Genomic DNA, 121896 nt, shown 5'->3' on the forward strand with positions numbered 1-121896 from the left:
AGAATCGTCTTAAATTTCCGCGTGGTATAAAGAATACAGAGCAGTTCTCCATGTGACAAAATTTGGCTGCCTTCATTGAGGCTGTATTTTACTTGTCCTAAATCACAACACCTAAATTAGGTGCAGAGCAGGCGTATTCTATAATAATGCGCATAGATTTTCAAAACGCCCACGACCCACCCATTCCATAACCACGTCACCATTTCAACAGTGTGACTTGGAATTTACTCACATCACATTACACAATACATTTAGCGAGTTGTGTGCATTACTGTTAATGCCAATTAGTGCTGATAATTGCTTAACATCCAATTAACAGCGCTGATTAACTAGTTAACCAATTAAGTTACATGCATTGTTGTAGAATATGCTTTGATTTCCCCATGGAAATTAAGGCACGATATATAGAATTTGGGTGATAGAATATTATGTTTGATTTTCAGTTACAACCCCTGACAATGCTGAGTAGTGAAACATGGCCATATGTCAGATCATTGCTACATTTTGGAGTAAATGAGCTTGGATTCTTAAAGATGTGGATGTTATATGCTATGTGGGTTCAATCGATCATCTGCTGGATTCTTTTGATGCAAGGTATGGAAGAATTCATCAAGATTTCACAGAGTACATCAATCTCCTGCTTGCACTGGTGATTTGGGCTTATTTAAGTTTCAGTGAACAGTTTGAATATTGAGAATAACTTGAAGATTGAGACATCGGAATCACGAAGTGTCATTGAATGATTGGGAGCTTAACAACTGACTGTTTGTGATTGACATCTCCACAGCTTTGAGGACTTTTAGTGGTTAGGAGGATTTTCATAACATGTACCGTATTTTTCGGACTATAAGACGCACTTTTTCCCCCCAAATTTGGGTGCGTCTTATAGTCCGAATGTAGCATACCTGCTCACTGTGGGGGGGCAGCCAGGGCTGGTCTTAGGCTGAGGTGAGCGCTGTGACCGTATAGGGCCTCACACTCAAAGGGGCCCTGCGCGGCATGCCTCAACTTCGCCCAGTGCTTTTTTTGTGAGGTCCGGGCTCACCTGCCCGCTCCCTTCCGTTTGTGCACCCGTGCTCCCTGTTTTGAAATCTTTAATTTACCCGGTCGCAGCGAACCAGCAATAAAAGCAGCAGGCAGGCAGGCTCGCCTTCTCGTTGCTTCCCTTCCCTCTCAGCACATCCCGCCTTCCTCTGATGTAACTTTCTTTCCGCGAGAGCGGGACGCGCTGAGAGGGAAGGGAAGTGATGAAGAGGCGAGCCTGCCTGCCTGCTGCTTTTACTTACTGCTGGTTTGCTGTGACTTCGGGTATGTAAATTAAAGATTTCAAGGCAGGGAGCACGGTTGCACAAACAGAAAGTCGGGGAGCTGAGGGCGGGCAAGCAGGCGGGGGTTTGAATGAATCGCTGGACATGGGGAGGGGAGGAGAATTGCTGGACATGGAGGGGAGGGGAGGACAGGGGAGAGAGGAGAATCCTTGGACATGGATGGCAGGAGAGGACAAATTCCACTGCAGAGCCACACAGGTTGTGCAAAACTGCTGTCCCCATACAAGAGTGTTGCACAACCTGTGGTCCTCCAGCAGATGTCTGCCACACTTTTTGCTTCAAAATTTTTTTTCCTATTTTCCTCCTCTAAAACCTAGGTGCGTCTTATGGTCCGATGCGTAAGTTAATTCCACATTGTGTTTTTCAGGTAATGCTGAGGTGTATGTAGTTTCACTTTTAAAGAAATTATTTCAAAAAAATTTCTGATGGATAATTTGATGTAATACAGTAATGGTAAATTGTTTTTCATAGTTATGTTTATTGATATAGTGAATTTATATTGTAACTATAGTGAAATACAGTTTACCCAAGAGTGTATGTGTGTATTAAAAATAAATGAGATACACATCCTGGAGATGACTAATGAAATAAATGGAAGCAACTCTTTTTGTCAAGCTAAAAAGGGAGATTAATGTCTCATGTAATCTGTAATTTAGAGATGAATCTAGAGAGTCAATATACCTTTATCAAATGCTAACTAATAGTATGAAGTGCAGTTTGAACACTAAATATTAAAAAGTAACTCCATTGTATAGAATTCCTGGAATTTTTACATAGCAGTGCCTAAGAAATAGGGAAGGGTAGGCAAGGATATGGGATCTTGGGTATGATGGGTCATATCTGGTGGAGTTGTGCTAAGGTTCAGGCGTATTTGAAAGCAGTCCAACATTGCTTACAATGCTGGTTAGCAAAACCTATTCTGTGATCTCCAGAAATATTCCTGTTTCCGAAAAAGCCTCTGGATCGTGATATCAATCTTTATTTGTGCGGCATGCCATGTGTGCAGCTCGAGTGATTCTGACAGCTCTTTGGAAGCAACCCAAGGTGCCTTCTTTGATGAAACAGGTGACTAGGTCATGGTATATTTGTGAAATGGAACGATTGTTGGCAGTTTGCAACCATACCTTGGCTAAATGGGAAAACATTTAGTCCCCTTTTCTGACCCATTGTTCTTCTTGGAATTCCCCTTTGTTACTTGTTTGCTCTCTAGTTGGCAGATGATCAAAAAGCCCGCACTGTTCCGAACAGCACTGTAAAATGAATGCAGGAACAGCACAGGGAAATAAACCCAGATGATCAGAGCTAACAGCATGCAAATTTAGGTGCACCATTAGCTCCGATCATTGGGGTACTTGCCCAAGGCACAATCCTCCCATAGAAGTTGTTTGACAGGTCTGGGTTGTCCCAAAAAAGGGGGGGGCTGTAAGCATGCAAATGCACACTGGACAGGGTTCCCCATTCCTTCCCAATGCTTTACAAACCCTAACGCCAACTGTGAGCTGGTATAGGGTTTGCCACTGGAGAAGCGTCAATGTTTGGCGTGCTGCTCGCTGAGCATTGGGGAGGAATACCTAATGCCCTGCTTAGCATGCATTTGCGTGCTACTGGTGCTGAGAGCTGGCAAGCTCATTATTACATGCACTTGCCAGCTCTGATCATAGGGTGAAAACAAACGTGGGTACTAGTCTGGCGCTAATGGCCACTAGCGCCCATGTTTGCCTTTGACCATCAGCCTGTGGGTTCTTTGGAGGGTGGAGAGTATAACTGTTCGCATGTCTTTGTCTTGTTGACAGTCCCTGTAGGGTGTGGGGTGAGTCTGGCTAAGGTGTGAGGGGGGGGGTTATTGTACAAAACTTGTAACACTTTTAGAACTTTTTCTTCTATTTCTCATGCTTTATCTAGGCTGTGATTTTATTACTTATTTGGGACTTCCTTGTATGATGCAATTACTTATGTTGTATGGTTCTGTCCTTTTGTTTCATTGTTTGCTGTTGCTTGGATTTCAGTAAAGACTTCTCAAAATTAAAAGAAAAGAAAAGAAAAGAAAAGAAAAGAAAAGAAAGAAGGAAGGAAGGGAGATAGATAACATTCACCCTTCACATCTGAATCCGAATATAATTCCAAATTCAGATCCTTGGTGAATGGGATTAGTTATGGCAACTGTCCATGGGTAGGACTGCACATCCCAAAATAATCACAGTATTATATTTCTGTTTTGAGGAAGGCCCAGCCTAAGATGGTATAGAGCTGGAATTAGCAGGCTCACTCCCAGAAATGATGAACTCTGCAGTAACTTCCAAATGTTTAAGCCTATGTTTTATCCATTCTCCTTTCCACTTGAAGTGGGCTCAATTCACTTAAGGCTGGGCTTTCAGAAGTTTTAACATGTAGGCCTAAAAGTACATTAGTTCATTTTATCTCTGATTTCTGTGCAGATTTTGTGGGGCAATTTTATAAAGACACATAGGGGGAGATTCTATATATGGCCCCTAAAAAATCAGCATGGAAATCAATACCGACTAAGCTTATTCTGTAAGCAGCGCCTAGATTTAGGTGCAGTATATAGAATATGCTTAGTTTATATCTCAGTGACTAAATCTATGCTCCTCCATTTACACCAGCAAAAACGTGGCGTAAATCCCAACGCATAGACTTAGGTGCACTGGACCATATTCTATAACTATGCGCATAAATTTTGGACCACCCATGAAATGCCCTTTCCCCACCCATATTCCCACCCCTTTTTGCCTGCGTGTGTTAGAACTTAGGCGCACTGCATTACAGAATGCGCTTATCGAGTTGCGTGTGTAAATTCTAATTATTGCCAATCGGTGCTCATTATTGCTTGTTAAGAGCTGTTATCAACGCTGATTAGCTTGTTAAGCCAATTAAGTTACGTGCATTGTTATAGAATACGCTTCGATTTTGGCACATGTCTCTAGGTGGGGGGGGGGGGGCCATTACTAAAGTGCATTATAATTTATAGTTAATGCAGGATTTTACTACATATCTAATGCAGCAATAAATGGAGGCATTTGTAGTATTTTTTATTCAAACCGTGCATTAAAGTTCTCATTAGTATGCGGTAAATGCTCACATTAACGTGGAAGTGTTAACCAGTTAATACACCGTATGTATAATTCACTAAGGGGTGAATTGTATATATGGCACAAAACAAATCGGTGCTAAAAAAAAGACGCACTTAGTGGTATTCGATAAACCCTGCCTAAATTTAAGCGCAGTTTATAGAATATGTGTAACACCATTCTCATGACCATTTACACCAACCAAATCCTGGTGTGAATGCCCGCACCTAATTTAGTGCGGGCATTTACATCAGGTATATTCTATAACAGTGCACGTAATTTTTAGGAATGCCCATGCTCCGCCAATGGCCATGCCCCCTTTTAAGATCCGCGTATTAGAATTTATGAGCACCACTTTACAGACTAAACATAGAAAGTTGCATGCATAAATTCTAATTAGTGCCAATTAGTTGATAGTTACTTGTTAGTGGCCAATTATCGTTGCTGATTAGCTTATTAAGCAGTTAAGTTCTGTGCATAAATCAGCTATGCATGCTGATTTGAGCGTGCAACATTAGTCACTGTTTATAGAATCCGGCGGTAACTGGATAATGTTTCTGCACCCATTCTCTGCCCATGCCATGCCCCAGAGAGAGAAAATTGGAGAAATTAGCACAAGTTTAATACGTAATAACAGGCAAACTGCTGCAAAGCACCTTACTGCCATTGTACATCAGCTTTTTTCATGCATTAACCCCCGGATTCTATATAGCGCGACTAGATTTCTGTGTGGAAATCTAGGCAGATTCTATAACAAGGTGCGTAGCTTATTTGCTTAAAATGCTAACCAGCAATGTTAACAGCACTTAACAAGCAATAATAAGTACTATTTGGCAATAATTTGAATTTATATGCACAAATCTCTAAGTGTATTCTGTAACGCACTGCGCCTAAATTTTAATGTGCACAGGCAAAAAGGGGCATGTTATAGGTGGGGCAATACCTGTGTTGTTATAGAATATGGCCCAGTGTGCGTAAATCTACGTCCAGGGATTTATGCCACATTTTCGCAGGTGTAAATAACTGCGCATAGTTTTAGTCGCAGTGAGGTCCACCTAGGTGTATTCTATATACCTCACGTAAATTTAATCACTTATAGAATATGCCTAGGTGGTAATGTTTACCACACGGATTTTTTAGGTGGTGGTAAGGGCTTCCCGCTGCATGACCACGCAGTAAGAGTTTTCTTACTGCATGACCATTTTGTTTTGGGGGCTCTTTACCCACTGCAGTAAAAAGGGCCCTGGCATGCGGGAAAAATGGCCCCCACCACTACCGTAGGGCCCTTTTCCTCGCAGCTTGGTAAACAGACCCCTGGATACCTTAATAACAATGTCTACTAATTTGTCCACAGTCTGGAAAAAGTGGTGAACTGAGTCACAACAGATTTCAATATAGATTCAGATCTTGATACAAAAGTCCAAATATCCACCAGGCACCTCATGCACTCTTCAAGTCTACTACTACTACTTAACATTTCTAAAGCGCTACTAGGGTTACGCAGCGCTATACAATTTAACATGGAAGGACAGTCCCTGCTCAAGGAGCTTACAATCTAAAAGACAGGTGTACAATCTAAAGACAAGTGTACAATCTATAAGACAGGTGTACAATCTAGAGATAAGTGTACAATCTAAAAGACAAGTGTAGAGACAATCTGATAGGGCATACTATATTTCTCGAAAGGTTAGGTGCCGAAAGCAGCATTGAAGAGGTGAGTTTTAAGCAGAGATTTGAAGATGGGTAGGGAGGGGGCTTGGTGTAGGGGTTGAGGAAGAGTGTTCCAGGCATGGGGTGAGGCAAGGCAGAATGAGCGGAGCCTGGAGTTGGCAGTGGTGGAGAAGGGTACTGAAAGGAGGGATTTGTCCTGAGAGCGGAGGTTACGGGTGGGAACATAAGGGGAGATGAGGGTAGAGAGGTAGTGAGGAGCCGCAGACCAGGTGCATTTGTAAGTAAGGAGGAGAAGCTTGAATTGTATGCGGTATCTGATCAGAAGCCAGTGAAGTGACTTGATGAGAGGGGTGATATGAGTATATCGGTTCTGGTGGAATATAAGACGTGTGGCAGCGTTCTGAACAGATTGAAGGGGGGATAGATGGCTAAGTGGGAGGCCGGTGAGGAGTAAGTTGCAGTAGTCAAGGCGAGAGGTAATGAGAGCGTGGACGAGAGTTCGTGTGGTGTGTTCAGAGAGGAAAGGGCGAATTTTGCTGATGTTGAAGAGGAAGAAGCGACAGGTCTTGGCAGTCTGTTGGATGTGCGCAGAGAAGGAGAGGGAGGAGTCGAAGATGACTCCGAGGTTGCGGGCAGATGGGACGGGGAGGATGAGGGTGTTATCAACTGAGATAGAGAATGGAGGAAGAGGAGAAGTGGGTTTAGGTGGAAAGATGAGGAGCTCGGTTTTGGACATGTTCAGCTTCAGGTGGTGGTTGGACATCCAGTCAGCAATGTCGGATAAGCAGGCCGATACCTTGGCCTGGGTCTCCGTGGTGATGTCAGGTGTGAAGAGATATCGCTGGGTGTCATCAGCATAAAGATGATACTGAAAACCATGAGATGAGATCAGTGAGCCTAGGGAAGAGGTGTAGATTGAGAAGAGAAGGGGTCCAAGGACAGATCCCTGGGGAACTCCAACAGATAGTGGGATGGGAGTGGAGGAAGATCCATGAGAGTGTACCCTGAAGGTGCGGTGGGAGAGATAAGAGGAGAACCAGGAGAGGACAGAGCCTTGGAACCCAAAAGAGGACAGTGTGGCAAGAAGTAAATCATGATTGACAGTGTCAAACACAGCGGATAGATTGAGGAGGATGAGGATGGAATAGTGGCCTTTGGATTTGGCGAGGAACAGGTCGTTGCAGACTTTAGAGAGTGCTGTTTCTGTCGAGTGTAGAGGGCGAAAACTGGATTGAAGTGGATCGAGGATGGCATGAGAGGAGAGAAAATCAAGGCAGCGACTGTGAACGGCGCGCTCAAGTATTTTGGAGAGGAAGGGTAGGAGAGAGATGGGGCGGTAGTTGGAGGGGCAGGTAGGGTCAAGTGATGGTTTTTTTTAGGAGAGGTGTGACTACGGCATGCTTGAAGGTGTCAGTGACAGTTGCAGTGGAGAGAGAAATGTTAAGGATGCGACAGATGGAGGGGGTGACAGTATGGGAGATGGTGTTAAGTAGGTTGGTGGGTATGGGATCGGAGGAACAGGTGGTGCATTTCGAGGAGGAAAGAAGGCAGGATGTTTCATCCTCAGTGATCTCAGGAAAGGAGGAGAAAGAGGCCATGGTTGGTTGGATGTTGGATGGGGCTACAGGCTGAAGAGGAGGTGGTGGCTTGGTAGTGAAATCAAGGTTGATCTTTTGCACCTTGTCACGGAAGTAGTCAGCCAGTGATTGAGGAGAGAGTGAAGGGGGAGTGGGAGCGGGGGGCACTTTGAGGAGGGAGTTAAGGGTGGTGAAGAGACGACGAGGGTTGGAGCTGAGAGAATTGGTCAATTGGGTGTAATAGTCCTGTTTTGCAAGGAATAGGGAGGAATGGAAGGAGGATAGCATGAATTTGTAGTGAAGGAAGTCTGAATGGGTACGAGATTTCCTCCAGAGGCGTTCAGCGGATCGGGTGCAGGAGCAAAGGTAATGGATGCAAGGGGTCAGCCAAGGCTGGGGATTAGTACGCTTTGTGGGACGGGAGGTGGCTGGAGCGAGGGTGTCCAAAGCAGAGGAAAGAGCGGCATTGTAAGCGGAGACCGCTTTGTCTACAGTCTTGGAGGACATGATGGAGGGGAGGAGATTAGAGATACTAGAGGATAAAGTGGGGGGGGGGGGTCAATAGCCTGGAGATTCCTGGAGGTGGTGGTTAAAGTTGGACGGGGCAGGGGGGGGTGAAGAAGTGTGAATGTGATCAGGTGATGATTGGAGAGAGGGAGAGCACAAGCATGGAAATTGGAGGGTGAGCCGGAGGAGGAGAGGACGAGGTCAAGACAATGGCCGTCACAGTGAGTGGGGGTGGTGGAGCACAGCTGGAGGTTGAAGGAGGATGTTAGGGTGAGGAACTTAGAAGCGTTAGGGTCAGATGGGTCATCAGCGTGTATGTTAAAGTCTCCGAGAATGAGGGACGGAGATGAGGGTTCAAGAAAGACGGAAAGCCAAGCATCAAAGTCGGTGAGGAAGGAAGAGAAGGATTTATCGGGGGGGCGGTAGATGACTGCGACTCTGAGTGGCAGCGGGTAGAATAGCCGGATGGAGTGGGCTTCAAAGGATGAGAAGCAGTGAGACTGCGGTAGGGGGAGGGGTTGGAAACTACAGGAGGGCAAAAGTAGTAGCCCAATGCCTCCACCACGGCCAACTGGGCGGGGAGTGTGGGAGAAGAGATAACCTCCATGGCAGAGGGCTGCGACTGAGGCCGAGTCTTCCGGGGAGATCCAGGTTTCGGTTAGGGCGAGCAGTTGAAGGGAGCGAGAGATGAAGAGATCGTGGGTGAAGGGCAGTTTGTTACAGACTGAGTGGGCATTCCACAAGGCGCATGAGAAGGGGAGGGAAGGGGGGGAGGAGGGGAATAGAGACGAGATTGGAGACATCCCGGAATCGTTTGCATGGATAGGATGAGGACAGGTGAGGGGGACCTGGATTAGGGTTAATGTCTCCCGCGGATAGCAGGAGGAGGAGCAAGAGAATGCGGAGGAGGGTGGGGGAGGTCGGGCGATGAAGGCGACGAAGACGAGGTGTACTTAGGAGGAATGGGGATGGGTTAATGGCAGGAAGGAAGTGTTGAAGGTTAAGAGCTAGGAAGGAGGCGGGGGACAAGAGGGATGGTGAGGTCGTGGGGGATGAGGGTGAATAGAGTATTGCCATGGCGGGCAGGGCGGGAGGGCAGCGAGTTCTAGTGGTAGACAGTGGGAGTGGGGGGGAAAGAAGATTAGGAAGGGACAGGGCAAGGAAGAGAACTTGGACAGTCCTGAGAAGACTGTAGCAGATGTCAAGTGGCTGTAGAATACTAACATGGATTGAGATAGATCTGTTTTGCAGGTTGTCAGTGAATATGTTGAACACTGGTTCCAACATAGATCCACTATTTACCTTTCGCTATTGGGAAAATTAGCCATTTAATCCTACCTTTGCTTCCTACCAATTGCTGATCCACAGGAAGACATTATTTTCTATCCCATGACTTTTTAATTTCTTAAGGAGTCTGTTATACAGGGCTTTATAAAATACTAGTAAAAAAGCCCCGTTTCTGATGCAAATGAAACGGGGGCTAGCAATGTTTTCTTCTGTGTGCATGTGGGAGTGTGTGTGTCCCTGCCCTCTGCCCTCTCTCCCCTCCCCCCTCTGAGTCCTTCACTGTTACAGAGCCAGCGATTTGATTTCGTGCTCTGCTGTTTTCCTTCACTGACTGTTTGTGTTACAGAGAGGGCGGGGCAGACACTCATGGGGAAACCGGATATCTCTCCCCCTTCACACTTCCGGCTGGAGGCTTCATAGAACGTTGGTGTTGCCTTTTATATAGAGAGATCTTCTGAAAATCCAAGTACACTATATTGACCTTTAGCCACATGGTTAGTCACATCTTCAAATAATATTGAAAAATAGTTTTCTAAATTGATGCTGACTCTTCTCCATTAAGCCATGTTTATTCATATTGCCAGCCATTTTGTTCTTAATAGCAACTTCTACCATTTTGCCCAGCACTGATGTCAGGCTCACTGGTCTATATCACCATGGAGCCCTCTTTCAACATCTGTGTTACATTGTCTACAAAGGAAGATTTAAATGACAAGTTGCAGATTAACAGTAGCAGATCTCTAGTTTCATATTTAATTTAATTTAGAACTCAGCTGAATACCATCCATCCTGGTGCTTTGCTACAATTTAGTTTGTCAGGTTGTTCTAGCACCTCTTCAGGATTCACGCTGATTTGTTTCAGTTCTTCTGAAGCATCACCTACAAAGAATGGTTCCAGTGTGGATATCTATCCAACACCTTCGCTGTAAAAACCAAAGATTAGAAATTAGCCCAGTCAATATTAGGGTAATTTAAATCTCATATATTTTAATTAGGATTTTTGAATAATACAAAAATTGGGAGAACAACCAAGGATCCCAAAGACTGAGAAGATCTATAATAAAAGAGAAGTTTATTGTGAGTCTTTTATACCACAATAAACTTCTCTTTAATTATACATCTTCTCAGTCTTTGGGATCCTTGATCGTCCTCCCACTTTTTGTATTATTGTTGTTCTCCGTGGGGAGTCTTGAGTTCTCCGCCTTGCAGCGGATTTTCTCTAATTAGGATTTTTGGACATCACATTCCAAATGATTGTAAAGAAACATACGAAAAGAAAGAAGAGAAAACCAATTTCAATAAATTTCATAATCTTGCCCATATAAATAACAAACAACTCTCTAAATAAGAAAAAATTACATGTATCCAGAATTATATTGCCCCATACCACTCCATCCCATATCTATTACACATAAGAAAAAAAGTTAATAAAATCACAAAGTAAACATTTTTATCCCCAAAGGAACTTTTTCTAAATACAATGGATGCAGAAAAAGATGTAGCTTCCCTTGAAGGTTAATCAAATACTTGCAAAGAAACCATGAAAAAGTCCTCAAAAGCTTGTCTCTCAGTAAACTGGTTAGTCTATAATGTGCATTTGGGTCTTCTCCTGGAGAAAGAACATCTAGCATAGCTGCATAATACGAGTCACAACTGGACATTTTAATTTTCTGCTATCTGGATAAGTGTTGGGATATTCAGAGGCACTGTCCAAATAGGGCGGAGCATAGGTGGTCTTGGAACTCATCCAGATAGCGCCAGTATTTAGTCTGCTATCCGGATGTCTTAGGACAGATAGAATGCTTGGATAAGTCAATTAGATGAGTTGTCTGAATAGCAGACCGAATATTGCCACTATCCAGATAAGCTCCAGTGCAAATCACCATATCTAGATATTTAGTGCTGACTACTGTCTAGATAGCTGCAACCGCATTGCTGACTGCAGTGGCTGAATATTGACCAGCTTTTTCTGTTCTTTAAGAAAAGAGACCAAAAACATGGTCCTTTCAGTAGCACTTTTTTGACATTTATGAACACATGTACATACGTACGCATATACATGCCGTAGTGACAAGCAAATGTTAGTGCCCACTTTATAGAAATACCCTTAAACATATTGCAGAATACACATAGGGCCTCCTTTACAAAGCCACAGTATCAATTCCCGGTGCGGGAAATGAGAGGAAGCCCATTCAATTCCTATAGGCTTCCTCTCATTTGCTGTGTGGGAATCGCTAGCGCGGCTTTGTAAAAGTAGCCCTTATAGCACAATGCGTATGGGGCTGGATTATATATATGGTGCCCAAAAAAGTGTTATTCTATAAACCACGCTTAAAGTTAGACATAGTTTCTAGAATAGTGCTTATGCCCAGGGGCCACAAGTAAATTGAGGCACCGCCATTTCCACCAATGAAAACATGGTGCAAATGCCCGTGCAGAGCCCTAAAGGCACAAAAAGAAATCCTCAAAAATGTAAAAATATCGGGGCCCTTTTACAAAGCAGCGGTAGAGCTACCGCTGCTTTGATGCATGCCAATCGGCCTAAAACGGGAGCTGGCGGTAGCCCCACCCCCAGCGCATGGCATTTCTGGAATGACCGGAAATTCATTTTTTTCCTGGTGGGAAGTTACCGCCGGGTTAGCATGGGAGCCCTTACCATCACCTAAGCAGGGCCGCCGAGAGACTGGGCCAGGCCTGGGACAAGGCTGCCCCCAAAGCCCCCCCACCTGAGGTCGCCGGAAACCCCCCTCCACCCGCCACCGGGCCCTCACTCCACCCCTGGGCCCTCTGCACTGACCTTAAGTGCCTCACCTTCGAAAGCACAGCAAGCAGCGGTAGACCACTCCTTCCTTCTGTGTCCCGCCCTTGCGGAAGTTACGTCAGGCGAGGGCAGGACACGGAAGGAAGGAGTGGTCTGCCGCCGCTTGCTGTGCCTTCGAAGGTAAGGCACTTAAATTCAATGCCAGGGAGTGACGGAGGGTGGGCGGGCCGGCCCCCCCCCCCCCCGGAGGCCCGAGCCCAGGGAATTTTGTCCCCCCTGTCCCCCCCCTCTCGGCGCCCCTGCACCTAAGTAGGTGGCGGTAAGGGCTCCCCCCAGAAATGGCTGTGTGACAAGTGTTTACCGCACAGTCATGTCCTTTTTTTTTTACTTTTTACCCACTGTGGTAAAGGGGGCCTCAGTGCACAGCAAATTCATGTGCTGACACTACTGCAGGGCCCCTTTTACTGCAGCTTGGTAAAAGGAGCCCGTTATCAAAAACTGAAAGGGTATGCCCTTGTTCAGGGCTGGCCCAACCCAGTAAGCGGGGTAAGCACCGCAGGGGGGCACCTGCCTTCAAGGGCACTGCATCATGCAATTTTCCCCGCCGGAACCGGAAGCCGGAAGCTCCCAGCCAGGAGCCAGCCCACTGCCCGACCTCTTCTCCCATCTCCCTCAACATAGTCCGCCTGCCCCTCAGCTCTGCCTCTGGTCCTGCCCTCATTTCTTGTTTCCACAAGGGCGGGACCAGAGGTAGAGCTGAGAGCGAAAAGAAGGGAAGGCAGCCCGCTGAAGCGCTGAGTCGCCGAGCCTGCTCGCCTTTCACTGCTGCCGCCGCCAGGAGTCCGGGCCCCCTTTAAGATGACTTTTATATTTCAACTTTTTTATTATGAAAAATCAAAGCAATACAATAGAAACTTCAAGCTTAGTGTGTATACAATTTTTCTTTTCTATTGCTCTGTTTAAATACAACATTTACAATTGACGGTATTAAGATAATATGATCCCCTTTCCCTGCTCCCCCTGCTCCCCCTCTTACCCCTCCCCTTCCCTCCTCCCCCTCATCATTAAGATGACTTTTAAATTCTGGGTGGCATGCAGGAAGGCGAGGGGCAGGCGAAGCACTGTTGTGGGAGTGGGAGAAGAGGTCGGGCTGGAACTCGAGTCAGAGGGAGGGCGGGCCACCTGAGCTGAAAAAAGGGACAGGGTGGGAGAAGAGGAAGGGAGAAGAGAGAAAGAAGATGCTAGACGGGGGTGGAGGGGGCGCCAACTGATAGTCTGCAGGGGGGCACCAGAGACCCTAGGACCGGCCCTGCCCTTGTTAGTAAACTGTCTGTTGTAATCAGGACCTTTTTTTTTGAGGGGGTACTTGGGGGTAATGAGTGCTGGCACCTTTTCCATTGTCTGCTAAAATTGCCCCAAGGTCCCCAAGTTTTAATGAAAGAGCTCAAGCTCTATACTCCAGTTCTGCCTTGTCATAGATTATGGGCCCTGTTTACTAAGCCGATCTGTAGGCGCGCTAACGTTTTTAGTTTGCGGTAAAAATTAGCACGCTAACACTAGAGACACCCATAGAAATTTATTTGTGCATTTATTTATTGCATTTGTATCCCACATTTTCTCACCTATTTGTAGTTTCAATGTGACTTACATTGTTTCGGAGAGATGGTTACAGATTCCGGAGTAAATGAATACAGAGTGCATAGCACAATTGATTAGAGATTGCGTAGTTCAAATTTACAGTTTGTATGAGGTGGACTTGGGCAGTAAAAGGTTTGTATTGTTGTTGTCCATGTCTCTAGCATTAGCGCACACTAAAAATTAGCACGTGCTAAAAACGCTAGCGCGTCTTAGTAAACAGGGCCCCTTTGTGACTGGTTGCAGGGGGCCTGGCTATTGTGGGGCGGGTCCCTCAGTGATCACCCCATCCCTGAAGGGTGACCTGGCATTTGAGTACCAGCACCTTTTTTTGCTAGAAAAAATACACTGGTTATAATACTAAACATTCTACAGCAGTGGAAAATTTCTTTGCGGGTTTGATTCACCCAAGATACTTACCGATATGGGTGAATAAAAATAATCCCATTTCTGTGTTAAAGGGAGATGACCCAGGCCCTCGGAAAAATCATATAAAACACCCTTGATGCAGGTTTTTAGGCTTTCCCCTTCTCCAAAGAGCAAAATACGTTATCAACTGTATTTCAATATGCCTAAACTTCATTATCCTTTTTCCAGATTTGCAGAGTCACTCTTCTGAATTGCAGGTTTTATGTTAACAAAGTTAAATCTGAATATCAATCATTGCCAAATAACTTGCTTCTTTAGGCATGAGGAGAGTTTTCTTCAGATTTTCCATGTTTTAGATGAAAATCCGTCTTACTCATTTCAAACTACTTGCTGTAAAGACAAAAAGTTTCACAATGAATTTCAGTTTTTTATTCTGTCAGCCTAGTGGATGCATTATTTAATGTTAATCAGTGAATTAATGTTTCAGTGTACTTCAAAATATTCAGCTGGATGGGTACCTTATAAAGATATCTGAATATCTTTAAACAGATTTTCAGCCATCCTAACTTATACAGATAACGTATCCATGGAAGCTGTAAAGACTAGTATTTATTTATTTATTGCATTTGTATTCCACATTTTCCCACCTATTTGCAGGCTCAATGTGGCTTACAGAGTCCTGTTATGGCTTTGTCATTCCAGGATGTCAGATACAATTAGTGAAGTAGAATTATTAAATAAGCGAAAGAAGAAAAGATTTAGGTGGATAGTTATAGAAAATAGACATTCATAACTGAGTGGGTATTTACACAGATAAACTTTTCTGGAAAGCAGCTATATATCACCACTCTTTGGATGCAGCTAGGCCCTACCCATGAAGTGCCTGTGGCCTTGCCTTAGTTTAAGTGGATAAATGTTTGCCATACCCTAAAGCCTTTGGTGTCATTGGCATTATGTCAAACATAAACAAATAAATACATAAACTTGTGTGGACAAAATGTTACTATTTACCAGGCGGAAAAATTTAATGCAAAGCATTTTTGCTGCCATAGTAGACCACGTAAGAACTTTTAGATATTGTTTTTTTTCTGATTCCATATCAATTGCCTATATTTAAATATTCATGTTACAGAAAAACTTATAATTGGGGTATCCAGTAACCCATGAAGCAATTGTACTGAGAATTCAGAATGGGTGTCTTTAGTAACTCCAATGTTCCCTTCCTTTATAGTCTTAAATTTGGAAAATATAAACTATATTTTCTCTATTTTAACTTAGAGCCAATTTTCAAATATCTACACTGGAGATTTCAACTTGCATACTTTAAATCACTTTATTTTGCTTTGAAAATTAACAAGTGCAGATTATGTACTTTAAAGGGGATAATAATCAAACTACCCGCATTGGTGTTAATAACACAGATACATTTTTTAGCCATGAGGTTTTCCCCAATAGCCAAAGCTACCTTGTTGTATTTGTACCTGGTTTTTATTGTGCAAGAAAAAATGTACAGGGAAAAATTTCAATTTACTTTCGTTATTCTGCCCAACCTAACCCATCCTGTCCCCCTACCAAAACCACCGAAGGGCCTAGTGCACCTCATTCGGAAGCCCAAGCAGCAGATGATCCACCCGAGGCCCCAGAGGGGCTGGAACACTTGGGACCCTAATAGGACTGCTGAGAGAAGGGCCTGCTCTGATCCCCAGATTGGGCTGCCAGACACCAGGCAGGATGAAAGTGGCCCACCCCTTTAAAGCACCCCCGAGGAGCAGAGGCCTACTGAGATCCCCTCCTCTTCAGCTCCAGAAGGTAGAGAGGCCTCACTTCCCCCATATCCTTCACCAACGTCTCCATATCTTCCCCAAAAAGCATGCGACCCCAAAAGGGAAGTTGACTCAAAAGCTTCTTTGAGGAGGCCACATTAACGAACCAGTAGCAGAGCCACAGTCATTGGTGCTCAACCATCGAAGCTGCCACAGAGCAGGAGGCTAAGCAGATGAGATCATAAAGGACAACTGCCAGAAATGCTGTGCCCAACTCAAGATGGGAGACCTATGGCAACTCCGACAACTGCTGCAACCACCGCAGCATAACCCTAATCATAGAACTGCCACAGATAGTGGCTTGAATGTTTGAAGTACCTGTAGAAAAGGCTAAGTGAAGCCGCTGCTCCACTTTCATGTCATAAGGACCGAACTCCCCTGATCCAGCACCACCGTGGCCTTGACACCTGTGACCAAGACATCCACCTTGTGAAACATCCAATACCTGTCCACATCCTCCAGAGCGAAAGTGTACAGACGATCCAATGACCTGGCCCCACATATGAGTCCATCTGAGGACTCTCACTCCACCATTGTCAACTTGACGAGGACTTTGTGGAGGGTAAAATGTTTGGGGAAGCCCACCAGGTCCTCCTCAAGCAATGGATCCCCCTAAGTGGAATCCGCTGCAAATGTTTGGAACATAGCAACTGTATCTGTGACCTCATCAATGAGACAAAGGAGCTCCTCTTGCCTAAATGGCTGGACCACATGGGACTGCTCCTCCTCCACCTCTTGGGGCAGAGGGCCCTCCAAATCTGAATCTGTGGGGGAGTGGCAGTCCATGAGGGGTTCCAAATCCTCTCCAGAAGCTGAGGGCTCATCCTAATACCCAAAATCAGCTCTGCTCCATGTGGATACCAGAATGGGGCCCCCAGGGGACCTTGCTAATGGTGAGTACGCACCATCTGACTGCAGAGCCTGTTTTACTAATTGGGTCAAGTGCTGGAGCCAAAGATCATGCGGGACCCCCGGGGGCCCCATCACCCCCCACACACAATTCAACCCCAAGGGGGGTAGGAGGGAGAAGCCCTACCCACTCCCCCCACTTTACAGCAGCAGAAGAAAGTGCAGCTGAGGAACGTGGGTCCCGATGCACTGGCTGAAGGAGCAGGCAGATCAGAACTGACATCCGCCCTGTTCCCCCTGGGCCATTTCTGACTTCAGAAATGGCCCATCGCAATGAGGACAAAGAGAACTAGCAGCTCTGCTGATCTGCCAATTCTTGCAGGTCCCACAACGTCGTCCTGACGGCATGCTAGACCGCGTGTAGAAGGATTGGGGCCTGCCTTGGCCTGAGGTCCCTGCGTCTCTGTTGTTTCCCCTGGCTCTTCCAGGGTAATCCTCTATAGACAAGTAGAAGGGATTTCCCTGTTGTGCTCAGAGATTTTTTTTTTTTCAAAACTCTTAAAGTGTAGTAGCAGCAAAAAGGAGGCCAATTCCCTCAATAGGGAGAAAGGGGCAAAACCAGGCCAATTAAAAATAATTTAAACCTGGGGCTACAGGGGGAACCCAGAGGGAGTTTATATCCAAACAAGGTGTATGGGCAAGGAGGGGTGGGGGATGGGGATCATGTGGGACCAAGGCAAGCCAAAGCTTGTTAACTAGATTAACTCCCAGCTCTGCCCAGACTCCATCCCAGGACTGCCCTGACACTACCCAGAGAGTGCTGAAGTGGAATCATCAGATATTCAATGGTGCTATCCAGGTTAGTGCCGCAGAATATCTGGGTATGGCCTGCTCAGTAGGACTTATTCGGATAGGAGCACCTCCTACCCAAATGTATTCCCCTGAATATTGTCCGTTACATAACTGAACACAGAATCAGCAATAATGACAGAAGAGAGCTATACATTTACATTTGAAAATGTTACCTAATTAAATACATATTGATACAGAATTGTTGAACAGTCTTTTCATTACCAGCTTTCTTCTGAGTAAAACAAACTATTTGTTTTATTGATAAGTAAATGATTTTCTTACCGTTGTGAAGTGAACTGTACAATATATTGCAATAATCACAAGACCAATGATGATTGATGCAACAGCCACCCATAGGGCATTTTGACCAAGCCTTCTTGAACCTTCTATATCTCCTTGTTTATAGCTGTTTAAAGCCTATAGGATGGAATGGAAGTAACTGTGAAGGTATAACTATAGCAAAATAAATAGCAGTTTGAATTCAGTTTAGTATTTAATTATAATAATCTTGACTTGTGTTTTTCATTTACTTTTTTAAGTTAACATTTTATTTTTCATTTTTTTTAGCAATTATGAATACTAATATATTCTGCATTATATAATTATTTTTCCACAAATGAGTAGGTAATTTAATGCTTAGATTTTGCATCCATTCTGTGTACTTTTCTTTTGAAAATAGCCTAGGGGGAAAAAAAAGGACTTGAAGAGATTTTAATTTGCAAGTTTTCCATAAAAACCAATGTGCAAGTTTGAAAATGCAAGACTGTGCATATTGTTGCATCCTGTCATCTAATCACACCTTGGAAGTGCTTCTAGAAAAATACAGGTTCAAATATGCATATTCCAAACCGAATGCAATTACTTGGGTAAATGGCTTTTGAATATTGCCATATTTGAAAGTAATTCTATAAAGCTTTTCCCAAATATAAAGCATGGCTTTATATACAGCAAAGTGCTCTTATACACATGCATTGGGCATGCATGCAAAAAAAAACGATATAAAGAAACAACAACAGCCTCATGGATTTTTATCTTTATTAAAGTGGTTTTCACATAAAGCTCCATGAAACACACAAAGGAGGAATTATCAAGAAAGAACTCAAAGCAGTTTGAATTACTGGGTCTATGACCGAGGACTGTGGTCTAATGTGAGGACTCGTGGATATATGATGGGAGTGCATTTTAGAGAATTGAGGTTTAAATGAAAAGCACTGAAACATGTTGTTTAACATCTTCTGTGGGAAAAGTGAAAAATTAAGTTTGAAAAATTGCTAGAGTAATAGTTTAATGTGTTGAACTGTTGACTCCGTGAACCCTGTAAGGATTGGTATCACATCACAGTGGTAAATAAGTGATTAGAATGCAATGGGTATAAATGAATAGAATGAATGGATAGTATGATTGGTGGAGGAAAAGTAAAATTAGATACATGTATGGGGATACTTTCGTAGATGAATAATATGATATAAGTGTATAATAAAATCATAAGCATTTACAAATAAAATAGTGGTTACTATTAGGGGAGAATTAAAATTTAGAACTAGTAACTAACTACTACTACTACTACTACTATTTAGCATTTCTATAGTGCTACAAGGCGTACGCAGCGCTGCACAAACATAGAAGAAAGACAGTCCCTGCTCAAAGAGCTTACAATCTAATAGACAAAAAATAAATAAAGTAAGCAAATCAAATCAATTAATGTGTACAGGAAGGAGGAGAGGAGGGTAGGTGGAGGCAAGTGGTTACAAGTGGTTACGAGTCAAAAGCAATGTTAAAGAGGTGGGCTTTCAGTCTAGATTTAAAGGTGGCCAAGGATGGGGCAAGACGTAGGGGCTCAGGAAGTTTATTCCAGGCGTAGGGTGCAGCGAGACAGAAGGCGCGAAGTCTGGAGTTGGCAGTAATGGAGAAGGGAACAGATAAGAAGAACTAACAAGAAGAGAGAGCTGAGAAATAGAGGCAATTCATATGCATGAGATAGATTTTGCATACCAAAGAAGCAGTGCATGCAAGTAAGTGTCTCTCATACATATTCATTGTGGATATCCTGAAAACTTGACTGGCTAGGTGTGTCCTAAGGACTGGATTGCTAACCACTGGCTTAATGGTTTACAGCAGCAGGCTAAGAATCAGGGGAGCTTGGTTCAAGTCCCCCCTGCTGCTCCTTATGATCTTGGACAAGTCACTTAGGGGCCTTTATACTAAGCTGCAGTAAAAAGGTGGCCTGCGCTAGTTTGCATGCTGGGCCATTTTTTTTACTGCAGTGGGTAATAAGGCCTTTTTTAATGGGTAGATAAATGGTCGGGCGCTAATATTAAAAGTAGTATGCAGCTATTTACTGCCTGAGCCCTTAAAGCCACCTATTTACTTGGTGGTAAGGGCTCACACACTACTGCGGTAATCAGACAATGTGCGGCAATGTGGCCGTGCTGCCGATTACCACCGGGAACGCCCCCCCCCTCCCGTGGTAGAAAATAGACAAGAATTTTCTTCTGCAGGAACAGCTCGCATTAACTTTGAAACTATAGCAGGGTGCCTGCGCTACCCCAGTGGTAGTGTTGATTTAGCACACACTACCCTCACATTAGCCCTACCAGGGGGAGATTCTATATATGGCGCCTAAAAGAAATCAGCGCTGACTAAGCGGATTCTATAGAATACACTTAGTTGATATTTCAGTGCCTAAATCTACGCACATCCATTTACACAAATGAAAATGTGGCGTAAATCCCAGCGCATAGATTTAGGCACACTGGGCTGTATTCTATAATTAGGCATGTAAGTTTTGGAATGCCCATGAAATGCCCATTTCCCCGCCCATAACCACACCTCTTTTTGCTTGTGCACATTAAAAGTTCGGTGCACATCGTTACAGAATATGCTTAGCGACATAAGTACATAAGTATTGCCATACTGGGAAAGACCAAAGGTCCATCAAGCCCAGCGTCCTGTTTCCAACAGTGGCCAATCCAGGTCACAAATACCTGGCAAGATCCCAAAAAAAGTACAAAACATTTTATACTGCTTATCCCAGAAATAGTGGATTTTCCCAAGTCCATTTAATAATGGTCTATGGACTTTTCCTTTAGGAAGCCAGCCAAACCTTTTTTTAAACTCCGCTAAGCTAACCGCCCCTACCACATTCTCTGGCAATGAATTCCAGAGCCCAATTACACATTGAGTGAAGAAAACATTTCTCTGATTCGTTTTAAATTTACTACATTGTAGCTTCATCTCATGCCCCCTAGTCCTAGTATTTTTGGAAAGCGTAAACAGCTGCTTCACATCTGCCCATTCAACTCCACTCATTATTTTAAAGACCTCAATCATATCTCCCCTCAGCCGTCTTTTCTCCAAGCTGAAAAGCCCTAGCCGCTTCAGCCTTTCCTCATAGGGATGTCATACCATTCCCTTTATCATTTTCATCACCCTTCTCTGTACCTTTTCTAATTCCACTATATCTTTTTTGAGATTCGATTCGGCCTCGAATAGTGTCCCAAATACATTATTCGTATTCAGCTGAATAGTGATTTAAATTCTAATACAAATAATCTGGGGCTCTACTGTGCTAAATCCTCCTGAAAGAAATGCTTGGTCTCCAATTTCACGTTGCTTCTTTTATTATTTGTTATGTTAAAGCTCAATACCCATTATTCGTATTCAGTATTTATATTCGGCCAAATAATCTTTTTCATTATTCGTATTCAGCCAAATAGTAAAATAGCTATTCAGTACAGCTGTACTTTATAGTGCTACTAGCCGTTGAGCCCATAAAAAACGGGCTAGTAAAGGATGGGGGGGGTTGAAAGGCCCCCCCCCCCGGATAGGTCGCCACGGCCCCTCCCCCCCGGAGTCCCCTCGGCCACCCCTCCACCCGGGCCAGGAACCTGGCTTCACTATTCAAACCGCCGGAACGCAGCACACAGCTCATCTGAGCTGCCGTCGGCCTTCCTTCTTCTCTGCGTGTGTTCTGCCCTCATGTGATGTAACGTCGGCGAGGGCGGGACACAGGCAGGTAAGGCCAACGGCAGCTCAGATGAGCTGTGTGCTGCGTTCCGGCGGTTTGAATAGTGAAGCCAGGTACCCGGGCCGGGTGGAGGGTGGGTGGCGGCGGCGACTCCGGGTGGGTGGGGGGAGCGGTAGCGGCAACCCTGGGGGGGGGAGCGGTGGCAACGGCGGTTCCCTCACTCGCAGGTGCGCAGGTTCCCTCTCTGTCACGCCCCCATCATCATGTATTGATGCGGGGGCGGGACAGAGAGGGTCTCTACTGCGCATTTGCAAGTGAGTACGCCTCTTGCCATTTATATGTTTGATTGGATGTATGCTGTGCTACATAGTGGTGATAAGTATTCAGGATCAATATCTCCCTGCCCTAAAGAGCTTATAATCTAAGGGGGTCTTTTACAAAAGGTTAGTGTAAGGCCCATATATGCAGGCTAAACAAACATCTGCCATGAGTGGTATTGTATGTTAGTATACTTGGGTCCACGTGCAAATATTTGTAGCTTTTTTGAAGCAGGTATAAAATTTGCGCATGAGTTTTCATGGACTATTGGAGCTGGTTCAAAGGCCCAAAGATACCTTTGCTGCCTTTATAAAATAGGCTTAAATTATGCACTTTTTTGGACTTCTGGCACAAATAAAATGGAGGGGGGTGACCAGAGTTAGCTTCATATCTACAAGCAAGTGGAGTGGAGTGGAACAGGTGGATGTGAAGCATCTGTTCACGCTTTCCAAAAATACTAGGACTAGGGGGCATGCGATGAAACTACAGTGTAGTAAATTTAAAACAAATTGGAGAAAATGTTTCTTCACCCAACGTATAATTAAACTCTGGAATTAGTTGTCGGAGAAAGTGGTGAAGGCGGTTAGCTTAGCAGAGTTTTAAAAGGGGTTGGACGGTTTCCTAAAGGACAAGTCCATAAACCGCTACTAAACGGACTTGGAAAAATCCAAAATTCCAGGAATAACATGTATAGAATGTTTGTACGTTTGGGAAGCTTGCCAGGTGCCCTTGGCCTGGATTGGCCGCTGTCGTGGACAGGATGCTGGGCTCAATGGACCCTTGGTCTTTTCCTAGTATGGCATTACTTATGTACTTAAGTGTCACTGTATGTGTTTTGCACAGGACTTGTTTATATCCTGTTGAACAAAACCTTTTTCATCCTGGACTATCACTCTGGTCGTTCCCACCCTCCCCCCCCCCCCTTTTTTTTTGTGCCTTGCTCTTGACTGCATGGGATTTGTTTGGTTTCCTTTTTGGGCTTCTCACATAGGCATTCTCTTACAAAATAGGCAGAGTTAGGTCAGGGTAAGAAATTACATAATCACCACACATCATTTCTGGCACATACTTTTCCTCCTGATCCCATGAAGGCAAGATCCATGCACTGGCTACATTTTCAAACACATTTTGCAAAAGAAAAAATACACCAGCGGTACAAAGTTCGAGGGGGCAATGTTGAACTTATTGCCTAAATGCAAATTCCATGGATATTTTGCACTAGGGAATCTCATATCAGACTTTTAAATGGAATGGAGGAGCATAATTTCCTTTTGAAAAATCTCCACTGATATAAAGCACTTTGCAACTGCTTCTGTGCAAATGAAATTTCAATACAATCTTTCCTATCTCACATTCTTTTCCTCTGTAACCTACCCCTAGAAATGGTGATATATCAAGCTTTAAATAAACATAAATGTATTATATATATATATATATATATATATATATATATATATATATATATATATATATAGTAAATAACGGCAGATAAAGACCTGTACGGTTCATCCAGTCTGCCCAACAAGATAAACTCATTTTACATGGTAAACTATATATGCATTAATATTTTTTCTTGACCAAAACACACTTTTGAGATCCCCTTCTCATAGCCCACATGCTTTGGAAGACTGTATATACCCTTTTCCTGAATTGAGAAAGGGCGATTGTCAGACATGAATTGTTGAACAACTTGTATACTTTTATCCTTATAGAAGGTAAAACAATATTTTGACCACAAATAGAACTTTAAATATTGTCCCATTATATGTTTACATTTATATTTATTTATTTATTTATTTGTTGTATTTGTATCCCACATGTTTCTACCTATTTGCAGATTCAATGTGGCTTACAATATTTCATCATGTCAAGCGCCATTCAAGAGTAGATAGATAATTAGTTACAAAAAGAACAGGTATAACATAATGGATATAATCATATAATATATGATCTTAAGTCTGTGGTTTTCCTAAAATTTTACTCACCATTATGGAGAAGACAAAAGCCACAATGTTGATTGGGTAAGCAGGACAGAAGCATGAACAGATGGTAAGCAGTAAGTAATTCTTTGGCATTGGAGGTTCTGAACTCTCACCATCAATGTAGGTCTCTGGACTACTCTCTAAAGCCCTCTTGATATCTGAGTTGGAAGTAGTTTGAGACATGGAAAGAGCTAAGGATAGGGCAAATTCCAGACCAGTTCCGTTTCTAAGCTGGGAGCTGTCAAGCTGACACTTGCAGTGCAGCTCTGAAATCCTAGTTGCACATTCAGATGAGATGTAACCTCATCTCTCCTCCCCCCTGCTCTGTGACGACAAGCTAGGAAAGAGTCTGAGAGAAAATTAAGCTCAAATAATTTGCCGTGAAGTTTTAAAACCACGCCTACTTTCATAGAAGAAATTGGAGCTCTACCATACATTAAAAAATACCCTGCAGGAGATCAAAATGTACAATAAACTGTGTGTAAAACCAATAACCATGAAGGGAAATGGGACTTAATATACTGCCTTTCTGTGGTTTTAGCAACTACATTCAAAGTGATTTACATAGGGGTCTTTGTACTAAGCCACGTAAGCGTCTACGCATGCCCAACACACGGCAAAATGGAGTTACCACTTGGCTACCGTGTGGCACTTGTGGTAATTTCATTTTGGTGCGCATCAGATATGCATGCTCAAAAAAATAATTTTTAATTTCAGACGCGCGTATTGGGCGCACACCAAGTGGCATTTGATGTACGTAGGTCACTTCCGCCTGGTTACCGCATGAGACTTTGCCATTAGGTCAATGGCTGGCGGTAAGATCTCAGACCCAAAATGGACACATGGCAATTTTCATTTGACGCATGTCCATTTTCGGCAAAAAATTAAAAAAGGCATTTTTTACAGGTGCGCTGACAAATGATTCTATGCACGCCTAAAACATGCGTCTACATTACCGCAGGCCATTTTTCAGCGTGCCTTTGTAAAAGGGCCCCATAGTATATACAGGGAGGAGAGAAATAAAGTAAAACACAATATGAGGCCTAGCGTACAATATCATAAATAAAATCCAAGCGAACTCCATTTATCACTACTCTTTGTTGCCTTCCAATCACCCTGTGGTGATTTGCTTCTTTTTTAACTCTGTGCTGGATCTTGTAAGTTGCCTGCCTACCTGTTTTCTTGGACCTTAATTATTACTACTACTACTACTTAACATTTCTAAAGTGCTACTAGGGTTACGCAGCGCTGTACAATTTAACATGGAAGGACAGTCCCTGTTCAAGGAGCTTACAATCTAAAAGACAGGTGTACAATCTAGAGACAAGTGTACAATCTAAAAGACAAGTGTAGAGAAATACTATATTTCTCGAAAGGTTAGGTGCCGAAAGCAGCATTGAAGAGGTGAGTTTTAAGCAGAGATTTTAAGATGGGTAGGGAGGGGGCTTGGCATAGGGGTTGCTATGGCGTTTTCAACATGAAAGGACGTTTTGAGCTATAATGATGAAGAACTTGCAAACATGCTACACCCTGAACCTTTTTTCAAAGACAACAATGAACTAGGGACCCCTTTAACCAAACTGCGGCAAATGGGGGCCTGCGCTGGCGTCGATGCATGTTTTTAATGCATGCCGAGGCCCCCTTTTACTGAAGCGGGTAACTGGGCAGCATGTGGCACAGCCCAATTACCACTGGGTACACACCGGTTCTCAAATATTTTTGTAGTGCCTGACATGACGTGCACTAGGGGGTGAGAGCTACCGCCAGGCTGCTGCGGTAGCATGGTAGTATTTCCTCTTTAGCAAGTGGTAAGCCTGCATTGGGTTTACCGCTGCTTTCTAAAAGGGGCCCTAGATGATTTAATACTATTTTGGAAGGAAGCGATACAATTGAATAAGAGACAAATAAGACTGGAATTGCAAGGGTCTTCCCTGTTAGAATATTGCAGGTGCAAACGAATACCATGTGGTTTACGTGTTAATAAACAACCTACATGTTTAGAGAGGATGATGTGTTTATGAGGCAGTGGGAAGCTATTCTTAATAAGTGTTCCCTGGATTTGATGGTGCTATTAATTAAGACATGTAAAAATAAGGAGAACAAAGTGAGAGAAGACAATCAATCAATTGAAGCTTTTAAAAGAAAATGATGCATGTTTTGATCTTCTGTATGAAGATTTGAAGAAGAGCTGTTTGTAAAAGACTTAAAACTTAATAAATATGAAAATAGAGATGAGTTAGATTATAAAAATTTCAGCGTATATCTGCGGAATAATGAAAAAAAGCACTACTGGAAGAAATCCTACGCAGTGAAGAGACCAGGTATTAAAAAGATAGACTGTTCTTTTTTTTTTTAAGAACTATCATCAATCCCAAAAGTCAAAGAGAAAAAAGAGACCAAGGAGTGACTCAGAGGATGTATTTTATCCCTCTGCCTCTCTATATACAACCCCTCCTAGAAATAACATTGCACATCAGGTTTTTCAATTAGGTCAGATTCGGAGGAGAGATTCAAATATAGACAGTGCATGCACTATGAATCAGTTTCAGAGCAGAGGGAGAGGAAGAGGGAAGACCCTATCAGTATTCAATAACAACATACAGACAGTGAGCAATATTTTGGTTGTTTATTTCTTTATTTATTAGAATTTATGCACCGCCTTTTTGAAGGAATTCACTCAAGGCAGTGTGCAGTAAGAATAACTCAAACATAAGCAATAGACAATTACAGCAGTAAAACTATTCAAATAACAATACAAAGTATTTATTTATTTAACACATTTATATCCCACATTATGCCACTTAGTTGCAGGCTCAATGTGGCTTACACAATACCGTAGAGGTTGGCTCCAGTTCAATAATGCAAATACATAGTACAGTAGAAAGCATGTAAGAAACATCAGTATAAAACAACAAGGAAATAAAAGAGGGAAGTTAAAATCTAGTACTGTTCATATTTTGTTGTGTCGCATGAAAGGAGAAGTTAATTTGGATCAGGGGGTAGGCCTTCTTAAAGTATGGCATAGTATACTACTTACAATGTCAACACAATACGTAATAAAACATTTTAATAGACAGTGTAGGGAATAAGCAAAGATAGAACATATAGATAGGTAAGAGAGTAAGAGGAGTTAAAAAGTAAGGGAACTAATTTAAAGAAAGTTGCACATGAGGTAAGAGAGGTGATTAAATATTATCTCAGCTAGGGTAAGAATGGATAAACAGGTCCTGCTGCAGTATGTGTAACCTGTGTCACTCCTTGTGTGTATGAGTGAAACTAAGAAGTTAGTTAGGTCTTCCATTAAAGGCCTGGTTGAAGAGCCAAGCCTTCACCTGCTTCCTGAAGGATAGTCTTGTGTTAAGCAGAGCCTTTCAGGCAATGCATTCCAGAGTGTGGGGGCTACTTCGGAGAAGGCTCGCTTGCGGGTATCACATCGTGTAATGTCTTTTGGAGAGGGTGTGGTTATATTATATTATATTAGCAACAGTAGCATTGATAAGGTATATAATATATCTAAAAGAAAACTTACTCATGTGGAAAAGAACGTACTAAGTAGGGGGTTATCTTTTGTCCCAACACCATCTTATAATGCTTCTAATGTTAGAGTGTTTTTTTTAAGTTCACGAGGAAACTCAAGATTATGGATTACATCTCAACAAATATGTAACACCAACATGTCCATTATCAGAAAATGATAGTGTTGCTCACTCCCCAGTTAAGAGGACAAAATTACTGTGTCCTATTGCAAGAGACACACCTCACTGCTGTGGAACATACTTTTTCTGTTCTGATCTGAGAAAGGCCCAATGATGATTGCATCTTAACAGAGTAACAGATGGCAGATAAAGATCAGCATGGTCCATCAAATCTGCCCAGAAGGTGGCAGAACATGCAGATAATTCCCACTATGCTTCTGTTTAGAATTGTATCTGCCACTATGTACAGATTACACCCTTCTATAAGGAGTAGCCTAGTGGTTAGTGCAGTGGACTTTGATCCTGGGGAACTGAGTTCAATTCCCACTGCAGCTCCTTGTGACTCTGGGCAAGTCACTTAACCCTCCATTGCCCCTGGTACAAAATAAGTACCTGAATATATGTAAACCGCTTTGAATGTAGTTGCAAAAACCTCAGAACGGCGGTATATCAAGTCCCATTTCCCTTTCCCTTCTGTATCTAAGTGTGAAAGTCATTTAGAACATAAGCATTGTCGTACTGGGACAGGTCCATCAAGCCCAGTACCCTGTTTCCATCAGTTGCCAATCCAGGTCACAAGTACCTGGCAAGATCCAGAACAATTAAACAGATTTTAAGTGGCTAATCCAAGAAATAAGCCATGGATTTTCCCATCTTAATAATGCGTATGGACTTTTCTTTCAGGAAATAATCCTCTCTACTTTGGAAATAATCCAAAACTTTTTAAAACCCTGCTAAGCTAACTGCTTTTACCACTTTGTCTTTCAATTAATTCCAGAGTTTAATTACACATTGAATGAATAAATATTTTCTCTGGTTAATTTTAAATGTACTACTTAGTAGCCTACTACTTAGTGTACCCCCTAGTCCTAGTATTTTTGGAAATAGTAAACAAGCAATTCACATCTACCTGTTCCACTCCACTCAGTATTTTATAGACCTCTATCATATCTCCCCTCAGCCATCTCTTCTCCAAGCTGAAGAGTTCTAGCTGCTCTAGCTTTTCCTCATAAGGAAGTAATCTCATCCCCTGTATTTTTATTTATTTATTTTGTTACATTTGTACCCCGTGCTTTCCCACTCATGGCAGGCTCAATGCGGCTTACATGGGGCAATGGAGGGTTAAGTGACTTGCCCAGAGTCACAAGGAGCTGCCTTTAAACTTGATATGAAATGTTCAGATTGAAGATGATATCATGAAGGGAAAATAGGAGGGAGTGTTAACTCCCCAAAGCTGGTAAAGCAGAGGACAACTTTCAAACAAAGCAATGTATCTTTAAAGTCAACAGATACATTTTACCTTCAGATTTTACATCAGTTTTAAAAACTGACTAGGAAAACTACACATGCAAATCTACACCTGCTATTTGGGCAGGTATTTTTTTTTCATGAACATACACATACTTTTGGAAATCTAAAATAATACATGTAAGTGCACTCCCCATGCCAAATTCATCCATATCCCCAGAAATACCTCCTTGCTATGCCATTCACTTATCCACACATTTGCTATGTCCATATATTTGTAATATTTATAACCCACGGACCAAATACCTTTATTTGTACAGTATGCATTCTAGTGGACTAACATGGCAAACACACTGCTAGGTACCCTGAAAGAAAGTGGGCTTAGCCCGGCTTACTACCCCTTTCTAAAACTGCTTATTAGCCCCTCTGTCTATCGTTTTCATCTGGCTGCTGCTTTTCTATTTAACCTTTTTATTTCCCCTTGCCTTTCCACACTGCCATTTAACATACGTATCTTGAAATCAATAGGGGACAACAGATAGCAGCCTTGACTTCTCTAATCCTCCTCTCCTTTGAAAACTATAATGAAATCTAGACATCAAACATAGTAGAAAAGCTGGTAATCACAAGTTATTTTCTGCACGCATTCTGATTGTAAAGCATTTGTACATCTTGGTTAAACAGCATACTGTTAAAATTAAGCCTACCAACTGAACACAAGAGGGCGCCAGTGAGCTGTTTTTCCAATTAATGTTGAAGAAAACTCAATCGGAACCGGAAAATTGTTGAAGCCATTAACCCAGGTAAATTAACATATCTAAAGATTTCTCTCCTCTGCTTTGTTAAAACTGCATGCACACATAGGGTCTTTTCATAATAGGATGCCTATACAAATTCTCAAAATCATTCCCTTTTTATAATGCTCTTGTATTTATTTATTTATTTATTGCATTTGTATCCCACCTTATCCCACCTATTTGCAGGCTCAAAGTGGCTTACATAATTTTGTTAATACAATTAGTCCTGGATGTCAGGTACAGTTATTGTTATAGCGAGATTAGTTAAGGGAAGAAGTAGAGAGTAGAAAGAAGGCATTTATTAGGTATAATAGACGGTAGGTTTTCAGCATGTGCTACACATGTTTAAAGCAGGTGCGTGTATGTATTCAGTCCTTGTATGCATGTATTTATGCAATGCAACACCTTACAACTCCAGGGAATACCTCAGTGCAGATCGTGTTAAAGCACACAGCTCTGTTAATATGCAGAGTTCTCTGTGAATCACAGTATTTACGTGCTAGTTCCAAGTGACTTTGATTCAATTCTCTACAAAAGCAATATAGTTATCAGGGGTTAATGTTTACGAACTTGCCCAAGTGCACGAAGCTAATTTGCAAACAGGAATAACTCACTAAAGGGTCCTCTGACTAAGCCGCTTAAGCGTCTACACGTGCCCAACACCAAAATGGTAATTTCATTTTTGACGTGCATCTGATATGAGCGGCCGAAAAATAATTTTTATTTTCAGACACGCGTATCGGATGCGTGCAGGTCATTACCGCCCAGTTACCACGTGAGACTTTACCGCTAGGTCAATGGCTGATAGTAAGGTCGCAGACCCAAAGTGTATGCGCAGCAATTTTGATTTTGCCGCACGTCCATTTTTGGCAATAATTTTAAAAAGGCCTTTCTTTTAGGCATGCTGAAAAATGGATTGGTGCGCCCAAAGCCTTCGCCTACACTACCGCAAGCCATTTTGCAGCGCACCTTAGTAAAAGGACCCCTATATCTGTGGGTTGGTTGAATACTGGAATTGTGGATGCATAGACTTACGTATTTGTGCCACATGGAGAAGTTAACTGCACTCAATCAGGATAGAGCTTTTCAGTTTGATCAGTTTTGGTCCCCTCTGCAAACGTGCCTGGACTGTGTTGCTCTTATGTAATCGCATATTAGTGAATGAAGAAGGGGAGAGGGGAATAGGTTTGTTTGCCTTTTTTTTTATTGCATTTGTTTACTCAATTTTATTTGATAAAATGTTTCAATAAAAACCAAGTTAAAAAAAAGTGAACAATCTAAAAATTGGTGGAAGGCTATAAGCCCAAGTGCTCACAACCTTGGAAATAAAATACTTGATTTGGAAGCCCAGTGATGGAAATTAACTTGGATATTGTGACTGTTACAGAGACATGTTTCAAGGAGTCTCATGAATGGGGTATCACTGTATCAGGTTATAATCTATTCAGGAGCAATAAAGATGGCAAAAAGGGGGGGAGGAGTGCTCTCAATCTCAAGAACAACATTCAGAGTGTTGGGAAAAGAGGACGTCCTATGGATTATGTTGGAAAGAGGATGTGACATCATAGGAGCCAGTTCTGTGGGTGCTATAGCAAAACTCCCATGAAAATGTCTTGGGATGCAGGCACAATATCTACAGGTACCATTTACTGTAAAACACACTGGGGGGTGCCAGATGAGTAAAAGGACAGGGGAAGAGATTAGATTCCTTTTACGTGTGAATTTTGTATCAATTAGTAAACCTACCTCAGGAAAAAGCATCCATAGAAATTTGCATATTCCTTTTCTGTACAATGCAAAACTAGGCAGGTTGTTGCCTCTTCCAATACAGATATGCAGTTTTGTAGAATTTCTGTAAACTTTACATACTGCCAACATGAAAATGATATGGTTAGGCCAAAGAGCAGAAAAACAGAAGAACGGTAACCCTTAGACACAACAAGGGTGACAAAAGAAAGGGCAGCAGAGAATCCAAGAACCCTTAGACACAACAAGGGTGACAAAAGAAAGGGCAGCAGAGAGTCCAAGGCTTTACTATTTTTTTGTGATAAAGCAGCAAGATATCAAATATCACCAGTATTACATTAAGCTCAGCCTAATACCAGCACACATCCACACAAAGACTGCTGAGGAAGGCCCTTGGGGGACAAAACACCACTGGTGTCCAGTCCTGGATGTCATAAAAAAAGGTGTTAGTTTGTACATGGTCTGCTGCCCTTTCTTTTGTCACCCTTGTTGTGACTGGTGATTCGTTAGGCCAAATAGCAGCCACAACTGCAAAGTAACTGATCTCAACCGCAGATAGCCCACTACTCTCTGCAGGATTGAGCTACTGTATGGTCTTAGGCATCCACCAATGGCACAAGACAGCTGCACTTCCTTTAAAGGAGAAGTAGGTCTTATTAAACTTGCTCATGGATCCACTGCAGCAGGAGATAAGCCACAGAAATTAATTTAGAAATTAAGTGGACCCTTGTAGATAAAAAGGTAATGTTAGCAGTAAGTTTGAGAGGCTGAGATCATACTTCACATATGCTGGTGTAGGAGTGAGATTGTTACCGTCATGTTATGCACAAAAATTAACACATTTAGAAACATTTGCCTCGAGGGAGCTTTAAAGGGCAGGACCGCATATTTTTGTGAATACTTTTCCTCTTTGACCCACGTGGGGCTGTAGGTTGAACTGCCTCTTTGCATAGGCTTTTCAACCACTTCAGTTGCAGCTTTGCCTTCTCTTTGTGGCCTCCTTAACCAATGAAAACAGTCATGCAAATTACACAGCCATGCCCATTCCGAATGACTTATAAGGCAGCTGCCTTTGCAGGACTAGCATTCAAATCCAGGGAGAGAGTGTACCAACTTCGTTTTGTTACTATTGCAAAGGTTCGTTCCTGCAAACGAATCAACTGGTTTTCACTTTTTCTCACAATTAGATTTATTGCTTGTTCTTCGCTACACCACTGTGGATTATAATTGGAACATGACGCTGGAAGAAATCGTTTCTTGTGATAATACTGCTCATAAGTAAGTAATGTCAGTTTCCTTGACTTTCACCATTTTGTTGTGTGTGGAGATTGCTCACAGGGAAGCCATTGTGCAGCTTCTGCACGTTTTAATCATGGTTTTTTTTTCTCTGCTTTCTCTCTAAAGGATGCGATCTGTCAGCAAAGCACTGGAAGAGCTGCTGGTGGCTGCTAAGAGGCAGGATTCACTGACAGTTGGGGTATACGAGTCTGCTAAACTCATGAATGTGTAAGTGTACTTTCTGCCTTCTGTCTGCTCTTGGTTATATTGTGCTGCATTATTGCAGCTCAGATGGATTCTCCGTATAGACAGGACTAATTGCTTTTCTGGTGGTTTTCATTTCTTCCGTAGGGATCCAGACAGCGTTGTCCTCTGCTTGCTAGCTATTGATGATGAAGAGAATATTGCTTTACAAATCCATTTCACACTCATCCAATCTTTCTGCTGTGAAAATGACATTAATATCGTTCGTGTGTGTGGCCTAAATAAATTGTCTGAAATCTTGGGAGAGTTGGAGAATGAGGATATGGAGCCACGAGATCTGCACTGTATTTTGGTCACTGTAAGTAGTTTACTCATCTTGGAATAAATGTCTCAGTGGCCTTATATTCAAATAAAGCCACATGTCAGGAAGTAGGTTAAGGCCTATTTCTTGTGTTTGAATGGCTCATTGCTGAAATCCATAATCAGTTCAATATTGAAACTCTGCAGTCCAGGGGCGTAGTCAGATGACCAATTTTGAGTGGGCCTGAGCCCAAGGTGGGTGGGCACGGAATTCCTCCCCCCCCCCCCGGCCCCCCTCTGATTTGCTCCTCTCTCCACCCCTCCCTTCCCACAAACCCCAAATATTAAATACTTGAGCTGGCGAGGATCCCCAAACCCTGCCAGCTGAAGATTTCCTCCTCCTCTTCGAGCAGCCAGTACTCTTGGAAACAGCAGCCTCAAACTGATACTGCTGCGGGCAGACTGTGCATGCTCAGTGCTTTTGCAATGTGCGAAAACTGAGCATGTGCAGAAGGACCATCTCAGCATCAGCTCAAGGTAAGTGCTGCAGGCTAACATTTGGAAGAGCACTGGCTGCCCAAGGAAAGAAAATGTTCAGCTGGCAAAGTTTGGGGATCCTCGCCAGCCACAGCAAGAGTGTTACGATTTTGAGTGGGCCTGAGTCCAAAGTGGGTGGGCCCCTGTCCACCCAGGCCCACCTGTGGCTAGGCCACTGCTGCAGTGGCGTTCCTGGGGGGGCTGACACCCGGGGCGGATCGCCAATGCGCCCCCCCCCCCCGGGTGCAGCGCCCCCCCAGAACAGCGCGACGCCCCCCCTGGCAAAAGAACACCCCCCCCCAGTGCACGCTGCTGGGTGGGGGGTGCCGCGTGCCTGCCGGCTCTTCGTTTTCATGCTCCCTCTGTCCCGGAACAGGTTACTTCCTATTCCGGGGCAAAGGGAGTATGAAAACGAAGAGCCGACAGGAGCGCGGCATCCCCCCCCCCCCCCAGCACCGTGCACCCGGGGCGGACCGCCCCACCCCCTTGGTACGCCACTGCACTGCTGCAGTCAGCATTTCTTTAAAAGGCCACAGCCATGGTATTCAAACATACATCTAAGCAGTCAGTGCTGACCACTGTCTGGATTTTGGTGCTGAATACTCAGCTATGCCGCCAACTGACGTTCGGTACAAATTGTTTGCTTTCTTAGAGATATCTGGTGCTGAGTATTACTGCTAGCTGGGTATCTCTGGCTCCATTCAGGCCCCTGAACCACCATGTCAATATCTGGATACCACTGGGGCAGTCTACAATGATTGTCAGTCACTTTATCTGGATAATGTCTCTGAAAATCAGTGACTGTCCCAGTCAGTTGCATTTATCTGAGTAGCAGGATAAGGAAGGGGGGCTGCCATTAAGATGGGTTATTTTACTATATCATGCTAGTTTAGCACAGGGTCTCATTGCACAAAATGGGACCCTGTGCTAAACTAACATGACGAGTGGTAAAAAAAAAAACCATCTTAGTGATAGCCGACATTTATAACGTCCCCCTAAATGCTTTTAAATATCAAGACCAATATCATTATGACTATCATTTTTTCTTTAGCAGCTGATAATGTAGTAGTTGATTATTTGAAAGAGACCATTTTAATGTACAAAATAAATATATAGAGACCTCCATCTTACATCTTCCATTTTTAGCTACAATGGAGAACACAAAGCAAGGCGAAAACATAGGAGCCAGCTCTGTGGATGCTTGAGCACCCTCAATACTGAGCAAACTCTTTGACTGTGTCCAGGGAAGGCTGTTTTCCATTGGGTTTAGCACTCCCCAATCATTCTGAAAAGTTGGCTCCTATGGGTCAGAAAGATTCTAGGTTGACAACCTGGTGTGACCTGACAGAAAATTATCAGTAGGGTTCAGGGGTTAAGACAGTAAAATAGTTCTTTGTTGCTTTGCTCTAGGCCAGTCAGTTTGACAACTCTTTCTGGTTAGATGTGTTTCAATACTAGAAAAACCCTATTATTCCATTTTGTATGTGCGCTTGTATAGAGCGAGATGGATTTAGCTGAAATTTGGTAGCAGAGTCTTGTGTTAAAGACTTAATTCAAATCTGTTAATGAAGAGCACTGCTAGAGAGAGCAGACCCATATCTGAATTTTCAAAAGTGGAAGTAGACCATAATGCTATGATTGAAGTATGCACTTTTATTCAGTTTCTTTTCTTTTCCTGTTTGTAGAAACCCTGTAATGACTCTTTGCAAAGTGAAGGTTTGGAGAAAGTGGCTCATTATTGTGAGGAGTGCAGATGTAAGAATCAGTGGGTGCCTCACATTTCACTGCTAGAGCGCTGAAGATAAGCCAAACTATTGGAAAAATTACAAAAATACACAAAAGAAGAAAAGGTGTTATATGAGAAAAATAAGAAGGCTGATGGCAACAGCACCTGTTCAGCGAAGGAGGAGTTGCCTGCAGTGGCCAACGCCAAAGGTGTGAGAAGATGCACAGGTCATCCAGGAGAGTCGCACTACTATCAGACTGAATATGGAAACAGCAATGAATTTTAGAAAAGAAATTTCAGTTCTTATCCATTTTCTCTAGAAGGTTTTCTGGTCTGGGCTGGAAAAGAGATAAAGAAATTGCTGACACTATTGCTGAAGGCTTTTACATTTTTAAAAAAATTTTATTTAATTTTTTTTTACTTCTTGTAAAGACTTCCTGTACCATGACTGAGTTTGCATCAGTTTGAGTTTGGGAAACCTTAAATGGAGTGGTTCAAATGCACTTTATGAAAATCATACAATTGCACAGAATTTTGAACATCTTTTTTTTATACTTTGCAAATATTTTCGCAGTCTATTTTGTTACTTTTTGATATTAAATCTTAAACTTTTGTTTACCTGATGTTTACAATAAATTATTCTGAAACTGACAAGTACTGTCTTTCCGTGTAATCCCTCACCCCTAAACTTTATCCCTTTTTTTTCTGCACTGAAGTCCTCAGATGTATTAGCAGGGCATAATTTCAAATACAGAAGATACATTTGTAGAAATCTGGGAACAGCTGTGTTCTCATTTTGTATTAGTTTCAGGGCTAAATATTCACACACATTTTTTCCTTTAAAGAAATTGTTATAGTGATAGTCTCACTGTAGCACTCTACAGCATGTGAACAATTTATGTATTGCAGTTTCATGCAATATCTACAAATGTCAAAGGTAATGTATTTTGGAGGAAAACAAATAAAACATACAGTGGGGGAAATAAGTATTTGATCCCTTGCTGATTTTGTAAGTTTGCCCACTGACAAAGACATGAGCAGCCCATAATTGAAGGGTAGGTTATTGGTAACAGTGAGAGATAGCACATCACAAATTAAATCCTGAAAATCACATTGTGGAAAGTATATGAATTTATTTGCATTCTGCAGAGGGAAATAAGTATTTAATCCCTCTGGCAAACAAGACCTAATACTTGGTGGCAAAACCCTTGTTGGCAAGCACAGCGGTCAGACGTCTTCTGTAGTTGATGATGAGGTTTGCACACATGTCAGGAGGAATTTTGGTCCACTCCTCTTTGCAGATCATCTCTAAATCATTAAGAGTTCTGGGCTGTCGCTTGGCAACTCGCAGCTTCAGCTCCCTCCATAAGTTTTCAATGGGATTAAGGTCTGGTGACTGGCTAGGCCACTCCATGACCCTAATGTGCTTCTTCCTGAGCCACTCCTTTGTTGCCTTGGCTGTATGTTTTGGGTCATTGTCGTGCTGGAAGACCCAGCCACGACCCATTTTTAAGGCCCTGGCGGAGGGAAGGAGGTTGTCACTCAGAATTGTACGGTACATGGCCCCATCCATTCTCCCATTGATGCGGTGAAGTAGTCCTGTGCCCTTAGCAGAGAAACACCCCCAAAACATAACATTTCCACCTCCATGCTTGACAGTGGGGACGGTGTTCTTTGGGTCATAGGCAGCATTTCTCTTCCTCCAAACACGGCGAGTTGAGTTCATGCCAAAGAGCTCAATTTTTGTCTCATCTGACCACAGCACCTTCTCCCAATCACTCTCGGCATCATCCAGGTGTTCACTGGCAAACTTCAGACGGGCCGTCACATGTGCCTTCCGGAGCAGGGGGACCTTGCGGGCACTGCAGGATTGCAATCCGTTATGTCGTAATGTGTTACCAATGGTTTTCGTGGTGACAGTGGTCCCAGCTGCCTTGAGATCATTGACAAGTTCCCCCCTTGTAGTTGTAGGCTGATTTCTAACCTTCCTCATGATCAAGGATACCCCACGAGGTGAGATTTTGCGTGGAGCCCCAGATCTTTGTCGATTGACAGTCATTTTGTACTTCTTCCATTTTCTTACTATGGCACCAACAGTTGTCTCCTTCTCGCCCAGCGTCTTACTGATGGTTTTGTAGCCCATTCCAGCCTTGTGCAGGTGTATGATCTTGTCCCTGACATCCTTAGACAGCTCCTTGCTCTTGGCCATTTTGTAGAGGTTAGAGTCTGACTGATTCACTGAGTCTGTGGACAGGTGTCTTTCATACAGGTGACCATTGCTGACAGCTGTCTGTCATGCAGGTAACGAGTTGATTTGGAGCATCTACCTGGTCTGTAGGGGCCAGATCTCTTACTGGTTGGTGGGGGATCAAATACTTATTTCCCTCTGCAGAATGCAAATAAATTCATATACTTTCCACAATGTGATTTTCCGGATTTAATTTGTGATGTGCTATCTCTCACTGTTACCAATAACCTACCCTTCAATTATGGGCTGCTCATGTCTTTGTCAGTGGGCAAACTTACAAAATCAGCAAGGGATCAAATACTTATTTCCCCCACTGTATCAAGTACTTTTCTTGAAAACAATGCATATAGGGTTGAAATGCAATCAGTGCAGGCTGCTTTCCCTCCCTGTTCTCTCCTGACCCATCCAAATGCTTCTGTTTAATCCAGTTAAAAGTATACATACTCTAGAAGCCTGTATACACTTTGGAAAGTCAATTTTCAGGTTTTTCCATGGGTAAATGGATGCTCAGTCAGAGAAACACAGCGCTGGAAAATTGCCCACCCCCTTTGTGGTGGGGAAAAGTATACATGCTATTAACAGTGTATATACTTTATCCACAGGCTAAGGGATGGGGTATGGGGCTGAGGTTATCCCAGCAAACACTGCAATTTTATGCTCTAATTCCTTTAATATCCCCATTTCTCCTTATCCTCTCTGCTAAAGGTTCTATCGAAAGTGCAAACAATAAAGATGGCATGGGGCACCCTGTCTCAGCCCCTGCTCCACTCAAATGGCTCAGTGTACCTCCAGTTTCTCATACATCTTTCGTAACCATTTATTGAGTAGAGAGATGTGGGAGCCGTGTTAGTCCATTTTTAAAGGTGATCAATAGAAATAGAATAAAATAAAACAGAGAAAATAAAATAAGATGATACCTTGTTTACTGGACTAACGTCATACATTTTTTTGATTAGCTTTTGAAGGTAGCCCTTCTTTGTCAGATCAGAAATAAGCAAATGTTGATCAACAACTGTATATATAAGTGAAACATCAAAGCATTTCAGTGACAGTCTAACCCACCCCACCCTCATCCTGTTAGACTGTCACTGGAATGATTGGGGGTGCTCAACTCAGCACATATTACCAAAGATTGTAAAATGGAAAACAAAGCATGGTAAATTGTGTACACAAAACTGGCCAGGCTGTCTTTAAATGTAAGCACAAAAGGGTGAACTTGTGGGCAAAAGAAATTGTAGGTGAAGAACTGCAAATCTCACCATTCTCTCTTCCTTCCCCATCTACACTACATTCAGGCTATGCATTCCAACCCACCCTGGTCCCATCTATACAACCCACATCCTCACCCTTCCAGACAGTCCTCAATAGTCCTTCTTCCCTACCTAACCTGCACACACCATACAATTTCTCTTCTCCCAGATCATCCCCACTTCTTTCTCAAACCTCCCCTGCCATAATGTCTTCTTCCTCCTCTCCTCTTCCTATTCTGTTTTCCCCTCACTTCTTTCTCCCAGTGCATAGTTTGGCTTTTGTTTTGAAGTAGGGTGCTTAATGTTCCCATACCTGCTCCACTCCCCCAACCTAAACTTCTCTGCTCCTGAACTTTCTCCTACCCTATCTGCTACTAATTTCTCTCCCCCAATCCTGGTCAGTGTCCCTCCCCTGCAGGCTAAGCTCACCCATGCCTCATCCCTCCTCAGCAGATCAATTTCAGGTATCAAATTGCTTATATCCATCTGTGACAGAATCTATAGGCCACTGCAACTTCCTCTTAAGGATACTACCTCATAGTGTCAAACAACTTTAAAACTCACAGTCCCGCCCAAGAGCGAAGTGACACAGGAAAGATGGAGCCAAGCGGGCATGGACCAGATGTATAAAAGCTCATGGCAGAACCAAGCTAAGGAGGCTCAGTGGGAAGCAGCAACACCCAACTGAATATGCCTCCACCACGTATCTGAACTGCAACCGTGCAGACTTGTATCTTTGACCTGGCTGGACACGGGCCGGCCTGTGTTAAGTGGTAAAGGTTGTACTACTAGTAACTCTGGGGATCCAGACCAGAGTCAAGCAGAGTGTGTTGCCTTGTTGAGAGACAGTAGTGAACACTGTGGCCCTGCAGAAGCAGACCATGACAGGACTTCTCTGCTACCTGTGAATGAAACAAGTACCCCTACATGACATCTTTAATAAATATTATTTTGTTCATCTTAACCCGCAGTGTGGCTCCAGTTCCACTCTTCTTTACGTTACCACACCACCCTTCCAGGCATAGATCACATCCCTAATCCCATTTCCAGAGCCCCAAAACATCTCTATTCCCCGACATCTGCAGCAATTCTCCCTGAACTCACTGATTGCAGGACAGCAGCAGTCCCACATCCAGAGAGAACCTACATGCACAAGCTTTGAAAGCTCAGCAGTCAGATACTCAACAGATGTACACAGTGTTTCCTGACCTCAGATTGAAAACCCCAGAGATCACATGCGGAGCAGATCACTGGACCCAAAGGCATTCATATCAACCCATTGTGTGCTAGACCACCTGCTAAAGCTCTAATAGTCACAGAATAAGTGGGTGACCTAGGCAGATTAGTTAGGGCTAACTGTAGGACAGCGAGTGCCTTCTGCAAAAATGGAAATTAGTACCCCTTTAGGTGGTGGCTGCTTTGGCATAATTCCCCCTCCTTTCGTAGTAGAGGTGACTTCAGCACATCCTTTTCTCTCCTTCTACCAAACATCCCCTTTCTTGTCTCCACTCTCTGTCCAGCACCATTATCACCCCCATTCCCCTCTTTTCCTGGTCCACATGTTGTGGAAGGATGTGACGTGACACACCACTACAGAAGTACCCCTTCATTCATAGTGCCCTGTGCAGCCACAAAGATCAAACATTCCAAAAGCTCATTCTGAGCTGAATCAAGAGTTGAGAGGGAAGCAAGAAGGGAAACCAAACCAAGAAACACATGCAGTTTGGATAGTGAGGGCCTAATGTTCAGGTGATGAGGTCGAACTGGGGGAAAATCACTTAGCAAAGGCAAAGAGAAGAAACAAGCTGCGCAGCTGAGTCAGTTTCAGCTAGTAATAACATAAAATGCTTCTTGCTGGTGGGAGTGAAAGTTAGAACAAAAAGCATATTTACAAAAAGCAAATATTCCATGTTTTGCCTTTCTTGGTTTTGTTACAAATCTTTATAAATCTCTGCACTTAGAAAAGAGGAGGTCGTCAGCATGAAAGGAGTTCAGAACAAGAGGTAATTATAGCTGACAAAAGCCTAAAAATAGAACTGAGAAGGATGAAGCTGGATTATTTTTAGCAGCTGCTTTTTTTAGGTTTGCTCCCAGAGGACAATGATCTGGGCTGCAGCTGTTGCTTTGCAAAAGATTCTGTGTTGTATATGTTTTTCTGATGTTCACTGTCTGCCTGATGCTGGTCTGCGCACGCCTGGAGGATTTGGCTGTAGATGAGATTAGATATAATAAAATGACATTTTTATTTTATTTTGTTTTTATTGTCCCTTCTCTTGCACCTTGCAAGATCTTACAATACCTTCTCCTGGGAACTGTATTTTTTTCTAGTACTACTGTAAAGTTTAAAAAATAGCTCGCAGGAATGGCACACGGTTTGCTATATAACTGTATACATAGAAACTTAAAGATGCACTCTCTAGAAGAAGGGAATAGAGACAGAGGATAAATGACCAGAAGTAAACATTTTTCAAAGAATGAAAAGCTCAAGGACAAGGGTTCATTGTATGACGCTGAAGAAAGGGAAGCACACGAGGAAAGTGGAAAAAAAATACTTTTTGACTGATAAGAGTAGTAGACACTTGGGTCAGATTGGAGCCACAACACTGGCAGAATAAAGAAATGCATGAGGTACACATTCAAGGTGCAGCAAAACAGCGAAGATGACACAAGGATGAGTGGACAACGTTCCAATCAGTAAAAACGGTTTATTACAGATTGTTCTGGACTCAACACAGCTGTGTTTCGGCCGGCTAGGCCTGCATCGGGAGTCTTCTATATCAAATAAGGCCATCCACTTGTCCGGGACATGTCCGGGTAAATCTGGACATATGGTAACCCTACCTGGAAGCCCAGCAAGGATCACAGCTTGAAACCTTAAAGATTACATGCAGAGTGGGAGACAATGTTCCTGCAGCTCAAGGCATGTTTGTTGCTGTGTTCTGGTCTGCCTACATGATATTGCTCCAGTGACAAAGAAACAAGTATCCAGCTCAGGGAGCCGATCTGAGACCTAGGAGGTGATTGAAGAGTTTTACCAAGAGCAAAGAGGGGAGCAAGGATTCAGCAATTAAGCAGGGGCAAAACAGGAAACACAAAGAGTTTGTGAGACAATATGTCCCTTGCTACCCATCCCCCCCCCCCCAAAAAAAAAAACTATGCCAATGGTTTCATATCACTTCTTCCTACTTCTTTAGGCTTACATACCCAGTGCTAAGCCCACTATTTCTACCTCCTCGGAGATATAATGGGAGAATAATATTTTTGTTTTTTTATGAAGAACATACTGTAAGTATTGCCATACTGGGACAGACCGAAGGTCCATCAAGTCCAGCATCCTGTTCCAACAGTGGCCAATCCAGGTTACAAGTATCTGTCAAAATCCCAAAACAGTACATTTTATGCTGCTTATCCTAGAAATAAGCAGTGGATTTTCCCCAAGTCCATCTTAATAATGGCTTATGGACTTTTCTTTTAGGATATGATAGAGGTCTATAAAATAATGAGTGGAGTTGAATGGGTAGATTTGAAGCGTCTGTTTACGTTTTCCAAAAATACTAAGACTAGGGGGCATGCGATGAAGCTACAATGTAGTAAATTTAAAATGAATCAGAGAAACGTTTTCTTCACTCAATGTGTAATTAAACTCTGGAATTCCTTGCCAGAGAATGTGATAAAGGCGGTTAGCTTAGCGGAGTTTTAAAAAGGTTTGGACGGCTTCCTAAAGGAAAAGTCCATAGACCATTATTAAATGGAATTGGGGAAAATCCACTATTTCTGGGATAAGCAGTATAAAATGTTTTGTACTCTTTTGGGATCTTGCCAGGTATTTGTAACCTGGATTGGCCACTGTTGGAAACAGGATGCTGGGCTTGATGAACCTTTGGTCTTTCCAAGTATGGCAATACTTATGTACTTATAAACCCCACTAAGCTAACTACAAAGAAAAGAGGTATCATCACACACTGGGCTATGGGATTCAGAATAAAACTGAAATGAATAGAAGTGCTATTCAAATGAAAACATAAAATGACCAATATAATATTTAGGGCTGTGATGTTACTATGGATTGTTTATGATAGGTTCAAAATTAGATAGCAAGAAACATTCACATGAAGTATAGTAACCTCTACATGTCAACACCACAGAATTACAAACGCCAACAATACAGACATAGAAATGCTGAGCAGTTTTGGTAAAGCTAATAAAAAACTTAACTATATCAAGTAAATTGGATATGAACAGAAGGTAAGACTCTAAATAAAATGAAAAGTGATCTTTTTATTCTATCAATACACTGCAACAATTATTCCACAAAATATTAACCACTATGCAAAGAACTATGATACATTGGAGATAAATCCTCAAATAAAATGCGTTACAGTATATACACTGAACATTCTCAAAACAAAGCTCTACAAAATATGTTTGACAACAAGACATCATGAGTTTAGCAAAATAGAGGTCTTATACATGGAAACTTAATACAATACAAAGGATTTTGTACTATAGTAATTTACTGGTTTTTCTTTAGAATTTTCTAAAGGAGATAGGATCAAACTGAAAAAAAAAATTACAGCTCAATTAAAAAAGCGATGAACAATCCAGCCATTACAATGGCAAATAAAGTCACCAAATTATCTCAGATATGGGTATCATGAGGTATACAAGCACCAGTGGTTGTGCACTTGTAAGCAACATCTGCTCCATCAAAATGGTGGTCAGAAGTTAATACGTAAAATAAGTTTTCATTTTATCCTAAAAAAGCAGAATCAATACATATATAACATGGAAACAGTCAGTGCTAGAATTGTAAAAATTGGCAGATATCAAACAACAGAATGTATTAAAGCAGGTTTCTTTTCAGGTCTGAGGCCACTCACATTCACACAGGGAAAATCACTCTATGTATTCTAGTACATATGGCAGCAACAGAAATTACTTTCTAGGAAACAATCTGCTTTTATACAGCACTTCTCAAACTCCGGGATAAGATCAAGCTGAGGACCTACTTTCTTAGCTTTTCCACTAAGCCTGAGAATCTGTAGGTGAGGAGGAATTAATACCCTGTCATTTGACCCCATTGGGCAAAGCAGAAGGATTAAATCTCCTGTTAAAAACAAAAATTGTGCAGGTAGAAGCCACAAACATAGTGCAGAAGAACAGAGAAATGGACCTGCTTTGATGAAATTTATATGTGAGAAAGATGCACTGGCCCCAATGTGATTTCTAACATTATATATGTATCAAAAATGCTTAGTAACATAGGGGTCCTTTTACTAAGGTGCGCTGAAAAATGGCTTGCGGTAGTGTAGATGTGTTTTGGGCGTGCGCAGAATTATTGTCAGCACACCTACAAAAAAAAATGCCTTTTTTAAATTTTTGCCGAAAATGGACGTGCTGCAAAATGAAAATCGCTGCATGTCCATTTTGGGTCTGAAACCTTACCGCCTGCCATTGACTTAGTGGTAAGGTCTCACGCGGTAATGACCTATGCGTGTTAAATGCCACTTGGCCCGCGTCCGATACACATGTCAAAAAATAAAAATTATTTTGCAGACGCATGCCAAAAATGAAATTACCGCAAAAGCCATGCGGTAACTCCATTTTGGTGCGTGTTGGGCACGTGTACACGCTTACGCGGCTTAGTAAAAGGGCCCCATAGTGAATGACACCCAATAAAGACTAGCATGACTCATGAAGTCAGACCAGTAAGGTGATTTAGGGATGTAACCACCGATCTGTGCAGGTTACCCCCTCCTTCTATGTCTTTTAGTGATGTAACTGCCACTCTGTGAAATTTGTCCCTTGATTCCCTCTCCTCCTACTGCTACTGACCCCACCACTAATCTCTATCTCCAGGGGCTTTTGCCCAAGAAGGAAGGATAAGGACAACCATTTTAGCTGAAGAGTCAATAATTAAGTATGCAGATAGCTGGGTGATTGGAGGGCATGAGGATGGTTTGGTCATTTGCTTACCTGGTGTGGTTGGCAGACCTCACGTCACCTAAGTAAGATTTTAGACAGTTTTGGGGAGGAGCCAGCTGTTTCACAGTACAAGTGGGTACCAATATAGAAAAGTGTGGGATGAAGCTTCTGGAAACCAAATTTAGACTCTTAGATAGAAAGTTGAAATCCTTGAGGGTAGTTTTCTCAAAAATGTTTCCTGTTCCTAATGCAGAATCCATGAGATAGGCAGAGATCCAGGCAGAGTCTCAATGTGTGATACAGGGAAGGGGGATTTAGATTTGTTAGGAACTGGGCAACATTCTGGGGAAGGGGGAGCCTATTCTAAAAGATGGCCTCTACTTTAACTGAGGGGATGTGGAAGGGGAGGAGAAACCAGGCTGCTGGTGTTTTAAAAAGAAGGTAGAGCAACTTTTAAACTAAAACCTGGGAAGAAGCTGATAAGTCACTCAGAAGCACATGGTTCAGACTGAGTGAAGCATCTCTGAAAGGAAGGAGACTATCAAAAGACAGAAGTTAGGGCATCCTGCAACAAAGGCAAAAGTAAGCCAAATGCGTGTAACGGAACAGCAGACAGAAAGTAAAGATTGCAAAGTATTTCTGTCAACTGTTCAGCAGGTTGTAGACTACCAGGGTATAAATTACACCGCAATTATAGGGGGATCACATTAGAGAGGAGTGGTACTATGTTAATGAGGGAATTAAGTCAAACAGAATAAAAATTCTGCAGGAAAAAGACTGCAATGCGGAATCCTTATGGATAGAGATTCCATGTGTGTCAAGAAACAGAATAATAGTGGGCATTTACTACCATCTGCCTGGACAGAACACACAGATGATGAAATGTTAACAGAAATAAGGGAAGTAAATGAATTTGGCAACACTATAATAAAGGGCTATTTCAATTATGACAATCATCAACAACAAAAGGAAGCCAGGAATTGGAATTTAAGTTACTGGCTTTATAAATCTAATGTTTGATCTGTACAGCAAATGATTGCTTTGGCACATAGAAAATGTGGGCAATGCTCAATCTGCCCTATTAATGTGGAAGACACTCATTTGAGGGAAGAATGTAGGGCAGGAGACCCACAATGAATATTTATGAGATATATTTGCAAGCAGTGGAGGCAGTGTATACAAATTTCTCTCATGAATAATCATTGGGGGGGGGGGGGGGGTATCCTGAAAACTTGACTGGCTGGGGTGTCTCCAGGAGCATAAGAGTGGGAACAGAATCAGGCTCTTCAAAAAACAGACCCAAGGCGTCCAACGTAGATATAAAATATTTACTGAGGGATGACAACATGGAACCATATTTCGGCACCGAAAGTGCTTTCTTCAGGAGTCTTGGTAAACGTGTTAAAACAATCCTTATGAATAATATTTTCAGAAGTAAACCTTTACAAATTTGTGGTCTTTAGAAAGACCTTTGTTGGGTATAGCGAAAAGAAATTGCTAATGATGTGGCTTTGGCTTCTAGGCACCGCTGGTGTGCTGAGTGAAAAATCATTCACTTTTTACCCGTTCTACACCACTTAGGATTTTGTAGACCTCAAGCATAGCCCTCCTCAGCCATTCCTTTTCCAAGCTGAAGCGCCCTAACCTCTTTAGCTTTTCCTCATATGGGAGAAGTTCAATCCCCTTTATCATTTTGGTCACTCTGTTTTGAACCTTTTCTCATTTTGCTATATCTTTTTTGAGATGTGGCAACCAGAACTAAAGGCAATACTCAAGGTGAGGTTGCACCATGGAGCGATTCAGAGGCGTTATAATATTTTAGGTCTTATTTTGCATCCCTCTCCTAATAACTCCTAGCATCCTGTTTGCTTTTTTGGACGCTGCCGCACACTGGGCAGAATATTTCAGCGTATTGTCTACAATGACACCTAGATCTTTTTCTTGAGTGCTGACTCCTAAGGTGGATCCTAGCATCAGATAACTATGATTCAGATTATTCTTCCCAATGTGCATCACTTTGCATTTGTCCTTACTAAATTTCAGCTGTCATTTGGATGCCTAGTCTTCTAGTTTCCTGCAATTTTTCAAAATCCGCACGTGTTTTGACAACTTTGAATCTGCATAAGAGACACATGAGGAAATTAGAAAGCCATGGAGGAAGTTGAGGTGGTTAAGAGGAAGGTGACAAAAATGATATGGAGCCCTGAGCGTGTTTCCATGGCGCTTTGTTCTGCATCAAGGGGCCCTTTTACAAAGGTGTGTAAGGACATACGCGCATCCAGAGTGCGCCAAATCATCATTACCACTCAGCTACCACGTGTCCCAGGCGGTTATACTGAATTTGGCATGCGCCAAAAACACGTGGTAGTAAATATTTTCCATTTTGTACCGCGTGGCGCTTACCGAGCTGTAAATAGCAGTGGACACGCGCTACAGACCTACCGCCTGTGTAGTGTGTGAGATCTTACCACTAAGTCAATGGGTGGCAGTAAGGTCTCAGGCTGAAAATGGATGTGCGCTGGCTTTTATTTTGCTGCATGTCCATTTTCTGGCCTTTTCAAAAAGGTCCTTTTTCCAGGACGCGGCAAAAACTGGCCCGGCACATGCCCTAAGACGCGCTCGCACTGTTGCAGGCCATTTTTTGCCATGGCTTAGTAAAAGGGCCCTTAAGTCTGGTTTTCTTAGTTTTCAGAGCAGATTGACAATATACTGAACACAACAATTTGAGTAACAACAGCTCATGTGTTTTCTGCTGTTATGTTGAGTTGACCCCTGAGGCAGGCATTGTTTGATGCCGAAACACGGCCCGTGTCGGGTCATAAATAAAGCACACTTGTATTATTTCTTGAGAGCCCCTTGTGCTTCTTTTTTTGGATTGCTTTGCTGTACATGATCCTAAGCTACACATAAGGAGTTGCAACCTGGGAAAAGAATCTATGTGCCATCATGGAGAATACATTGAATCTTCTGATCAGTGTAAGGCAGTATCCAACAAAGCAAACACAATGTTAGGAATTATTAGGAAAGGAATAGAGAATAAATAAAGATTATTATAATGCCTCTGCATTGCTCCATGATGAGACCACACCTTGAGTATTATGTGCAATTCTGGTTGCTGCATCTCCAAAACCAGATAGCACAACTACAAAAGGTATGAAGAAGGACAACCAAAATGATAAAGGGGATGGAACTCCTCTGATATGAGGAAAGACTAAAGAAGTTAGAATCTTCAGGTTAGAGGAGACATTCGAGGGGAGATATGACAGAGGTGTATAAAATCCTGAGTGGAGTGGAATGGGTAAATGCAAGGGCCCACACCAAAATGTTACACAGAAGTACATTTAAAACAAATAGGAGAAAGTACTTATTCCTGGAGGTCGTCCATAAACCGTTAAAAAGATAGACCTGGGGAAAACCACTGTTTATCCCTGGGAGTAAGTTGCACAGAATCTTCATACTTCTGGGGATTCTGCCAGGTACTTGTGAGCTGGCTTAGCAACTGTTAGAAACAAGATCAGGCTAGATGGATCTTTGGTCTGAGCCATTATGGCAACTCTTATGTTCTACAGGTCTACCTCAAATAAAAAGAGAATGCCTTTTCTTTTCTTCAGTCTTTATTGAGAAGGATGTCATGGAGATACTCATGCCGCAAACTGTATTTAACTACTATGACTCAGAGGAACCAAAATAAATCACAATGAAACTGACAGATGCAATAGGCAAATTGACAAACTAAGGAGCAGAAAATCACCTGGACCAGAGGGCAGAGATTCCAGAGTTCTGAAAAAATTCAAAAATAAAATTACAACCTCTCTTTAAAATCATCTATGGCAGTGGTTTCCAAACCTGGTCCTGGTGGCACCTCAGCCAGTCAGGTTTTCAGGATATCCAGTGAATATTCATGAGAGAGATTTGCATGCACTGCCTCCACTGCATGCAAATGTATCTCATGAATATTCATTGTGGATATCCTGAAAACCTGACTGGCTGAGGTGCCACCAGGACCAGGTTTGGGAACCACTGATCTATGGTATCTAAAGATAGGAGAGTGGCCAATGTAATGAAAGTTTTAAAAAAGGGTTTGGGGGCAATTTACATAGCAAAATAATAACGTAGTGTATGATGGCAGATAAAAACCTACATGGTCCATCCAGTCTGCCCAACAAAGCGGCCAGAGATGTACCTGCTGATCTGTGCAAGTTACATCCCTCTTTGCCCTGTTTAAAGTGCTAATGTTATTTAAACTTCGCTTTGATTCCATTCTATTTCTACATCGGGATCTTGTGTTTATCCTGTTTTTAAATTCTGTTAAGTTTATCAGTGTTTTTAAATTCTATCATTGTTTTGTCCCCACTACCTTCAGTGGGATGATATTTCAGGCATCCACAATCCTCTCTGTGAACAAGTATTTCCTGATGTTACTCCCAAGTCTACCACTCTGCAACTCAATTCATGCCCTCTAGCTCTACCACTTCCCTGACTCTGAAAAAGATTTGTTTGCATATTAATACAATTTGGAAATCTATAGCATGGTGAACCTTGTGTCAGTGCCAGGCAAAACAGAATAAACTATTCAAAAGAATAAAATAACCAAATATATTGATAGGGTGAAATTCAGACTTAGCAGCTAATTTCTTTTCCTTGAGTCCTGCTTGACTAGTCCAGACAAGTGGATTCTGATTACTAAACAGCAATGCAGGCAGAGAACACTGACTTTCAGGGATATCATCACCAATAGAAGGATTACTGCCAACCTGGAACTTGCCCATGTAAGTTACATCTTCGGAAGATGGCAGCATAACTGAGAGGATCTGAGCTCACTGAGTAACTCTTCATATCAGGTAAACACAAAGCTTCCACAAGTGGGAGTACCACCATGATCATGAAATAGCGAAGAATCAAAAGATGACTTCCTGGAAGAAAGCCAGTGGCTTGAAAAGCTACTTTTGTCCAAGTGAATGGGAGGTAGAGATAGAATGCAAGCCTTAGTCTGTGGCCTGCACATGAAATAAAAAAAATCTAAGAAGCTAAACTGGAAGGGGCAACATGGTACAAGAAATTCACCAGAGCAGATCTGGGCAAATGCTGGCAAAGCTCAAAAGGGAATTAAAGAGCATGGGTATTTCACTCAACTATATGGAAAATGGCTGATCTTAAATTTATTTGGATAGCAGACTGAATATTGCCACTATCTAGAAAGTGAAGGCACTGATCATTCTACTCATATATTCAGCACCACTCATTATCTAGATAGTAACGTTGAATATATGTGACTAATATAAATGCCACAGCCAGTGTTAACTGTCAGAGTTAAATATTAACCCAAAAGTGTTCAAGCTCCTAACTTTGAAGAGTTAGGCTACTAAGATAATCTGTTTGAAAATTTAACTATGACTAACTTCTGAAACGTATGCTTCTAATTTCACTTAGGAGTCATAAAAATAGGTGGCAAAAGGGAAGGGTTTAGGGTGGAAGAAAATAGGCACTAGGTACCTAAATTAAGATTCCTAAACCACGGCAAATGAATGAAAATTCTAAATTTAAGAGCATTAACTTTTTGGGATCCAAAATTTAGGTGAACTTTCAGCTGAAAACTTAGGGGGTCTTTTACTAAAGATGTTATCTGCAGCAGGGCTCATAGGAATAAAATGGGCCCTGCTGCAGATAACTCGAGCTAATCTTTAGTAAAAGACCCCCTTAGAATGTAAGCTTGAAAATAGGAAACAAGTTTAAGTTCTTAAGTTTAGGAGGTCATTATTTTAGGAATATCAAGCTCAAAGAGTCTGATTTAGGTTCTTAACTCTCAAATTAGATACCTGAACCTTTTGAAAATTGGATCCTGACTAAGATGAGAAAGAAGTCTATTGACTGCTTATAGTAGTGAGAAAAAAGGCAATGAGAGGTGATGGAAACCTAAGAATTTGCAAAACAGAAATACCATTCCAAAGATTCTATGTTATGAAGTTCATTAAAAAAAGAAACCCCAAAAACCCTGCAAAACACAATAGCAAACAAGTTTCCTGCATTCTTCCTTCTATATGGTTCCCCATTATAGGGTCTGCCGGTAATTTAGTTGTAATATCTAAAAAATATATCCTATACTTTGTATTTAAATGTACAATGTGCACATCTGATGCCAATTTGGTTGCTTTCCATTCTCACTCTGCCTTCCTCAGACAGATAGTTATATAATACTTAAATATCTACATCTCCATGCTTCATATACAGAGATTATCCCCTCTCATACTCCATGGCTGGGGAAGGAACTCTCCGGTTCTAGTGAAAAGGGATTTCTTCCAAGCCCTGCTGGCTTACCAAAGTTTTAGAAAACTGACACTGATGTTACCACAAAGTATGGCTGAAATGCTTTTGCTGGTGAATAGAAACGAGGCTGTATCATAGAAAAGCATTACCTAGAACAGAGCGAGGTTCACATAAGCTATGTGGGCTGGCAGCTTATAGCTCTGTCACTTCATGTTAATGGCTGCTGATATGCAGCAGAATTCAGACACTTTTATGAGCCATCCTCACTTTTTTTCTCCGTTTTTTTCAGGCAGCAGTTTGCAATGTATATGATGTACACTGGGAAATTAAAATGGACAGTGACCAACTTCTTAACTTCACATTTCCTGGATGATATGGATTTAAGGAGAAGTATTCAAACATTATTGAAAAATGTCTACCTAAAGCCATGATATTTTTACATGACTGTACATTATATAGTATAGAGAAAAATATACTAATTGCTATTGATCTAATATTTCCATAGTAACATATAGCAACATAGTAAAGACAGCAGATGAAGACCTGTATAGTCCATCCAGTCTGCCCAACATTTTACCGCGACATACCTTAAAATGTTATGTGAAGTCAATCTGCTATTTTATACATCCCTATATTATCCCCAATTACAGGGTGGGCTGGCCTCAGAGTCATATAGTTACATTACTTGAAAGCTGCTAACTTTCAGATTCTAAAGTTATAAATATAAGCATATAACCACAGAAGGCTCTGTACAATGCTATCTTTTCGCTTAACTGAGACTCCTGTTAAAGCACTAGTCCTACGGTGTTCAGCTGTCTACACCCCTGTTCTATTCAAGTCCAAGGGTTATCAAATACGTTTTCCTCCACGCTCTGCCCTTGGTCCACATCCTTATAAAGCAGTGGGCTGACTATTCCACCTGAAAATTTGTACAACTTTGTTGAGCGTTATTAACTTCTATATAAATGGCAATATGTACTAATTGTGGCCAGAATAGTACCTGATGCTTCATACAGCTTACACCCCTCTATGCCCTGTCTCTGAAATTCTGCATTATATACTGTAAGAGATCATTACATGGAACTGAGAAAATACTTTTGCTGTGATCCTGTTTGGTAAATACTGGCGACAATAGACAGAACTAAGAGATGCATAAAACTTTGCATTCCCAAATTACTAATGTTTCTCTGTGACTAAAAAAGAATAAAAACTTCACTGCACCGTATATTGATAATGTGAAACAGATAAAATGCAATGTCCATGATAGTCATCTCAGAATGGTTTGATGCAAATACCATAGGATGGGCTACTGACAAGATATAGCAACATTTTGGGAATTTCATGAGATCCTGATAAATTAGAATACAATCATCAAATACTGAAAAGCTTCCTATATTTCAACTTTGTAGTGCATATGAATGAAAAACAAAAAGGAACAATGGGATAATTATTAAAAGCATCCCCTACACCACCCTCCAAAATATTACTCTCTCTATTCAAGAAATGCAGGCCAGGGAAGAACTTTGTCACATCAGCAACTCTTCAGAGATAAAGTGACTTAAACCCATCCACTTTATCATTCTTAAATTTACTCTTTAACGCCACCTTTAAGGCATACACACAAATAACACTTAACAGTTAAAAAAAAAAAAAGTTTAGTTTAAGCCATGGCCCAAAAATCAGTATGAAAAATGCTCCCACCCTGATCCCCTCTCCTAAGATTTTACAAATTGCTCCCTCCATTCAACAGTTTAAACCCTTCTGCACCACTCAGAAGTCAATTTTTTTTACTATTTTAGATTCTATGTTAGATCACTCAGCATTTTAATACTCCACATGGAGATTCAAGATTTGTTGGACTGATAAGTGCTGTAGTCTAGAGTACAGCTATAGGATGGTACAGGGTTTTTTGTCCTTAAAAGGATTCTCTGAAGCAGGTACTCCAACCAGCAGAGGGTCATTTTTGGCATGCTGCTCACAGTAATTCATTAGATCAGCTGCTGCTTTAGAAACCTGCAAATAAAAGACATGCAAACATTTTTCTTCAGTTAGAGAAGAAAGTATTTGAAGAACAGAAACAAATCTATTCCAAATAGACATATCAAATCAAACAAAACTTTGAATCACTCCTAACAACTCCAAATTATGAAACTTTCTTTGTGAGTGGTGGACAGTTGAGTGAAGCAGTCATAGAGCACCCAGCTCTGAACACTTACTGCTCTCAGGGTACTTCCAGCAAGGACTTGGAGTCCTTTCAACAGGAGTAGTTCAGACTACCCAGGAGCATAGCCCAACTCCAGAGTTTTTGTATCTAAATCCCGAGGCAGGGAAATCTCTCAAGGCTGCATCACACTCTCCCGACAGGGCCTGGCAAAACAATGTTCCACCAAGGTCTGTATCCACTCAGGACCCTGGTTTCTCATCAATCCTAGGCATCTGGATCAGGTGGGTGGGCAGTTGTCAGCTACATCTCACTCTGGGGGAACCATCATTTGCATGCTGCCCCTGCCAAAGGAGGGAACTGCACCAATATGGCCACTGTTCTCACCACAACCAGGACCTCTCTCAACCATGAGGCACAACTCTGGGTGGAGAGATCATGACCACTGTGATCAGTCAGGCTGAGGAACTGCTGCACCAGACTAGATCTATACCATTTGCTGAGGCAGAGAAACACCATAGAATTCTAGGCTGCACCAGCCCTTATACTGGGAATGGCACTGCAATAGGTCAGTATCTCTACCTCCACCTACTAGTAGAGGGACTCTGAACTGGTCTCGCTGGATGAAAATGAAAACATTTACAAAAAAGTATGCAGAATTTTATAATATTGAGAGTGGAATTTTCAGAATTTTTGTGTTCAATGTTATGTTTTGCACAGAATGTCCACAAAATATCCATCTGTCCTAGTGCCGTTGGACTCACCTTGATCCTATCAATTCCAGCTTCAATACGGAGCTGTTCCACCAGCTTCCTGGCCTGTGCTATATTATTAGTGGTTGACATTGTCTGCCATCGGTTCTAGACCCAAACGCTTGCTAGAATGCTGGAATGAGAAAGATTAGCGTCATTGACATGATGAAATGATGACTTTTTATTCTTAACACCTATTCAGGACACTTTTGGCACATGAACTTTAAAATCTTTGCAGTCTAAGGACCCTGTTTACTAAGCTGCGCTACAGGCGTGCTAGTGTTTTTAGTGCACGCTAAAAACACTAGCGTACCTTAGTAAACAGGGCCCTAAATTCTGTAATCACATTGAACATGTTTCAGAATGTTGGGAAACAAAAGCCCTCTACTTTTCTCTATGCAAAGCCTATTCTGTTGGCCATATTTATTCTCATCAATGATAGCATGAATACAGAGTAAGAACAGCTATTACTTTAAAGAAACATCAGGACTGCATTCATTTAAGGTCCTTACAATGAAAACTTAAAAATATAATAGTTGCAGTTGATGTGGCAAAATGAATCCCAATTACACAGGATTCATGTCTAGCCTGTTCTGAATCCCCATATTCCCTGAAACTCAATACAGTTAACTAAAATAAAAATGTTAACCAGAAAAGCCAGATTAAGAAACTACAGGGAAGGATGTCACAGAAACACTCATAACTCATGAGTCATGGTCCAGTTTGTCAAGGAGAAGCTTTGTACAGTCTCTGCACAGGGCAACTTAGCTGCTAGCTGATGTCACTGATAGGCCTAACTGCCAAAATACATTTGGGTTTTCTTCATTTCCCAATGTTTGGAACAGAAACAGAGGACACATTTTTTTTGTTTTGTTTTCACATTTCTCAGACCTTTAAATTTTACATAATAAATGTAAGAAGGCTGTACTATAAGAATGAAGAGACTTGCCAGGATAGGAAGAATAATGAAGTTGCTGATTAGGGTAGGCATACTGCGGTCATAAGATTTAATGACTCGAGGCCGGCTGTGAAATGGGGGGAGGAGGGGAGGGCATGATCACCAGATAAATGAATGATGAAAAATTACTGTTTCATAGAGAGTGTACTCAGGAGGTAGACACGGTTGGTTCTACACGGGAAGTGCCCGATGTAAACGATTTGTTAATATAAAAACTGTTAGTAGTAGTATGACAGGAATACCTGGATAATACTAAGATGCTGTTGATTCCTTAGTACAGACAAGTGAATAGTGAATAGTTCACGATCAGTTCTTCGACTCTTTCATGAATGTTCTAATACAATAAACAAGGAAGCACCAATTGGTCAAATGCTTCCTACAGGTTAGAGATGTTAGTTCGTGAAATGCAATTGAACTGTTATTATAGGTTAAATGTTTATCTGTTATGTAATGAAAAGAAAGGGCTAGGGTAAGAGAAGCATATTTAAGGTGAATGAAGAAGTGAAGAAGGAAGGATAGGAAAAGAAAACTTAAAAATATAATGGTTGCATATATCCAGAAATGTTTAATAATGCCTTTTGTTATATTACTATCATGTATTCTATTACCATGCAACCCAAAATCCTTCTGTAATATCAATTATCTATTCTCTTCTTACTTCCACTATCCATGATTTATTGTAAGCCACATTGAGCCTGCAAAGAGGTGGGAAAATGTGGGATACAAATGCAATAAAGAAAATAAATAAATAAAAACTTAGAAACAGCTTGCTGCATTTTATCTTTCATGGGAATAGATTTAAATCTGCCTTTTATGGATGTAACAATGTCTCTGGTTTTCTTTGTATTTGTAAACTGTTTTCAATAATAAAAATGTTGAAACATAAATGTAAGAAATGAGAGAATCAAAATATTTGATATCTTTATTCACATGTATACATGGCTCATAGGCACAAAATAGGACATGCAGCATTTAGCGCATGTTAATGTCTGTTAGCATGTGCTAAGCTTTAATAAAAAGCCCCCCCCCCCCCCCCCCCGTAGTTGTTTAGAGGTGACCATCAGCATTGGGCAACTAACTTCCAACTCCACAAGAAACATTAACCCCAGCACAACAGGAAGCAAGTGAAAGCTTGGCTCTTCTCCCCAGCCTTTAACAGAAGAAGCAATTAACTTGTGGCGCACACACACAAGGACTAACAATGATTGCACATGCTGTAGCAGGATTCTTATCTACTCCAACTCTACTGAGCTTATTCTTGCTGTATACCACCTTGAGTGAATTTTTTCAAAAACGAGGTACATAAACCCTAATAAATAAACTAATTCACTTTCTGAGCAAAATAATCTGAATTAAGGAAAGCATGGAACATGCACAGGATCTCTGAGAGAGACAAAAATATTGTAGAGCTGAGAAATTAGTGTGGATGGGAAGACTGAATGCTGTATGGTCTTTATCCGCTATCATTTTTCTTTTGTTTCCATGCTAATCTACTTGCCTACTTAACAGCATGGGGGGGGGGGGGGGGGGGATTTAACCCTGTGGGGTTGATGCAGAAAAAGTTTCACATTGTTTTACCATGTGTTTTACTAGCCAAGCAGTGCAGAAAGAGTTTCAGCATGGGTGTTAATTTCTGAAAAACCCCATACCACACATCGGATTAAAATGATCGTTAATGCGGTGATTATCAATTCTGTGCCATGCAAAAAAAAAAAAAAGTTTTGGATGTGCAGCTAATGCAGGAAATCTTTGCTAGGTCCAGGGCAGTGAGCAGGCCTGGGGGAATGGTCAGGGATGGGAGGATGCCTCTAGACACTAGCAAGGATTTTATTTTTTTTAAGTCAGGGATAAGGGGATTGGGTTGGGAGAGAGGGAAGAAGAGCGGGCCACTAGACCACCAGGGAAAGGTTATTGAAGTGGGAGGAGAGGAAGAGGGAGATCGGGCCGCCAATACAGACTGCCAATATTCTGTGCTGATGTGAAGTGATTGGCAGTCCCATTCCCTTTTTCAGTTTTCACCCTTTGCAGGTACCAACGGGTCATTTCGCAATGGGCTTCAGATTAGTGCCATGTTTTTAATGTGGCAGTAATTTGCATGCTCATTACATATGGCATGCTGTCTGTAATTTTTTTTTCATTGTCTGCAGTAAAACCAACGAACTGAGCTGGCTCTACTGCTTGTCTTTCTGCATTGGTCCCCCATGGGATCAAGCTGGCTAGATTCCTTGAAATTCAGTCCCTCTGGACTCAAGGCAGCTTTGAGAGTTTGTATGAAGTGATTCACTGTAATTCAAAATGACAATAAACATACTGGTATCAGGTATCTCCACCTTAAATTCAACTGATAATGTGCAAATGTTTAGCATGTGCAACTTAATTACAGAATATAAGCATAACCTCCCAAGTACACCTTGAACAGCAGGTACTATAATGTCTTGTCTGAACATGTTTTCATAACAGCAGCATGAGTGAATTTAAATTATAATGCAGGCACGACACCTATAAGTAAATAATTTAATTTTTAAGAAATGGAATGCTAACCAACAAAATTCCCTTTCGCTTTTTCCAAAGAAGTTAAGGCAGCCTCCACCCGCCTTATTTCCTTTGTAATGGCAGGAAGTGAATATCATTATAGAAAAATGTAATCATCCCTTTAGTTTTTAAATTCTCCACATATTTCTCATATTTTATAAGTAGCCACTCCTAGCTTGCTAGACAAGCCAAATAATTATTTTCTCTACATGTGAATATCTACTCTATTGTTCATATTACACATACACGTTTGTTTATTTGTTTTGGGATTTGTTTTGGGGTTTTTTTGTAATAGCAAGGGTCTTTCTATTGAAGAAGCTAGTCTATACTACACAATTTGCTATCAGCACTGTTAGTCTCTGCAGGACTCTGTGCCAGTGAACATAAGAACACTGACACCTGCACCTCTCTCCTCATGCCCTGAGGTGACCTTCGAAACTTACACCCCTACTTTTTACCCCTCTCATTCTGAGGTGATTCCCCAATATCTTTTTAGATGTTTTGTGAGTCCTTGATTATATGGATGTTATTTGTAATCCACATTATTCAATGAATGATTCTGTTCAGTTCTGTGGTATATCAACCTGCATTAAATAAAATGAAGGCATGGGAGAAAGTAATCTTAACAGAGGCAGTTACATCCTTAAATGAAGGCATGGGAGGGGTAAGCTGCACAGAGAAGCAGCTACATCCTTAAAGGAAAGCATGGGAAATAGCTATGAGCATGGGATACCATAATCTACATATTGAAACCCAGATTCCACCACAGCTGTTTTCTTGGACACAATGACAGCACTAAGATTCATACAGGTGATCAATTCTCCAACCCACAAAAAAGGTCACATACAGATTTGGTGTTCTTCAAGGGGAGTTGACATCCCAGAACACTGGAATATTTATTTATTATTACATTTGTACCCCGCGCTTTCCCACTCAAAGCAGGTTCAATGCAGCTTACATAGTAATAGGGAATACAGAGTATAGATAGGGAAAATATAAGTTAAGTATGGCAGAATAATAAAAGAGATAGGTAGGTGGAGATGGACAAGGGTGAAGGAAGCGGAGAAGTATGAGCAAGGGGTAGGTGAGCATTGCGATATTGAGATAACACTTTTATCATGGACAAACTACTTTCTAATTACATTTTCTCTAAGTGACCACCTGAGGGGTCCCTTTTACTAAGCTGCGGTAAAAAGTGACCTGTGGTAGTGTGGGCACGTGTTTTTGGCAAGCGCTAGGCCATTTTTGTTTAATATGGCTGGGAAAAAAGGCTTTTTAAAATGGCACTAGTAAATGGTCGGACGCTAAAATTAAAAGTATCACGCAGCTATTTACTACCTGAACCCTTAACACCACCTATTGACCTAGCAGTACTCATGCAGCACGCCAATGGGGGCCACACTGCCGATTACCGCTGTGAATGACCCCCACGGTAGAAAACAGAAAAATATTATCTTCTGCGGGAAACAGTGCTTGCCTACTTTGAAATTAGCGCCAGGTAGACGCACTAACTTGGCGGTAGTATTGATTCGGCGTGCACTGCACACGAAGTAGCCCTACCACCACTTTGTAAAAGGGCCCCCGAGTTTGGAAGGAGATCAGACACAACAAAAATCTGACTGCTAAGAATTTCCTAGAGGCCTTGGACTATCCTCATGTAGATGAAAAGACAACTACAGTGTCAGAGCAGGTTAATCTTGAATACATAATTAACCAAGGTCCTACAGAAAACTGCACCACCAAAAAAAGTCTTATGCTCCACTCAAACACTCCTCTTGTTTCTCTCCAGAGCTTCAGATCCTTATATTTTAATCATTTTATTAAAGAATCACCATCATACAAACAATAAGAAAAAACACATACCTCCAAAAGAAGCTAAGCAAAGATACCACAAAATGAATACATTAGAATCAACTAGCATGAGGTAATTCAAGTTTTTGTTATTATAACCCTCCCTACCTCTTCCCAGCTGTTTCCCCCTCCCACCTAACCTGACCCACCCCAACTCCGTATCAAAGCAATAATCTAAAAAAACAAGCACTCCCACCATACAGGGATGGTCCCCACGACCTAATAGTAACAAGTATCGATAACAATTCCTCGAGGGCTCTCTTCTACCAATTGAGGAGACATGAGGGGAACAACAAAGTAGAAATATCTGAAAGAAAGCAAAAAAAAAATAAAAAATAAAAAAAGTAAATATCTGTTTGGAAGAGAGAGTTCACACTATAGTCCAGCATTAGATTGGCTTTTTAAGTATATTTAAATCAAGACTACAATCTTGCAGTGATAATGAATTTATGTAGATCTCCTATACTTCTAGGAATAACTTTGTCTTTTTGTAGGATGACCTTATCATCTGTTTCTCATGCAACATCAGTGCATGAAGGTGGTTAAACCAACTCCAAAAAGAGAGAGGTGCATCACCAACCCATACACTCACAATGTTTTTCCCCAATTATTTTTACTTATACTAATAAAGACTGTTGGATTCAAGTCTCCAGTGGTGAATCGTCTTTGGTTAGTCTCTACTTTTGCCTACTGTGATTCGTCATTGTAAAGAATTCCCCCTGTTTTGCACTTTGGATTTCCCCAATTAATGCCACTTTGCAAATAAGAAGGCAAACATCTTTTCCCGAAACCCTCAGAGACCCATATATATCCAGCAACCAACAAGCCGGAGCAAAGGAAATTCCTGTTTTGTGAGCTGTTCAATATAATATATCACTGACCATCAAAAATACTTCACTTTAGGGCAGGCCCACAAAGCATGGAAGAAAGAATTAGTCCAACAACCACATTTTAGGAAAGTTGGGGTAGCTATTTTCCCTGAATAATGTGCTTGTTGAATGAAATAAGCCCGAAACAATATCCTAAATTGACATTCTCTTAATTCTGCACTTACCGAAAGTTCAGGGATCCTTCTTATAAGAGGATAAAAATCAAGTGCTTCTGGCACTATCCCAAGATCCACAATCCAACGACCGCGCAAAAATACAAAATCCTTGTGGGGAGATACTACTACTACTAATTACTTCTAAAGTGCTACTAGATCGCCAGGAACAAATCCCACTGCATTAACCATTAGGCTGCTCCTCCACTGATATAAAGCAGTACAAAGCTCAGAAATCAATACCACCTCTCTCTTTATTTGCTCAAAAAGCTCCCTCAAATGGGCCTCACAATGAAGTATCAAACTGTTTTTATCCAGGGGAACTCACAGAGTGCTGAAACCTCCCGGATGATGTGGGTCAGTGAATTTCTTCTAAAGCGAACAATGTTGCATCTGGATGTATGACAAGCCGCCGCCCCCCCCCCCCCCCCCCCATCTTACTTCAGGCCCTTAATTGCACAGGGTGAAAACTGAAAAGGGGAAAGAGAATGGGACTTGATTCAAAGCGGTTTACATATTATATACAGGTACTTATTTGTACCTGAGACAATGGAGGGTTAAGTGACTTGCCCAGAGTCACAAGGAGCTGAGTGGGAATTAGACCCAGTTCTCCAGGATCAAAGTCTGCTGCACTAACCACTACGCTACTCTTCCATCTCACCTGAATGGAGGCAGGCTAAACTGTACAAGGCACGTAACAAAATACCACCAAGTCTTCACAGGAACCAAAAAACAATATTTCTCTCAAAGAATTTAGCATGCTGCCAATTCAAACAAGCATCTATTCAGCACAGTAAACAGACTACTGCAACCCCCGCAACAGAACAAGCCTACCCATCTGAGACTGAACTGCAATGATTTTGCTGCAAACTTTGCCAACAAAATTAAGTCTCCACCAGGATTTACAGGCAGTCTCACCCAGTCTCCTGTCAGTTAACCAGAAGCCCACAAACTTGCCCTCTCCTTATACAAACACATGGGATTCTTTTAACCCAATAACAGAGGAGGGTCTTGACAAAATCAACCAATCATCTGCTCCCTTGATCCCTGCCCATCAATGATAGTGCAGCATAAAAGCAGGGACCTTTCTTTCTAATGGACATATACCAACAGTATTAAAAAGGACAGTGCTGCATCCTCTGCTAAAGAGGATTAAGCTTGACTAGGACAAGCTTGAAAGTTACTAGCCGGTGTCTAACATCCCATTTCTAGCTCAGTGAATGGCTACAAGAATATCAATCTGGATTCAAACCTGGTTAAGGACCTGAGACTGTCCTCATATCCCTACTAGATCTTCACAGGATGCGAGACAGGGGATTTGCCTCAGCAATTAGTATTGTTGGAGTTCTCAGCATATTTAAGACTGTGGACCACAGTATCATGCTAGTACGACTGGCAGAAATGGATATCAATGGCACAGTATTTGCCTGGTTCAGATTCGCTACAGTCCATACCGGCTGACAGCACCTCATTGCCACCATGGACACTGGCTTGCAAGATATCAAAAGGATTAGTACTGTCCCTTACTGATCCCTTAGCGAATCGGAAAAGAACGGGTATGCATGAAGGAAATCACATGCAAATGAGCTGCTCACTGTTAACTCATTTGCACATGATTTCCTTCCTGAGGGGAAGCCAGTGCAGAGCAGTCAAGCAATATGTGTGGCTGCTCTGCGCATGCCAAAGACGGCTTCATACATGCAGACAAGCTCAGTGTATAATAGCTGTCTACAATCTTAGAAAAATACAAGTCCAGGTGAAGATGTCCAAGTGCTCGAGAGCGATGTCTTTTTTTTTTTTTTTTTAGAGTATGGGTGAAGGGCGTCCTTTGCTATGTCTCCGTCCCTGCGACGGCAGTTGAGGACGTCCAAAATGTGGATGTTTCTGTGAGAAGGATGTCCATGCCTTTGTTATGCCATTTTGGATCACAAATAGCAGCAGTGGGATTTGAACTGGCCACCTCTGGATTGCAAGACCAGTGCTCTAAACACTAGGCCACTCCTCCACGCCACTCCCTTGAAATTTGGCCATCCCTGTGAGGTGGGGGGGGGCAGTTCAGGACATCCAGAATGTTTGAAAGAAGGACGTCCACGCCTTCGCTATGCCTCCACTGACATAGACATACCCCCCCCCCCCCCAGGGACCTGCATACTGCTGCGATGGACCTGAGTATGACATTTCAGGCTGGCAAAAAAAGTTTTTAAAGTTTTTTTGGGGGTGGGAGGTGGTTTAATGACCATTGGGGCGTAAGGGGAGGTCATCCCTGATTCCCTCTGGTGCTCATCTGGTCAGAGTTCGGGCATCTTTTTGAGGCTTGGTCGTAAGAAAAAAATGGACCAAGTAAAGTCGCCCAAGTGCTCCCCATCTGTTAGGCACGCCCCAGCCCCGCCTTCGCTATGCCTCCATGTCCCAGGGAACTTTGGTCGTCCCCACGACAGGAAGCAGTTGGGGACGCCCAAAATCGGCTTTCGATTTTGCCGATTTGAGCGACCCTCAGAGAAGGATGCCCATCTCCCGATTTGTGTCGAAAGATGGGCGCCCTTCTCTTTCGAAAATAAGCCTGATAGTAACCTATGGCACGTTGTAAGTCTAAGGGCTTTGAAATGAGCCCCATGATCAAGATCAGATTTAGCCCTGCATTGCACTGGTAGCCAGTGAAGTTCTTGCAGAAATGCTATGATGTGAAGGTCCTTAAAGATAATGGGCTTGTAGAACAGGATCCTCCTCTACGCACCACCAAGGTCACTAGGGTCCTCCCAAGGAATATCCCTAACTACACTCATTCAAAAAGGAATCACATGATATGACACCTACCAATAAAGCCCCCACACTGGACCTTTTTTTTTCTTACAGTAAGGCTCTACTTCAGGAAGCAGGTGAAAGCTTGGCTCTTCTCCCAAGCCTTTATTGGAAGAAGAAACTAATTAGTTACAAAAATAAGGACTAACATCAGCTGCATATACTGTAGTACTTGTTTATACACTGCTACCCTAGCTGATATAAATTTTCATGCACCTTTTCTGACTTTATGTGCAATTTTCCTTAATTTAATGACCCTTATTTTCTATTTAACTTCTTTTATTCCATCTTATCCCACCTCCACTTTCTTCCTTTGCTGTCTATGAAGATGTTTTTATTGTGTATTGTGTTCACATTTTAAGCAGCATACTATGTGAATAATACGTACTGTTACTTGAATATTTTTACTGCTGTAATTGTCTATTGTTCATTGTGCAATAGATAGGACCACATAAAAAGCAGCCCTATCCTTGACCGCTTAACTGTCTGGGCACCAGAACTGAATATTGTCCATTGCCTGGATAACTTCTGGGTAGCAACCTGAAGGGTTTTTGGTTCCCCTTCACAACCCCCCCCCCCCCGGACTATCTTTGATAGACCCAACGGTCTAGGGCAGGGGTGGACAACCTCGGTCCTCAAGAACTTCAATCCAGTTGGGTATTCAGGATTTTCCCAATGGATATGCATCTAATACTAACTCCTGGGTTAGATATTCAATAATTAGTCTCTTTATCATTACTTGCTCATATTATCTGACTAATATACTTTTAACATTCAATGGTCCGATCTAATAACATATACATACATTACAGATTCTGCATATCATATTTATTGTGACAAACACAACTAGCTATTACAAAAAATAAAATGTCAACAATATTTCCTACTTCCAAACACCAAATACTGACTTCCTTCTTCAAATCACAGCTGCTTGAAATTTACACACAAATCAACGTCAATCATGTGTTTCAAGAGTAAACTTGTAACCTTAATTTCAACTTGTAATGCCCCAGACACGCTGCATTTGATAATAATAAATCCAACAGCTGAGAGATTTCACAGCTTCATTGGAAGAGTCTGATATTTGACATCATATAGATGAAATTTCCACTGGTTCCAACACATTAATCATCAGTCTCATTTTGGTCCCAACACTGGCCGTGTTTCCTTATCACTTCATCAGGAGACCTTATACAATAGGTAATGTATGCAATTACACATCTTTTCATTCATAGAAAACACAAAATCAATGTTAAACTCATACCTTAAACAGCCTCGAACTACTGTTGAGCACACCACAGCAAGCTACAGCTTCCGGTGTGTTAACGGCATTTATTGCATTGTATGGGGTAACGTTTGACACTCCCTCCTTTTATATGGACATTAACAAGGACCAATCAATTTCTTTATTGAGCCCATTGGGTTCAACGGTATTCCAATTATAAATTAACCTTTGCTCTTTGCATATCAATTGTCTTTCGATACAACCCCTTCCCTTCTGAATATGGACCAGAACTACAAACTGCAAATCTTGAATTGAATGTTGATGTGATAGCCAATGATTCACTAAAGGGGTATCATGTTTTTGTAATCGTATATTACTTAAATGTTGTCCTATATGCATTTTTATTTTTCGTGTACTTTCCCCAATATAGCATAACTTGGCATGGGCAATGTATACCATACACTACATTCTGTGTGTTGCAGTCAGTTTTAAATTTTAAATGGAACTGTCTGTTAATGTTATTAACGATGTTGGTTAGCACAAAGAAAAACTAAAAATTATCATTACATGGAGGTTTGACAGATAAGCCTAGGTTTTCCTGTACATGGGAAGGGAACATGGGAGAGATTCTGTCTAAGAAGTCGTTTAATCAGTTGGTAGTCAGTGTGGAAACTGGAGGGCATGGACAATGTCAAAAATGTGTGTATTGTAAGCATGCAATTTGTGCCAATCAAATTTGGGTAAATAACATTAACAGACAGTTCCATTTAAAATCCTATATATATGAGCTGCAGTGTTTTTTTATGGTTGCTACCCTGGAGAAGGTGTTGGATTCTCACCTATTGGTTCCTGAGAAAAATATTTTATATATAAAGATATTTGGTAAGGTGGAAGATCATATATGCATTTAGGAATATATATATATATTTTATTATTAACATAATTATTTGTTACATATGAGCTTGTGTGTTGTTGTTGCATTACCCCCCTGAAGAAGCCATGGTGTTAGTGAAAGTTGGATCCTTAGTGGGGATTGATAAGAGGCAACGGGGTTTAGTCAATTTGTTTGGAGCATCAATATGCATTTTCATGCACCATTTCTTAGATTGAAGATAAGTGATTTAAGTTTCCTTTACATCCTGTGGAAAATATTTTGGACTTATGTGTGCAAAGACTGAGATGACAACCACTGGTTTACATCAACGAGGCTAACTGCCACTTTTCTGAGCGCACAGTTCTTTTGCATTATTTTTGTAGTTTGTTTTCTTTATTATATAAATTTTTTATGGCATATGTCTCACTTATATATACTGTCATCTACCAAGATTTGCTTATTTCCGATCTGACGAAGAAGGGCAACCTTCGAAAGCTAATCAAGAAATGTACTAAGTTATGTCCAATAAAAAAGGTATCATCTTATTTTCTTTTTCACGTTTTATTTTGTTTTATTTCTACTGATTACCTTTATGGCATAAAAAATGTATTTTGCATTAAGTGGAATGATAATATTGTAAGTACAAGAATTTCCTCAGAGATTTTTCGAGATATATTTTTGTAGGTCGGGTTTTTTTCATTTAAGATCGTTTCATAATTTGTTTTGTAAAAAACAGAGTTCTGGCCACCTGCAGGGGAGGTCTTCAACTGGCAGAGCTTGAGGATCCTCACCAGCTAAAGTATTTATATTTTCAGTTGGCAGGCACCAGGAAGGGGGGCAGCAGAGAATGGGGGTGGAGAGAAAAATTTGCACCCACCCACTCTGGACTTAGGCCCAACCTAAACTGGCTATCTGGCTATGCCACTGGTTTGCAGAAGCTTTGAACTGGCAATATAATTGCCAGTAATCTGATGACCGTCCAAAACAAATGAGTATTACTCCCCTTTTTCCCTCTACATGGCTCCTATCCTCCCTCCCCAGGTTTACTGAATCCACATATTCCCTCACTGCCTGCCTACCTCCACTCTCCTTCCCCTCTTGTGCAGACCTGAACTCATGTTCATGTCTCCCAAGCTACTAATGGAAGCTGCAGGGGCTGGTCCTGAGCATAGAACTAGACTGTGACTGCATGCAAGGACTAACTGAACATGCACTTATGAGCTGCATAGTATCCCCTCTTGCTCCCAGGTTCTGTGAGGGAAATGGCCCATGAGCATACCGTTGCTCAGTTTCCATGCTCACTTCCAACCTGCCACTGCTGCCACACCCAGCACCGGCCTGTGCAGTTTCCCCCAAGCTACTTTGGGAAACATGATCTCAGCACTATAGAAACTATTAGTATTTAAGTAGTAGGAAGGGCAACAGGGGAAGGGAGGTAGCAGAGAGCATCCACTGGAGGTAGAGAAATACAAAAAGTGAACAGGGATCCATGAATGTAATTTGCCAAGGGCCTAGTATAATATTAATCTGTCCTGTTTACTAGTGCCTATTGCTCCAACAATGTATAAATTAATATAAAGAATAAGTAACCTGCAACCCTTCATCTCAAGATCAAGTGCTGTAACAATAAACCAGTATGCTGTTTTCCAAGCTGAACTAGGAGAACATTTAACAGGGAAATAGAGAAAATGACAGCAGATAAGTCCCACAAAATCATTTACAGTGAAACAGAACACGACAACACAACACATAAAACCCATCACTGCCATCATCCTTAGTCAGGTATGGAAAAAAAAAAAACTTTCCTGTGGCAACAGGATTTTTTTCAGTGACTCTTTGGGTACAATCCTGGGTCCCTGACAGGAGGAGGGGCCATTGTGTTTTCAGCCTGTAAGGACACAGAGGACTGCATCAGTTGGTGTAAATGAGAGGAGGAAAGTAAATGGATGTGAGAAGAGAACAGAAATGTAAGGGGTGAGGACTAGAGGAGGGAAGTGTACCCATGTGAGGTAGGAAGTAATGAGGAGAGAGAGAAAAAGAAGACTCCATGGGAGTGGGAGGGCACACTAGCTAGGGAAGAAATGTGCTCACTATATATTCTTGCTACTCCTCTTCTGTTACACATAGTATTGTATGGGAAGACAGTGGCAGGAGTTCATTACTACTGTGCTTCATCTTTGGCAAGTGAACGGCTGAAGCGGCTAGGGCTCTTCAGCTTGGAGAAAAGATGGCTGAGGGGAGATATGATAGAGGTCTATATAACAATGAGTGGAGTGGAACGGGTAGATGTGAATCATCTGTTTACTCTTTCCAAAAATACTAGGACTAGGGGGCATGTGATGAAGTTACAAAGCAGTACATTTAATACGAATTGGAGAAAATGTTTGGAGAAGCCTAGTGGTTAGTGCAGTGGACTTTGATCCTGGGGAACGGAATTCGATTCCCACTGCAGCTCCTTGTGACTCTGGGCAAGTCACTTAACCCTCTATTGCCCCTGGTACAAAATAAGTACCTGAATATATGTAAACCGCTTTGAATGTAGTTGCAAAAACCTCAGAAAGGCGGTATATCAAGTCCCATTTCCCTTCCCCTTCCCTTCACTCAACATGTAATTAAACTCTGGAATTCATTGCCAGAGAATGTGGTAAAGGCGGTTAGCTTAGCGGGGTTTAAAAAAGGTCTGGACGGCTTCCTAAAGGAAGAGTCAATAGAACGTTATTAAATTGACTTGGGGAAAATCCACTGCTATTTCTGAGATAAGCAGCATAAAATGTATTGAACTTTTTTGGGATCTTGCCAGCTATTTGTGACCTGGATTGGCCACTGTTGGAAACGGGATGCTGGGCTTCATGGACCTTTGGTTTGTCCCAGTGTGGCAATACTTATGTATTTATGTCCTGGAATATTTCAAACCATGTCAGCCTATGTCACTGTTATGGGGCTACTGTGAGGCAGACCTACAGATTGGCAGATGGGTGACCAAGGCAGGGAGCAGGAAACAGGAGAAAGTGTTACAATGTTATACTGTACCTATACCAGTAGATACCCACAAAAACACTTGCAGCCTCTTCAGCACTAGCCCTTTCTCCTCCCATGTGACAGGACACAGATGCTGCTGTCCTGTTTCTTCCAATACTGCTATGCTCCTCCACTGTCTTCTCTGGCCACAAGCAAGATTGAACTATCTTCTGGACTGACCTTCTCCTGTGGGCTGATGGAAGTACCAATAGCAGCTGAACAGCCACAAGAGGAAACAGATAGCAGCACTGCGGTTATTGGGTACAGGAGAGTGCTACGGCCATCAGAAGTGGAGGAGTAGCCTAATGGTTAGAACAGTGGGGCTTAGAACCAAGAAAGGCAGGTTCAAATCCTATTTCAGCTCCTTGTGATCTTGGGCAAGTCACTTAACCCTCCGTTGCCTCAGGTACAAACTTAGATTTTAAGCTCTTCAGGGACTGGAAAATACCTACTGACCTGAATGTAAGCCTTGAAATACTGAGAAAGGCATGAGCTAAATCCAAACCCCTAGGGACAGGAAAATACCTATTGACCTGAATGTAACTAGCCGTGAAATACTGAAAGAAAGGCATGAGCTAAATCCAAATCCCTAGAAGTGTTTTGCTTGCTGTCTGCAGGAGCTTCAGAGGAGCAGTTCCCTCAGTAGAGTGTGCATTCACATTAATATGCAAGCCTTCACTTGTCAATAGACACCATTTCCTAGTAAGCATGCGGGGTATAAATGTTACAATACAATACAATATATATAAAAAAAAGATATCCGCATTAGGGCTTCCTAAACCTTTCCTGGTGACCCCATGACTAGCCAGGTTTCCAGGATAGCCACACTGAATATTCATGAATACTTATACTCCTACTATAGAAATGTATCTTATGCATATTCATTGTGGCTATCCTGAAAAACAGACAGGCTGCAGTGTCATCAGAACAGGTTTGGGAAGCCGTAAAAAACAAATATATAAAACAAGAGCTCTATATTTAGCTGTGTAAGAAAGAATGACAGTTCTGCAGGTGGAGCACATTATTCAGGAATCATCTGTGGGTGGCTAAGTATTTCCCTGACGTCCCAAAATATCTTTACTTAACCTAGATGAATAATGCATACAGTTCCGCCAATGAAACGATGCACACATACTCCACCCTCAGAAACAATTCCCACCTGTAGGCTGCAGGGTATCAGGTCTTCAAAAATATCTCAAACATAGGCTAGAAAAACTTTCTGTTAAATGGGAAGTGGATTAACTCTGAGAAAAAAAGTTTTATTTTATAACTTACAAATCCTAATCCAGACAAAAGATGAAAAGACAAATGGCTTCAGAGAACAATGGAAAAAATTATTTGGGAAGTTACAAACAAAAGTGTGGTACCAAAAAAAAAGTCAAGCCTGACCTATCTCATGCAGTATACAAATAGCAGATCAGCAAAAAAATAGAGGGGCCCTTTTACTAAGCCGCGTAAGCGTCTATATGTGCCCAATGCATGCCAAAATGGAGTTACCACCCAGTTACAGCGTAGCTCTTGTGGTAATTGATTTGTTTATTTATTGCATTTTTATCCCACATTTTCCCACCTTTTTGCAGGCTCAATGTGGCTTACATTATGCCGTAATGGTTGAGAAATACAAAGTAGTGTTATAGTAAAGATCATAAATGTTAAAGTAAATTATAAAGTAAGTTGGATAAACAGTTCATTTCAGGCATAAGAGATAAAGGGGTAATGCGTTAATGTTCATTAGTGACAAATTGATTGAAGCAATCAGGTGTAAAGAATTCGGTTTTATTTGGTTCTGATAGAGTTTTGATGTTTGGTCATTTATGATAGTTCATTATTGTATGTCTTCTTGAACAGGTTAGTCTTTAGTAACTTCCGGAAGGCTGTTAAATCGTGCATTGTCTTTAAGGCCTTTGGTCATGCATTCCACAGTTGCGTGCTGATGTAGGAGAAGCTAGATGCATATACTGATTTCTAGTTAAGTCCTTTGCAACTGGGGTAGTGGAGGTTCAAGAATGTGCCTGCTGATCTTTTTGTGTTCCTGGTTGGTAAGTCTATGAGGTCTGACATGAATGATTTTATGAACCAAGGTACAGATTTTGAATGCAATTCGTTCTTTCAGTGGGAGCCAGTGAAGTTTTTCTCTTAGGGGTTTGGCGCTTTCGCATTTCGCTTTTCCAAATATGAGTCTGGATGCAGTGTTTTGGGCAGTTTTTGGAGTTTCTTAATGATTTGTTCTTTGCATCCGGCGTAGATGGCATTACAGTAATCCGAGTAGCTTAACACCATTGATTGTACCAGGCTGTGGAAAATTTCCCTTGGGAAGAAATTTTCATTTTTGGCACACGTCCAATACGCGCGGCTGAACAATAATTTTTATTTTCAGATGCCCATATCAGACGCGCGCCAAGTGGCATTTGACGCATGTAGGTCATTACCGCCCGGTTACCGCATGAGACTTTACCGCTAGGTCAATGGCTGGCAGTAAGGTCACAGACTGAAAATGGATGTGCGTCAATTTTGATTTTGCCGCACATCCATTTTCAGCAAAAATTTTTAAAAGGCCTTTTTTATAGGCACGCTGAAAAATAGATCAGAGTGCGCCCAAAACCCGCGCCTACACTACCGCAAGCCATTTTTCAGTGCACCTTAGTAAAAGCACCCCAGAAAGAGACGTGGTTTATTACAAAACAACTACTCGACGTGGCCACATTTCGCCCACAGGCTGCATCAGGGGTAAAACTAAAATGCAAACATACAAAACAATACATTATAATAATAAATATTCCTACAAAACAAAAAGTAATAAAGGATATGAAATTAAATGATAAAGACACTATTATCACAAGTAGAGCCTTTGTAAACTAATATCCCTCAAGGAGAAGTTTTGGATATAATCAGAGATCCTAAGTGGTAGGATGACTGACTAAAGAAATTTTCCACAGAATATATAATTGAATTAGCTGCTATTGCATTAAAAAAGAGAATTATTTCTTTTTTGAAGGACACTTTTTTAAGCAGATTAAAGGCACTGCCATGGGGGGCAACCACGGCTCTGTCTTTAGCAAATCTTTACATGGTGAAGTTTGAGAAAAATGTTTTGTCCAACAATCAATACAAACAGAACATTTTGTTATGGCATAGATTTATAGATGATATATTGATGATAGAGGGGAAGACAATTTTTGGAATTTCACACATGGTTTAACACCAGAAACAAGAATCTTAAGTTTCAGATTAGATTCAGTAGGAAGGAGTTGGCTTTTTTGGACATTATGATTTTATATGCAAATGGCACATTTAAGACTACTTTATACTGAAAGCCTACAGATACAAATAAGTTGCTGCATTATGAGAGTTGCCACAGCCAGGCCCTGAAACGAAACTTACCATATAGAGGGGCATAATCGAACACGGACGACCATCTCTAAGGGCGTCCCCGCGAAGGGGTGGGGATACTCGTATTATCGAAACAAGATGGGGTCCATCTTTCGTTTCAATAATACGGTCGTGGACGCCCAAATCTCAACATTTAGGTCAACCTTACAGATGGTCGACCTAATGTTGAGATGGTCGACCTTAGAGATGGTCGTCCCCGGTTTTCGGCGATAATGGAAACTAAGGATGCCCATCTCAGAAATGACCAAATCCAAGCCATTTGGTCATGGGAGGAGCCAGCATTCATAGTGCACTGGTCCCCCTCACATGCCAGTACACCAACTGGGCACCCTAGGGGGCACTGCAGTGGACTTCACAAATTGCTCCCAGGTGCATAGCTCCCTTACCTTGTGTACTGAGCCCCCCCCCAAACCCCACTCCCCACAACTGTACAACATTATCATAGCCTTAAGGGCTGAAGGGGGGCACCTACATGTGGGTACAGTGGGTTTCGGGTGGATTTTGAAGGGCTTCCATTTACCACCAGAAGTGTAACAGGTAGGGGGGGTATGGGCCTGGGTCCGCCTGGCTGAAGTGCACTGCACCCACTGAAACTGGTCCATGGACCTGCATACTGCTGTCAGGGAGCTGGGTATGACGTTTGAGGCTGGCAAAAAAAAAAAAATTAAGTTTTTTTTAGGGTGGGAGGGGGGTGGTGACCACTGGGGGAGTAAGGGGAGGTCATCATCGATTCCCTCCGGTGGTCATCTGGTCAGTTCACGTACCTTTTTGAGGCTTGGTCGTGAATAAAAATGGACCAAGTAAAGTCGGCCTAGTGCTCATCAGGGACACCCTTCTTTTTTCCATTATCGGCCGAGGACGCCCATCTCTTAAGCACACCCCCGTCCCGCCTTTGGTACGCTGCCGACACACCCCCGGGAACTTGGGTCATCCTCGTGACGGGAAGCAGTTGAGGACGCCCAAAATCGGCTTTCGATTATGCCGACTTGGGCGACCCTGAGAGAAGGACGTCCATCTCCCGATTTGTGTCGGAAGATGGGCGCCCTTCTCTTTCAAAAATAAGCCTGATAGTCAATTTAAATCTTTTTATTAAAGTATAAAACAACTGTTTTATAAATCACAACCAAAAAATAAGAACGAGCAACTATAATACCCCCCCACGCCACCCTCTACCATTCCAACCCCAACAACAGCTGACTTCTACTACCCTGAAGAGACCTAATCCACTGTTAAAATGTCCAGGGATACAAAACAACCCACTCTGTATGCTCTAGCTGGGGAGAAATGTACCCTATGAATTGGATTGAGGATGTGCGCTAGATGTAATCTATCTGGACTTCAGCAAAGCCCTTGACACGGTTCCTCATAGGAGGCTCTTAAAACAAACTTGACAGGCTGAAGATAGGACCCAAAGTGGTGAACTGGATTAGAAACTGGTTGACAGACAGATGCCAGAGAGTGGTGATCAACAGAATTCACTCAGAGGAAGGAAAGGAGAGTAGCGGAGTGCCTCAAGGATCAGTGCTGGGGCCAGATATTTGGAAGTGGCACTGCCAAAGGGTTAAAAGGTAAGGTTTTCCTTTTTTGTGGAGGATGTCAAGATTTATAATAGAGTGGACACCCTGGAGGGAGTGGAAAACATGAAAAGGGATCTGCAAAAGTTAGAAGAATGGTCTAATGTTTGCCAATTAAAACTGAATGCATTTGGGGAGTAGAAATCCAAGGGAGCTGTATGTCCCAGGAGGTGAGAAGCTGATATGCACAGACAGGGAGAGGGACCATGGAGTGATGATGTTCGAGGATCTTAAAGCCACAAAAACAGTGTGACAAGGCAGTGGTCGTAGCCAGAAGGATGCTAGGCTGCATCGAGAGGTGTAACCAGCAGAAGAAAGGAGGTGTTGATGCCCTAGTACACATTACTGGTGAGGCCCCATCTGAAGTATTGTGTTCAGTTTTGATCTTTGGTTGAATGCCCTCCCAAGGGAGGTGGTAGAGACAAACACAGTGACAGAATTCAAAAAGGCATGGGATGAACACAGAGGATTTCTATTCAGAAAATGGATGATATTAAAAATAAAAAACTCTTAAAATGGCTGCATGTGTTTGGACACGAAGAACTAAGGCCTGTGCTAGGCAGACTTTATAGGTCTATATCCTGCATATGCAGAATGGATAGACCGTTCAGGTCTTTATCTGCTGTCACTTACTATGTTATTATGTAATAATAACATAGTAATAAACCATCAACAATCTCAGGATTCAGTCTAACTCTACTGTCTTCCACAGTCCTTCTCATAACACAAAAGGTCTTCTCAGAATATGTGCTGGTAGTAGGAACACACAGGATCCCCCATGCAAGTTTTGCCAGTTAGACCAGCACTTTTGCTTGTTTTTCTAAAAAAATCAAAACATCGTCGTCTGCATCGCTCAAACATAAATAACTGTCCAATTCATCAACAGCCTTTAAAGGAGGCATTGTTCCATAAAAGTCACTCATAAAACTGCTAACATCCATTTTTATTCTTTGGAGGGGCTCTTCTACAGATGTGACACTTTCTGGGAACGTGGATTGTGGGGGATCCTGAGTTTCTGATGTTGATGGGCTCGAGCCTTCCATTTTGATCTGGTTTTGGTACAACTTTGTCAAATATTTGGTTGCCTGTGTTTTTATATCATCTGAGAAGGCAACTGGATTGTCTTTCAGCCACGGGTGTAGAAGAGAATCAACACTGTGTAGTGGATGAACAGGAAAATAAGTGTCAATTAAGTGTTGGAAATGCTCTTTGATGCCAGTAACAATAGATGAATCTGTTGCATGAACAGTAAGATGCTTGAGAAACTGGGCACGTGACAGAAGGACGCTGCAGATGGTAGGAGTCTGATCAACAGACAAGACTCTCGTTGCCCCATGAAAGGCAGGCAGACAAGACACAAATGATGTCATTTAACAGTGTTTCACTTAAATCTAAAAGCAGCCTCTGTATTTTTTTATCATTGAATTCAGTTGTCTATGATATGTTAAGTTTTTACATATTGATACTAGCATTTTATAGATGCAGTTTAAGGCTAGTCTCAAGCTTTTAGAGAATGACACGGTGACAAAATTTGTCCCCGTCCCTTTTGGCTCTGTCCCTGCCTCGTCCCTGTGTCATTGTTTAATAGGTATGAGCTCAGATGATATTCAAATTGCCAGACCACACATGTGGTATATGCAGTAATTTGCCCATGTAAATTAATATATATTGGTAAGACCATGAAAGCTTTGAGTCAATGTACTATCGAACATAAGAGTGCAATAAAAAAATGCATGTGAGAAACCATTGGTTCAACACATACACATACAGCAGCATAAGTTTGATGATTTATGTTTTGTTGTCTTAATAAGATTGATCTACATTGGAGAGGGGGAGATATTGATAGAATGTTGTTGCAGGCAGAAGTTTACTTTTAAATATGACACTAACACCAAATGGTTTAAATCAAGAGACAGATTTAGCAATAATTTGTAATTATCAAAAAGGTCACCCTGTTTTTTTATTATGATCACATATTTACTTTAATGTATGTATATATATTGATTTGTGTAACTGTATATTTATTATTTATTGATTCTTTGATTTTTTTTAATTGATTTGCCATTTTTATTTGGATCTTGACATCCTGTTGTCTAGATTGAGGACTGGGCGAGAATTTACTGAGCTGGTTTAATGGCTCTCACACTACTCACAGTTATAAAGGGCCTCTTTTACAAAGCTGCACTACCAATTCCCAGTGCGGAAAGTGAGAGGAAGCCCAGTCAATTCCTATGGACTTTCTCTCATTTGCCGCTAGGGAATTGCTGGTGTGGTTTTGTAAAAGAAGCCCAAAGTGCATAAAGCGGAAAATTTATCTGCAGGTTGAGCCATGGACTATAGGGTTCCGTAGGGCTCCCCACTGTCCCTATCACTGTTTAATGTGCTGCTCCAGCCTCTGAACTTAGTGTTGGAAAGGTTTAGATATCCATTTTTTATTTATGCAGATGATATCACCTTACTCCTCCCAGATATTGGCAATTATATACAGGTTATTGAGGACTGGACTATAACACACTGACAAATTAAACCCAGAAAAAACTAACAGGCTCATTTTCGAAAGAGAAGGACGCCCATCTTTTGACACAAATCGGAAGATGGGCGTCCTTTTCCCAGGGTCATCCAAATTGGTATAATGGAAAGCCGATTTTGGATGTCCCCAACTGCTTTCCGTCGCAGGGATGGCCAAAGTTGAAGGGGGTGTATTGAAGGCGTAGCGAAGGCGGGACTTGGGCATGCCTAATACATGGACGTCCTCAACCCATAATGGAAAAAAAGGGCGTCCCTGACGAGCACTTGGACACCTTTACCTGGTCGTGTTTTTCTTATGACCAAGGCACCAAAAGGTGCCCGAAATGACTAGATGACCACCGAAGAGAATCGGGGATGACCTCCCCTTACAACCCCAGTGGTCACTAACCCCCTCCCACCCTCAAAAAATATCTTTAAAAATATTTTTGCCAGCCTCAGATGTCATACTCAGGTCCATCACAGCAATATGCAGGTCCCTGGAGCAGTTTTAGTGGATGCAGTGCACTTCAGGCAGGTGGACCCAGACCCATCCCCCCTACCTGTTATGTTTGTGGAGGAAACAGCGAGCCCTCCAAAACCCACAACAAACCCACTGTACCCACATCTAGGTGCCCTCCTTCACCCGTAAGGGCTATGGTAGTGGTGTACAGTTGTGGGGAGTGGGTTTTGGGGGGCTCAGCACACAAGGTATATGTAGCTGTGAGCAATTTCTGAAGTCCACTGCAGTGCCCCCTAGGGTGCCCGGTTGGTATCCTGGCATGTCAGGGGGACCAGTGCACTAGAAATACTGGCTCCTCCCACGACCAAAGGGCTTGCATTTGGTCGTTTCTGAGATGGGCATCCCTGGTTTCCATTATCGCCGAAAATCAGAAACGACCAAGTCTAGGGACGACCATCTCTAAGGACAACCACAATTTCAAGATTTGGGCGTCCCCGACAGTATTATTGAAATGAAAGATGGACGTCCATCTTGTTTCGATAATACGGGTTTTCCCGCCCCTCAATCGGGACGTTTTGCGAGGACGTCCTCAACAAAACTTGGGCATCCCTTTCTATTATGCCCCTCTAAGTTTCTCAGGCTGGGTCCATTTGATTTTTCAAAATTTCCCTTTCATTTTTCCATCGGAGCGAACATCTTTTCTTTTGACTTTTGCTGTACAGTTTTAGAGGTGGAGGTGCATAATTTACTTACTTTTTCTACTCATGTAAAATCCCTAGTTAAGAAGTCCTTCCACACATTGAGAAAACTGAAAACGATCTAAAATTATTTTGAACTTGATAAGTACAGAGACCCTGTCCAGATTGGACTATTGTAATATCATGTTTACTGGTTGCACAAAGACACTGATTAGACGTCTCCAAATCATTCAGAACACGTCAGCATGATTGAGTTGGCAGATTTGCATCAGCCACTTTACTGCTGATGAGGCTGCACTGGCTACCAGATGAGGCCAGGGCACAGTTTAAATTGTACACTGTTGCATTCCAGATTATTTATGGTATTGTACCACTCTATTTATGTGATCTGGTGGAACTTTTACATCATACTTCTATTAATGTTATGAAAACCTGTAATCCAATGTTAAAATTTCCTTCAGTTCATTCTGTTAGACTAAGGAAGCTATTTGAGTCTTCCTTGCATAATCGGATTGTCTCTTTGTGGAATTCCCTTCGTTTAGAGATCTGACTGTTAAGAAACTATCAACTATTTCAGAACATTCTTAAAACATTTTTATTTCAAAAATGTTTTGGATACTGAGCAATAACTTTTCTAAACTTTTGTTTTTATACTTCTTATAATGTAATGGGGGGTTTTTTCCTACTTATAAAAATGTCACGATTTTAATGTATTTTCTAGAGTTATGACTCTTTGGATTCTTATTATTATCTGCAATGAACTAAAAGCGTTGGCATTTGTGGACAAGAAGCCCCATGTAATGTCTTATTTATTAATCATATTTATTTCACTTTATATTAATGTATCATTCTTTATGCTTTCAGTGGCTAGGGACTCTTATTCATATGTTTTATTGTATTTAAGTTTTTATTTATTGTTCACAAATCAAATTTATTTTTGTATTCATGTGACCATCAATTGTATGTTTTTAGAAGCCAGGGGCTTTTATTTATATGTGTTATTATATTTTAAGGCAGTCTCAAGTGTCTGTGGATTTTGCCACAATGTTTCTGAGCGGTATGCGTTCTCTTGACATCATCTGCATCATTGGAACACGTATAAAATGACCACTAGAACACATAAGCTTTTACTCTTTCTTTTAGTGTTCCCGTGGCATTTTTTAACATAAATTAGCAATTTGGGGTGGCCATGGTGTATACTATTTAGTTATGTACTTGTTTTGTTGAATTATTTTTGGGCAAAAGATCTGTTTACAAAGCTGCCAATGCGATAATGGTGACAAAGCCCATTTACTTTGAATGGGCTGTGTTGGCAGTGCCACATGGCTTTGTAAACAGGAGGGTAAATCACCATGATGTTTTAGAATTTTTATTGTTAGCAGGCATTATGATATTTCTCTTTATTTAACCTCAGTTTTATGGATGAATTGAAGTTTAATACATAAGTATTGCCATACTGGGAAAGACCAAAAGTCCATCAAGCCCAGCATCCTGTTTCCAACAGTGACCAATCCAGATCACAAATACCTAGCAAGATCCCCAAAAAGTACAAAACATTTTATACTGCTTATCCCAGAAATAGTGGACTTTCCCTAAGTCCATTTAATAATGGTCTATGGACTTTTCCTTTAGGAAGCTGTCCAAACCTTTTTTAAACTCTCTTTACCACATTCTCTGGCAACGAATTCCAGAGTTTAATTACACGTTGAGTGAAGAAACATTTTCTCCGATTCGTTTTAAATTTACTACATTGTAGCTTCATCGCACGCCACCCATGAAACTGTTTTATGTATACCTGGGAGCATTTATATGAAGTGCACAGCAGACCCCCTAGGGGCCCATTGCTCTCCTGGGAGATCAGTCTGCTAAAAATGCTGGCCCCTCCTACATCCTAATGGCTTGATTTTATGTGTTTTTAACATGCGTTTCTGTAATGGAAGTGAATTTTAAAGATTGTTTTTCAACCCTGTCTTGACCAGTGCACTCAAGGTCTGTATTGTTGATTAGAAGTAATTCTGTTTAAAAATGATTGTTTAAGTGTTAAAGGATTGCTTTTCAACCCTGCTTTTGTCCGATAATACACTCTGAAATCTTGACTTTGACCGAAAGTAAGTTTTCTTGTAAATATAAAAAATAAGTTGGAATGCAGAAGATAAGACACAGCTCTAACTAATTTGGTATGCAAAGGGGAGGATGGTTCTTATTTCCCAGGCCCAGATTGGCCACCTGGACTTGGGAAAACATGTGACCACGTTCCCACAGACGTAAGCAGAAAAGCAGTCTGTAATTTTCCATAGACGCTTTCTGTAACTTTCCTTAGCTCTGGACATGGGCTCAGAGAATAATAAAAGAGAGGGCTTGTCACGGTAGAGGTGGGGTTCATCTATGAGTAACGTACAGACTGCGCAGAGGGTTTGTTCCTGGTCTAAAGCTCCTAGCTCTCGCTGTGAACCGGGCCCCCCCCCCCCAGCTGATGATAAGAGCCTGGATGATGGAGACCAGTGATGATTGTATGTATATACTGTATTGCTTCTTTTCCTTGTCTAAGAGATGTAGAGACCGGTGATGTAATGATTGTGTATACAGCTAATCATTGTATATGTGCTAACCATTGTATATACCTTAATCATTGTAGAATTTAGCTTCCCTAATAAAGGTTTCATTTACTTGTCACGAATCCAAAAGAATCCACGGTAGTTATTGAGCAGTCTATGTTAGTGAGACAGGCTGTAAATCCATAGCAGTACAGTTTCTTTTTTTTGAAAAATGGCCTAAAAAGACACACACAAAGCACAAAACCTAGTTCAAAATGGTATTTTTGAAGAAAAAGAGACATTTTTATTTTTTTTGAAAATGGTTACATTTGCTATTTGGATTTGAGATGTTTAGCACAAAACGTCCAAAGTCCAACTTAGATGTCATATCGAAAATGCCCCTCTATCACCTTAAACTATAAATTCCAGCGAGCAATAGCTGATCCATTTTATCTACTGCTAATTAGCTTCTGTTTTGTTTTTTTTTAATCACAAGCAATTGTCACAGGACCCAATATTCTAAGCGATTTAACTAGGCAGGAGAGGCTCCTACCCGTAAAAATCACTTCTTACTGCAGATACTCAGCGGTACTTAACCAGACAGACAGTGGCAAAGTCTGAGTATAATGGGCCTCCAATAAGGCCGGAGACCGACCAGTGAGGACGTACACCGAAGAAATAGCCTCCCGAAGCCAATGGGCAAAAAGATGGTCGGACATCCAGAAGGCGCAAGCACCAGTAGTCCTTAGGATACTTATCCTTATCAAAGGTCAGTAAAAACAGCGGCTGACTGAGATGAAAGGAGGAAACCACCTTCTGCAAAAACGAAGGTACAGTCCGAACAATCACTTCTGCCTCCGAAAAACGGAGAAATGGGTCCCTACAAGACAGAGGCTGCAACTCTGAAACCCTGTGACCAGAAGAAATGGCCGCCAAAAACACTGCCTTAAGAGGGAGAACCCTCACCATGGCCGCCTGTACAGGCTCAAACAGAGGAGTCTACAGAGCTCGCAGGACTAAGGAGAGACTCCAAATCAGACAAGGAAGGAACACTGGAGGTTTCAAACAAGTGACCCCCTTAAGGAAACGCACTGCATCAGGATGAGAGGCAAGAAGTACACGGGAAATGCATCCTCTATAACAGGCCAATGCAGCCACCTGAACCTGGAGGGAACTAGCTGCCAGAACTTTCTGCAGGCCAGACTGAAAGATAGATAAAATCTGAGACAATGAAGCCCGAAGCGGCAAAATATTGCTCTCCGAGCACCAAGACTCAAAGACACGCCACACTCGAGCATACACTGCAGAAGTTGAATGCTACAGCAAAGTGGTGATGACTGAATCTGAATAACCCCTCTTCCTCAAAAAAGCCCACTCAAGAGCCAGGCCATAAGACCAAAGTGGGAGGGTTCCTCCATAAGAAATGGGCCCTAGTGGAAGAGACCCAGCACCGGGGAAGGTGTAGACTCGGCCACCAAGAGATGCATCATGTCCGCAAACTACGGCCTCCTGGGTCAGTCCGGAGCCACAAGAATCACCTGACCTCGGTGAGCCTCACTAGAGATCAAGAAGAAAAGACATAAAGCAGGAGTGCTTCCAGCCAAGGCTGAAGAAGAGCATCTAACCCTTCAGTGCCTCGCTCCCACCTTCTGCTGAAGAAATGAGAGGCCTTTGCATTGGTGCTGGTTGCCATCAGATCAAAGCAGGGAAAAAGCCAATGCTGGATTTGGCAGGTGGACGGGGGAAGCTCTCATTCTCTGTGATCCAGAGTGGTGCGACTGAGAAAGTTGGTCTGCACATTCTCCGCTCCTGCAATGTGAGCCACGGAGAGCAGATGCAAGCTTGCAATCCTGAACGTCCTTGAGCGCAGTTCCCCCTTCTACAGGCAAAGTGGTCTTTTTGGTCATGGCTGCTACCAAGGTAACCACCTTCGGCAACTGGAAGTGCTCTAATTTGTCCTGCGCGGCTGGGTATAGGCGAGCCATCTCTCTAGACACCAGTAGCCCCTTATCAGGGGACCTCCACTGCGCACAGATAAGCTCCTGTATGGCTGCGTGTACAGCGGTCTTTTAGTGCTAGCCATCTTAGGATTCTCAGTAGTCTCTCTCAGAAAAGGCCTCAGGAGCAGAAATATTCAGAGCCAGTAAGGCCTTAGAAATAAAAGTGGGTAATTCCTCTCTGTGAAACATCCACATAGTGGAGGGGTTATCTGCCTCAGAAAGAAGAGACTCCACTTCAGTGAAGGATTCCAAGTCCTCCATTGTAAGGCCAGAAGAACCTTTGCCTCTAACCAAAGGAACAGGGGAAAGAGGGGTTACCACCTTCCCATCCGATCCTGACCGCATTTAGACGCAGAGGCCTCTATGCCCGAACAGGGCGGGTCACCCAAAGTCACCATCTCAGACAAAGCTCCAGTCCCTGTGGACACGCACTTCAACACATAAGCATGAAGGAAGAGTAAAACATACTCTGGGGAAAAGGTCAAATCAGGTAAGGCCACTGGAGAACCAGCTGATGCGTCCCCTTCGCCACCCATGCAAGTCATGGGAGCGGGAATACTCTGAGGAATACTGAAAAGCGTTGCGGTGGGAACTGTGGAAACCACGGAGGGTGAGTTCAAAATGGCCACCAGGTCCTCAGAAAGAGGAGCAGAATGTGTTTCCTGCACATGGGAAGAGCAACTTCAACCTCCCCACCAGGGATCTCAAGGGTATCAAAGCCCGAGCACGCTCCAGGGTAAATCCCCACTGCTGTTCTCCGCTTTGCACAGCGGGAACAGTGCTTCACCAATTCTGCTGACATAAAAGTCCGCAGTAGAGCCGCTGCAAGGCAGAAAGTAAGAGGCACACTCACTGCAGCCAGTAACAGGAACTTGCCATCCAGCGGGGAGGGAATCTTCGGCTCACTCAACCCTCTCAAACCAGGCCAGAACAGAAAGCCACTCATTTTTTTTTTTACAAGGCAAATCTGGAGGATAAACTTCTGGGAAAGGACTAGGGGTGGGGGAGGGATCTGGGGTGACCAGGTGTACCCCCTAAAGCTGGCACCGTTCAGCCACAACATCCCCAGCTCTACTGAACTAGCAAAGCCAGAACAGGAGCAAACCAAGCCAGGAGCCAGTGGAGCACATCCTTTCGCCTGCTGAAGATAGAGAATATTGACTAGCCAGGAAACGTGATGTCCACTAGGCACTGGACAAATCAGTGCCCTCTATCTCCACCTGCTAGTAGATGGACACAACCCATATGTCTCTGGATTCATCTGCTGCTGACGCAAAGGAACTCATATTTAAGCATGCACTTTTTGTGCACTAAAATGACTTATGACATAGGAAGGGGTTTAGCAGGCAAGAAATGTGCACAAAAAAGTTGCTTCACGTTAAGCACGTTTCATGCCAAATGCACGGAAAGACCATTTGGATTCACTTCCAGTGCAGGTAAGTGTACTAAAATTAAAGCAATTCATTTTTCTTTCTTTTAGCACTGATTTGTAACTGCAACACTAAAGGCAAACAAGTTGATATTTAACCCCCCTTCCCCCCCAGTCAGTGTTTCTTTTAAATGCCAGCCATGGCATTTAAACATATACCTGGATATTCAGTGCTGGCTGTTATCCAGACATCAGAACTGAATATCTGAGAATGCCTAGCACAGCTATGAGATGATGTTCAGTCATGCTGCTAGCTGCAATGAAGTTGATATACTGTGTTTAGCTGCCATCTTGTGAGCAATATCGGTAAGTGCTGCTGTTTTTTCGCTTTCTTTGATTCTGAGAGTTTGAGCGCAGTCTGTAATCAGCATATTTTTATTGATCTTTTAGTCTACAAATACAAGCTGGTGAGATTTTTATCATATAACATCATTTTGGTAGGTGTCCCTTTTTTCACCTCTACATCTATTTTTAGATTTTATGTACATGTTTTGGCTTAGATTTTAATGAATATCATTTGTGTCTTATTGATGAGTATTATATGTTTTATTAGTAATCTTATTTATTTGTTGCATTTGTACCCCACATTTTCCCACCTATTTGTAGGCTCAACGTGGCTTACATAGTACCGTCAAAGGCGTTTGCCCAGTCGGTGGATAACAAATACAAAGTTGTATAGTGATTGTATGAAATCGAAGGGTCAGAATGGATGAAGATTGCATGATGTCCTATTCGATCATAGTCATGCTGTGTTGGTAGGTGAAGAGGGTTACGTGGGGTCGTTGGTGTAGGCCTTTTTGAAGAGGTAGGTTTTTAGTGATTTCCTGAAGTTCACTGGTCGTGGATTGCTTTCACAGCTTTTGGGAGCCTATTCCATAGTTGTGCGCTTATGTAGGAGAAGCCGGCTGAGTAAGTTGTTTTCTATTTCAGTCCTTTGCAACTTGGGTAGTGTAGGTTTAGGTAGGATCTTGACGATCTGACTTTGTTTCTTATTGGTAAGTCTATAAGGTCCGTCATGTATCCTGGGACTACGCCGGAAGTGATTTTGTGGACTAAGGTGCAGATTTTGAAGATGATCCAGTCTTTGATTGGGAGCCAATGCAACTTTTCTTATTATTTGCACCAATATATGATTGTTTTATTTGGGTATTTAAGTTTTCTATATATTTTATTACTTGAACTAATATTTGCTTGTTTAATTTTGTTATCAGTTGTTTGGATTGCCCCTGGCACAGCCCTTCTGCAGGCAAAATACGGCAGGTGTCAGGCATGTTTTTATGTTCTGAATATCGGCCGGACAGAATACAAATGGGCCTGATGGAATAAGGTGCACTACGCTTACCATATGTTATTAGTCAGGAAGGCAAGAAATGGGCACTAAAAAAGTTGCATCAGGTTTAGCACATGTTTCATGCCAAATGCATGGAAAGACCTGCATTTGGATTCACTTCCAGTGCAGGTAAGTGCACTAAAATTAAAGCAATTCCTTTCTCTTTTCCTTTAGCACTGATTTGTATCCCCAGTGCTAAAGGCAAACAGGTAACTATTTAAACCCCACAATCAGTGTTTCTTTCAAATGCCAGTCATGCACGAATATCTGGGAATGCCTACCACTACAGTTATATGAACAACTAACTCAGGATAGCAAAACAGCTGTTCTAAGTTAACAGCCCTATTCGAGATCAGTATCTGGATATTTCTGCTCCTCCCCTGGCACTATCCGGAGAATGCTGGGGGACTCTGCAATGATTTATAATGGCATTAACTAGATAATGCTATTGAAAATCAGTGATTGACTCCAGTCAGTGGCATTTATCTGGGTAGTATGTGCTTCTACACATATAAATGCTTTTACATAAAGCAGACCAGAAGTTTTAATTTCCATTCACTTCAACTGAAACAAATGAAAACAATTTTTAAAGTCATCCATAGACCTGTGCTCCCCTATTCTAGGAGATCCAAATCCAGAAACCTAAAGCCTGAGACTAGAGAATGTTGCAATCTCCCCACACTCTAGGCTCCATACCTATCACCCCAAGATCCCTCTCCCCGCTTAACACATATGTCTCTCGTGGATTTCTACTCCCTAAGTGCATCACTTTGCATTTCTTCGCATTGAATTTTAATTGCCAAACCTTAGACCATTCTTCTAGCTTCCGCAGATCCTTTTTCATGTTTTCCACTCCCTCCCGGGTGTCCACTCTGTTACAAATCTTAGTATCGTCCGCAAAAGGCAAACTTTACCTTCTAACCCTTCGGCAATGTCACTCACAAATATAATGAACAGAATCGGCCCCAGCACCGATCCCTGAGGCACTGCACTACTCACCTTTCCCTCATCCGAGCGAATTCCATTAACCACCACCCTCTGGCGCCTGTCCGTCAACCAGTTCCTAATCCAGTTCACCATGTCAGGTCCTATCTTCAGCCTGTCCAGTTTACTTAAGAGCCTCCCCACAGGAGCCCACCTTGTTTTGATAATACGGGTTTCCCCACCCCTTCGCGAGGACGTCCTCAGGAAAACTTGGACGCCCCTTTCGATTATGCCCCTCTGTGTCATACATGTTCTCCTGAGAAAGCGTTTTAGTGTCAAGCACAGAATCTTACAGAGATTTTTTTTTTTTCACAGAGAAGCTACTCAGGATCTGTTTTAAAGAAGGCTTATACAAGAGCCAAGATTGCAAAAAGAGATCCCTTCTGAAGATACAAACACTATAAGTACATAAGTACATAAGTAGTGCCATACTGGGAAAGACCAAAGGTCCATCTAGCCCAGCATCCTGTCACCGACAGTGGCCAATCCAGGTCAAGGGCACCTGGCACACTCCCCAAACGTAAAAACATTCCAGACAAGTTATACCTAAAAATGCGGAATTTTTCCAAGTCCATTTAATAGCGGTCTATGGACTTGTCCTTTAGGAATCTATCTAACCCCTTTTTAAACTCCGTCAAGCTAACCGCCCATACCACGTTCTCCGGCAACGAATTCCAGAGTCTAATTACACGTTGGGTGAAGAAAAATTTTCTCCGATTCGTTTTAAATTTACCACACTGTAGCTTCAACTCATGCCCTCTAGTCCTAGTATTTTTGGATATGAACCCTTAAACTGATTGGTCTTCATGACAGGTATTAATTGAGTAGTGCAAATACTGCAGAAACACTGGGTTAAACTCAATTTGTTCCACTGTTGTCCATCTCCCCTCACCCATCCCCCATCCTCCTCCCTTCCCACACCAGTCTCATCTGTTACCCCTATCTTTATCGTGCATTACTCCTCTATGCCACTGAGGTATCAAACATTTCTGGGGAGAACACTGCATGATATCAAATGTATAAATGTTAGTATCACTGTTGGTGATATTCTTTTAAATCTTTTATTAAATATATGAATTTTCCAAATATATGTACATACAAGCTTTCTTTTTAGCTACAAATGAAGTATTGTGTGCATTGAGTAAATTCACTTCCAGCCCTGGCCCCATCCCCACAGTTCCATTTCCTTTTTGTCTACAAATTAAGCCCTGATACTTATGAGGAATCAAAAACAAAATACTGTGATATGCTGTGTGTTTCTAGCTTTTGATGGTCCATATTCTCTATTTATTTGAATTTGAAATTTGCTTTGTGACATAATTATATATATGAAAAAAACCCTATTTTTTGCTATGATCTAGGACTCTTGTTTTTGCTTGGTTATTTTATAAAGGCAAAAAAGGATCTCTATGTTGCGGTCTGTTGGAACTCAGCAGCACAACTCTGCTTCCAGTCCTGATATCGTGCAACCCCTCTTCCTGAATCACTACACTGGCTCCATATCCAATTCCACAAAAATAAAATCAAACTGCTTGTTTTTTTGCCTATGAATGCATTCACATTGCAACACCTCATTACCTCTCATCTCTAATTTTCTCTTATGCCCCATTCCCAGACTTCGCTCAGTGGGCAAGTTACTATTATCTATGCTCATCTCAACTCCATACCTTCTAGCTTGCAGCACCAACAGCCTCCCTGTGTCCACATATGCCACACTGAAATCCAGCCTGAAAACACCTCTTTAAGGATGTTTTTAAAACTTAAACCGACTCAATGCACAGCTAGCCTTTCCTTGCTCAAAGGCTACATCTTCATAGGGCCTTTAAGTTAAACCACTGAAGCTAGTTAAGTGAGACCTAATGAAAGAACCCATATCGTGTCCGCTTTGTTGTCAGTTTTATTAGACTAGAAGCAGGGACTACCTATTATGTATGTCTGTAAAATGCAGTGTTCACCTGTTGCCATGGGAACTAGCTCTGTGGGTGCTTCAGCACCCCAATATTGAGCAAGCTCCTTGACTGTCTGGGGATGAGGTAACTTCCACTGGGTTTAGCACCCCCAATCATTTAAAAAAAATTGGTTCCTATGCCTATTGCAGAACAAACACACTGCCCCAGTCAGATTTGCAGATAGAGCCATTTACACAAAAACACATGCACAGCTTCATTCAGTATGACCACACTTCTCTCCTAATCCCACTGCTCTTTTGGCCCCCAAATCTCGGTGCACATTTCATCCCATTCCAGTCTGTCCTCATCACAAGCTCTGTCCCAAAGGTATACAGATTGGTTTTTGTAGTACTCCATCCTTTCAACTCTTCCTTTTCTCACTCCTCCACTACCTACTTTTTCCACTGCTCCACATCCCTTTTATGTTGCTCTCTCCCAGTGACTCCATCTATCTTCCTTTATGGCTTTACCCTCCCCCCTCTTCAATTCCTTTTTTTTTTCTCTAGCTATCTACTCTTCAAACTCTGAAAACAGCAACACGGGGTTAGTAAACCACTTATGATCCCTTCCGCTATATCCTCTAACAGGAACTACCAGTGGGTAACAAGGTAAAGTGAACTTAGGGCCAATACTTCCATCAAGCAACCTAGGCAGTCATCTAGAGCACTAAGATTCTGGGGGTGGCAAAAGGCACTGGGCAAATATTTTATATTACCTCTATCTTGGAGGTCCTACCCCAGTGCTTCCCCAGTGGCTAGATCCCATGGCTAGCAAGGAGGGCACTTAAAACAGTTTCTTCTTCAACACACAGTCAATCAATCTCATGATATGAACTGTGGGATGCCATAACCTTGTGGCTTATATCATGAATCTGGCCCAATGCAGAAGAGAAAGAAAATGCTGTGATGTGCTTCTAGTTTTTGATGGTCCATATTCTCTAGTTATTTGAATTTGAAATTTGCTTTGGGATATAATTATATATATGAAAAAAAAACTTTTTTGCTATGATCTAGGAGTCCCCTCCTTTGTGGAAGCATTTATGTAAAGGTGGCTATTACAGTGGTGCAGTTCTGATGAAAGTCATGGATAAGAAACATAATGGTAGTATATATTTTCCTTGTATTTTATTGTTGGTGTTGTATGTATTTTGCTTTGTATGTTTTTTTGTAAACCGCTTTGGCCTTAAGTGGTCTATAAATGTGTAAAATAAATAAATAAGATAGCTCATTATTAAGCACCTTTCTTCCTGTAAACCACAGGGACTAACCAGCAGGGGGACATGCTGGATTAGAGCCTCCAGAGGAGATGGAACCAAGCCAGTAAGTAAATACGCTACAAGTGGGTCTTGGATAAAAGGTTTGCCTTTAATCATCTTGTACCGGCCCTAAGTGAACTCAAGACACCTTGATTTTAGTTCACTCCCACAAGACCAGCCTTAGCAACTGCAGAGCCCTGTGCGGACTAGTTTGGTGGGCCCCCCACAACCTGGAGCTGTGAGGAGGTGAAACCAAAAAGGGAATAAAATGGCACTATCCCTCCGAAGTGGGGAAACTAAAGGAAGAGAGGGAGGAGATGTAAGAGCTGACCAGCAGTACAATAGGAAGAGTACAGATCCTCAGTGCTGAGGAATATGATTACCACAGTGGAGGGGGATGGAGAAAGAAGGAGATGAACATGGAAAGGGAAAGAGAAAAGAAGTTTTAACTTTTGGTCACCTGCCAGTGCGAGGTCCCTAGGAGTGCAGGGCCCTGTGCGGCCACCCCCGTTGCCCCTGCACTCCCATATCATATGAAGATCCAGAACAGTCTCAACTTCTCCAGCATCTATCTGTAATTTCAGAGGTAATTCTATTCATTTTAATAAATATCCAGAATATGCTATGAAAAACTGTACATCAATTGTGTATCACTTTTTCTAGAAATAGCCATCATAAATTATTTTGTATCTATCTATCTCCTTCCCATTTACTTCTCAACTAAGGTTATATATCTATCCAAGTTACTTGGTACTACTGATGTGCATTTGATTGAAATATATCCCATGTCATCTTTGTTGTTTTTTTTACCCCAAAACATGGAAAACCCTTTTTTTCATATGTCATTAATGCACACTATCTGCGGATCGCACTCTTTTGAGTGTGCGCACTTTCAAAGAATGAGCGCTCTTATTATTCCTCTAACAGAAAAATACCTAAAAAAAAACCAAATCAAACAAAACATTATCCTAAATGACATGGGAATTGACACAAAACAATACTTTTCACCCTTATAAGTCCCTGCTCCCCAACAGTGTTTGAGTTGAAAATGTATCCAAAATCTTTTTGCAACAAATAAAGAGTAAAGATTTTTAACTGGCTGTCCAAATCAGACTAAACCATGGCTTGAGATTTCCCTGTAAATATGGCTGACTCAAAAACATGTGCTTCAAGTCATTAAGAAACAACAAGATCCGTCTCACAATGTATCAGCATGATCACATATATTGAGCTCTTGTGACTAGTCAGTATTTCTCATTTTCCTAAAGTTAATTTGCTTACATTATAGCTTTTTGAAGAAAAGATAGACCCAAGAATGGCACCCACACACACAAAATCTAAAAAATAGACTTCTGGTAAGTGGGTTTAAAACTCATGCTTAATTCAACTAAAAATAAATGTGTGACAAAGAGCTTTCTTTCTGAATTCAATGCACTACAATGCAGCTGGTTGTATGCCGATGACTACATAAACTTGTTTAGTTCATTAGAAGTAATTATACTACAAGAAGAAATAAGATGTGGGTATGGGGTGGACAGCCCTGGTGGAAGAGAAAATGAGTCACAGATTGCATGTGACCACCTGCCTGGAGCTCTTGTGTTTGTGATGAGTATATGAATGTTTCCAAACAGGAAGAAAATACTACACTTTGCTACTGAAAGCATGGTTTTAAATGCAGAGAAAGAGAAGGCACACTTCAGTCTTTTTTTTTTTTTTAACAGTAGAGAAATGACTGGCTTTTTTTAAACAGGAAATCAGTCATGCTAACCTTCTAGTAATTTAGGGGCCCTTTTACTAAGCCGCAGTAAAAAGTGGCCTGCGCTAGTTTTGGTGCGTGAAATTGGCGTGTGCTGGGCCATTATTTTTACCACAACAAGAAAAAGGCCTTTTTAAAAAAGGGGCAGTAAAGGGCCGTGAACTAATATTAAAATTAGAACGCAGCTATTTATTTACTGCCTGTGCCCTTACCACCACCTATTTAGAAGGTGGTAAGAGCTCACGCATTACTCGTGTAGTAATCAGGCAGCACATGGCTATGTAGTTGTGCTACCGATTACTGCCAGGAATACCTCCCCCCATGGTAGAAAACAGAAAATTATTTTCTACTGAGAGAGACTGTATGTGTCAACTTCAGAACTATTGCCAGGCGACCTCGCTACCCGAGTGGTAGGGCCTATTTGGCACATGCTACCCACACAATAGCCCTACTGCAGCTTAGTAAAAGGCCCCCCCCCCCCCATGATTTATCTAATTCTTCACAGAAGAAAAACCCCCTACAAATTTGGCTTGAAATGGGAAAGAAAAACAAAAGATTATAAAGAATTGCAGAAAAGTAAAAAGTGATAAGCTATTTTATAAATAGGAGAAAGATGAGTTGGAATCTTTATCAGCCTCTGCACAAAACCACTGAAACACAAGAGACATAAAAAATGGATGGTCCAGGGATGTTATCTGCTAAGGGACAACATCCAAGGTCACTGTCATTGACCCCAGGACCTGCATATAGTCCCATACCTGAGGGGAGGGCAATGAGCTTGCAAATCTGAGATTGTAACTTGGAGATTTTGGTAACTTAAGACCTTCCCTTCATGAGTGTCAAAGCAAACTCCCAAATATTTGAGAGACTGGGAAGGAATGAGATGACTCTTTGCAGATTGACTACTTAGCCTAAGGATAATAGGTCAGCCACCACTTTGGATGTAGTTTTGATGCTGTTCTAACATTAAGAAGCTCTGATGAGCTAATCGTTGACATAAAAATTTGAAGTGAAGAAATCGCTGATGAGGAGGCCAAATCAGAACATGAAAATGGGCTTCTCTGAGATCTAGAGAAGTGAAAAACTCCCTCAGTTGAACTGAAGCTATCACTTACTAAAGAATCTCCATTCTGAAATGATCGACTTTGAGCATCTCATTTATGTGCTTTAGGTCTAGAATGAGAGAAGGTACCTTCCTTCTTGGCAACCACAAAATGGTTAAATTATATTTTACCTTGATAATTTCTTTTCCTTTAGTCAGCCGTACTATTCTGAACAAGTGGGGTGTTATTCCCTCCTATCAGCAGATGGAGGTAGAGAAAAAAATCTGATCTCTTAGGTCTGGTGTTTAGATGAAAACCTCAGTATTCATTTGCCAAAGCAGCAGAAAGTCCCTTCCTAACACACACCCATAGCCCATCAATCACTGCAGCTGCAATGATTATTAAGCAAGTATAACACCACACTGTGGCACTTGCGACTCTGTAGGCAGAAGATTTTTTATTTTTAGACTGAAAAGGAAGGAGCAGGGCACTCCTTGAGCCCTGGGCCCAGTCTTCCAAAGGAGGGCTTCAGAATGGTGTGGCTGACTAAAGGAAAGGAAATTATCAAGGTAAAACATAATTTCACCTTCCTTAGCATCAGCAGCACCATTCTGAACAAGTGGGATGTATCCAAGCAAATTCACTGCTGTGCTAAAATCCACACAGGATCTGGTTAGCACAACCAAACAGGAAGCTGTCTTAGCCCAAGTCCAGTAAGCCCTCAATCCTGAGGGCACCTGTTTATTCTTATAGATGTAAGCAGACTGTATAGCTATTTTGATCCACCTCGCAATAGAGGCCTTGGAAGCTGCTTGACCCTTCCTAGGGCCATTGAGAAGGATAAAGAGGTGGATGGAGAGATGAAGTTTATTCATCCCCTGCAAATATCGCAGTAGTATCTGCTGGACATACAGCTTAGGCAATCTCTGAGCCAAAGCGGATCCCTCCGCCATAAGAGGGGGCCAACAGACCTCCCAGTTCACACAGAACAGAGAAACCACCTTGGGAAGAAAGGAAGGAGCCATGCGAATAGACACAGAACACTCTAAAAAGGAGGAGGTATGGCCTCCTGCAAGACACAGCTTGCAATTCAGAGCATCTCCGAACCAAAGCAACTGCAACTAGAAAAACTGTCTTGAAAGAAAAATCTTAATAGTAGCTGATCTCAGCAGCTCCAATGGAGCCCTGGAGAGCATTGATAGAACTATGGGCAGGTCCCATGATGGCAAGGTGATCAAATCAGAGAAAGAAAAATGCGTGACCTCTCTCAAAAACTGGGCCACTTTCCTATGTGCAGCCAGGGAGGCACCCAGGATCTTACCTCAAAAACTGGAAAGGGCAGCCACCTGCAACAACAATGAATTCAGTGCCAGGCCTTGATCCAGGCCCTGCTGAAGGAAAGCAAGGATGATGGGGACCTGTGCCTTCCAGGGGGACAGTGTCTGCCCAACACACCAAATTTCGAGCGCCTTCCAAACCCTCACATAAGCCACGATCAGTCACCTCAGAAAGAGAAGGCTCCAAAATAGATGATAAATAAGCCCACATCTTCTTGTTGAGACTGATCTGCAACCACAGGAGCATCCCCCGTTTGTTTTGAGGAAATAGGAATATAGTAGACCTTCTTCAAAGGTGGAATAGAAGAGGAAGAACACTTCAAGACTTCAATAAGGTACTTTTTAAAGAATTCTACAGGGGATATTCCTGGTGATCTAGGAATATTCAAAATCCGAAGATTTAATATCCTTTTAAAATTCTCAACCTGCTCCAGTTTCCTATGTATGAACAAATTATCCTTAACAACTGAAACCTGAAGTTCTTTAATGTCTCCTTCAATCTGCCGAGTTGATCTCAGGAGTTCCAGCTTCTTAGATTCCAAGGAAGCAAAAAGAACATTTACATTGCTCACCAATGTTGCTATATCTTGAGCAGTCTTCGCCACAATCATTGAAAGCGCCTGCAGGATCCTCCATATTCTTTCCAGGGTCACTGCCAATTCTCCCAAGGGAGCTAGATCTAATGTTGCTCCTTGCTCCTGCAGTTCGGCAAATCGCCTCGTCTGGCCTAGCACCGCCAACAGAGATCCCTGCAACTGCACCTTCCGCATGCAGGGAGAGCTCGGATTCAGCCTGACTTCCAGCAGGACACAGCGATGACTTCCGGCGGAGATAAAGAGCTGTTTACCCCTAGGAGTGCGGGCACTCCTCCAGCCATACTCACTGCAGGGTCTCCAACTCCGGCTGCATCATGTGAAATGTGCATGGCAAAATGTTCCAGCATCAATTGTGCTGGAGAGGATGTGTGGGCTAGCGGTGGCTGAAGCCTCACAACCCCCTTCCTTTTAGTGTGCGGCATAACCATAGCAGCAGGAAACAAAAACTCCAGCAAGACACCGAAACAGTAAGACACCATGCAGTGCTCAAGTCAACATCTTGCCATGCTCCCTTTTCTGATTTGGAGCTTTTTAAAATTTGGTTGTTATAATAACGTCCCTTTGCTTTCCTAAGGTGGAAGTTGTAGTCTCGAGACCAAGATCTGTAAGTGGCAAGATCAGGAAGGGATTTTGTTTTCCGTTAGCGAGGTTCTGCGCTACAAAGCTGCTGCTTAAGTAGAGATCTTTACAGTACCAAGGTTGTGATCAGCTGGCGATGGCCAAAGATAATGTCGGCAGAGGAGCAACTGAATCTAAGGCCTCCGATAGGGTAGTTTGCAGAAGAGAGGTTTGAATATCTAGAAGTAATTTGGGGAAATTTAAAGGAAACTCAAGAAGAGACGAAGACAGAGAAAGTGGGTCAACGCTGGAAAGCAATGAAGCTACAAAGCAGTAAATTTAAAACGAACCAGAGAAAATATTTCTTCACTCAACGTATAATTAAACTCTGGAATTCGTTGCTAGAAAATGTGGTAAAAGCAGTTAGCTTAGTGGGGTTTAAAACAGGTTTGGATAGCTTCCTAAAAGAAAAAGCCCATAAGCAATTATTAAAATGGACTTGGGAAAATCCCTTGCTTATTTCTGGGATAAGCAGCATAAAATGTATTGTACTGTTTTGGGATCTTGCCAGGTACTTGTGACCTAGATTGGCAACTGTTGGAAACAGAATACAGGGCTTGATGGACCTTCGGTCTGTCCCAGTATGGCAACACTTATGTACTTATATAAAATGCATAGAGAGGACATTTAAGCTATTTCTTTGTATTAAGTGTCAATAACAGAAAAAATGCAAATCATACAGAATACAGCTGCTAGACCAATATACAGATTGAACAGATATCCTAGTGTTTCAACTCATCTTAACAAACTGCAGTGGCTTCCCATAGCAGAAAGACTCAGGTTCAAAGGTGCTTGTTTAGTTTTTCAAATCTTACAGGCTTTCACCTCTGAACTGCTGACTACGACCACTTCACTACATTTGGTCCAGTCTAACAGACTGAAAGAACAACTAGTGTCACCATTTCAAAAGACAATTAGAAATCAGAAGATTTTCAGCTCTCTATTCCCTGTACTTGGAGTTAAAATATGGAACTCAGTCTCTACTTATTGCCATCAGAACACAAAAACAGCTACCTTAGCTTCAGGAAAAGGCTAAAAACCTTTCTCTTCACAAAGACTGCTTCATAACAATCCATTGACTTCTGCCTCCTAGTATCATCCATTATCCTTTCCTATAATGTTTTTGGTCTCATGCATTACACACCAGTGGTCTCTAATTGTTCTCATACCTCACACTAACATTATTGGCTTTTGTCTAACTAGAATGTAAACTGCACTGAACCCTGGAAATAGGATATTAGCAGTATACAAGATTTGATTTGATTTGTCCGGCTAACTTGAAAACATAACTGCACAAAACCATTTAATATGAACATGGCTAATCCTAGATACTGGTGTAAATTCACTTCTATCACTGAAACAAGTTACTCATGAGTTACATAGAATTAGGATTGAACTATTTCAGCAACCTTAAATCAAATTATTCAGTGGATAATAGCTATGTACCAAGGCACTATAGGCTTCTTTTACAAAGCTACGATAGTGATTTCCACACGGCAAATGAAAGGAAGCCCATAGGAATTTAATAAATAGTGGGAAAACTCTAGCCCATTATTAAATTCACATAAACTTATCATACCTTATTTTAATAAAAGTTTGCTCTGTATAACATAACCAGCCCATTCACCATCACCTCTCCCTCTCTGGGCTTTAATCTACTTGAGAGCAGGCATGTAGAAACAGTAAGAAGCCACAGTTCACTTCCAATGTAACTACCGGTATAATGTCATTAAACTGAAAACATAAGGAAATTTCTCATTGATGATCTATATTACTGAACGCTACAAGAAGGAAGAACAGACAAATAGAAGGAAGCATGTTCCTTTCCAGTACAGTTCACTACACCTTTGTTTTATAATCCATGCTTTTCAACATAATTACATTCCATAATACTTTACAATCCCTGTGAGATATACCATCAATGTCAGAGACAGAATGAACAGAATTTGGAGGAGGCACAGTGGATAAAAAGGTGTGATCGAAAGATAAATAACAATACAACAGAGTTTAAACAGCTCTGTGCAAAGATTCTACTTCAGATAATCAAGAAAATCAAAAGGGAGAAAAGATTAATTTTCATTTTGATTTGAAATTGGTGAAAGAAAGCATCATGCAAAGGGATAAGGTGACACAGAATGAAACTTCTACCAACAATCACAAAGTTGGATGATGGACTACTGGGCTACAGTGTCTGTGTTTGTTCAGGTCATGTTTATCTGTTTCACTACCATCCACAACACATGTATTACTTGCATGTAGTTCTGGTAGTGAAACAGATAATAGCATGGGAGCTAGAGGTATATGACTGATAGCCTGGGCCCCAGCAGATGGCAGCATATAACAGTACATCGAGGCAGATAGCTCAGGTCCTGGCACAGGGATGACCATGGTATGGCAGCATATCTGGTCCCAGTAAGAAGTGGGGTGGGACACTGTAGTAACGAGAAAGGTGGCTTGACTCTGGCAAAGAACAACTGCACCATTGCAGTCTAGTGTCAGGAGCAGTACTGGACATATGCCTTTTTCAGGGACAAGGAAACGGTAGAAATAAAGGACATGAATTGAGGTTGTAGGATGGCAGACAAGAATAACGTCAGAAAATAACTTTTTCACTGAGAGGGTGGGAGATGCTGGGAATATCCTCCCCGGAAAGGTGGAGGGGACAAGAACAGTATTCCATGTGTTTTTTAATTAATGCCCTTCACACTATAAACAGGGCATAGAGGGGTATAAGCTGCACAAAGCAACAGGTACAATTCTGGCCACTTTGTTGGGAAGACTGGAAGATCATACAGGTCTTTATCTGCTGTCATTTACTATGTATTTGGGCACAGGAATGGGCAAGGACAAAGCAAAACCGGGGTCATTGTGTACAGCTGTGGAAGCTGTGTCTCCTTGTCATTTGGGACAATCCCTTTCAGCCAGTTTCTTTCAATATTTTTGGGTCACCTGCAGATATCACTGGTTCATTCATTACTCCCTTTTCCACATTATTAATGAATAAGTTAAACAACACTGATCCACTATTCACCTCTCTCCATTGGGAAAGCTGATCATTTAGTCCCATCTTTAAACCAGACAGAAACAAAAAAATGTGATAGTGTTTTTAGATATGTTTTCTTTGCAGCGAATGAGCAAAGAAGTTTAGCGAACTCGGAGCAGGTGCGCGCCGCGGCACCCCCCAGCGGCGTGCACCCGGGGCGGACCGCCCCCACTGCCCCCCCCTTTGGTACGCCTCTGTTACTTAGGACTTCTTTTACAAAGCCACACTAGCAATTCCCGCACGGCAAATGAGGGGAAGCCCACAGAAATTGAATGGGCTTCCCCTCATTTGCCACACCGAGAATCGGCAGCATGGCTTTGTAAAAGAAGCCCTTTGTGATTTAAGCTACATATTTGAAATATGGAGGAAAGAAGGTAAAGGGCAAAGATTAACTAAGATAGAGAGGAATAGTGGAAAGTGGGATGGGGTACTACTACTAATAATAATCATTTCTATAGCACTACTAGACGTACACAGCACTGTACACTTGAACATGAAGAGACAGTCCCTGCTCGACACAGCTTACAATCTAATTAGGAGAGACAAACAAGAGACAAGGGAATATTTTATTTATGTATTTATTGGTTACATTTGTATCCCACATTTTCCCACCTATTTGCAGGCTCAATGTGGCTTACATTGTACAGTAGAGGCGATCGCCAATACCGGTATGAACAAATACAAAGTTGGGTTAATGGCAAAGTAATGATCAAGTGTGAGAGGCACATTGGGGGTTATAAGGAAGAAGGGTTGTTATGTCCAGTACGAACTTATATCTTGTTGTGTTGTGGGGTTAAGGCATTTAGGTTGGATCGTTAGGGTATGCCATTTCGAATAGGTAAGTGTTTAGGAGATTCCGGAAGTTTAGGTGGTCATATGTTGTTTTCATGGCGATTGGTAGTGCGTTCCATAGTTGCGTGCTTAAATAAGAGAAGCTGGATGCATAGGTTGATTTGTATTTGAGTCCTTTGCAGCTTGGGTGGTGGAGATTTAGGTATGTTCATGTTGATCTTGTTGTGTTTCTGTTTGGTAGGTCTATAAGGTCTGTCATGTATCCTGGGGCATTGCCATAGATGATTTTATGATCCAGGGTGCAGATTTTGAATGCGATACGTTCTTTGATTGGGAGCCAGTGTCATTTTTCTCGTAGAGGTTTGGCGCTTTCAAATCTAGTTGTTCTGAATATAAGCCTGGCTGCTGTGTTTTGTGCAATTTGTAGTTTTTTAATGATTTTTTATGATTTGTTCTTTACATCCTGCATATATTCCGTTACAATAGTCTAGATGGCTTAGTACCAGGGTTAGGAGTTAAAAGCAGCATCAAAAAGGTGGGCTTTTAGCTTAGATTTGAAGACGGCCAGAGATGGAGCTTGACGTACCTGCTCAGGAAGTCTATTCCAGGCATATGATGCAGCAAGATAAAAGGAACAGAGTCTGGAGTTAGCAGTGGAGGTAAAAATTAATGCCATGAGTTTATTTGAGAAGAGTGCTTATTTCCTTAAATTTTAAGGCTAGACTGAAGAGATGAGTTTTCAATAGACTTTGGAATGACAAATAATCATCGGTACATTTGAAGGTTTTAGGCAAGGACTTCCATAGGTTAAGTGCCTTGATATGACAAGTTAGCAGTATGGATTGTTTGGGAAATGTAGGATAAGATCTATCCAAACCACTGGTTCATGGGTAACGCCAAACAGTAACAGAATTAAAATTATAGGAATAGATTATTCAGCACCAGGCTTCTTGCTCACAGCAAAAGGTTCCTTAGATAAGGATCCCAAGTGGTAAGGAACACCCCTTTTCCTCTTCATAGTGGAGGAGTAGCCTAGTGGTTAGTGCAGTGGACTTTGATCCTGGGGAACTGAGTTTGATTCCCACTGCAGCTCCTTGTGACTCTTGGCAAGTCACTTAACCCTCCATTGCCACTGGTACAAAATAAGTACCTGAATATATGTAAACCACTTTGAATGTAGTTGCAAAAACCTCAGCAAGTCCCATTTCCCCTTCATGGTAAAAGCTGCATCTCTGGCTTCTAGCATCATCAACAGATGATACCGATTCATCCAATGCCAGTGACTAGGGAGTTTGTCCTGTAACCAGAATTACATTAAGCATTTATGCCTCCCCAAGCCCAGGATCCCACAACTAGATGCTTTCTCAAAAAGAATACCCAGGGGAGACAATGGTATCAAGGTACCCAGAAGTCTGTTCAAATACTGTATCTGTTTAGACCAAAACTGGCAGACCTGCACAGACAACCACAGGGCGTGAGAAAAGGTACCCTCAGAGATGCTACATTTGATACATAATGCAAAAGCAACCCCCCAGAATAGAGAGCTGCACAGGAACGGGGTTAGCGGGAATCCCCTCCAGGTCCATAGGGATGGACACAGGTCCTGTGGGGTTCCCAGCCAGCCTACCTACCTATCGTGTTTCTAATCTAGCTTAGCAATTATAGTAGCACTAAAAAAATTAACAGATATGGTTGATAGCATTGAAATTCCCCTAAAGCAACGAGAGGGGAAGTTATCAACATGGGCTACTGTTAAGTTGGGTTATTTTACCACGTCAGGTTATTTTAGTACAGGGGATTGGAGGGGATTCCAGTGGAGAAGGATAAAATTTCTGTCCCTGTGTAATTCTCTATCCCAGAATAGTACACCTGCACATGAGAAAAGTATGCTCTATTAAAGATACGATATATACACTCACAGCAAGTCGTTCCCAAACCACACTGGGAATAAGGTTCAATGCACAACTAACATCAGCAGATGTCAGTCCGACGCCCAACTCCTCACTCCACTTAGCCATTAAAACATCATGGTTCCGAGGGGGTAACACCTCCCACAGTGCCTTATGCAAGTGCGACACAGACATCCCGGTGGATTCATCCTCATCAAAAAATCTACATAACTTAGCTGTGATCCCCACTGAAAAGGAACCACCCTGCGAAGTGGAAATATAATGAGACAACTGTAAATATAAAAAAAAAAACTGTAGAGCACACTGCAGGGCACTGCACGAGTTCATGAAAAGGTAACATCCCCCCATCCTCCTGTAAAAACTGTGCCAAAATATGATATCCCTGACCTATCCAATGATGGAATACTTTAGAGGTCATGCCTGGACTAAAGTCTAAGGGGTCCTTTTACTAAGCTGCAGCAAAAGGGGGCCTGCACTGGAGTCAGTGCATGTTTTTGAGGCACACTGAGACCCCCTTTTACAGCAGTGGGTAAACGGCTGGGTTGTTTTTTTTTTTAAGACATGACCGTGCAGCAAGTGAAGCACTTGCCGAACGGCCATTTTGAGGGGGGGAGCACTTACTGCCACCCATTGAGGTAGCGGTAAGGGCTCCTGCGCTAACCTGGCGGTAACTGGGTAGCACACAGCACTGTCCGATTACCGCCAGGTAAACACCGGTGCTACAAAAATAAAAATATTTTTGTAACACTGGAAATGGCGCACACTGGGGGTATACTTCCGGTTTAGCCCGCATTGGGCTTACCGCTGCTTAGTAAAAGACTCCTTAAGTTACCCCTTTATATAAGCTAATGCCCTGTAACAGCAGACCTGTGTAACCAGCTCAGTTTCACATCAACCACAGACCCATATAACCAGTTCAACCTCACCCCAATAACCACAGACCCATATAACCAGTTTAGCTTCACCCTAATAACCACGGATCCAAGTAACCAGCTACTGACTCCCTAACCACAGATCTCTCTAACCACCACAGCATCACCCAATAACCACAGACCCCTAAATCCATCTGATTCTCATCCCAAAAGCCCTAAACCCACCAGAAGCATGGATCCCTACAATCAACTCAAACTTACTCCAGTAACCACTACTCCCCCATAACCAGCTCAGCCTCACCCCATTAAACATTGACACCCCATAGAGGTCACGTCACACTATAGTGCCAAGCAGACATTAGAGCCCTCTTCTAGTAACATAGTAGATGACGGCAGACAAAGACCTGTATGGTCCATCCAGTCTGCCCAACAAGATAAACTCATTACATATATATACCTGGTCTTGATTTGTCCTTGCCATTTTCAGGGCATAGACCATAGAAGTCTGCCCAGTACTGTCCCTGTTCTCCAACTTCAGAAGCTGAATCTGTCCAGCCACGATCAGAGCACAGACCGTAAAAGCTTGCCCAGTACTAGATTTGCTTCCCAATTACCAGTGTTGCTTCCTAATCTCCAAACGTTTCTTTGGATCCATTCCTTCTAAATAGGATTCCTTTATGTTTATCCCGCGCATTTTTGAATTCCGTTACTGTTTTCATCTCCAGCACCTCCTGGCGGGAGGGCATTCCAGGTATCTACCACCCTCTCTGTGAAAAAAAACTTCCAGACATTATGCCTGAGTCCGCTCCCTTTCAACTTCAATTCATGTCCTCTAGTACTAGCGCTTTCCCGTCTCTGGAAAAGGTTTGTTTGTGGATTAATACCTTTCAAATATTTGAATGTCTGTATCATATCACCCCTGTTTCTCCTTTCCTGCAGGGTATACATGTACAGGTCAGCAAGTCTCTTCTCATACATCTTGTAACGCAAATCCCATACCATTTTTGTTGCTTTTCTTTGAACCGCCTCAAGTCTTTTAACATCCTTAGTAAGATACGGCCTCCAAAACTCCAATACTCAAGTGGGGTCTCACCAATGACTTGTAGAGGGCCATCAACACCTCCTTTCTTCTACTGGTTATACTCCTCTCTATGTAGTCTAGCATCCTTCTGGCCACAGCCACCGCCTTGTTGCACTGTTCCATCACCTTCGGATCCTCGGACACCATCTTGCGGGTACTGGCAGGATAGGTTATAGAGGGGTGGTTAGGGCAATTTTATGGGTGGTGCTCCATATATTGTGTACAGTATGTAATTTTCAGGGATCTAATGGGCTTTCCGATTTTGAGTTTTAGTCATAGGTGGGGTCTGGAGGCTGGGACGGCTCCCATCTTTTGTCTGTATATTACACTTGCTTACATGCTTTTGCAAACAGGTAAACTGCGATGACACTAAAAGTGGTATTTTGAAATGAGGAATATATTCAGTAAAAAGAAAGAAGATTTTGCATGCTTTGCATAGGCACCGTACCTCTACAGCTATAATTCAGGAGACTCAATTCGGAGTCAATTACAGACTTGGTGGTTTGATGATTATGTTGAGTCCCTGGCTATCTCTAAAAAAGCAAGAGTAATTATATTATATTGTTTAATAAAGGATTGGAGGTGGAGAAAGAACACATTACAGACACTAGAGGTAGATTTGTAATTGCCCTTGTAAAGGTAAATGGCCATCGCCTTGTTTTATGTAATCTATATGCCCCCAATTCCTACAGTAAGAAATTTTATGCTGTACTTCTCGCCATCTTCATTCCCCTTTTGTTAGGGGGAGACTTCAACAGGGTGGCTGATTCTAATTTAGATAAAACCTGAGACCCTCATAATGAACACATAGATGGTATTAAAGGCATATCTTTAATGTGTGATACCTTGGATCTAGTGGATAGTTGGAGGATGCTTCATTCCATGAAGTGATTTCACACATTACTCTTATGCACATGGCACATGCTCCCACATTGATTATCTATTACTCTCCAGTACACAGATTCCTCAAACTGTTGAGGCTACTACTGGCCCAACGGAAATATCAGACCATGCCTTAATCTGGGGGTACTGACTTTAAACATGATTCTTAGAGGGTAAAGCAGTGGAAATTTCAATTAGATTTATATACTGACCCATCTTGAATAGAGTGATCTGGTAACCGTGTTAATCCATTTTAAAAGGTCATAAATAAACATGGGAGCTGGGTGGATGAGAGACATTTCACAGGATCTCCAGTCATTCACAAAGGAAAAATATTCAACATAAAGGAATCCTTCACATGCTCATCTTCCAATGTGGTATATATCATCATTCAATATAAAAAGTGTGAAGTGTGCTATATTGATGAAACAAGCTACTTGCTAAAGAAGAGATTTAATTTACATAGATATCATATGAAAAATGCCAGTGCCAACCAGGATGTCACCTCTGTGAGACAGCACTTAAAAACCAGAACACTGTACCAATGATTTTATGGTGAGAATACTAAAAGGAAACTTTAAGGCAATCCGGGAACGTAAGACCTTTGAAGTCAGAATGATTAAATATTTTGACACCCACTAGACAGGACTTAACAAAGATCTGGGTTTTCTAGCCTATTATAAACCATAAAATTCTACTGCTTTGTCACCCTCTTATTACTATACATCTCTCCCTGTCTCTCATCCATCCAGCTCCCATGTTTCTCACCTTACCCACCCCACCCTCTTCCTGTGAGACTGTCATTGGAATGCCTTGATGTTTCACTTATATACACTGTTATTTATCAACATTTGCTTATTTCTGATCTGAAGAAGGTTTACCTTCAAAAGCTAATCAAAAAACGTATTTATAAATTGGCTCTGCTTACTTAGATGTCTTAGTGATTGGGTCCTAAAATTGGATAATTATACTCCTCTGGCCTTGCAAAAAATTCTTTTCCCCATTACATTTAAATTGCAGTCTCCTATGGAAAGGCTTTTTCCTTATATTAAGGCTAGTAACTTGCTGTGACTTCTGAGAGAAGCCTGGCGACATTTGCTTTCAGTATAGCATTTTAATCCGACCTGTTCTGATTTTTTTACCTATAAGGGGCAACCTGGATTTAGTTCCAGGTTTCACTAATGAGGTCGACCCTGAGGGGCTTGATACTCTTGCACAGTTCTTACAAGTGGTGCGACCTACAGATATCTTCAGCTATATGCAACTGGCCCTCTATTTCTCTATTTTGAATAGTGGTCCTTTTTCTATAGGGGTGTCTTCAAAGATGAGGATTCCAATAGGATGTTGGTTTCACAATTTCACAAGGCCTTGTGGGGTATTTTGCCTTCCAAATCACACATGGCATAGGCTACCAAATGGAATGAGGAACTTGGTACAAGGTTGCTTCCTGCTGATATTAGTCATGCACTAAAAATTATTCCTAGGATGGTGATAGGGGCAAAATTACGAGAGCGCAACTTTAGAATTATTACTCAAGCCTATTTTTCTCAGGTGCAGGCATATTACTCTGGATGTGTTGCATCTAAAACCTGTTTAAAGTGTAGTAGTTCTGAGGGCTTTATTAAATTTAATATACCACTTTCCTTATGATCAAAACGAAGCACTTTAAAATAAAAACAATGAAACAGAAAATTATGGTTTTGCCCACAGGTTTGCCAGTTTTGTCCCAGGGTACTACAGTACGTGAACAGGATTCTGGGTCTATCAGTCCTACTCTCCTCTTGGTATATTATTTGGGAAAACATTTAGTTGTGGGATTTTTGGTCTGGGAAGACATTTTTTATTTAATACGACATGTGTGGTGAGGCATAAATATTTAATGCAATATTAGATACACGATGAACCACCAAGCTATTAGCATTGGAGAAACATGATTCATTTGCTGCTGATACTGAAAGCCAGAGATGCTGGTACAACCTTGAACCAGAAGAGGTTTCTTACCATCTGGGACTCATATCTTCAGACAACGAGCACGAAGCCTAGTGTTGAACAACTTGCCGACCAGAAAAGGAAAACGTTCCCTACCTGTGAACAGCAAAACATGGGAGTAGGGTAGAACTAAAATGCCATGCATCCAAATGGGGTTGAATATAAGTCTTCATTGAACACTACAGCTGTGATAGCTGTGGTGCTCAATAAAGACTCATTCAATCCCATTTTGGCTGTAGGGTATTTTTGGTCCACCCCTACTTCCTTGTTTTGCTGTTGAACAACTTGAACAATTAGTCCCGTGTACAATCTGTTTTAGAGTGTCATGCGTGGGGGGGGGGGGGGGGAGGAGTTGAGTTTTGGAAAGATGTTAGTTGAGGAGGGGAGTTGTCATAAGAATCCAGACCTTATACTATTTTGTTAAGCTTTGTGGGAAACAGGGGGTCACTGGGGTACAGATGTGTAAGTCTGAAGTATGTAATTCACTGTTGTAGGAGTTGAATGTTCCCTTGTACTTCAATAAAATAGATTTGACCTAAAACACTGACACCCCATAACTTCAGACCCCTCTAACCACCTCAGCCTCACCCCAATAGCCACAGACCCCTCTAATCCTCACTGTGGTCGGCCATCTCTCCTTCTTTCCTCGGTCTAGCATGTCTCCCCCTCTCATCGATCCATCACCTCTCGCTCAAACACCCTTACCCTACCCCTTCACTCCCCCACCGGCAAGGTCAAACTCATACCTGAGGTTGCCCACCAACAATTCTGCAGTTTTCCTTCACCGGTGCCCCGTCCCCTATAACTTCTCTCCCTTTGAGGCATCCCACCTTGCCAGAAATAGGACATAGCATCAGAGGAGGGCGGGATGTTGGAGAAATGAGTTACTTATCTGTAACAGTACTTCTCCGCAGACAGATCTCATAGCCACACAGTTAAGTGACATAATGGTGTCGTCGCTGACCTAGCCTTTTTAAAAGCTCAGAAAGCTCTAATGGAGCTTTCTGCGCATGTCCTTGGGTTTGTGCCCTACTGTACTTACTAATTCCATACTCAATCGCTTCCTGCCTCAGTTATTCCTTAAGCTGGTGGCAACTCCGAGTGTGAGGGCGAATCTATGTGACTATGAGATCTTCCGTCCGCAGAGAAGTACCATTACAAGTAAGTAACTCTCACTTCTTCCCGGGCTTACGGATCTCATAACCACACAGCTGAAGACTCCCAAGCTGAAAACAGGGAACAGTCATAGGAATAATAAATAAAGATTAACTTTGAATTTTTTATTGACTGTTTCCTGGTACTGGAGGAGAAGAGTTGACGCTTCATACGAAAGATGAGAAATAGCCTACCCAAAAATTGGAATTTGTTGAGGAAGCAGTATCTATACAAGAGTGCTTCATGAATCTGTGAAAAGATACCTATTGCTGCTTTACAAGTATATACTGGAGAAGCTCTATGAAAATAAGGTATTGTACTGGCTATATACTTGAAAACGATGTACTAGAACGTAAGGAATCTGTGCAGGATGTTATTGACGTGCATATATTCATTTTTGGTATCAACAAGTAACTAACCACTCACAGAAAGGACCTTTAGAGACAGGTTGAACTTGATGTGCATTACAAAAAGACATAAATAGATGGTCCTGATATTGTGTACGAGTAAGGTAAATCTGAATGGCACAGAGGCCGACCAAACTAAGCAATCGGATTTTAAATTCAGTGATGTGTGGAGATAGATTACATACTGGGATGTAAAGGAGACACCCACTGAGGGAAGAATTTGAGTGCGTACAAAGCAGCACCCTGCCCTGTAATATTTGAGTAAACAGTTCATAGTGAACTAGAGTCTGAATCTCACTCAAGATGTCATGCTGATGTGACGGTAATCAGAAAGAAACATTACCTAGTTTAGAAAACTAGGTTGCGACAATTGGATAGGTTCATACTGAGGAGTAATGAGAACTGTTTGTACTAGATTCAAATCCCACACTAATAGGGGAAACTGAAAAGGAGACCAAAAATATAACAAACCCTTCCAAAAATGTTTCATCTTATGATTCTTGAAATTCAGATAACAGAACAAGATGTACTTGAACTGTTGATAAAGACAATCCAGTATTTGATAAAGAGACCAAATAGGCAAGGACTTGAGAGAACCCACAGATTAGAGGATGTTAGTTATGAGAAAAACACCACACAGAACGATGTCACTTATCTGTATACGATCTGTTCGTGGAATGTTTTTAAGACACAAGGAGAACCATCCAACACCTGGAGAAAACAGTGTATCTTTGAATGGGAAGGACTAAGAAGCCAGACTACTAAAATCAAGGTTCAGGTTCAGAAGTTGGCCATAATTCTTGTGGTCAAAGCTGGGTTTTTCGGTAACAAAACTGGTGGATGAATCGCCATGTTGTGCACAATCAGGATTCATGACTGTTTGAGCCAGTAAGATGGGAGCTGAATTCCACTACACCTCTTGTAAATTTTATGCTATGAGAGGTATTGGAGGATATGCAGGAGGTCTTGACTCTAGGGGGTTTGAAAAGTATCGATTGCTACTCTGTCCTGACTCGATCTCCTTGAGCAATATCAGAGACTAGTGGTAATGTGTGAGATGGTGAATGGGTTGAACATTGCATATCCCCACTCCTGGAATAGGAAAGATATAATTATGGCCCTGATAGATCATGTGAGAGGTTGAAGATCTTTGGTCAGCGAAACAGGGAGAGTGTTGAGCTTCAGAGGGAGGCAAAAACACCATGATGATGGAATTGAGGATGAAAAGAATGATCTAAATACGAATTGCTTTACTGCACAATAGTTACAAGCCTAACATGGCAATTTGATTGGCCATCTATGTGAATTATTTGACTTGTCAAATTATTGTATAAAAATACAAAGAGCTAGTCAAATGGCTCTGAGGGCTAAAAGAGTGATGTTTTGCATCTGTTAGTTCACCATCCTAGTACCCTGAGACATATGTTGTGCCAGATGCGCTCTCAAGCCTTGATCAGAAGCCTCTGTCTATATTAATAAGGAGGAGGAGGACAAAGGAATAAAGGGGGTTCTAACATAATGTTTTCTCGGACAGATGACCATCGAAGTGATCACCTGAGGTGAAGAATAATTGATATATTGGTTTTCAACAGTTGATCAAAATGTGAGCACCTATCCCTTAGGTACTACTGCAACTGTCTCCTATGAAACCCTGGTACAGGTAGAACATGGAACATTGTCACTATGTGGCCCAACAATGGGAGAAAGACTCTGGCCATTGGAACCTTCATGATCTGAATAAGTAGTACGAGTGAGATGATAGCCTGTGCTGTTGAGAGTGGTATCAAAGTGATGAGGTGAGGTCTATGAGAACAAACCCAGGTTGCTTAGGAGACAAACAGTAATCTACAATGTATGAAAAGCATCAGTTGATATTTGGTTTAAAATTAACAGACGACTAAGTACAAGAATACTAGTAGTCCACTCCAATTAAAATGGGCCACTGCTGCGACCACACATATTGTAAACACTAGCAGTGCTGAAGTCAGATCAAATAGAAGTAACCAGCACTGATAACAATACCAGAATAAAGTGAAAGACCTGTTTTTACACTTGATGAAGTAGAATATTAGGATCCCTGATATGTCCTGTCTGTCCTAACCCTTATCCCTTACTTGTCCTGTCTGTCATAATTAGATTGTAAGCTCTATCGAGCAGGGACTGTCTCTCCATGTTCAAGTGTGAAGCGCTGCATACGTCCGGTAGCGCTATAGAAATGATAAGTAGTAGTAGTAGTAATATGCATCCTGTAAATCCAGAGACACGAGTCATACATGGCACTGCAAGAACGGAAGGACGGTAGGTAGTGAGTTCATCCAGAATTCCTGGTGTTAAGTTTTCAGAGATTCAGAACCACACAGAAAACTCTTTCTTCTTTGGTATAAGGAAATATCTAGAGTAAAACCTAGTGTTTCTATGGGTGGGATGCACTTCTTGGATTACGCTATGCTGCTATAAGGGTGGACACCTACACTTTCAGAAAGTGTCATTCATGGTAGTGAGCAGTGAATGAATATGAGTTGCTATCTATTCTGAATGATTATCCAAACCAAAGTGCCCGTAGTGATGGTCAATCAAATATTGCAGAAATACTGAAGATGGCCTCCTACCAAAAGATGCGGATGTCCGTTATGCCGTGAATGAGTTCAGTGACTTATCTCCAAACAAAGATTCCCTCATACAAGGGGGTAGATGCCACTTTGTCGTAGACATTCTCCTTCAATGGAGACACTCGAAGGTAAGATAGGCATCTAATATTGGAACTCTGAACATACATAGGTATCATTAGCTGAGCAAATCAGATGTTTTGAACAACCTTCAAAGTTGTCGAGAACCAACCTGAAGGTTTTGATGCCGCTGGTAGTTCTTCAATGGATTGAAATAGATTATCTCTGATGTTGTAGATATTATATACAATCACAATTATGGACCACAATACAAGAAGGGAACATAGTGGTCTGATGCCTGCATTTGTTCATTAAGTGCATAGATTTCAGGTCTTCAGTAGACAGGTAAGCTGAATATTATTATTATTTTTATTTATCTTGTATTATGCTATCATTTGGCAGTGCTATAAGATTCACTAGGAAGATTTAGATACTTCAATACTGTACCTTTGAGCATCCTTTGTATATGATTGAGAGGCTTTGAATTGAGAAAAAAAAAAGCTAGGCCCCCTATGCCAAAAATTTAGAATAGCAGGTATCTGCTTGATGTCTTAGTTCTTTTCTAGTAGGGGAATCCACTGAGGGAGGTGATCTGTTATTAGAGTAGATAGTTTATAATAGCACCCAAAAATAAATTTCATGCTCGAGAGACTGAAGGAGAAATAAACCATTAGAACCTTCCAGAAGAAGTCAAAAACTGTTTGGTCAAGTGAGTCTAGATCTGGATTTGAATTGGAAGTAAGGATCCTGTTTAGAAGGAGGAGCTCCCCAAGGAGTTGGGAGATGACATTAAGACTTGAACTGCCAAGTCTGAGAGACTCAGACAACTTTCAGATGATGTCTAAGCACGTCTGTGTCGGAGTTGTGCGTATCAACGTCAGTGAGTTGGGCTCCTGATCGCCCAGTGGCAATGCATGGAAGAAAGCATTAGAAACAGTTGCCTTAGAATGTCTGTACACCTGTGATTGCACCATGGACTTGGGCATAAAGGCCTCCTTGTGGACGTCGATGATCTAGTCTTGATATCTATGCACTCCATTGCTGGAGTCACAAGTGTTGACGTCAGCACCAGCAACCCTGTGTGACTGTGCTTCGGTCCTGGCATGCCCGAGAAGGTCTTTGGTATCAAACAGCAATCTTCATAGGATCCAGTATCAAGGAGAAATCCTCATAGGAGCCGGTAACATCATATGGTATCACTGCATGTCCTGAACGGAGTCGTGTGTATCATCAGCAACTCTGGCTGAGCTTTGTGATGTTGGCGGGCCTTAGGATGTTCTTGGCATCGAGAAGCAATCCTTATAGGTGCCAGTAATGCTATATAGTCATCTCTGCACATCCTGAAAAGGAGTCATGCATATCAACATTGGCCTTGGCACGGGCACTAAAGTGCCCTGTGCATCTGTCTGGAATGGATCCTGATCGCCACCCAAGCGCACAGCATGGGAGAGAGCAGAAATAGACACCATTGAAATCCATGCCGAAACAGCCAGTGAGTAAGGCTGTTAAGATGTAGACTGAACAGCACTATGAGAGCACTTCTTCATGGTAACCTTATTCCAGGCACCTTATGCCTGGAATAGACTTCCTGAGCCTGTACGTTTAGCTCCATCTCTACCTGTTTTCAAATCTATGCTGAAAACCCACCTTTTCACCACTGCTTTTGGCTCCTAGCCACTACTCAATTGCCCTCCCCTTGTTCCTTCTCACCCAGTACTTCCCTCGCCCTTAACTGTCTTGTCTGTCTGTATTTTTAGATTGTAAGCTCTATTGAGCAGGGACTGTCTCTCTGTATCAGATGTTCAGCGCTGCGTGCATCTGGTAGCGCTATACTAATGCTAATAATAATGGTAGCGGCTCAGATATGTGTAATTTCAAGCGTTTGCAGCCACAGTCATTATAGTCAGGATATTGGTGCACAAGGTGCTGCTAACAGGCAGTTTGTGCAGGTCAGAATTAGTTATTTTTCTTGATAAATGAAATTCAAAAAAATTAAATGAGACTAAGCTCTAAAAAAGAGAAAAAAAAATATACGAATAATTCTTAAAGGGACTGAAAGGCAACGGGGGTCCTATCACAACAGTAGACTAAATAAAACTGAGACAGGACAATGAACGTACGGCATATGTAATAAGTACAGCAGGGTACGAACCCACGAACATGCGCAAAAAGCTCTATTACAGCTTGCAGAGCTTTTTAAAAGGCCAGGGCAGCAACGTCACCATGACGTCACTTCAGCTATGTGGCTATCTATAAATCTGGGGAGTGAGAAAACTGCGGGGCCTATCGCGGGCGATCTCATCAAACAGTAGAGAGCAGCACGGGAATGGGATTTGCGGGAATCCCGCGGGGATTGAAGTAGTTCCTGCGGGGTTCCCGTGGGAGTGTACGAGCTTTTCAGTGACCACCTACCTACCCAGGGTTCTCCAAGACGTCCAAGCACCTCTTCCTTCTCCCTTCAATAATTCAGCAGCTGCACTTACTCCCTGCCCGAGCTGATGCAGCAAAGCTCACACACCGATACATAGACAGGTCAGTAGAATCAGAAGTCACCTGATCTACTGGCGCATGCGTGTGGTGACTTCTTGCACGTGGAGGTCGCCACACCCACGCGCTAGTATCAGCTGATGACTTTGGATGTCGCTAGCCAAAGGAGGTTTGATAAAAAAAAATCGCCGTGCGCTGGTCCGTGAATGTGTCAGTGCGAGCCTCGCTGCATCAGCCCGGGCAGAGAGAAGTCTCGCTGCATCAGCCCGGACAGAGAGTAAGTGCGGCTGCGCCGAATTATGCGAAGCTTTGTTGCACAGTACTGTTGAGCCTTGGTTTTGCCACCAAAGCGATAAGAATTGAATAATGCACAAGAAGTTATTTTCTTCTTCTTTTTTTTTTAATTCGTGCAGGTTTACAAATAATTTTATGCATAAAACGTATGCATAGACTTGGAGGCGTAGTTAAGGGCAGACTGGGGCCAGCATAGGTTATATATAGGTAGAGCATGAAATTAAGCTGCTCAGAATATAACTTAAGCAAACTATTTAAAAAGCTCTACCTTATATGTATGAATGGTGCCAAAGCTACTGCTTATGTGGATTGTTAGTTCCATTAAAAAAAAAAAGTATAACGTTATTTTTGTTTGTTTTTATTGACGTCTGTTTCAATGCTTTAAAATAGACTAACAGGCAAGCACCACTTTATGCATGTATAATGAGTGTAGCAATGTAAATGAATGGAACCACTGAATATGAGGATAAAGATAAGAGCAAGTGGTTCAGAAAGAAATAATTTATAAAATAATAATAGTAACTGTAAAATTAATGTATAAAGACAAAGATAGTGCCATGTTCTGTTGGTGGTAGTTATTGTTCTTGCTCAGATTATAGCTCTGGCCTGGGGGCAGGATCCAACATATTTTATTGCCATAGCTGCTGTAGTGCATTCTGGTACAAATGTGTTCTCTTGAACCAGTTGTATTATGTCAGTGACTTAATTTATCTTCCACTTTTTTTCCATTTTACTTTTCTTATGATCTGCTTTGCTTATATAAAGATTTCTATATTTTGATGTAGTGAAAAATGCAGTCAATTAGAGTGAACACAAATTAAATACCTGGTTCAAAGTAATGCAACATAACATTTATTCTTCAGGGAGAATTAGATTGAACCCCTTACGTGTACAAAATACATTAGAGGCTCTGGCAGAAACCTATTTACTAAGTATGTATTCTGCTCAATTAATATTTCCAAATTAGTGCCTTTGCTTATTTTGAAAAAAAAAAAGCACAAGGAGGCTTCAAGAGTGTGTGTGTGTGTGTGTATGGGAGGGATGTCAAATCAGTACTTTATTGAACAGACCCAACACGGTCTGTGTTTTGGCGAAACCACCTGTGTTAAGGGTCTAGGCAAAAAAACATTTATAATGTAAATGTCCACAAACATACATTATAATTGAGTAACATAAATAAGAGCACAGTATAAATAGATTACTAAAAACTCATAAGTAAAATAAAATATATACAAAGGGTCTATCAGCCTATTGTGAAACATATAATGTAAAATGAATGTAGCACAATGATATTAAACTCAAAACCTTAACTATTGAAATAAATAATAAATTACAATAAAAACATACATGAAATGGACTCAGTAAAATGAAATGCCAAACAAGGTAATGTAAAATAATGATATTGATCTCAAAAACTAAATAAATAATAAATTAAAATAAAGAACTAAATAAAGTGAAATGACTTTAAAAAAATCCCAAATGTTAAAACATGCATTAAAAAAAAAACAACAAAGTGGAAGCTACATATTGCACATACCTTGTGCAGAAACTATCTTCAAGCCAATGAAAAGGTAGAAACTTGCTGTAAAAGCCTAAGGGGGTAAATGAGAATGCTACCAGAAATATAAAAAATAATAATCCCAAATAAAAAGAAGCCTTCTAAAAGTGATGGTGCTTGTGCCAGCAAATAATGGATGTAAGGCGGATAAATAACCAAAACATATGTGAAAACTGTGATTTGTAAATAGTGCCTTGTGACAATATAATCATGGAGGGAATGAAAAATCATAATGCTATAGCATATTGTGATTTCCTGACGATCTTATATTGGAGGGCAGTGTAGCAGACACAGTAAAAAAAAAGGGGGGATAATGAGAAAAGATTAAATATGAACACAGGCTGAACAATAAATTGAAGAAAGCTTAAAGGAAAAGAAGGAAAGAAAAATGACAAATGGACAGGAAACCCTGGCAAGAGAGTTAAGAGAAAATGATGGAAGCAGAAATCAGAGACTGGGACTAACACAATTAGAAAAAATAAATGGCCAATTTTATTTGTGGTTTAGGATAAAGTAGTGCAGTCGTTGTGTTGATTAAAAGTTAATATAAGTAGAGAATGGAAATAAGGTGATATCTTTTTATTGGACTAATTTGAATACATTTTTTACTAACTTTCAGAGATAAAAATCTCCTCTCATAAGTCAGGCTAGGATACCATAACAGCAGTCAGTATACTGTCCTGATCTGAGAAAGATTTTTGCCTCTGAAAGCTAATTGAAAAATGTATTTAGTCCAATAAAATGGTATAATTTTATTTGTTAATTTGTAATGTACTGATTGAATTATGCTCATCTTATAGCATTTTTCCAGATCTTTCAAGTGTTCTTATAGCTTATTTTTTTCTTTCGCGTGCCCCATTTAATTAGGTGGTCCCTCACCATAGCTTTAAGCACATTCTATTTTATGCCCTCTGAGACCTCTGGCCCTTTATTAAGATCAAAGTAGTTCTGTATATCCATCCTAATATCCTTGCAGACCTCTTTACCATTTAGCAGGCTCTCATTCAATCTCCAAAAGGCCCAAACCCTTTTATTCTCTGCCCCCTCCAAAGAGACCGAAACAGGAGCATGGTCAGATTGCTGTATAAATTCAATATGATTCCAACATCCGTCCCCATGTAGTTCTAGAACACCAAATCAGGTCTATGTGAGATTAGGTATCTTTTGCATGTGAAGAGAAAGTGTAGCTTTTTGAGTAGAATGCTGGAGCCTCCAGACATCTATTACCTCCAGCGCCTAGGTCAGCTCAAGTAAAGTTTTCCTATGAATTTTACTATAATTGTGCTCCCCCTTTTTTTTGAATGATCAAGTATAGCATCAGGTGCAACATTAAAATTGCCTCTCAAACAAATTTCTGCCTTTAATAAATGCTAAAAGCTTTGCTTTAATATAACTAATACAGCTGGACTGGTTGTTATTTTGAGCACAACCATTGTTAATCTTTACCTCAATCACCTGCAGTTTCCCTTTTGAAAATGGCTATCAATCATGTGAGTCTGCTTGTGAGTCATTAATCCAGCACAGCTTAAAAAGTATTCAACAACTGCACTAGCAGAAAGTAGAGTGTTTAGTCCGATTAAAAAGTTCCTTCAAATCAGGCCAGGCTGCGGTATTACTGATATCTTTTGACTGAGTCTGCAGGTTTTGATCAAGGGAATCTCTGAAACACTTGACTTCCGTATAGCAAAAAAATACTTTATACCACACAATCCCAAAGTTCTCGGTGGTTTACAAATTTACATAAAAATTCAAATACATATCATCATACTATTATAAAACAAAATCATTGTTAATATACAACATCTTCTCAGGTCATTTCATTATCTGACCCATAAGTGTTTATAAAGAGAAGAGGTCTTCAATTCTCTCTTAAACTGCTTAATCTCCTGAATTTTCTTAAGTCTTAATGGTAGACTATTCCCTAATGTGGGACCTGCTACATAAAATATGGCTGCCCTGTATTCATTTGATCTTATAACTTGAAATGAAGGGATATCTAAATTCAATTGTTGCATTGGTCTCAAAGTTCTAGATGATTGATACACATGTAGTTTTGTAGCTAAAATCTTGATCGATCCAGTTACAATGTTAAAAACGAAAAGCAAAATTTTAAACTTAATACAATATTCAATCGGCAATGTAAAGATTTTAATACTGGAGAGATATGTTCATATCTGCTGACATTTCCAAGAACTCTTGCCACAGCATTCTGTAATGCCTTCAATTGGGTTTTGGAAATCCCTAATAACAAACTATTATAGGGGGCTTTTTACTAAAGGTTAGCTCGAGTTATCTGCAGCAGATCCCATTTTATTGAGCTAATCTTTAGTAAAAGACCCCCACAGTAATCAAAGCATGGTGTTATAAAGCTTTGAACTACAGTTCTAAAATTAAATGGAGTTAATACTTTCTTTAAATGTCTTTAAACTCAACTTATAGAACACATCTCTCAATCTTCTGTATATGTTCTTTCATAGTCTAACTTGAGTCCACCATCACACCAGTCACACAGAGTATTCTCAATTACTATTTCAATTTGTTCATATCTAAATACATTTGGAAGCGTATTTTCAAAGCACTTAGACTTACAAAGTTACATAGAGGGGCATAATCGAATGGGGACAACCATCTCTAAGGGCGCCCATCTCTAAGGACGTCCCGGCGAAGGGGCGGGGAAACCCATATTATCAAAACAAGATGGGCGTCCATCTTTCGTTTCGATAATACGGTCGGGGACACCCAAATCTCAACATATAGGTTGACCTTAGAGATGGCTGTCCCCGGTTTTTGGCCATAATGGAAACCGAGGACGCCCATCTCAAAAACGACCAAATTCAAGTCATTTGGTTGTGGGAGGAGCCAGCATTCGTTGTGCACTGGTCCTCCTTACATGCCAGGACACCAACCGGGCACCCTAGGGAGCACTGCAGTGGACTGATGCACTAACTGAACGAACAAAGCCCTTCCCTTAGCGATTCGGAAAGGAACGGGCATGCATGAAGGAAATCGCATGCAAATGAGCTGCTCACTGTTAGCTCATTTGCACACGATTTCCTTCCTAAGGAGGGGAAGCCAGTGCAGAGCAGCCAAGCATTATGCGTGGCTGCTCTGCGCATGCCAAAGACGGCTTCATACAAGCAGACAAGCTGCATGTATAATAGCTGTCTACAACCTTAAATGAATTGCCATCTACAGCCTGAGAAAAATACAAGTCCAGGTGAAAATGTCCAAGTGCTTGTCAGGGACGTCTTTTTTTTTTTTTTAAGAGTATAGGTGAAGGACGTCCTTTGCTATGCCTTCGTCCCTCCAACGGCAGTTGAAGACGTCCAAAATGTGATGTTTCTGTGAGAAGAACGTCCATGCCTGGATGTTTCTGTGAGAAGGACGTCCATGCCTGCTATGCCTCCGACACACCCTTTATTTGGATTTTGGATCACAAGTAGCAGCAGTGGGAACCGGCCACCTCTGGATTGCAAGACCAGTGCTCTAACCACTAGACCACTCCTCCACTCCACTCCTTTGAAATTTGGCCATCCCTGTGAGGGGGAGGCAGTTCAGGACGTCCAAAATGTTTGAAAGAAGGACGTCCACGCCTTCGCTATGCCTCCGCTGACACACACATACCTTCCCTCCCAGGGACCTGCATACTGCAGCGATGGACCCGAGTATGACATTTCAGGCTGGCAAAAAAAGTTTTTAAAGTTGTTTTTTCAGGGTGGGAAGGGGTTAGTCACCACTGGGAGAGTCGGGGAAGGTCATTTGGTCAGTTCACACACCTTTTTGAGACTTGGTTGTGAAAAAAATGGACCAAGTAAAGTCGGCCAGTGGAGCTGGGTATGATATTTGAGGCTGGAAAAATATTTTTAAAAAATTGTTTTTGAGGGTGGGAGGGGGTTATGACCACTGAGGGAATAAGGGGAGGTCGCCAGTGGTCATCTGGTCATTTAGGGCACATTTTTGTGGCTTGGTCATAAGAAAAAAAGGACCAGGTAAAGTCGTCCAAGTGTTCGCCAGGGACGCCCTTCTTTTTTCCATTATCTGCCAAGGACGCCCATCTCTTAAGCACGCCATCATCCCGCCTTCGGTACACTGCCAGCATGTCACGAGGACGACTAAAGTTCACGGGGGCGTGTCAGAGCCGTAGCGAAGGCAGGATTGAGGCATGCCTAACACATGGGCGTCCTCGACCGATAATGGAAAAAAAGAAGGGCATCCCTGGTGAACACTTGGACGACTTTACCTGGTCCTTTTTTCCTTATGACGAAGCCACAAAATGTGCCCTAAATGACTAGATGACCACCGGCAACTTCCGCTTACTCTCTCAGTGGTCATAACCCCCTCCCACCCTCAAAAAATTTTTTTTTAAATATTTTTCCAGCCTCAAATATCATACCCAGCTCCATTGAAAGTAGTATGCAGGTCCCTGGAGCAGTTTTAGTGGGTGCAGTGCACTTCAGGCAGGCAGACCCAGGCCCCCCCACACCTGTTACACTTATGGTGGTAAATGTGAGCCCTTCAAAACCCACTGTACCCACATGTAGGTGCCCCCCTTCACCCCTTAGGGCTATGGTAGTGGTGTACAGTTGTGGGGAGTGGGTTTTGGGGGGCTCAGCACACAAGGTAGGGGAGCTATGCACCTGGGAGCAATTTCTGAAGTCCACTGCAGTGCTCCCTAGGGTGCCCGGTTGGTATCTTGGCATGTCAGGGGGACCAGTGCACTATGAATGCTGGCACCTCCCATGACCAAATGGCTTGGATTTGGTAGTTTCTGAGATGGGCATCGTCGGTTTCCATTATTGCCGAAAATCGAGGACGACCATCTCTAAGGTCGACCTAAATTTCGCGATTTGGGTGTCCACGACGTTATTATCATAACGAAAGATGGACGCCCATCTTTTTTTGATAATACGGGTTTCCCCACCCCTTCGCTGGGATGTCCTGCGAGGATGTCCTCAGGAAAACTTAGGCACCCCTTTCGATTATGCCCCTCCACACTATCCAAATATGTAAGAAATGTTTTTGTTACAAGAAGGTATTGTAGTAGATGATAGATAGTTTAGCAAGGTGCATTGACACTAGAGCGCTCTGAGGCTTTTTCCTCCTTTAGCATATTCTGTGGTATTGTTATAATGAAAGACAGGGCTGTCTTGATGCTAGAATGGAAGTGAATGTTGTATGTCCTTCCTGAATAGCAGGCTGGAGGTTGACCTAAGAGGTGGCAGATGTAAGTTTTCTTTTCATTTGGTTTTCTAAAAATCTTGGAATCATATTTCTTTTCTGGTGGACGAAGGTGATATTTGTTCTATTTTCCTTTTTTATCTATTACTGATTTATGTAAATTTAATGTGTATTTCAGTGTCTCAATGTGTTTGAGATTATATAATAAAAAATTTGGAAAAAAAAAAAAAAGACAGGGCTGTCGAGAGAGACTGAATGGGGGCCTGGGGCAGGGTTGCTGCCACCCCCCAAATCGTCGTCTGCTGCCGCCGATCACTGCTGACCCCCCTTCCCCCCCCCCCCCCCCCGTCACTGACACAACAGGATTAAATACCTTGGCTGGCGGGGATCCCTTCCTCCAGCGCTGACTGCCTGCCCCTGCAGCAGCTTTTCCTCTAAGGGCATGCTCAGTTTCAAAACCGAGCATGCGCACCTGAGAGGAAAAGCAGCCACTCAGCAATGGGCAGAAGAGCAGCACAGGAGGAAGCTCCGGGTCCTCCCCAGCCTCCAAGGGGGGCCCGGCGCTGGAGTTCTCTCTCTCCTTCTCCTGTCAGGACGCGATAACTTGTGTCTCGTCAGGAGCAGGAGAGAGAGACCCCGGTGCCGGGCCCCCTTTGGAAGCCCAGGCCCGGGGAATTTTGCCCCCCCCCCCCCCCACTTCTCCCTCTCAGCGGCCCTGATGAAAGAAACTAAACCCATAACAAATACAGACTTTGAGTTGGTACATCATGTTCCATATGTGGTTCTATTCAAATCCAGGCTAAACGCCCACCTTTCCGAGGATGCTTTTAACTCTTAACCCCTCACCTGTTCAGTACCTGTGTTGTTTTAATCATTTCTTTAATCATTTTAATATTCATATATCTCCATAATCCCTTGACTAGATTGTAAGCAACAGAGCAGAGTCTGTTGCTTAAATGTACAGGTACAGTGCCATGTATGTCTAGCAGTGCAAAATGATTAGTAGTAGTAGTACTTCTTCATGGGTTTTCACTCCATTACAGATCTTTATGTGAGCTGCTAAAAAGCAAACCTTTCCTTCCAACTCCTATAGAATATTGCTTACAAAGATATGGAACACTGACCTTAGGGCTAATCCTTAAGGCACTCCACTAATCATCTACAACACTCAGTGACCAACCTTGCTAGCCCCTGCTCCTCTTCTGGCATTCCTCTGGCCAAATCCGTTTGTCTTTACTATTACCACATACACCAGAGTTCCTTATTGGCATTTACCTTTTATCCTTATGTAATGGAAGTGAATTTTAAAGATTATTTTTCATCTCTGTCTTGACCGACCAGTGCACTTGGGGTCTGTATTGTTGATTAGAAGTAATTCTGTTTAAAGATGGTTGTTTAACTTTGATTGTGTGAGAATAAGTTGGAATGCAGAAGACACAGCTGTAATTAATTTGGTATGTGACGGGGAGGATGGCACTTGTTTTCCAGGCCCAGCTTGGCCACCTGGACTCGGAGAGCATATGACCACGTTCCCACAGTATGGCTTGTTTACCTAAACAGAGAAGCATTCTGTAACTTTCCTCAGCTCTAAACATGAGTTCTGAGCCTAATAAAAAGGAGGGCTTGTTGCAGCAGAGTGGGGGCTCATCTGTGAGTAGACGTACTGCGCAGAGGACCTGTTCCTGGTCCACAAAGCTCCTGGCTCTCGCTGTGAACCGGGCCCCCCCAGCTGATGTTAAAAGCCTGGATGATGTAAGGACCACTGATGAATGTATGTATTGTGTATGTATTGCTTCCTTTCCTGGTCTAAGAACTCTTTGCATTGCTTAGATGTAGAGACCAGTGATGTAATGATTGTTTATACAGCTAATCAATCATTTGTATATACTTTAATCATTGTAGAATTTAGCTCCTTTAATAAAAGGTTTCATTTACTCAATACAAATCCAAAAGAATCCATGGTAATTATTTAGTAGTCTGTGTCAGTGAGACAGGCTGTAAATTCATAGCAGTTCACCTTAGTGTCTTAGTCTCAAGTTCCTTCACACAGTTGCTTCACCTCAGTATCTCACCTCACACCTCTCCTCAAAAAACCATCACTCGACCCTACCTACCCCTCCAACTATCGCCCCATCTCTCTCCTACCCTTCCTCTCCAAAATACTTGAGTGCGCCGTTCACAGCCGCTGTCTTGATTTTCTCTCCTCTCATGCCATCCTTGACCCACTCCAATCCGGTTTCCGCCCTCTCCACTCGACAGAAACAGCACTCTAAAGTCTGCAATGACCTGCTCCTGGCCAAATCCAGAGGCCACTACTCCATCCTCATCCTCCTCGATCTTTCTGCCGCTTTTGACACTGTCAATCACGATTTACTTCTCGCCACACTGGCCTCATTTGGGTTCCAGGGCTCTGTGCTCTCCTGGTTCTCCTCCTATCTCTCCCACCGCACATTCAGAGTGCACTCTCATGGATCTTCCTCCACTCCCATCCCGCTATCTGTTGGAGTTCCCCAGGGATCTGTTCTTGGACCCCTTCTCTTCTCTATCTACATCTCTTCCCTAGGCTCACTGATCTCATCTCATGGCTTCCAGTATCATCTTTACGCTGATGACACCCAGCTCTATCTCTCCACACCAGACATCACCGCAGAGACCCAGGCCAAGATATCGGCCTGCCTATCCGACATTGCCGCCTGGATGTCCAACCGCCACTTGAAGCTGAACATGTCCGAGCTCCTCGTCTTTCCACCTAAGCCCACTTCTCCTCTTCCCCCACTCTCTATCTCAGTTGATGGCACCCTCATCCTCCCCGTCTCATCTGCCCGCAACCTCGGGGTCATCTTCGACTCCTCCCTCTCCTCTGCGCATATCCAGCAGACTGCCAAAACCTGTCGCTTCTTCCTTTTCAACATCAACAAAATTCGCCCTTTTCTCTCTGAGCACACCACCCGAACTCTCGTCCACGCTCTCATTACCTCTCGTCTCGACTACTGCAACTTGCTCCTCACTGGCCTCCCACTCAGCCATCTATCCCCCCTTCAATCCATTCAGAACTCTGCCGCATGTCTCATATTCTGCCAGAACCGATATACTCATATCACCCCTCTCCTCAAGTCGCTTCACTGGCTTCCGATCAGATACCGCATCCAATTCAAGCTTCTCCTCCTTACTTATAAATGCACTCACTCTGCTGCTCCACCCTACCTCTCTACCCTCATCTCCCCCTACGTTCCTGCCCGTAACCTCCGCTCACATGACAAATCCCTCCTCTCCGTACCCTTCTTCACCATTGCCAATTCCAGGCTCTGCTCATTTTCCCTTGCCTCACCCTATGCCTGGAACAGTCTTCCTGAATCCCTACGCCAAGCCCCCTCCCTACCCATCTTCAAATCCTTGTTTAAAGCTCACCTCTTCAATGCTGCATTCGGAACCTAACCTTTCGAACATATAGGTTGCCCTAATCTGTCTGACCTATCTGATTAACTGTACATTTGTCTTTTTAGATTGTAAGCTCTTCGAGCAGGGACTGTCCTTCCATGTTAAATTGTACAGCGCTGCGTAACCCTAGTAGCACTTTAGAAATGTTAAGTAGTAGTAGTATCTCCAAATTCATCAGTGACCTGAGGCAGGACCTGGCCCTCTGCCTAGTCTCTCTAATTAATGCCCCTTCACCCAAGGC

The 121896-nt window shown here is 42.0% G+C and overlaps 3 protein-coding genes across 4 annotated transcripts; 1 reads left to right on the top strand and 2 right to left on the bottom strand.

Annotated features, from left to right (window-relative positions):
• Positions 1–9923: 9923 nt before the first annotated feature.
• On the bottom strand, positions 9924–24274 carry TMEM233 (transmembrane protein 233). The gene is made up of 4 exons (XM_030219093.1): positions 24016–24274; positions 18028–18162; positions 14273–14611; positions 9924–10379 (listed from the first exon to the last, which is right to left on the bottom strand). The coding sequence occupies exons 1-3, from the start codon at positions 24193–24195 to the stop codon at positions 14600–14602; spliced, it is 327 nt and encodes a 108-aa protein (XP_030074953.1). The 5' UTR covers positions 24196–24274; the 3' UTR covers positions 9924–10379; positions 14273–14599.
• Positions 24275–32602: 8328 nt separating this feature from the next.
• Positions 32603–36362, top strand: GADD45B (growth arrest and DNA damage inducible beta). The gene is made up of 4 exons (XM_030218777.1): positions 32603–32776; positions 32903–33004; positions 33128–33338; positions 35503–36362. The coding sequence occupies exons 1-4, from the start codon at positions 32733–32735 to the stop codon at positions 35614–35616; spliced, it is 471 nt and encodes a 156-aa protein (XP_030074637.1). The 5' UTR covers positions 32603–32732; the 3' UTR covers positions 35617–36362.
• A 14278-nt stretch (positions 36363–50640) lies between these two features.
• GNG7 (G protein subunit gamma 7) lies at positions 50641–111227 on the bottom strand. 2 transcript variants are annotated; one of them, XM_030219683.1, is made up of 3 exons: positions 111117–111227; positions 54156–54276; positions 50641–53243 (listed from the first exon to the last, which is right to left on the bottom strand). In XM_030219683.1, the coding sequence occupies exons 2-3, from the start codon at positions 54234–54236 to the stop codon at positions 53118–53120; spliced, it is 207 nt and encodes a 68-aa protein (XP_030075543.1). In that variant the 5' UTR covers positions 54237–54276; positions 111117–111227; the 3' UTR covers positions 50641–53117. The 2 variants fall into 2 exon arrangements, with proteins under 2 accessions (XP_030075543.1, XP_030075542.1); XM_030219682.1 differs by having other exon boundaries at positions 111113–111227.
• Positions 111228–121896: the final 10669 nt, after the last annotated feature.

The sequence above is a fragment of the Microcaecilia unicolor genome, chromosome 11 (genome assembly GCF_901765095.1).
Source record: "Microcaecilia unicolor chromosome 11, aMicUni1.1, whole genome shotgun sequence".
NCBI lineage: Eukaryota > Metazoa > Chordata > Amphibia > Gymnophiona > Siphonopidae > Microcaecilia > Microcaecilia unicolor.

Bases quoted from the DNA above. Each gene is read 5' to 3' on its own strand.
- TMEM233 (XM_030219093.1), bottom strand. From the start codon at position 24,195: ATGTCTCAAACTACTTCCAACTCAGATATCAAGAGGGCTTTAGAGAGT. The intron at 18,163-24,015 runs GTGAGTAAAATT...TCCATCCTATAG, and splicing joins CTTTTGTCTTCTCCATAATG to GCTTTAAACAGCTATAAACA.
- GADD45B (XM_030218777.1), top strand. From the start codon at position 32,733: ATGACGCTGGAAGAAATCGTTTCTTGTGATAATACTGCTCATAA. The intron at 32,777-32,902 runs GTAAGTAATGTC...TTCTCTCTAAAG, and splicing joins TGTGATAATACTGCTCATAA to GATGCGATCTGTCAGCAAAG. The intron at 33,005-33,127 runs GTAAGTGTACTT...TTTCTTCCGTAG, and splicing joins TCTGCTAAACTCATGAATGT to GGATCCAGACAGCGTTGTCC.
- GNG7 (XM_030219683.1), bottom strand. From the start codon at position 54,236: ATGTCAACCACTAATAATATAGCACAGGCCAGGAAGCTGGTGGAACAG. The intron at 53,244-54,155 runs GTGAGTCCAACG...TTTTATTTGCAG, and splicing joins CTGGAATTGATAGGATCAAG to GTTTCTAAAGCAGCAGCTGA.